The sequence below is a fragment of the Macaca mulatta genome, chromosome 16 (genome assembly GCF_049350105.2).
Source record: "Macaca mulatta isolate MMU2019108-1 chromosome 16, T2T-MMU8v2.0, whole genome shotgun sequence".
Taxonomy (NCBI): Eukaryota; Metazoa; Chordata; class Mammalia; order Primates; family Cercopithecidae; genus Macaca; species Macaca mulatta.
In genome coordinates, this window is record NC_133421.1 from 70,625,142 (window position 1) to 70,754,124 (window position 128,983).

General features: G+C 51.9%; 1 protein-coding gene and 2 long non-coding RNA genes across 10 annotated transcripts; 2 read left to right on the forward strand and 1 right to left on the reverse strand.

Annotated features, from left to right (window-relative positions):
• The first annotated feature begins 22,463 nt into the window (after positions 1 to 22,463).
• Positions 22,464 to 62,030, forward strand: LOC114673220 (uncharacterized). The gene is made up of 5 exons (XR_013407005.1): positions 22,464 to 22,629; positions 23,525 to 23,603; positions 50,178 to 50,243; positions 51,298 to 51,364; positions 58,697 to 62,030. It is a non-coding gene; the product is annotated as an uncharacterized LOC114673220 (long non-coding RNA).
• Positions 36,292 to 62,079, reverse strand: LOC144335835 (uncharacterized). Its single transcript, XR_013407029.1, has 2 exons — positions 61,968 to 62,079; positions 36,292 to 39,042 (listed from the first exon to the last, which is right to left on the reverse strand). It is a non-coding gene; the product is annotated as an uncharacterized LOC144335835 (long non-coding RNA).
• A 6,652-nt stretch (positions 62,080 to 68,731) lies between these two features.
• Positions 68,732 to 120,456, forward strand: CRHR1 (corticotropin releasing hormone receptor 1). 8 transcript variants are annotated; one of them, XM_028835446.2, is made up of 14 exons: positions 68,732 to 68,981; positions 91,132 to 91,219; positions 100,788 to 100,907; positions 105,697 to 105,782; positions 113,824 to 113,930; positions 114,170 to 114,256; positions 114,687 to 114,807; positions 115,016 to 115,169; positions 115,482 to 115,542; positions 117,741 to 117,813; positions 118,064 to 118,149; positions 118,324 to 118,459; positions 118,617 to 118,658; positions 119,237 to 120,456. In XM_028835446.2, the coding sequence occupies exons 1-14, from the start codon at positions 68,949 to 68,951 to the stop codon at positions 119,375 to 119,377; spliced, it is 1,335 nt and encodes a 444-aa protein (XP_028691279.1). In that variant the 5' UTR covers positions 68,732 to 68,948; the 3' UTR covers positions 119,378 to 120,456.
• The last annotated feature ends 8,527 nt before the right edge of the window (positions 120,457 to 128,983 follow it).

Sequence of the window (128,983 nt, forward strand, 5' to 3'; positions counted from 1 at the left end):
TGACTTTTATATAGTCAAATTTGTCAACTTTTTCTTTATGCCTTCTAGGTTTTGTACCCTATTTTTTAAAGGTCTTTCCATCTCCATTTAAGTTTTAAAATCTCTCGGTAGTATTTTTATGACTCATTTATATATTTAAGGCTTTCAAGCATCTGAGATTTAGATAAGGTATAATGTTTGGGCAAGTGCTTTGTATGTTTTCAAGTATTTTTTCTTTAATGCCAATTAGTTACGAAATTCCGCCCCATAAAAATTCTTTGGGGCATGCAAATGAGATTGCATTTGCTCTAGTTTTTGGGTAAAGATAGACTTTTTTTAGAGCAACTTTGTTTTCCAGATAACTACTGAGTTGCTCAATTTTTTAAAGACATAATCCATCGTATCCCCAGCGATTTGAAACACAATCTTTACCACATGCCAGATTGGTGTTTCTTTCTGGTTTCACTCTATACATTTTTTTCCTGTTCCATTGATCTGTCTACTCATGTTGTTTTAATTGCCATTGCTTTATACTGTTTTAAATATCTGGTAGGTCTGGGTCCCCTCACTATTTTTTTTTAGAGTATGCCTATTCTTGCTTGGTTATTTTTCTCTATAAACTTTAGAATGGGCTTTACTAATTCCAAAAAGGAAGAACTGGTAGAGCTGGTGTGGTTGAGCAGGGGATGCCACCTGCCTCCTCTGGTCCTGGTATGCAGAGTCCAGCAGAAAGGATGATGTGGCACTGGACTGTCACAGGTGGCTCAGGAATGTTCTCCTTTCTCTCCTGCTTAATCAAGGAGGGCTTCCTGGAGGAAGAGGAGGTGGAAAAGGCAGAGAGGGGAAGAATAAGCAAGAGAAAGAGGCAGAAGATAATTTTGAAGCAAGGAAGAAAAGAGGCTTCCTGGCAGAAAGGACCGAAGACACTCTCTGGGGAAGAAGAGACAGAGTGAGATGAAGCATCAGAAATCAAGGCTGCGGGGAGGGTTCCTTGCAGAGACTGGAAAATGGTGGGTGGGAGAGGAGGTGGAGGCCAGCTGGAAGGCTTGAGCCTAGGTAGGTCGGGGGTGGCCTGGAACTGATGAAAGATGTGGTTAGAGGGAGGCAGTCCGCCTCTGAGTCATGCGCATAGGACTTCAGTCAGCAAGCTGCCCGGGCTGAGTGGAAGACAGACAGAAATGGAATGAAAGCCAGAAACTCCAACTGTCCTCTCAGGCTGGCCACCAGAGGTGCCGTCTCATTTTCCTTCTGCTTACAAATGGTCCCTACCTCCCAGGAAACCACAGTGTGGGGTTCTGAATAGACTGCTGTGCATTTACTCATAGAGAGGAGTCAGAAGCTAATTTTGAGAGTGTATGAAGTAGTTTTACATCCTGGGCTACAACAGAAGCATATCCTGGTGCGGGGGTGTTGTAGCTGTGTTTCATTAGGAGTCATCATTTTCCAGACCAAAGAAAGTGGCAGGGAGCTCAGCCCTGGGAACAGCGAGCACAGAGTCATGGGATGCCCAGGATGGGGGAGATCCTGGCACTGCGGAAGGAAGCTAGGCCTGCAGGAGCCCGAGTGTGGGCCACGTTCAGCCTTGTCAGGGTTGCAAGAAAGGGTGGATGATGAGTGCACAGGCAAAAATGGGCCTGCGGGTTCTCTGTCAAGAGCTTCACTCACTTCCAACTAGAGCCCCTGGCAAATGACTTCTCACACCAGGAAGACACCCCCGCGGGAAGGCACTCCCGGCCCCAGCAGGCCCACGTGCACTGCAAACGGACCCGGTGCCACAGTTTTTCCCTGCTGCAGTGCCCAGCTTCAGAGCCCCCATACAGGGTGGCTGGGATGACCTCTTCCCTGTTCCCCCCCATGAAGCTGGCTCTTCTCTCTGCTCCCTTCTGGGCTGGGCTGGCCTGCCTATTGGCCTTAAAAGGTTTCCTTCCTCTGCAATTAGAAGCATGGAATATCGCCAAGTCCAAATCCCTCTGAAATTTTTCCCTGAAATATCAAAGCTCAGAAAGGGCACACGAGGGTCCCACAGCCACACGAAGTTATAGATGTGACCTGCGTCGAAGAACAAAATTTTAACAAGTTGAGTTTAATAAGTGTAATAATAAGGCCCATGACACTGTCATCTAATTGGCTTTTATTAGGAATTTGTGAATCAGGCAGTATTCCAGCTAGGAAATGTATAGAAAGGTGTTCCACCCCATTGGCAGAACAGTCGGTTGAGATTTTGTTGTTGTTGGTTGTTTTGCTTTGTTTTGAGACAGGGCCTCATTCTGTTACCCAGGATGAAGTGCAGTGGCACAATTATGGCTCACTACAGCAGCCTGGAACTCCCGGGCTCAGGTGACCCTCCCACCTCAGCCTCCTGAGTAGCTGAGACTGTAGGCACACATACCACGCCCAGCCAATTTTAAAATTTTTTCTCTCGTAGAGACAGGGTCTCACTACATTACCCAGGCTAGTCTCAGACTCCTGGCCTCAAGCAATCTTCCTGCCTTGGCTTCTCAAAGTGCTGGGATTACAGGCATGAGCCACCGCACCTGGCCAAGGACAGTTGGTTTTTGTATGGTAACTTCAGCAGGAACAAGAAAACAGCATAGTACAAAAAGGAAGATTGGTTAACATTAGGTTACTTCAGGTTACTTTCCTTGTAAGGGTTAATGCAGAGGAGACTTTCTTCTCCAGCCAACTAAAACTGGCCCGTTTGGGGATTTTGCTACCATCTCTCTCCTGATTTCTTGGAAGGTCAGATCTCATAAGTTAACAAATTAGGTTTCAGTTTGGTCATGTAACCTTAGCATGAGTGACTCCATTTTGGGTTGATCTACTAGGGCCTAGTGCAGGAGCTTAGTCCAAATCAATGCCCTCCCATATATTTTATTTAACACCAGAATCCAGGTCACTGGCTTCTAGCCACAGGTCTGTCACCTAGTCTGGGTCTCCTCCTGTGTACCACAGGGCACGTTCAGCCTCCCACCAGGGAGTGGAGGTCATCGTCCTTCCAGAGAGTCAGGAAACCTTGCTCTTAATGAGTTCAGGGGCCAGAATCTTGAGGGCCTGTGTTTATTTTCAGTTAGAGTGGATGGAATGTTGTTTGTGGTTGGCTTTTTAAATAAAAAGTGGGCTGTGGAAATGAAGCTGCCTATACAACTCTGGAGGGAGCTGGCCGGCTTTAGCAGAAAATGTTCTTCCCAGGGACCTGAGACTTAAGCTCTGTCTGGAAGTTCCTTCCCCGCTCTTGGCCTCAATTTCTATTCTGTAGATGGAGAAGGCTGGATTGGGGGAGTACCTGAAGGCCCTTTTGGCTCTGACTTGCTTTGCTTTTGTGAAAGGGCTATAAGGCCCTTGACACTGTCCCCAGCACCACAGTGGGGACATGGTGAGACCCTCCAAAGTCTTTTCCCATGGATGGAGTTGGCATGATTTGTATGAAGCACTCTCAGGCCTCCCCAGGAGGGCCACTCCTGTGCCTTCCGCTCAGCAGGTCATCCTGGGGTGAGGTTGACAGTCTACTTTCCTGGCACTTCATGCACAGCTCATCTTGAGAAGGAAATAGCTTTAGAGAGTCTCCCTGGGACCCAGCTTGAGGCCACCGTCCAGCAGGGGGAGACAGCCCAGAGATGGAAGCCGCCGTGAGAGCAAAACACTCCTCACCGCCAGGCTGGCCCAGCTGGACTCTTCCTGCCCCAGCACTGCCCTCCGTCATCCGTCATCCGTGTAGCGGGGGAGTGCCCAGTAAAAACACATGCCTTCGAAGTGCCTCAGAGGGGAAAATACAACACCTTATGACTGTTAGAAACGTGAGAATGGTCAGAAGTACATGAAAGCCGTGATGTAAGTCATGAAATAAAAGTCCAAGTTCTATATGTGTTGAAATAGTATTTAAAAAGAAAAGAAAAGAAAAGAAAAAACCAGCCAGGCGTGGTGGCTCACACCTGTAATCCCAGCCTTTTGGGAGGCAAAGGCAGGAGGATCGCTTGAACCCAGGAGTTCGAGACCAGCCTGGGCAACATAGTGAAACACCGTCTCTAAAACAAAATTTAAAAATTAGCCAGGCATGGTGGCGTGCACCTGTGGTCCCAGCTGCTCAGGAGGTTGAAGTGGGAGAATTGCTTGAGCCTGGATTGTGCCACTGCACTCCAGCCTGGGTGACAGAGTGAAACCTGTCTTATGAAAAAATAAAAAGGAAAAAACCATATTAGGAAAAACTGTGACCCCTGCAGCAGCATGACACAGGTGACAATGACACTTCTATTACATCAACTGTGACAGACCCCTTATCCTGCATGGATTTTGGTTCATGCCAGTGTGTTGCAGAGCTTTGCATCTGACTCCCACTCAGTAATCAGCTGGGGATTTTCCTTGGCGTATTAGTTAGTATAAGCCAGGCTGCCATCACAAACCCACCCAACAAAAACTCAGAAGATAGAAGTTGAATTCCGTCTCCTCTAACTAGGTGGATATTCCAAGTCAGTGGGTGACTTTGCTCACACAGAAATACAGGGAGCCAGATTCCTTCTGTGGTGTGGCTCTGTTGAACCCTAGTCTAGGTGTCCATGGAGGCATACCCACTGTCTTAGGGCTTGTCTTAGTCCATTCATGCTGCTGTACAAAAATACCTTAGACTGGGTAGCTTATAAACAACAGAAATGTATTGCTCACAGTTCTGGAAGCTGGGAAGTTCAAGATCAAGGTAGCAGCAGGTTCGGCGTCTGGTAAGGTCTCACTCTCCGCCTCATAGATGGTACCTTCTCGCTGGCTTTGCATGGTGGAATGGTGGAGGAAGGGAGCAAGCTCCCTTGGGCCTCTTTTATAAGGGCACTAATTCCTTACAAAAGGTGGAGCCGTCATCACCTAATCATCTTCCAAAGTCCCCAACTCTTAGTACTATTGTATTGGGGATCAGGTATCAACACAATTCTGGGCAGACATGAACATTCAGGCCAGGGTTCCAGCCTGGAAGTGAGTACCCTCTTTGCTCACATTCTATTGATGAGAACTTAGGGCTGTGGTCACATCTAACTGCCACGGAGGCTGGCTAATGTGGTTCTTAGCCAGGTTCCCACATGCTCAAATCCAACTTTATTATTGAGGAAGAAAGAGAATGTATAATTTGATGGATTACCAGCAGTCTCTGTAGCTTTGAAAACTATATCAACCCAAAAGTTTGTATTTTTCCTCTGCCAGTCCCTTCTTGTGATAATGCGTTTTTAGTAGCATTTGTCCACTATTTACCATCTCTTGCTCGCTCTTCTTTCCCCTGCTTCTTTCTTTCCCTCAGCACACCCCTCACTCTTACTGTTTCACCTCTTCCCTCACTGAGTACAGAATCCCTAGGATAAACAGGATAGAGTTTCCAAGTTCCATGGGTCAGGACACACCAGACTGGGTTATGGATAAGGACAATGGTGTACATTCCTGCCTTCTTTGCCTACACTAGCCCATGACCACTTCATCCGTGCTAAGCCATCGTCAGCCCAAATGGCCCTTGAGCATGCATTTGAAAAACAGGTGGAAGATAAAACAAGCAAGAAGCATGCATTTGTTTTGCAGGTGGGAGACCTAGATTTCATGTCCTGCCAGTTACTAATTGTGTGGTCATGAGTAGGTCTCCTCACTTCTGGTCTGAGTATCTCTTCATTGAAAAAATGGAGCAAATGCAATTTCACCTGCAAACCCCAAAGAGTTTTTATGAGGCTGAAGCAGGATAATGTTTGGCAAGAGCTTTTTATATTTTCAAGTGTGTTTCTTTAAGCATATTTGCTTTATAGTCTGAATTTTATAATTTCAATAGCTGAGGTCTTCTGAAGGTCTAATTCTGCTGTTTGTTTTATCTACTAATTTTTCACTCAAGGTGGTTTATTTTATTGTGTACCTTGTAATTGTAGGTTGTGAGCTCATATTCACCTAGGCTTTCCTCTCTGTGAGAATCCTGTGAAGTGCGAATCAAAAGTGTCAGCTTCAGGGCTGGGCGTAGTGGCTCATGCCTGTAATCCCAGCACTTTGGGAGGCCAAGGTGGGCAGATCACTTGAGGTCAGGAGTTTGAGACCGGCCTGGGTAAGTGAAACCCCATCTCTACCAAAAATACAAAAAAAAAAAATTAGCCAGGAGTGGTGGCACATGCCTGTAGTCCCAGCTATTTGGGAGACTGAGGTAGAAGGACTGCTTGAGCCTGGGAGAAGGAGGTTGCAGTGAGCTGAGATCATGCCAGTGCACTCCAGCCTGGGTGACAGAGTGACTCTCTTAAAAAAAAAAAAAAAAAAAAAAAAAAGGTGTCAGCTTCAAAGAGGATTAACATTAACACTCCTGAGTGCTACCAACCTGATCCCACTCTAAGTAAATTTCTCGGTTTGGAGTTTTCCAAATCACATATGCAGTGTACTTTTAAACTCCAACCCTCAGAGGAGAGCCTATGATTCCAAATTCTCAGGGAAGGCTGGTTTTTTTCAACTCAGAGCCCAGATCAAGACAGACATATTTCCTTCAGTCCCTCTTTGCTGATGAGTCTACTTTTCCCTCCAAATATAACCCTCCAAGGATCTAGATTTGATGCTGTGGTCTCACTTCCAACTTCTCACATTGCTTGAATCCCCATGTGGACTTTAAAACTCAAGACTCTGTGAAGTAATTGAGCTGATGCCTTGAGGGAAACTTTCACCTTCAGTGTCATCTTAGCATTTTTACTTCCTGTTCTCTTCTCATTTGGGACCCCTGAAGATTGCTGTCATTTTCCTGTGAGTTTAGCACTCACAAGAATAGTGTTTGCTGTATTTTGTCCAGTATTTCTAGGCGTTGTGCAGTGGGAGGGCTTCTCAGGATGGCCAGTGGACTCTGAAATCTCACTGTCTTTCACATCTTCTTTAATTCCTTTTTAAAACTTTTCCCCTTTCCTCTCTTGTCCTTCCCTGTCTCTTGCTCCTTCTCTCCACCTTTATCTGCCGGATCTCAGCTGCTGGCGCTGTGTGTTCTCAGGGGATGCTCTGTCAGGCGTTTTTCAGGGCTCCTGGCTGACCCTCTCCAGCTTTTCTCTTTGGTTCTCTAGCTCCAGCCCCCTAACATGGCCACTAAACACCCCCAGCAGGCACCCCACTGCCCCAGATCTGTGCCTTTGGGCTTTATCTTCTGTGCAAACTTGTCAGCATGCCTTTTTGTTCATCCAGAGCTCTTCATTCCATCACTATTCAACTTGTCAAAATGTGCTTAGCTGGGAACAGGTTTAGGTCAGAGCTTTTAATAATCTCTTCGGAGCTTTCCTCCTTTGAATCATTGTGAATATTATGTATCAGAAAAACTCCAGATTTTGAGCCTCAGACTGTGAGGCACAATTAGGTGCTTAGAGAGGCCAGAATTTGGCCAACTTCTCATTCTCCAAATGGACTCAAGCAATATGAGAGAATTCTGGATGAGAGAGCAGGCAGAATTACCCAAGAGGGAATGAAGCTCTTTGGCTCTAATTTGAGGGTGATTTTTCTTCTTGCTGGCATTTCTCTTCCCACCTGGATTGGGCCCCAAGACCATTTAAGCAGGCTTCTACGAAGGGTTCACTGAAGTTATTTCCCTAGAGGATTGACAGGGACTTTGAAATGTGCTGCCTCTTTTAGAGACTTTGCCTGGTAACAGGAGGCAAAACCTTAAACCAAAAGGACAAGGAAAAGGAAAGTCAAACATTGGGGATCGGGGGCCTCCTTCCCAAGGCTACTGGATGGTTGCCTCTGGATCCTCCAGTGCAGAGGCACTGTGACCCCAGCCCACTTCATCTGCAGTGTCCCATCTGACACTCACAACCACCCTGTTGACATCATGTAGCTCACATTTTGTGGGAAACAGGCTGAGCAAGACAACAGAGGTCCTGTATTTGCTAAGTGCTGAGCCTCAATTAGACTCTAAGCCTGACTTTGAGAAAACCTATTGATATGGTCAGGCTTTGTGCCCCACTCAAATCTCATCTTGAATTGTTATCCCCACGTGTCAAGGGAGGGAGGTGATTGGATCATGGAGGAGTTTCCCTCATGGTGTTCTCACGATAATGAGTTCTCATGAGATCATATGGTTTTATAAGTGTTTGACAGTCCCTCCTATATGCTCTTTCTTCTCTCTCCTGCCACCATGTGAAGGTCTTTGCTTCCCCTTCCTCTTTCGCTATGATTGTAAGTTTCCTGAGGCCTCCCCAGCCATGTGGAACTGTGAGTCAATTAAACCTCTTTCCTTTTTAAATTACCCAGTCTTGGATATTTCTTTATAGCAGTATGAAAATGGACTAATACACTTGTCTTCTACCTACCATGCCCAGTCCTCTCCAGGATGCCAAAAGATGGGTCGGAAGGCCAATTACTGCAATTGTCCAGGTAAGAGCTGACATCTGTATATCACACTCCAGGAGGCAGCAGACACAAAGACACAAAGACCCAAGGGCTCTAGAGCCAGATGGGCCAAGTTCAAATTCCAACTGTACCACTGAACTAGCTGAGCAACATTGGGCGATGCTTTACTCCAACCACCACTCCTAGCCTCTCCTCCCCAGCAGCCCGTGGAGACTGTAAAACACCAACCAAATCATTTCACTCCTCTTTTTCCAAGAGGAGTGAAATGTCTCAACTTTCCAAGAGCTTCTCATCACTTCTAGAATAAAATCAAAGTGCCTTCTCAAAGCCTCCCAGGCCTGCAGCAGAGGCAGCCAATGCTCACCAAACTCTACATTCTCCTCTTTGTCCCAGGCTCCCTGCTGTGCCGCATTTCTCAGCCTCTTTGCATGGATGGGGTGATGGTGGGTGTGGAGGCCTGTGCCTTGTTCTTGCCAATAGAGTGTGAGTGGAGGTAACACATGTTACCCCAGGTCAAAGTGGTTGAGAGCAGTGTGCCTTCTCCATACTTTCCCCACATGCCAGCTGGATGGACATCCAGTGAGGACCCTGAGGAGATGGCAGAGCCACACAGTTGAAGATGCCTGGATCCCCAAGCATGTAAAACAGAACCCCTGTACCCATCTTGTGACAACACTAACTGAACTACTACACAAGCAAAAAATGATTCTTTATTGTGTCACGTCACTGAAACTTGGGGTTTTGTTGTTGTTGTTGTTGTTGTTATAGCAGTTGGCTTATCCTGACTAACACAAGGCCCTACATCAGTTAACCTCACTCCAAACCCATGCCTGCTCTCGCTGTCCCTCACTGTGCCCCACCACACCACCTTCTCATAGCTCCTCAAACTCCATCCTCATTCCTATCTTGTGCCTTGGCCAGGCCATGTTCCCTCCTCCTGGAATGCTCTTCCCCAAAGCTTTACATGATGTTCTTTCTCAGTTTTGCCAGATTTCTGGTCAAATTTTATCTCCTCAGAGGGAGAAACCCTGATTCCCCTTTTAGGCAGGCCCACCCTCACCAGGCATCACCTTCCCTGTGCTATTTTTCTCCAGAGCAGTTATCCAGGACTTACCAGTATATCAGAAATGTTTCTTTGTTAATATATTTATTATATAGCTCCTTCCTGTGTCTGTCTATCCTGGTGTCTAGAACAGTGACTAGCACATAGTAAGTACTCAATAAATATTCTTTGAGTGGATCAATGATCACTCTTTTCTCTGTGTCTTTATCCATCTCTCCCTCCTTTTTCGCCTCTGTAAGATGAGTGTTGTGTGCTGAAGACAAAAGGGGATAATGCAGGTTAATGTGGAACATCCTGGCACAACAGATGCCTGGGAACTGCAGATTCTGTCTTATGTAGGGATATCTCCACAAGCAAGTCCAGGCTAGTGTCCTTGGGCTGCCTGCAGCAGAGTCCAGGAGGGTGGTTTAAGCAGGAAAGTTCTTGTTGCTGCCCTCCCAAGAGAGGGAGTGGGGCTGAGCCAGCTGTGGAGCTTGGGGCTGGCTGCCAGCTGCTGAGGCTGACAGCCACATGGAACTTCACCGGGGCAGGTAATTGAATTAATGGGGTGAGCTGACCAGGAGGAGGAGAGCGTTCCCAGCATTGAGGTGATGAGCCATGGAACTGGTATTGGAGTGGCTCTAGTCAAAAGTGGAAGGAATTCATCTGCTGGCACATCCAGCCTGCAGGGAGGGGACCCAGGGGCACCTGCACTTGTGGCCCAGAGGGAGATGGACAACTTCTGGGGTGCCCTCTGGTTGTTGGAGATGGAGGGGATTGAAGGAGGAGGGGACGGCATATGCAAAGGCATGGAGTTGTGAAATGAGTGCTTGGCAGTTAGAATGGTGAAGGGAGGTAGTACTGGTGGCCTTAGGATGTAGGTGGAATCAGGACTTGACCCCAGAAAAGCCACATGTGGAGAAAGGGTGAGCACTGGGCTAGGAGCCAGGAGACCTGACTCTCCACTCCCAGGTCTACCATGATCCATGTATCCTTGAACTCAAGTGTATCCATGATCCTGCTCAGGTGTTTCACTGCATGACACACAGATGAGGAAACTGAGGCACAGAGAAAGTGACACACAGTTGCATGATCACTTTTTCTGTGCCTCAGTTGTCTTATCTGTCAAACTGATGATTGTTCCCCTCACATGAGGATGAGGAGAAGAAGAACAAAGAGTGGATGCCTATGCAATTTTCTCATCGCAATGTGTTCAGTTATTATGACTGAGGGGTGGCCAGGAGGAGCTGAGAAATTCCCCTAGGACGTGTGTGCTGGGAGGGCCAAGGGTCAACTGGAAGTGACTGTTGCTGAGAAGAGAGTTGGGGAAAACAGCAGGAGGAAAGCCAACGTGGAGAGGTGGGGGAGGGGAGGAGCTGGAAGCAGTTCCAGCAGGAGACCAAAATGTGGGCAGTGGCAGGAGTGTTGATGTTTCCTGGCAGGTGCAATCCAGTTGCTTTCTATGCCTGCAGTGTGCAAGTGGATTGGGTCCTTGTGCTTGTCCGTGGGCCAAGTACAAACATTCTGGTTGCATCTCCATCTAGGTACATGGTAGAATTGCATCCTCCATGCCTTTGAAGTTCTGCCTGCCCATGTGACTTGCTTTAACAAATGATGTGAGTGGAAGTGGTACATGTCACTTCTGGGTGGAAGCTTGAAAAGCCAGTGCCTGATTCATCTTTGAGGCTGATTTTGTCAGTGTCCCTTGGGCCCTTCCTGCTGAATTCTACCTGCCAGTGTCTGCATCTCTGTGCCTGAGGGATTTCTCCAGGCCCAAAAAAGACAGCTCAGCCTACATGCACTACCAGCCAGAAGTGCAGGGGAATTACACATCATCACCTTCATCAACTCTCAGTCAGTGACCCTGGGGAATTGAGACATAAATACCCAGATTCCCTCGCCCCATGCTGCAGGTGGGCTCACCCTGCAGTATGTGCTCCTCACTCCCTGGGGTCTCCCATGGGATTCATTCACCCACAGAGGTAGCTGGCTTCATATGCATCTTTTATTAGCTGCGTTCCCTTCCCAGTTGCACTTTTCTACTTGATACCAGTGTTTCCTGTAACTCCTAAATAAACGATTGCACTCACACCCTTGTTTCTGGATCAGCCATCTTCCTCTTTCCTGCTGCCATGACAGTCCATTGGCCAACCAACTGGCAATTTCCCTGGGGGTGGCTACTCTGTCATTCCAGACCTTGGGGTAAGGATAAGTAAAAGCTGGTGGACTCATCATGGGCAGGTGGCATGAGTCAGAAACCCATTGAAATTTGGGTGCTGCTTGTTACTACAGCCTAACCTCACCTACCCTGACTGACACAGCCCCTGGCTTCTCACCAAACACAAGAATGATGTGTCTAATTTAAGGCATCTTATGGGAAGGAAGGAAGGAAGGAAGGAAGGAAGGAAGGAAGGAAGGAAGGAAGGAAGGAAGGAAGGAGACAGAAGAGACAGAGCACATTTGTGAGTGTGCACATGTGCATGTGTGTGTGCATGTGTGTGTGCACACTGGGGCAGAATGGAAGAGAAGAAAGGGACAAATTTGAAGGGAAGACTGGGCCAGGAAAAGAGGTGCCCAAGAACCCACTGGAGAGGAGAGTTAGAAAGGATAAAAGAGCAAGAGGCCTAGATATGCAGTGAGAAGAATCCCAGGTCACACAGCAAGTTAGGGGCTGAATTAAGGCTAGGACTTGGGCTTCCCAACTTGGAATCCAGTGCTCTTTCCTCTGAACTCCCTTCCTCCAGAAGGCCCATGGCTGAATGTCCTTTCTGTCAAGCTCCCTGGGATTGTAGAAAGAAGCAAGCACATGGCCTGTGGTTCTTGGGACCCTAATTACCTCTAGCTACCACTCTGTTTTCACATCTGGATGACAGGGACACATCTGCATCACAATGGGCTACAGGCTGGCCCCTGAAGGGTACATGGGAATGAAAGTTAGGGGCTTTTTTTGCTTGAAAACAGCACAGATAAACTTTAGCCAGTTCAAACCACAAGAGGGGATGAACTGGAGAGTGTATTATAGACCATTCTTTGTGTTGCTATAAAGAAATACCTGAGGCTGAGTAATTTATAAAGAAAAGAGGTTTGGTTGACTCGTGGTTCTTCTGCCTGTACAAGCATAGCCCCAGCATCTGCTCAGCTTCTGGGGAGGCCTCAGGGAGCTTTCATTCATGGCAGAAGGCAAAGCAGAAGTAGGCATGTCATAGGGCAAAAGCAGGAGCAAGAGAGAGAGTGGATTGTAGGGTGTGCCACACATTTAAACAACCAGATCTAATGAGAACTCACTCACTATCACAAGGACAACACCAAGCCATGAGCAATCTGCCCCCATGACCCAAACACCTCTCACAAGACCCCTCCTTCAACACTGGGAATTACAATTCAACATGAGACCTGGCAGGGACATATATTCAAACTATATCAGGGAGATACTATAGTGTTTAGCTAACAACATAGGCCTTGGGAGGAAGAGCAACAGAAGCAGCTCCAGAAACCGTGATGCTCTTGTAATCACCTGATGGATCCTTCTTTGCCCACTGCACAGATAAAACCAATTCACTGAGACAGCAGTACTGCAGTAGAGAAAGAGTTTAATAGTCACAGGGCTAGTTAAGTGGAAGGATGGGAGTTTATTACTCAAATCAGCCTCCCCAAAAGCTCAAAGGTTAGGGTTTTTCAAAGACAGTTTGGCTGTCAAGGGACTAGGGAATGGGGGATGCTGATTGGTTGGGTCAGGGATGAAATTACAGAGGTTTGAAGCTGCCTTCTTGTGTTGAGTCAGTTCCTGGGCAGAGGTGACAGGACCAGTTGAATTGGTTCCTTGATATGAGTTATGGGTGAAGTCAGTCTGTTACCAGAATGCAAAAGTCTGAAAAATATCTCAAAGACCAATCTTTCATTTTTGCAATAGTGATGTCATCTATCAGAGCAATTGGGGAAGTTACAAATATTGTGATCTCTGGAGCAGTAAATGATTATAGAAATTCAAACTAGGGAACAATGACTGGTTATCATTTAACTACACCTGTGTCTGAGCAGAATTCAGGCCTCTCCTATGATCCTAATCTTGTGGCCTTTCATTAGTCTTAAAAAGGCAGTTTTGTTTTGTTTTATTTTGTTTTTTGAGATGACATCTTGCTCTGTTGCCCAGGCTAGAGTGCAGTGGCACGATCTCGGTTCACTGCAACCTCTGCCTCCTGGGTTGAAGTGATTCTTCTGCCTCAGCCTCCAGAGTAGCTAGAATTACAGGCATGCACCACCATGTCCAGCTAATTTTTGTATTTTTAGTAGAGACAGGGTTTCACCATTTTGGCCAGACTAGTCTTGAACTCCTGACCTCAAGCAATCCACCTGCCTCAGCCTCCCAAAGTGCTGGGATTACAGGCGTGAGCCACCATGCCCAGCCTTACAAAGGCAGTTTTGGTCATCAAGCAATGAGGGGGTTAGCTTTGGGAAGGGATTGGTATCATCTCTGTTTTCAAGTTAACAATGGCAGTTAGCTTGTGAGGTTGGAAGCAAGGTGGAGTCAGTTAGGTTAGATTTCTCTCACTGATGCACTTTTTGTAAAGGTGGTTTCGCCCTGTGCCCATGGACCTTCCTTCCAAGGGTCACCATTTATGCCTCTCACCTGCTATGTCTCTCAAGTTAAAAGTTCACATTCCTAGGAGAAAAGAATCTGACTGGCAAACTTCAGTCAGATGCTCTTTGGTCCAGTGAGCTAAGCCCCGGGGTTTTAGCTGGGACCCATGGTTGAGGATGGCCAGTTCCTGGAGAATGGGAGAGGGCACTGTGTGCAGGGCAGACAATGAGGTGTCACGTTTGTGAATGGAGTCTTCCACCAGTGACTCACATCTCCTCTCAGAAAGTCCTCCTCTCCCTTTTTTCAGACAGCAGGGTTTTCTGTCACTTGATTCAACCCTCACTGAGGCTCTAATTGATGTCTCACAGGTACCGGCCTCTGTGAAGGATTCTGAGATGAAGACAGTCCTCACACCCCTGTGAAGATGAGTGAGTTCACCAAGCACAGCCACGCAAGGTGTAGGGGCCTGGAGCCCTGGGAAAGCCTGACTGGGGGGGGTCTGTCGCTGCCGGCTCTGCCTCTTGGTCTCTCCACCCAGATGCGAGATGATCAGGACTGACCAAACTGAGCCACCCAACACAGTCTCATGTGGACAGGGAAGGCTTCAGCTTTGCCAAGAATTCCAGAGCTGGATTTTATTGACACATCATACTTATGATTATGTCAGTGGAGTTCTTTCTGGAGAGGGAGGCCTGCCCTTTGACCTAGCTGTAGAATTGCCCCAGTATTCCCTTAAGCTCAATCCCTCCTCTGATCCCCACCCCCTTGGGACTCTCTGTGGCTGTCTCTAGATCAAAATATCCTCCCACCGTTCAGGAGGGGCCTGGCCAGAGACTCTTGTTATTTTCACTCCTGTACTGATAACAATCCCTGTGGAAGGAAAGAAAAATGTCACCTAGATAAAGACACAAAGCATAAAAAAGAAAAAAAATCAGAGTGACATTTGGAAAAGTTTAGACAAGAATGGCCTGGCCAGGGCTGAACTTGGGAGGAGGGAGAAGGTCAGAGGCTGGGGGTTAGGGACATCTGAGGGTTGACTTGGAGAAAGGGGGCTCTGGGTTTCTCTTTCATAAGGGCCGGAGGCTGCTCATACATGCTAAGCACCTTTCATTCACTGTCTCACCAACAACCATAGGGGGCAGTTACTATTATTAACTCAGATGGAAATAGGGAAACTGAGGTTCAGGGAGGTTAAGTAATTTCCCAGGGTCTCATATTCAGCCTGGACACTGTCTCATATCTGGCTCTAAATAGTAGCCTCTCAGGCTCATTGGATTGACACTTGCCTCCCAGGACCCCTGTGGTTTTGAGATTCAGAGTCCTGAGATGTCTGAGCTGGTCAAAAGCTTTGGGTAATCTTTAAATAAGCAGCTGAGCCTTGCTAAGAGAATGGGAGGCTCCTGGAGAACAGAGTGGCCAACTAGAAAGAAACTAGCTTGGGCTGGGCACGGTGGCTCACGCCTGTAATCCCAGCACTTTGGGAGGCTGAGGCCGGTGGATCACGAGGTCAGGAGATCGAGACCATCCTGGCTAACATGGCGAAACCCCATCTCTACTAAAAAGACAAAAAATTAGCTGGGTGTGGTGGCGGGTGCCTGTAGTCCCAGCTACTCGGAAGGCTGAGGCAGGAGAATGGCATGAACCTGGGAGGTGGAGCTTGCAGTGAGCCGAAATCGCGCCACTGCACTCCAGCCTGGGCGACAGAGAGAGACTCCATCTCAAAAAAAAAAAAAAAAAAGAAAGAAACTAGCTTGGAAGTAAGAAATGGCTGGGTCCCGTACCAAGCCTGCCTCTTACTACCGTGTTACCTCGAGCAAATGACTTTACTTGTGTGAGCCTCAATTTTCTCCTCTGAAAAATGGACGAATAGCATCTACACTGGAGTGTGCTATCCAGTGCAGCTAGGTTCTCCATAAGTGAAAAGATGGTTCCTGCCTTATTGCTTCCTTAGGATCTTCTTCTCCGTAAGTGAAAAGATGGTTCCTGCCTTATTGCTTCCTTAGGATCTTCTTCCCCAGCACATAGGCTTTCAGAGCCTCAGTACCATCCCTGATGACTTTTTTGCCAGGGCTCATCAGATGGGGTAGAACTTTCTGATCAGGAACCCACAGCACACACATACACACACACAAGCCTCCCCTCATTCTGTACAGAGCCAGCTTTGCTCGGGCTTCTGGGAAAGGGGAGTATGGGAATTACTTATTGACTCCAGTATCCAAACCACCGGCTGGACAAGAATGCAGCCAGCCTCAGGCATGACTCAAACCAGGGACCGTGGGGCCACCAGGCCTCCCTCCTACTATCTGGTTCTTTGGGTGTCAGCTCCCTGCTTAGATAGCTTCTCCCATGCTGCTGGTCCAAGGCCTAATATTCTCAGTTTCATCACTGTAGACAAAACTCCAATTCCAGTTACCAACCAACCAACCAACCAATAGGAGAAGACTCCAACTGGCTAGGCTTGAATTACCCATCCCCTTCTCAACCAATTATTGAAACTCGGGGGTAGAAAAATACTATGACTGGTCAGGGCTGAATTAGGTGATCACACTTAGGCCAATAATGTTCAAAAATGGCCACTTTGCATTCAGATCATCTAGCTAGAATGGGAATGTACAGTGCTTTGCAGAAAACAGTGGTGAAAGTTCATGACCAGCCTGGGCAACTGATATGGTTAGGCTTTGTGTCCCCACCCAAATCTCATCTTGAATTATAATCTCCATAATCCCCACATGTCGAGGGAGAGACTAGGTGGAGATAATTAAATCATGGGGGCAGTTCCCCCATGCTGTTCTCATGATAGTGAGTGAGCTCGCACAAGATCTGATGGTTATATAAGGGCCTCTTCCCGCTTTGCTTGGCACTTCTCCTTCCTGCTGGCTTGTGAAGAAGGTGCCTTGCTTCCCCTTTGCCTTCCACCATGATTGTAAGTTTGCTGAGGCTTCCCCAGTTGTGCAGAACCGTGAGTCAATTAAACCTCTTTCTTTTATAAATTACCCAGTCTTGGGTAGTTCTTTATAGCATATGAAAACAGACGAATACAGCAGCATAGTGAGATGCCATCTCTAACAAATTTAATTAATTTTTAAAGTGGCAAAACGTTCTGGGCAAACGAATAAATATCTTTTACCTTTCAAATCTCAATTCTCTTTCTTTCTAATCATTCCCATCCAATCCTGTCCCCTACCCTGGTGCTTAAATCTCTCCTCGCTACCTATTGGGCACAGCTGGCCTGATCAATCTTAAATCTCTCCTCTCTACCTATTGGGCACAGCTGGCCTGATCAATCAACCCAGCTTGCGGGTCTGATGGGTTTTCAGAGTTCAAGGAAGTTCTTACTTTTCCAACTATCTTAAATGTCTTCCTACCTCTGCCTGCTGTATCAGCAATTTCACTATTGGTGGTTCATTTTTTAGCTTAACAGGACTTGTTCCCATTAAAATGCACATCTCTTTGTGAGCATGCACTCACTGTCTGAACAATTATTTATGATTTAGTATTAGTGCTTTATCAGCTTTTTTACATTTTGGTAGGGGAAAGGAGGAGAGGTTACAGAAGGCTTACTCGTGTTGGAGGGAGGAAGGGAGGCTGTAGAACATGGAAGCCAATTCTCCTGATCCAATGAGTCTGTTTCAAGTAAGTCCAGGTGATTGTCTGGAAGCCATGGCCATTCTTATTTTACCTTGGAGAAGCAGCAGCTGTTTTCTCTTTTTTCTCTCTTCAAAGTTTAAATTTTCTTACCTAAAATTTTAAATTTTGAGATAATTGAGGAATCCCATGTGTCCTCTACTCAGTTTCCCATGGAAGCATCTTGCAAAACTATAATATTACAACCAAGATATTGATGTTAACACAGTCAGGCTACAGAACGTTTCTATCACCATGAGGAGCTTCATGTTGCCCTTTTATAGCCATATCTACTTCCCTCCCATCCCTATCTTCTCCTTAACTGATGGCAACCACTAATCTGTTACCCATTTCCATAATGTTGTCATTTCCAGAATGTTATATAAATGGAATCATATTTATGTAACTTTGGGGGACTGGCTTTTCTCACTCAGCATAATTCTCCGGAGATTCATCCAGATTGTTGTGTGTATCAATAGTTCTTTCTGAGTATATTAGTCCATTCTCACACTGCTATAAAGCTACTACCCGAAACTGGGTAATTTATAAACAAATGAGGTTTAATTGACTCACAGTTCCACATGGCTGGGGAGGCCTCAGGAAACTTACACTCTTGGCAGAAGAAAAAGCAGGCAAATCTTACATGGCAGCAGGCGAGAGACAGTGAGCAACAGCAGGAAAAACTATCGTATAAAACCATCAGATCTCATGAGAACTCACTATCATGAGAGAAGCATAGGGGAAACTATCCCTGTGATCCAATCACCTCCTACCAGTTCTCTTCCTCAATACCTCGGGATTACAATTTAAGATGAGATTTGGATGGGGACACAAAGTCTAACCGTATCACTGAGCAATAGATCATGGTAAGATATACCCCAGTTTATTTAATCATTTCCCTGTTGAAGGACAAGTGGATCATTTTCAGTCTGGGGCTAATACAAATAAATAAAGCATCTATAAACATTTATATACACGTCTTCATTTATCTGGGATAAATGCCCAGAAGTACAATTGCTGGGTTGTACAGTAGTTGTATGTTTAGTTTTTGAAAGAAACTGCCAAACTGTTTTCCACTGTGCTTGTGCCATTTTACATTCCCACCAGCAATGTATGAGTGACTCAGTTTCTCTGAATCCTTGTCAGCATTTAGTATTATCACTGTTTTATTTTAGCCATGATAGGTATGCAGTGATTCTCAATGTGATTGTAACTTGCATTCCCTTAATGATGAACAATGAGCATCTTTTCATGTGCTATTTGCCATATGATGTCTTCTTTGGTGAAATATCTCTTTATGTCTCTTACCTATTTTCTAACTGGATTGTTTGTTTTCTGACTGCTGAGTTTTGAGCATTCTTTATATATTCTACATACTAGTTCTTTGTTGGATACATGGTTTGCAAATATTTTTTCCCAGTATGTAGCTTTATTTCATCTTTTTAATGCTTTTTAATGGGCCTTTCACAAAACAGAAGTTTTACATTGTGATGAAGTCCAATTTATTAGTTTTTCCTTTTATGGGTGATGCTTTGGGTGCTGAACCTAAGAAATCTTGGCATAGACTACATCCTGAAGACTTCCTCCTGTTTTTTTCTAGACGTTTTATAGTTTTATGTTCTGCATTTAAGTTAATGATCCATTTTGAGTTAATTTTAGTATAAGACGTAAGACTTAGAGGCTTTTTTTTTTTAGCACCATTTGTTGAAAAGGCTATTTTCCTCCATTGAATTGGTTTTGTACCTTTGTCAAAAATTAGTTGAGCATATTTGTGTGAGTCTATTTCTGGTTTCTCCATTCTGTTCCATTGATGTATGTCTCTGCCAATAACATACAGTCTTGTATGTTATCTTGTATTTTGTATGCCAGTAACATACAGTCTTACTGTAGCCATACAGTGATTACTGTAGCTTGATATGAGATGGACTGATTCCTCCCAATTTATTCTTTTTCTTTCCCCAAAATTGCTATTCTTATGGTTTGGATGTTTGTCTCATCTAAACCTCATGTTGAAATTTAATTCTCAATGTTGGAGGTGGGGCCTAATGGGTGTTTGGGTCATAGGGGTGGATCTCTCATGAATAGATTAATGGCCTTCTCTGGAGTGAGTGAGTTCTCACTCTATTAATTAATTCCTGTGAGAGCTGGTTGTTAAAAGAGCCTAGCACACCCTCCTTTTCCTCCTCTCTCTCTCACAGTGCCATCTCTGCACACTCTGGCTCCCTTTTGCCTTCTGCTATGAGCAGAAGAAGCCTGAGGCCCTCATCAGATGCAGATGCCCAATCTTGAACTTCCAGCCATGAGGATCATTAGCCAAATTAACCATTTTTCTTTATAAATTACCCAACTTCTAGTATTTCTTTATATCAACACAAAACAGACTAAGATAGCTATTGTAGTTCCCTTGTCTTTCCACATAAATTTTAGAATAATATTGTCTATAGCTACAAACATTTTTGCAAGATTTTCAAAGGAATTGCATTAAACTCATATATCCTTTTGCAGAGAATTGACATCTTTACTATGTTGAATCTTTCAATCCATGGACATAGTACATCTCTCCATTTACTTAGCTATTCTTTGACTTGTTTCATCTTCTTTTTGTAGTTTTCAGCATACAAATCCTGTAGATTTACACTTAAGTGTCACTTATTTTTCTTTTTGTAGTTGCACATGGTATTGTATTTTTAATTTTGGTATCCAGGTGTTCATTTCTAGTACATAGGAATACAATAGATTTTTGTATGTTTATCTCGTATTCTGCGACCTTGCCGAATTCACTTATTAGTGCTAATACTTTGTATATCCCTTAGGAACTTCTACAAAAACAATCATGTTATTTTCAAATAGGAAAAGTTCTTATTTCTTTTTAATCTACATGCCTTTTAATTTCTTGGCTTATTGCACTGGCTAAAACTTTCACAGCACTATGTCGTATAAAAGTGGTGACAGCAGACATTCTTGCCTTGTTTTCATCTAAGGGGAAAGCATTCAGTCTTTTACCATTAAGTATAATGTTAGCTGTAGGGCTCTCGTTGATGCTTTTTATCAGGTTGAGGGAGTTCTCTTCTATTCCTGTTTTTCTTTGAATTTTATAATGGATGAGTATTGAATTGCTGTTTAATGGGTGTTGACTTTTCAGCATCAATTGACATAATCATGTTAATGTGGTGGACAATTGGTAAATGGATAAACAAACTGAACAGTCATTTATACATTGTATGGATGTACCAGTTTGTTTATCTGTTTACCAGCTGAAGAACATTTGAGGAGTTCCCAGTTTTCGGTGAATATAAATAAAGTCTGTATAAACATTCACAAACAGGTCTTTGTATGTACATGGTTTTCGTTTCCCTTGGGAAACGAAATGCTACTCAAGTACCTATGAGTAGCATTGGTAGGTTGTATGGTGAGTACATGTTTAACTTTATAAGAAACTGCCAAATTGTTTTCAAAACTCTGTGTCATTTTGCATTACCAAGCAATGTGTGTGAGTTCCAGCTTTTCAGCCAGTACTTGATATTGTCAGGTTATTATTGTTAGTGTTGTTATTTTAGCTGTTCTATTTAGTGTAAGCCTCAGACTTTCAGAGCCCTTCTTTCTATCTCTGCTGTCTCCCCTCCCTGAGTGCCAGAGAAGAGTGGGAATCGTCACAATAGCAATTTTCCAGAAGCAGAAGGGTTGGCTCTCATAATTCCCCTGCATATTACGAACTTCAGAACTGCAGCTTTTAGGAAGGTATGACAAGTGTGTTGAGCAGAATTAGGACAAGGGCTAAGGCAGAAGGAGTAGTGGGGGCATAGGGTTGGCAGTGAAGGGTCTGGGTGGCAGCAGTCCACAGTGGCAGGACCTGGAAGACTTCATCTGCTCAGGGCTTGTTGGTAGTCACTTGGGGCCCAGGAGGGGGCCCTGCTGCCTCAGCACTGTCCCTATGCCCTCCTAAGGTTTCCAGCCATTTCTAACAGAGCAAACTGCAATCTCTTGAGATTCCTGCAGGCCCCAGGGAGGGAGAGGCCTCAGAACCAGAGGCCTGGCTTGGGGCCCAGTTATGTGACACCTGAATCTTGGGGAGAGTGGCTGTGGGACCAGGCCCCTGGGGCCTCCTGGGACAGCTGGGGACAGAGAGGGGCAGCTCAGGTTTCATCACTGCTTGGTGTGTGACCTGGGCTCCACCCAGGCTGCAGAATAATGCCAGGCCTTAGCCCCTGCGGTGTAACACCTTTCACCAAGAAATTGCTGTCCCGCTCCTGTTCCACAGGGACTGCTCTGGCCTGGACTTTGGGTCCTGTGGCCTAGAAGTAAAGGGACCAGATTTTAGTCAGGCCTCAGGACAGAAGCCGAGCCAGTCAAATCAGGAGGAGGTGCGTGAGGTATGTGTGTATGTCTGCGGGTGGGGAGAGGTGTCATGTGGGGACCAGGAGCTGCCCAATATTGAGTTTCAGTTGATTAGCTGTATGTCCTTGGACAAGTAATTTAGCCTTTTTAGGCCTGGGTTTGCCTGTTTTTGACTTAAAGGTTTGGACTAGTTGGGTGATTTCTCAGTTGCATTGAATGTCAACATTACTTGGGGCTTGTTTTTATAAACTACAGATCCCTGGGCTCCACCACAAACCTATTGAATCAGCATCTGTGGGCCTGGGGTCCTGGCTTCTGACTGTGTAACGGGCTCCAGCCGGTTTTTGTATGGCCAGCGTGTCACTGCTATCTCCAGACCCACTTACCTAAAAGTTCACTAAGTCCAGCAGCCCAGGGCAACCTCTGGTGGAAGACAGAAGGCAGGTCCAGGAAGGTGGGAGGAGCCAGAGAAGGGGAGCCAATCAGTGGCCAGAAAGGGGGGGGCGGAACCAGAGAAAGGGAGCCAATCAGTGGCCAGGAAGGTGGGAGGAGGCGCCACTCAGTGGCCTGAAAGGAGGAAGAGGAGCCAGAGAGGGAGAACCAATCAGGAAAAGAGGATGCAGCAGGCTGGGATTCTTCTTGCAAGGGAAACTGAAGCTTTAGTCTGGGCAGGCAGCGAGCTGGACTGGTATCGGAGGAAAAGAAGTCTCTACTTTGGCCGCTGCTGTTTGAGTGTGTCTCCCAGCACCATAAGGCAGGTAGAGAGGGCATCACCTTTGTGGTCAGGAGAAGGGTTAGCACATCCCTTGTCTGTTTGGAGGCTCAAAGTGGGTCTAGGAGAAACTATGTCTGCCTAGAGGGAAAACATATCCTGCAAACCCTAAATAGCCATGGGGAATAAATAGCACTTGGGCCCCGGCCAGTCCACCCCCTCTGTGTCTGACTCAGCTTGGAGGACAAAAGAGTCCCCGTCTGCTGCTTACTGGCTTTGCGTGTGTGAGCGAGTCACTCAACCTTTCTGACTCTGTTGCCTCCTCTGTAAAATGGGAATAATAATCACACCTGCCCCACCCCCGCAAGGCATTGCTCTGGGCATCACCTAAGACAAGGGAGGCGATGGTGCTCCATCACCTGCAGCGTGATGCGCAATCCTTTGGGGCTAAGCACTACCAGAACCCCAGGGAAGAAGGGATGGATGGACAACCCTCCCTTGTCCCACAGTTGGAGCATCTGTGCTTAAAAGAAAACCACTCGAGTGATTATCTTTTATAAATTGTTAGACCGTCACAGATAATCTTACCTCTGACAACCCACCTCAGTTTCAGAGGCAACAGGTACTATAAGAATTTGGTGTGATCTTTTCACACTTAAAAAATTTTTTTCACATATATGCGTGGGCTCATGGGAAATATATATTGTGTGTCAGCATGTGTGTGTGTATGTGTGGCTTGTTTTACACAGAGGGTGGCGCAGTTACATATCACACAGCAAAACGCTTTTTTTAAACTCAGGTTGTATGTTTAAAATCTAATTAGGTCATTTCTTTTATGTGCCATGTACTGTTCTACCTTGAGTCTCTCTCACATGTCATCTGTTTTGCCTGATGTTAAAATTGTTATGGCGCTAAATCATGTCTTTTCTTACCCCAGGCACAGCCAGATGGGCTGCCGTTGGTTGCAAGCCTGGAAGAGTCAGAAAGAAACCTGAGGCTGTCAAGGAAGCTTGAAGGTGGGTCTTCAACTCTGGGCCCAGAAGGAGCATCACCTCCACCTGGCCTTGTCTGGTTCATCTACAGCCTGCAGGAAGAGAGGGGGAGGGGGGGAGAGGGGGAAAGGGAGAGAGGAAGAGAGGGGAGAGGAAGACAGGGGAGAGGAAGAGAGAGAGAGGGAGAGGGACAGAGGGAGAGAGGGAGAGGAAGAGAGGAGGGAGGGAGGGAGAGAGAGAGAGAGAGAGAGAGAGAGAGAGAGAGAGAGAGAATGAATAAATGTGAATATGAGAACACTGCCCTGCTCCAAGCTCACCTCACACCTCTGTCTGGAGAAAGTAGAATGGGAAGAAGCGGGTGGCATCCCCATCATCCCAGGGTGCCCTGCTGCCAAGAAGACCTTGGGTGTCCATCCTTCTAGTGCAGTAGCACCACCACCCCCACCCTCCCTTCAGGTGAAGGTTGCAAACTTTGAAATCAGGATGGGCTACATAATTTGCAGAGCCCAGTGCAAATAAAAATGCAGGGCACTTGTTCAAGAAATATTAAGAATGCATTAGGCCAAAGGCAGACTCCTTGTAAGCATGTGGCTCTGCCTGACTGCACATGTGGCATTCCCATGAAGCTGGTCTGGCCTGAAACTGTCCTCCAGGGGAGTCCTGTTAAGGTGTGGGAGAAAGTGTGCAAAGCTCTGCCAAGGGAAATAGCTGTCATTTTGGAAGCCATCAGGATCTTTTAGTGCAGTCAAGCTGAACCATGGAGGTCATCACAGTTCCAGACAGGTTGAAAAGCTCTGATTTGTCCCCTCTAGGGTGGGAGCTAAGGACTGGAGAGGCTGCAGAGCCAGCAGGTAACTCCGAAGGCCAGGGTGCAAATCCTCCCTCTGTCCCTGATGAGCAGAATGACCATGAGTTTGTTGCTTAGCTTCTCTGTGCCTCAGTTTCCTTATTGAGATAACGTGCTCTCTTCACAGGATTGCTTAGAGGATTAACCCTAAAACTATGGAGAAACTGAGGAACCCAGTCCCTTTTCCTGGCACACAGTGCTCGATAGTCTTGGCTGATGTTAGATATCCTTTCTGTGCACTTTGGTTTCTTTCCTAGGAGAATATAATGGGGAAAGGTAGAGGGCGAAGATGAATCTAGAGTCAGGAGTGCTGGGTTCTCAGCTACTAACCACCTGCTTACCAAGGCAGGTTGGTCTCCCCCTCAGAGTCTTACTTCTAAAATTTAAAGGCGGGGGTGAGGTATGACTTTCCTTCCAGCTTTATAATTCTGTTTCCAAGGAATTCCACCTGTTCTTCTCATTGGCTTATCCCAGTGTATTAGTCTGTTTTCATGCTGCTGATAAAGAAATACTTGAGACTGGGCAATTTACAAAAGAAAGATGTTTAATTGGACTTACAGTTCTACGTGGCTGGGGAAGCCTCACAATCATGGTGGAAGGCAAGGAGGAGCAAGTCACATCGTACGTGGATGGTGTCGGGCAAACAGAGTGAGCTTGTGCAGGCAAACTCCAGTTTTTTAAAACCATCAGATCTCATGAGCATCATTCACTATCATGAGAACAGCACAGGAAAGACCCACCCCCCATAATTCAATCGCCTCCCACCGGGTTCCTCCCATGACATGTGGGAATTGTGAGAGTTACAATTCAAGATGAGATTTGGGTGCGGACACAGCCAAACCGTATCACCGGCATTTATTTTCTCTGAGGTTTAAGAAATTTCTCCTCTTATCTGACTGTAAATCTTTCTCATTAGTTAAAGTCCACTTCTTTTTCTGCTTTTGTGTGAAAACAATAGGTTGGTGGCCCATTTTATAGACTCAGAAACTGAGGCACATTGAGAACCATCTGCTCTCCAGACGGAACAACCCCAGTCCCTTTAATATGCCCTTGCATTGGCCTTTCACTTCCCTGTGACCCCTGCCCACTGCCTGTCCCAGGAATCTCCACCTCTCCTGCATTTAGACACCCACGTGGGTCACTCCTGCCAGCCAGGCACAGAGCTCGGCCCCTCAGATCTGTCTAATACTCTCAGTGCCTGTAGGGAAGCAGATCTTGTTACATATCTTGTTTTCCAGCTAGAGAAGCAGGTTCCTGGAGCCCGGACTGAGGGTGGAGTGAGGTTCCAGTGGGTAACTTGTGAGACCCCCTAATGCGGTGAGGCAGAGCCCCAGACCCTGCAACCCTTTGGGGGTCAGCCTTTCCTGGAGAAAAACTTTCCCCCAGCACTTACCAAGCCTCTCACCCGGCAGCTGGCGTGAGGGATGTTGCTCCTCTGCCAAACCCACACTCTGGGGTGAACACAGCTCTGGGCATGCCAGCTGCTGCCCTGGCCCCTTTACTGCCACTCAGGAAGACACACGTGAGTGCCATTCGGTGCCAGTGTCCTTGTCAGGGAGCAAGCTTCAAACCTGTCCCCTTCCTACAGGCCCCTGCTCAGCTCCAGCACTAGCACAATGCAGAATCAATATCTATTTGCGGGGATTATTGAATGTCCATCTCCTCTACTAAAATAAACTCTTTGGGTGGTGTGGGGGCATGACTTGTTCACGGAAATATGCCCAGAGCCTAACACACTGCCTGGTAGATGCAGGTGCTCAGTACACATTGAGTGTGCGAGCACATGGATCTGCTGTGATTTATTTATTCTTTAAAATTTATTTATTTATTTATGTTTTGAGACAGGGTCTCACTCTGCCACCCAGGCTGAAGTGCAGTGGCACAATCACGGCTCTCTGCAGCCCTAACCTCCTGGGCTCAAACAATCTCCCACCTCAGCCTCCCAGGTAGCTAAGACCACAGGGGTGTGCCACCACACCCAGCTAATTTTTGACTTTTTGTAGAGATGGAGCCTAGGAGTCTTGCACTCCTGGGCTCAAGTGCTCCTCCTGCCTTGGCCTCCCAAAGTGTTGAGATTACAGGGGTGAGCCACCACGCCTGGCTCCACTGGGATTTATTGAAAGTCAACCTCTGGCCCAGGCATGGTGGCTCATGACTGTAATCCTAGCACTTTGGGAGGCTGAGGTGGGTGGATAACCTGAGGTCAAGAGTTTGAAATCAGCCTGGCCAACATGCTAAAACCCTGTCACCACAAAAAATACAAAAATTAGCCAGGTGTGGTGGTGCACACCTGGAATCCAAGTTACTAGAGAGGCTGAGGCAGGAGAATCACTTGAGCCCGGGAGGCAGAGGTTGCAGTTAGAAGAAGAAGGAGGAGAAGGAGAAGGGGAAGGGGAAGGGGAAGAAGAGGAAGAAGAAAGAAGAAAGAAGAAGAAAAAGAAGAAGATCATCCTCATCTGGCAGATACTGGCCCTTTATTAGCAAATTCCTAGAGGCCCATGTTTCACAGGATTACTACAAGGGGTGCCGATTTAGAAAATTGCTATTTTATGTGTCGTGCCTTGAGGGTTCATTCATGCAAACAGTGTATACTGAGCACTCACTATGCGCCAGGCCCTGGGGACAGAGCAGTAAAGGAGACGATATCCCTGCCTGCATGGAGGTCCCATCCAAGTGAGGAGACAGTTAAAATGCAAACACAGCTGCACGATATTGTCAGGTGATGCTTTGTGCTGAGAAAGATGAAGTGGCGGGTTGGGGGGGGGCGCGGGGATGGAGAGAGTGGGGTGCGTGGAGTGCTATTTCAAATTGAAGGGTCAGCGAGGTCCTGCGGAAGAGCTTCGATTTAAATGGAAGCCGCCGCTGAGAACAAATAGGGAGGATTTGGGGGCATCCCAGGTGAGGAGTGGGATTCAGAAAGAATTCCTTGACATCCCAGGCTCCTTGGTGAGCCAGTGGGGACACACTCTGCTTGCCATCAAAGTGAATTACAAACTCATCCAGCTCAGAGCCTGTGCCAGAGCCATCTGGGCTGCAGTGGCCTCTTTCAAAGAAAAGAGTTCGCCAACAAGAAAGCGGTACGGCATCCTGATGAGGACCAGGGCTTTAGAGTTCTAGGCAGAAACGTGTTGAAATCCCAGCTCAGGCACGATCGAGGTTCATGTCTTAATCGCTGTGAGCTTTGGTTTCTTTATATGTAGTTGGGAATGATAACAGCGCCTCTCCCAGAGGGTTGTTATAAAGCTTCAAAGAAACAGCCTGTGTAAAGTGCTGAGCGCAGATAAACAGTGGCCTTTACTGCCGTTGTCATTCTCTTGGCTCCCAGTGGGGTTCTTTGCTTCTCTCTCATTCATTCCACAATAACTGAGCACCTACTCACTGTCACGCTCTAGATGCTAGGATGCCCAGAGGAGGCACACCTGAGCTATCCAAAGGTGAGCCAGAGAGTGCACCCATCCAAGAGGCAGGGCCCTGGGCATTCCTGCCATTCCAGCTGTGTGAACTCGGCCATGTTGTTTCATCTCCCTGGGCCTCAGCTTTCCCCACTGCAGATGGAGGACTCGGCTTGCCAACCACTAGGTGATTCTCCTGCTGAGCTCCTGGGCTGAGGCTGGGGCACAACTGTGGAGGGATCATCTGTAGCTCCAGGTGACCTGAGCCTCAGAGACAGCTGACCTGCCTGGCCCAAAGGCTCTGCTGGGAGTGAGGTGGGAAGAAGCCCACGTCTCGGAAATGGGCCAGGGTCAGTACTGGGGCCTGCCACCTCCAAGGACCCTCCCACCTCCGCCAAACCTCCTCATGGGGAGGCAGAGGGCACAGCCGCTGAACATGCCTTCTGAGGAGAAGCGTGCAGTGTACTCAGGATCTCGGCAGATGTCGGGGGTTCTGAGGGGTTGTAAGAGGGGCCACTAGGGACAGGGCTCCAAGGGGCCTGATGAAGCTGGAGACAGAGGAAGAAGATCTCTAGGAGAAGGGGTTTGTCCTATTTCCTCCCAAGTGCCATTTGCACTTCTAATGCTGGGAGTCATTCATTATACAGCTGATTTGGGGCCACCACACTTTCCTTGCCCTTCTCCTCCTTTCCTACCCCTCACCCCAGGAGTGCTGTGGACCCTGGAATGACCCCTTCTAATTTTTTCTCCTTCCTCTCGTATTAAAACTTACCTTTGCTGGCCGGGTGCGGTGGCTCACACCTGTAATCCCAGCACTTTGAGAGGCCGAGGTGGGCAGATCACCTGAGGTCAGGAGTTCGAGACCAGCCTGGCCAATATGGCAAAACCCCGTCTCTACTAAAAATACAAAAGTTAGCTCAGCATAGTGGCGGGCACCTGTAATCCCAGCTACTCAGGGGGCTGAGGCAGGAGAATTGCTTGAATCTGGGAGGTGGAGGTTGCACTGAGCCGAGATTGTGCCACTACACTCTAGCCTGGGTGACAGAGTGAGACTCTGTCTCCAAAAAAAACCAAAACCAAAACCAAACCAAACAAAAAAACAAAAAAAACCTTATCTATGCCGTGTACCTGCCTGTCTGTGTTATGGGAAACTAAACCCTAAATAATCTATATAATTCATTTTATTCAAAAAGCGCTTTTTTTTTTTTCTTAGAGACAGGATCTCAGTCACCCAGGTTGGAGTGAAGTGGCACGATCATAGGTCACTGCAGCCTCCAACTCCTAAGCTCAAGCAATCCTCCTTCCTCGGACCCCCAAGTAGCTGGAACTACAGGCAAGTGCTGCCACGCCCAGCTAATTAAAAAAAAAAAAAATTTATAGGAACTGTTGACCAGGCTGGTCTCAAACTTTTGGCCTCAACCACTCCTCCCACCTTGGTTTTCCAAAGTGCTGGGATTACAGGTGTGAGCCATCACACCTGGACTCAAAAAACATTTAATGAGTTCTGTTTAAGGGACTCTTTGGGTGTGATGTAGTAAACAAAACAAAGAAGGCTCCATATCCTTGTGGAGCTTGCATTTCAGAAAGTGAGTGGACAATAGTGCTTAGCGCAGCACTTCTCCAACCTAGAGCTGTATATGGGATCACTTGGGCATCTCGTTAAAATGCACATTCTCATTCAGGAGATCAGGGATGGGACTGAGATTCCAACAAGTGATGCCTAATGTCGCTGGGCCACAGTTTGAGTGGCAAGGGCTCTTATGTGATACCCCTCCCAGGGGGATTAAAGTCTTAAAGAGAACTCCCTGAGACAGCAATGACATGTTCGAAGGAATGGCTCTCTAATATGGAGCCCTAGGGAGGTGTTGGTGGAGGTGGGTGAGTGTTGAGGACACTGGGGACTCTGGACTGGCCTCCGGGGTGGCTGCCTGCCTGTCTATGGAGAAGGCTGGCTCTGCTTTCCAGTGCTGGCTTCTTAGCTCCCCACTGTTCCTCCTCAGCCAGGCTGTGGGTGGGAACATCTGGAAGGGATCCCCCGGAACTGGGGGAATTTCCAGGCAAATGAGACTCTGTCAACCCAGCCAGGAGCACCCGCCCCTGCCATCTGCTCCAGACATCATTGCAGAGTCTGTGTGAGAGGAACCCGGCAGTTTCCAGCTCCTCCAAGGAGCGTCTGTCCATGTCTCTGGGTCCTGCCCTGGGCATGTGAGGGGCCTGCCCCTGCTACTGCTGGGGGAGTCTGTGGGGGGCCTAAGTTCCCAAGTGCAATTCCTGTCTTTTATCTGCTGGGAGATGAGGCACCTCTGAATTCCAAAGATGCCCTGGGGGTCTTCCCAAGGACGATGATGGAGGGAGAAGCTGCCCTGGTTGTGGAGAAGCCTGAGCCCAGATTTTTCTCACCCTCATGAGGCAAATTTGTCCGACACATCCTGTGCTCTGCCCTGTGCAACATCTTAGTAATAAATGCCCAGTTTTGTGCACTGATGGCCTGTGCACCGGGGACTTTACAGCTGGACCTCACGTGATCTGCATGGAAACTGTGAAACTGCTCTTATTCTCACCTCCATACTGATAAGGATGAAGCAGCTCAGAAAAGTCAGGTTACCTACAGGAAGTAGCAGAGCCAGGATTTGAACCCAAAGTCACTTGATACCAAAGCCCAGTGTTAACCCCTCAGTCATATTGGCTCCCTACATATCCTCTAACAGCAGGTGCTAGCTAAGAGCAGGACTGGATGGAACTCATCCAGCTGAAAGTCTTGCCTCTTCAAACTCCAAGACTTCTCCTGGAGCTTCTCCTGCAGCCTTGTGGGAAGCTCCCGGTCCAGGGTTTGGGGTGGGTGTGCCCAGCTCTGTTCATCACATACAGCTGCATGACTGGGCAGCCTCGCCCTGTTAATGAGAGTGGCGAATGACTGTCATCAAGTCTGAGAGCTACTCAGCATCAGAGATGGGTCTCTGGATGTGACTTCCTTCTTAAGAGCAACTGCAACGAGTGGAATGCCTAATCCCAAAGCAGGAGGCCCGGGTCCTCGCTTGGGAACTCCCAGGGGACTGGGAGCAGCTGGCCCAGTCATGGGACAGTGGGGTGGGACAGCCAGGGCTTGGGGTCTGCTCTCTAAGGGAGCCCCAGGCTGCAGCGGCTGTCCTCTCCATCCCCTAGCTCCCCCAGGATCTGACAGGGAGAGTATTACCTGATGTTAAAGCCCAGTGTTTATCCCTCTGTTACGTTTCATTCTCTCTGCCACCATCTCTCAATCCAGCCTCTTAGCATGGGTGCCCCTAGCCCAGGAGCCCTATGCTGAGCTGGCAGGCAGGTGAACAAGTCTTCATGTATAGAATTTGTGCCAGCCACAGTGCCATAGACCCCGCAGGCCTCCAAATGCCTGCCTGCCTCCCTACCCCATCACAGGTCAGGCTGGAACTGCAGGACTCAGCAGGCACCATGGTGGCTTGGTCTGTACCCGTTCTGCCCTCTTTGTCTGCTGTGCCCTCAGCTTTAAACCTGAGCCGGGCCGGTGTGACAAGGGAAGAGGGCTCCTTGACTATGATTTGCCAAGAGATGAAGGGCCCCTGAGGAAAGACTTTTATTTCTGTATTTCAGTTTCACGGCTCGGGGAGATAGGAGATAGCTCATGTTCCCCTGAGGCTGCAAAGGTTCTGTGAGAGCCAGTCAGTGAGGCCGTTTCCAGTAATGGGAAGACAGACATTGTCATTGAAGGGGCTGTGCCATCTCGCCTCTGGGGGAGGATGAGGCAGCAGCCCAGCTAGGACACAGGGCAGGGGATGGAATCTCATCATGTCCAAAGGCAGGTCAAGGCAATAGACTCGCTGTGTGCCCGGGCCAGTGAGGCACCTCTCTGAGCCTCAGATCCCAGTGGGAAGAAGGAGGGAATGATGTCAGAAGTACAGAGAGTTGGTGAGAGAAGAGACGCTGGGGAGGTATCTGCAAGATGGAAGGGAGAAGGACAGGGAACTGGGAAGCAGCCAGCAGGCGAGGACTGAACAGGCCAGGGTGTGCTGTCCCAGAGGGTGAAGGGCCTCTCTCCATTGGCCCCACTGCCTCCTGCTCCTGCCTTCTGCTCCTGCCTCCTGGTACAGATGCCCTGCTCTGAGAGACCGTGCAGAGATAGCAGGTGGCTGAACAAGTCTTTATGTGTAGAACTTGTGCCAGCCACAGTGCCATAGACCCCACAGGCCTCCAGAGGCCTGCCTGCCTCCCTGCCCCACCCAATAGTGGGGGCCGATCTGCTTCCATCTGTAGGATCAGCCCACTTCAATCCTATTTCCAGATCGAGGGCATTTCTGGGGGTTGGTAGATTCTGTATCCAGTCACCTGTAATCTTCTTAGTTCCTTTGAAACCCAACCTTCACCTTGGTCCCAATTCCAGTCTTGGGTTTGGATCCCAGCTCTGCAGCCATCTACGTCTACACCTACCTTCTGCCGTGAACCCCAAGTCCCCCTTCTTTTTAAATGATCATGGTAGTAGTGCTTCTCTCTTAGGGATCTTTGAGGATTAAATGAGATAACCGGAGCTCCCAGCAAAATACCCAGACATAGGGGTTCCATGATTGTTAGATCACTTCTCCCTCACCCCTCTCAATTAGCCTCTTTGGGTTGTGCTTGTCTCCAGAGGACCGGGTCAGGCAGTTCATAGTTAGGGTATGTGGAGTGACTGCCCACTGCCGCCTTCGGCAGTAAAGGTGAGGGGAGGAACAAGAGCTGTCATTTATTGGACACTTTCAGAGGGCCAGACCATTGGCATGCAGTCATCATCATCCTTGCACCAACCCTGTAAGGAGGGTTTTATGAGCCCCTTTTTAAAGATGAGCAAACAGAAGCCCAGGCTTCTTGAATACCCTGCCTGGGTCCCCTAGCTAGTGAGTGCTGGAGACTGAATTCAGATCCAGCCCCAATTCCCAAGCCCGCTGGGCCCTTGCCACTGTCCCACTCAGTAAGATACAGTGACACTCAGGGGCTGGGTGGCCAAAGGCCACCCGGACCAGGTGAAGAGCACCTATTCTGGAGGCAAAGCCCTCAAATCGTCAAGGCTAGGGCAGCAAAGCATGCTCAGATGAACACAGAAACCCAGAGGGGCACTAGGCAAATGACCCCAGGGAACCCAGACCTGCAGGGATGGAAGACTGGTGGGTGGAGACCCAGGTACAGCAGCACCCGCAGGACACGGTGCTCACTGTAGTGCAGGGAAATGCTGGAGAAGCCAGGCCAGCATGCCCGGGAATGCAGAGGGAGGGAGGCCTGTGCTCTTCCTTCTGAAAAACACACGGTTTCCCCAGTCTAACAGTGGCCAAAAGGAAAAACTATGTACTCTACAAAATCCACAGTATGCACATGAGCTGCCAACATTTCAACGTCATCTCTCCAAGAGATTTCTCCCAGAATCCCGCGAAAGGGCCAGGCCAAGGGGAGACTTGCCCAAGGTCAAAGACACTATTCCAGGTATGAGCTTTACAGGTAACCAGGTGACATTTGAAGTGGCTCAGAAGTTGGTGTGAGAAAAGTCCCCAGTTGTTATTATCTAGTGCGGCCTGGGAGGAAGAAAGAATTCTTTGTAGAGCAGTGAAAAGGATCCAGAGAGAGGCAAGCCCCTGCCCTCCCGAGCAGAAATCGTCTTTTCCATCAGCAGTTTCTGCTCTGCACCGCCCAGCCTCATTGTTCTGCAGCATTCCGCCGGGGGCAAGAATACACCGGGATGCCTTGCCTTCTCAGCACACGACTGCCTGGATTTCTGTGCAAGGACTTGAATGTAGATCTATCCTAGTCATCATTATTTAGAAATATTTTCGGCCAGGCGCGGTGGCTCACACCTGTAATCCCAGCACTTTGGGAGGCCGAGACGGGTGGATCATGAGGTCAGGAGATCGAGACCATCCTGGCTAACACGGTGAAACCCTGTCTCTACTAAAAATACAAAAAACTAGCCGGGCGCGGTGGCAGGCGCCTGTAGTCCCAGCTACTTGGGAGGCTGAGGCAGGAGAATGGCGTAAACCCGGGAGGCGGAGCTTGCAGTGAGCCGAGATCTGGCCACTGCACTCCAGCCTGGGCGACAGAGCGAGACTCCGTCTCAAAAAAAAAAAAAAAAAAAAAAAAATTTCACAAAGTAGTTTATTTAAGGTACTATGAGTCTCCTCCCTGCTTTTTGCTGTTTATCATTTCTTTTAAATTTTCTCCCAGAAACTGTAATCCTCGTAAGGCCAGCACAACGTTGAAATGCAGCAGTGGGGGCCCGGTAGACAGAGAGGGCACATATTCCCAAGAGAGGCATAAATCCAGGTGGCCACCAGCACCGAGGGCTCCAAGGCCTGCCATGGCCTCAACCCCTGGGGTGTGCTTGTCTCCATCCTCCATCTCCATCCTCCATCTCCATCTGGGCCAGCACCTGGGCTCTGGTGGTGAGGTGCTAAGACCTCTTTCCACTCTAGAGGGTCGGGGACAAAGATACTCAATAAGGATGTTCTGGGGGAGCTGAGGGTATCTGGTGCAGAAGACCGATGAGACCAGTCGAGGAGAGCTAATTCAGGAAACAAAACACCCAGAATGTCAAAGCCAGGACAGCAAGGCGTAAGAGACCGTCTCAACCTTGAGGGGTTTATGTTTCCAGCTAAGTAGGTGAGACAAGCATTTTGACATATTACTGAGGCTATGGCCTCCATGCAGAAGGCAGTGACAGTGACAGGAAGGTTGTCAGCTTGACTAACATGGGAGAGGGGATAAAACACATAGCTGCTGCCCTCAGGTGAGTGGCAGGTGGCAGGGGGTGGCGCGACCCCAGCATGGCTGCCTTCCATTCTCTCCTTTTCAGTGTCACTTGTCACTCCTCCCGTTAAGGGGTGGAATCTGTGCCTCCCCTCTGCTTGAATCAGGGCTTCTCCCTAATGATTTGCTCGACCTATAAAATGTGGCAGAAGTGATGTTCAGGATTTCTAAGGCAATGTCCTAAGAACCTTGCAGCTTCTGCCTGGAACACTAGAGACTGTTGGCACCCAGAGATCTCCATGCAGTGAGGAAGCCTAGGACAGTCACGAGGAGAGACCGTAGGGGGAAGAGGGTGGACACCTGTCTGGCCCTCCGTTCCAGTTCCCAGCCATTTGAGCCATCTGAGCTTCAGCCATAAACATCAGGGGCAGAGAGGAGCCATTCCCTCTGTGCCCTGTCCAGGTTCCTGACTCACAGAATCGTGAGACATGATAAAAACAAAGTATTGTTTTAAGGCACTAAGATTGGGGTTGTGTGCACCATACATCCACAGATAACCAGAACTGGGTCGGGGGACATATGCCAGGGTCAGGGACTCTGTTGACCCAATGCTTTCTCCTTGAGACCACACCTACCCTCTCTAGCCCCAGACTCCTCCACCATGGCTTCCCTAAGTGCTGACACTCCCATCCCTGGGACCAATCCCAATGCCTGTGCATTTCCCCTTTGAACCCCAATTTGAAAGAAGATTTGCTGCTGAGGTAGGGGGGAACTAGGGGAACCCCGGGACAGGGCAAAGATTCTGGGTGACCACCTCTGGGGCAGGTGTGGGGAGACTGGCCAGGGCAAGGAAGTGGCTGCATGGGGGAAGGAGTGAGCCATGTGTGCATGGACATGGGAAGGAGTGAGCTGTGTGCTCGTGGCTGTGTGCCTTCCTCCATGGAAGAGCTCCCTCATGCCTCCCTTCCAGAACTCAGGTCCAGCGTTTCCAGCCGCCTGCTGGACTCTCCTCAGAACCTCCCACAGGTCCCCCAAATCCAGCACATCCCAAACCAGAACCTTCTCTAAACCCACCCCCAAGGCAATTCCCTGTCATTCCTATTTCTGCCCAGGGTGCCGAAGTCACCAGGGCCCATTCAGGTGTGGGCAGCCAACCCTCCAGTGGAGCTGGAGCAGCAAGAGCTTGCCCACGTGGCAGGTGGAGGTAGGGGGACCTGTGGGTAGGGACTGGAGTGGGAAGAGTCTGGCCAAGGTCTTAGGCAGTCTTAGGATTCCTCCTGGAGAGGTAAGGGGCTTTGGGCTGTGTCCTGGAGGCTGGAGATGCCCACAGGAGGCTACCAATAGCTCATCCAGCCTCAGCATCCTCTCTGCCTCTTTGCCACCCCCTTCTGCTCCTGGAGCAGCCATCAGGAAACACTGCGGTTTCCAGCTCTGTGGGGCCCTCATTCCCCTCCTTCCCCTTCCACTCCAGCCATCACCCGCCCCCACCTCCCCTAAACCCAGTGTCCCACGACCTCCACACCCATATGACCCTTTCTCTTCCCGCCTTCCCCTCAAGGTTACCGACCCGCTGCCCACTGTGGGAGCCAGCTGCCGCCGTGGCTGGGGGCACTGGGAATGGGGCTGGTGCCACTGGGGGACTACACTTTTAATTTGATTTGCATTAATCTAGATTTTAAAACTGATAATTAATTCAGTTACTGAAAAACTTTTAGGCTGGGTGTGGAAGCTTGAGGCCAGGAGTTTCAGACCAGCCTGGGCAACATAGCGTGATCTCGTTCCTACAAAAAATAAAAAAAATGAGCCAGGCATGGTGGTGCATGCATGTAGTCCTAGCTACTTGGGAGACTGAGGTGGGAGGATCTCTTGAGATCAAGAGTTTGAGGCTGCAGTGAGCCCTGATTTTGCCACTGCACTCTAGCCTGGGTGATAGAGCAAGAACCTGTCTCAAACAACCACAACAAAAACCCTTTTAAATATGTTTGGAACAACGTTGGTATGTGAACCTACCTTCACGACTGTAAATTTAACAAAATCTAACTGCAGATCTAGCTTATCCAATGAAATCCTTGTGTCTGAATTAGTGTCCCCATTGAGATGTGCTGTGTGTATAAAAGATAGTAAAAAAATAATAACATTCTCATTAATTTTATTGATTACATGTTGAAATGATTAGGATCTATTGAGCTAATATAATGAGCAAAAATATGTCTTAAAATTAATTTCATCTGTTTTCTGATTACTTTTTAATGTGGCTACTAAAAAATTTAAAATTATATACATGGCTGGAGTTCTGTTTCTATCGGACAGCACTTCTCTAGACCATGGATCTGTACTCCATCAACAATTCAGCCCTGCGCTGTCCCTGGCTAACCCTTTCGCACCTCCACCACTTCCTCAGGCTCAATCGCCAGCCCCCTTGGGCTCACGTATGGCTGATACTTGGGTGCTGACCTTGGTATAACACACACGTTTGCAAATACATGTGTGTATCTGTGTGTCATGTGCACACCTGCCTCTATCCACATGCTCATGTGCACACATCTGCATCCAGATGTTATCCTGTTCTCTGTGTGTGAGTACGCTCGGGCCAGCCCCTGCTGGAAGGTATGTACAGGCGGCGTCTGAATGGGAGCCCGGTGCCCATGAGGAGTTGACATGGGGACAGGGCCTCAGGCATAAAGCCTTGGGGCCAGTCATTCATCCCCAGGGGAGACTGGAACAGACAGTGTTTCCTTGGCAAGTTGATGAGAATGTCATGTAGGACAGAACCCACAGCTGCCCCAAAATCAAGATCGATGACAGCTCCCTTCTCGTCCCTCACTGATGAGGCCTGTCACTCTATCACGGGAGAGAAAATTAAATTGGTCTGGCAGAGTTTGCTGTTCCTAAAGCCAATTTGGTCGCCACTGTGTAGTGTGTTATATACTTCTGGGTGGCATCTAATTGATCATTTGGTTTATTCCTAAATTTCCAAGGTATGGTCTGCAGAGCTAACCACACCACAGGAAATCAGGAGGAGGTACTTGTTCCTCTTCTAAAGATAGGAGGCAACCTACCCATCCACCCATCCGCCAGGCCACCCAGCCATGTATCCATTCATCTGTTGGGTCATTCAGTTATTTAACCCATATATACAGAGTGCCTCCTCTGTGCTGGGCAGCTTGTCGAATAGAAAGAACTGTGGGATAAGATAACAGATTCCAGCACCCAACCCTGGCCAGGTCTCTGGCCTCTCCAGGCCTCAGTTTCTCTCTGTTAATGAGGGAGTTGAACCACAGAGCTCAAGGCCCCTCCTAGCTCTAGCACTTCAGGGCCTGGGGCTTATTTTCCAGGCAGAGAGAGGCCCTCTCCTGGACTCCAGGGGCTGCTTGGGGTGAAGAAGGAAACCGAGGAGGACCCCAGGACCATGGACATCACTAACTCCCACGGCTGAGGTCCCGACTGACAGGAATGGGGTGGCCCTAGAATATAGAGGAAAAGTTCCATCGTGCCTCCCTTCCAGAAGGGAGCAGTTTGAGAGCAGATTTGAGTTGGCTCAAGTGGGTGTTTGTGGGATTGGTTATGTCGCAGAGATGTGGGGGAGCAGGCCAATCAGCACACTCTGAAATTCGTATTTTGGAGGCTGTGTCTTGGAGTCCCCTACCCTCCAGGGCTGGAGGGTCTCTAGAAGCTCTTTCTGGTTCCTCGCCATCTCCACGGCCAGTATCGGTGTTTGGGCAGTTCCCAGGTCTCCTGCCTTCTTATACCAATAAGCATTTACCACTTGTGGACTTGTCCGGCACTGCCCCCTCAGCCTCCCTGCCACCCTGGACCTGGCCTCATTTCTGGGTCTGCTTCTCCGTGTCCCCATGTTGGCTGGGGAGCCCACTCCTGGACTCTGGCCATCTCATTCAGCTGGTAGTCCCAGGTCTCCAGGACCAGTGAATTCCAGGCCCTCCCAGAAACCTTTTGCTGCAGCCTGGTGATTGGTGGGGAGTAACGGGGCTGTGTTGATCTGGTTACCAAGAGCTCTAAATTCCTACTGTCAAAATCAGACACAGCAAAAGCTTGCACAGGTGCCTGGCTGGTAACATCAGTCTTCATAATGAAGGTGCCTGGTTGCAGGCTGTCTGGGCTGTCGGTGGGCAGAAGCAGAGGGACAGGGATGGGGAGAGAGGAGAGGCTTTGTTTCTGAGTTTCACGGCTTTGATCTGCCAGCGAAGAGCAATTTCCTCTGACTTCTCGTCCAACATTCAACCCCCTGCCAGCAAACCCACAAACACAACCCGGGAGGATGATGGCATAGGGAGCATCTCTGAATTCAGGGAAAGGATGGGAGAAAAAAGGTGTTGAGAGTGTCTACACTCACCTCCCTGAGAATCCCTCTCTCCACCTGACCCCCTCGCCTCTGTAATGTGGACCATGAATGGACTCTGCTTCAGTCCTGATATCTGCTGCATCCTCTGAGCCTAGCTCAGGGCCTGGCATAGAGAATTTCTATACATATTGTTGAACAAATGGATTTCTAGCTCTAGGATCACTCTAAGAAGATTCCTGGGCCAGGTGCGGTGGCTCACGCCTGTAATTCCAGCACTTTGGGAGGCCAAGGTGGGCGGATCACGAGGTCAGGAGATCGATACCATCCTGGCTAACATGGTGAAACCCCGTCTCTACTAGAAATACAAAAAATTAGCCGGGCGCGGTTGTGGGCGCCTGTAGTCCCAGCTACTTGGGAGGCTGAGGCAGGAGAATGGTGTGAACCCGGGAGGTGGAGCTTGCAGTGAGCCGAGATCGCGCCACTGCACTCCAGCCTGGGCGACAGAGCGAGACTCCGTCTCAAAAAAAAAAAGAAATACAAAAAATTAGCCGGGCATGGTGGTGGGTGCCTGTAGTCCCAGCTACTTGGGAGGTTGAGGCAGGAGAATGGCGTGAACCCAGGAGGCGGAGCTTGTAGTGAACCTAGATCGCGCCACTGCGCTCCAGCCCGGGCAACAGAGTGAGACTCTGTCTCAAAAAAAAAAAAAAAAAGAAAGAAAAAGAAAAAGATTATTCCTGGTAATGATCCAATGCAGGAGTGGCTGATGGCATCATTTCTTCATTTAATAAACATTTCTTAGGCAGCTCTTAGGTTCCTGACACCATGCCAGGTGCCAAGGACTGAGATGACTAGAAAATCAAACTGTTCAACAGGAAGCATTGAGTTCCTGCTCCACATCAGGCACTGTGCTGGGTTCTGGAGACAGAGATGAACAGGACAGATATTCCTACCTCTACAGAGCTCACACGTTCCTCTCCATGGGAGACAGACAATAAACAGGTAAATAGATCAACAAGCAAGATGGTTCTGGATTGTGCAGGTGCCATAAAGGAAATACACAGGATGCCGTGATGAAGAGCAGGTGGGTGGCTTCCTTTGAACAGGGGCAATGCAGGGAGGGCTCTCTAGGACCTGAAAGGTAAAGAGAAAGAGCCAGGAGCCAGGAGAGAGCACAGCAAGTGCAAAGGCCCCAGGGCTGGGAACAGCTCCATAGGTTTGAGGAACTGAAAGGAGGCCAGTGAAGCAGATGTATAAGACCGAGCGCGAAGCGGTGCAAGCGGAGGTTGGTTAAACCACTGTCCTCCAGTGGGGATGGCAGACCAGGACTATCAGAGCAGAAAGGCCAGTGCTGCCATGGAGGTAGAATGTGCAGGGAAGCCTGGAACTCAGCCCAAAGGAGGCAACATTGGCGCTGAGACCTAAGATTGCATGGAATATCCCTAAGCCTGCATGGAATATCTCTTAGGCCCAGCATGGCCTTCCTTCTTGCCATCACTTCGGACATTGCTCCAGGGACTGACTTCCTCTCCCTCCCAGCCAGGAGCAGGGCTCTGGGGCGGTGCCAGCTGGACCCTGCTCCAGCCCAGAAGGACTCCTCCATAGACTTCCCTGCCCTGAAGTTTCTGTCAGCCTCTGCTGCTGCAGACAGCTAATGGGTGGCGGTGGCTGGAGTACTCAGGATAAGTGCTTCTGGCAGATGTTGCTGCGGTGGGGTAATGGCACTTACATGGCGAGTCCCTTTCTTTCATCTCCCTGGTCTCCCTGGAGCTTTTATTATCACTGAGCCCAGCATCTAGCAAATAGCCTCATTGCTGTCTTTTATCTAGCTGGCTTTCAACTTGAGACACTCTCTCTAAGGGCCTTGCCTGATAGCAGCACCAGAACCATCAGAACTACAGTCCTCAGAGTGGGCTGTGCCAGGCATTTGAGTAATAATAATAATTATTATTGCTATAATAATATATACAATTATAATATCTATATATTTATGTAAATTATTGATGTAATTTTTGATGTAATAATTCTTATTGATATTATTATTGATGTAATAATTATTGATGTAATAGTTATTGATATTAATATTTATATAATAATAATTATTATTGATGTAATAATTATTATTGATGTAATAATAACTGCAACATCAGCTCCCTATTTATTAGGATCTGGGCATGCCAGACCCTGTGCTAAAAAGTTTCTATGCATCATTTTATGTAATTCTCACTACTACATTGTGAGGCAGATATTGGTATGAGGCTCGGAGAGGTTAAGTAACTTGGCCAAGGTTTCACAGCAAATACGTGCTGGAATTGACGTTAGAGCTAGGGTTGTTCAGGTCCACAGACTCCTTCCTCTGTATTCTAGTGGTTCCTGGTGTCGGGCTGACTGCAGTGGAATCAGCAGGGGAACTGTTTGAAAAGTAAGATTTCTGGTCCCTCATCCTCAGAAATTTTGACTCCGTAGGTTTGGAGTAGGGCCCAGGAATCTTGTTTTTCCTGTTTTTGTTTGTTTGTTTCTATTTTAACAGGTTCCCTCATGGGAATCAGATATAGGGCCAGACGTATTTGGGTGCAAGGCCAGGTACATTTACCTCCTGGAAGTATACACTCCTCTTTTGAGAGTAGAATCTACCTCCCGGAAGTATACACTCATCTGTTGGGAGTGGAAGGCAGAGAAAGGAGATGGGCTGGGGGAGGGAGGTCTCCCCAAAGGGCACATCTGCCTCTCTGACATTTCCTCTGCCCCAGTGGAGAGCAGATATGAAGTCTGGCCTCTCCCCTTGCAGTGGAGCACAGATGAGTGAAAAGGCTTTCAGGGAACATGGGAGGGGACTAGAGACAGGAAGTCTAAAGTTGAAAGCCAACCAGAGAGAATGCATGAGAGAAAGTGAGTCAAATGATCTGTGGGGTCCCTGGTTGAGTGTCCCCAACGTAAAACACTGAAGAACCACCGAGATCATAGACTAGCATGACTTTCCAATCATGGAATAAATATTTATGAAGCAGCAATATGAACCAATACCACCCCGGAAAGGTGTTGCAGGGCAGAGAGGAGCATGACACATTGCCTTTACCCCAAGCCTCCATCCCAGCACCTGGCATTCCGGTTGGTACATATTAATCCTTCAACGCAATTTTGTCCAAGGAGTGAAGATCTTCAATTCTAGTAGGAAGGCAAGTCCAATGTCAAGGAACAGCAGAAATCACTACCGTGACTATATGAAATTAATTGTTAACACCCGCAACAACCTGGGAGAACATTATGGGAGGACGTTATGCTAAAGACAAATACAAAAGACAAATACCGTATGATTCCACTTAGATGAGGTACCTAGAGTAGTCATATTCATAGAGAAAGAAGTGGAATGGTGGGTGCCAGAGGTTGGGGGAGTGGGGAATGGGGAGTTACTTGTATAGAGTATAGAGTTTCAGTCTTGCAAGATAAAATGCTTTCTGGAGGCTGGGTGAGGTGGCTCATGCCTGTAATCCTAGCACTTTGGGAAGCCAAGGTGAGAGGATTGCTCGAGCTCAGGAGTTTGAGACCAGCCTGGGCAACATGGTGAAACCCTGCCTCTACAAAAAATACAAAAAAGGCCTGTAATCCTAGCACTTTGGGAGGCCAAGGTGGGTGGATGACCTGAGGTCAGGAGTTTGAGACCAGCCTGGACAACATGGTGAAACCCCATCTCTACTAAAAACACAAAAAAGATAGCTGGGTGTGGTGGCACATGCCTATAATTCCAGCTACTAGGGAGGCTGAGGCAGGAGAATCACTTGAAGCCAGGAGGCAGAGGTTGCAGTGAGCCAAGACCATGCCACTGCACTCCAGACTGGGTGACAGAGCAAGGCTCTGTCTCAAAACACAAACAAACAAACAACAACAACAACAAAAATTGGCTGGGCTTGGTGGCTTGTGCCTATAGTCCCAGCTACTTGGGAGGCTGAGGTGGAAGGATTGCTTGAGGCTAGGAGGTCAAGGCTGCAGCCTGGGCGATAGAGTAAAACCCTATTTCAAAAAAATACAAAGCGTTCTGGAGGTGGTTGCAAACAATGTGAATGTACTTGATGCCACTGAACTGTACGCTTGAAAATGGTTAAGATGGTAAATTGTATGTTATCCTAATAAATTTTTAAAAATTGTTTAAAAAGGAAGAGGTAAACTAAGTGTTAAATTGTGTGGGGATGGTAGACATTGTTCCCCAGTATTCATTCTCCCCCCTTTTTATTTACTTATTTTTAGAGATTGCTGTGTTACCCAGGCTGATCTCAAACTCCTGGCCTCAAGCGATCCTCCTGCCTCAGCCCCGAAGTAGCTGGGATTGCAGGCATGAGCCACTGTACCCAGCTCTCTCTTTTTAGCTGAATATATGGCTGCCCAGATTAGACACTACATTTCCCAACATCCTTTGCAGGTAGGTATGGCCATATGGCTAAGTTCTGACCAATGGCTATAAGTGGTAAGGTCCTGTGAGAGCCTCCAGAACCTTCCTTAAGTGATAGTGTCTGTCTATTCCTCCATTGGCTGCCAAGAGCATGGGTGCTGCCATTTTGGATCCTGAAGTTGGAGTCACACTTGGCAGAGCAATAAGATGTGAGATCCTAAAGCTGACACACCCTATTATCTCTTAATTACCTGCTGGGACGCATGAAAGAGAAACAAACTGTGATCTCCTCCACGCCACACTATTTTGATTTTCTATTATGTGTACCTAAACATAATCCTAATGAATACAGATGGGTAGAATGAATGCTAGTGGGGTTTCAAGAAACAGAAAGGACCAGGAGGATTGGAACATTCAAAGAAGGCTACATGGCTAAGGTCAGCCCTGAGCTGTCCTGATGGATGATGTGCTGCAAGATGAATGAGGCATGACCCATGTCTTTGAAGGGCCCAGGGTCTAGTGGGAGAAACACAGGAAGACAAATATCTATAGCCAGGGCCACTGCAATTAGCTGACATATGGGCAGCCCTTGGCATCCACCAGGCTGATTACATGGTTCATATTTATTTTATTTTTATTTTATTTTATTTTTTGAGACAGAGTCTCGCTCTGTTGTCCAGGCTGGAGTGCAGTGGTGTGATCTCGGCTCACTGCAAGCTCTGCCTCCCGGGTTCAAGCAATTCTCCTGCCTCAGCCTCCCAAGTAGCTGGGACTACAGGAGCCCGCTACCATGCCCAGCTAAATTTTTTTGTATTTTTAGTAGAAACAGGGCTTCACCGTATTAGCCAGAATGGTCTCGATCTCCTGACCTTGTGACCTGCCTGCCTCGGCCACCCAAAGTGCTGGGATTGCAGGCGTGAGCCACCACGCTCAGCCTTTATCTTTATCTTTTTTATGAGACAGAGTTTCACTCTTGTTGCCCAGGCTGGAATGCAATGGTGTGATCTCGGATCACTGCAACCTCTGTCTCCTGGGTTCAAGCAATTCTCCTGCCTCAGCCTCCCAAGTAGCTGGGATTTCAGGCATGCGCCACCACACCCGGCTAATTTTGTATTTTTAGTAGAGATGGAATTTCTCCATGGTGATCAGGCTGGTCTCGAACTCCCAACTTCAGGTGATCTGCCCGCCTGGGCCTCCCAAAGTGCTGGAATTACAGGTGTGAGCCACCACACCTGGCCCATGGCTCATATTTAATCTCCACAACTATTGTTTTCATCCTATTTTTCAGGGGGAAACTGAGGCCTATTGAGGTTAAGCAACTCCCCAAGGTCCTAGAGGGCAGTGGTAGGGCGGAAGTGGTGACCTAAGCAGTTTGATCCACAGCTCATGCCTCAGCCACATCACTGGCAGAGTGTCAAGGGACTTAACAGGAACGTTCATACTTGGCGGGTTCTGGAAAGCTCTATGCAGGAGGTGACATTTGTTCTGAGCCTTGAAGAAGGCATAATGGGAAGGGGCATTCCAGGGCAGACGCATATAAGAGGCAACAGCGTGAGGGGGGTCTGGTGAGGCTGGGGAGTCTGGTGAGGCTGGGCCGGCGGCGGCTCACCCCTATAATCCCAGCACTTTGGGAGGCTGAGGTGGGTGGATCACCTGAGGCTGGGAGTTCAAGACCAGCCGGGACAACATGGTGAAACCCCATCTCTGCTAAAAATACAAAAATTAGCCAAGCAAGGGGGTGCGCGCTTGTAGTCCCAGCTACTCTGGAGGCTGAGGCAGGAGAATCGCTTGAACGGGAGGCAGACGTTGCAGTGAGCCGAGATCGCGCCACAGCATCACTGCACTTCAGCCTGGGCGACAGAGTGAGAGTCTGTCTCAAAAAGAAAAAGTGTGGTGCGAGAGACCTGGCAAAGCACAACACTCCACCCCTGCACAAGCTGTCTGGGGCTTGTTTACAGGAAGCCGTCACACGGGCCTCAGAGTGTTCCTGATTAAAAGGAGACTGTACACCTGGGATGATGGATCTTTCAGACAGATGATTATTTAAATGTTTTCTTAAAAAGGCCAAATTCTTCCTGGGAAGAAAGAATCGGCAAGGTGTAGGGGAGGCAGGTGAGGTCCTGCTTAGATCGTTAGAAGTCACTGACTCTGTCGGCATGGCAGGGGAGAAGCCTGCAAAAAGGCCTTTAAAAAAGAAAAATTGCAAACGGTTTGCAAATGTTTATGGATAGGTCCAGAACCATGAATTTTGACAACTAAAGGATTTCCAGAGAGGCTGAGGGAGAAGCCAGAATTGAGTTAAGCAGAGATTTATAACAGTTTCTATTGGACGGAAAGCCCCCATCTGTACTCAGAGATCTGGGTTACATTAAATCTCACTTCCAATGAGATCTTGTCTTAAATTTAATGGGCAAAAGAGAGGAGTTAGATAAGTATTTGTATCATTATTTTAACAAGTCTCTGCTTTATGAGAAAAAAAAATCTGTTTAAGAATAGCAGTGGGTAAGTTGTCACGGTTCAGTTACCTGTTCCTGAAGAATCGACTCTCCCCTGGCTCAGGCTCTGTGGTGGTAGCTACTTGATTTACAAACAGGTGGCCAGAGAGAAAGTGGCCAGCCCCTCTAGGGCACTGTCCCGCCTTGCGAATTCCACCTCCGCTTCCAGAACGGGACATGGGTGGGATGAGGACCAGCGCGAAGGAGAGGGAGGAGGTGCGTGTGAGTGAGGGGGCATCTGACTGGGGAGAAGGCCTGCTCTGCAGAGGGGTGGGTATCAACGCCCTTTCATCCTCCTCCCTTGCCTCTTGGGGAGACTTTTAGATTCTGCATAATGCTTTTTTAAAAACAAGCAAAATTAAAATGTTATCACAACTTCCTGTGGAGTAGGCAGAGGCATCCGCAAAGTGGTGTTATTCCTGGTTTGCAAGAAAGGTAAGCATCAGACAGGTGATGTGGCTTCCCCAGGTCTAACAGCTGCCAGGCAGTGCAGGAAAGGCCCAGCACCAGGCGGGGGAAGGGGGGGTCACACGAGGGAAACCTGGAGCCTGTGCAGACGTCCCAGCAGAGGCATGGCCAAGGGCAGCGGCCTCTGCTCCCACCCAGGGGGGCTCGTGGGAGCGAAGGAGTGGCAGAGACTGAAGTCTGAGGACCTCCGCTCTGTCTTTCTGGCCCCTGTGTCTTTCTCATGCCTGTTCACCCACCCGCGGTGTCCTCCTTCCCCAGTGGGGAGGGGCCGCCCCTTCCTCCCGGGGCCTGTGCCCAATATTAAACAATTTCTGCCAAGCTTCTTGTCTCCACAGGCATCCACTGTCATTATTCTTTTTAAAAAAAATATTGGAATGGATTTTATTAAGAGAAAATCAATACACACAACATAACCTGCAGCAGATAAAGCAGAGAAACTTTCGCTGCAGTCTCGGTACCTTTCCCCAGGTGTCCCATCCACTCCCTTAGCCTTTGTCCGTGGGTCTCTGATGAACCACTTCTGGGAAGCCAGCCTCTCCGCTCCTCTTGCCAGCAGTCTTGTTCAGCAGCCCCTTCCCATCTCCCGTCTCAGCTCTGTGCTCCATCCTGGCGGCTATCCCGAACCCCAGCCAGACCAGCCGCCTGCAGACTCGCTCTTGTCTTTGGCCTCTGGTCAAGGGCCTCCCCAACAGGCCAGCCCATCGCCGCCTCCCTCCATCACTGCATCAGTGTCACTCCTCCAAGAAGCAGGCACTTTGGGGTCAATAGCCTCTGGTCTCCATTCACTCCTGTGTGACCTTGGATCCATTGCATAACCTCTCTGAGCCTCAGGTTCCTCACAGGTAATAATCTAGAAAATAACACTCCTTGACCTGCATTTTGGAACCAAGGAAATTACCTGGTATACGTAGCAGCCCTAACCTGTGCTCAGCACATAGTAAGCACTTGATAGTGTTTAACTGCCTTCTCGGGGTCCACCTGTGTCCCTGCTCCTTCATTCCACCTCTCTGAGCACTGAATTGCCAGAGGGTTTATCCTCAGAACAGAGCAGCCTACCCCTGTCTGCTCTCCTTGGTGTACCAAGTGCAGTGGGCGTCAAGCTCCCCATGAAAGTCCTTGTGCCCAGAGTCCCCTTAGGAGGGACAGGGCTGGAATTTGGATGTAACGAGCACTCAGAGCATGCCAACGAGAGACAGGGACCAGAAAGTTAGAGAAGGTGAAGGGGAGAAGGAATGAATAAAGGGAGGAGAAAGAAAGAAATCACGGCGGCAGGAAGGAAAGGAAAAAAAAAATTTTTTTTTTTTTCTTTAAGAGACAGGGTCTCACTATGTTGCCCAGGCTGGTCTCCAACTCCTGGGCTCAAGTGATCCTCCTGCCTTGGCCTCCCAAAGCGTTAGGATTACAGGCATGAGCCACCACGCCTGGCCGGAAGGAATCTTTCATTAGCAGCAGACATCTTGTTAATTATACAGTGACTGGTACAGAGGAGGGACTCAAGGCCCTTTGTAGTAATAGATGATGGATGGTTGGATGGATGGCTGGATGGATGGATGGGTGGATGGATGGGTATATGGTTAAATGGAGGGAAAGAAGACAAGGAGGAAAGGAAGGAAGAGGGAAGGGGGAGGGAGGGAGAAAAGGTGGAGCTAGTCTGTGTTCTCCCAGTCTGGGCTGCCCTTCCTGTCCAGCTCTGCTCTCCCTTGAGGGGAGATGGGGCTCCCAGGTAAGAGCTGCTCTGAGGAGTCCTGTAGCAAGGACTCCAGTTTGATTTTGACTCACTGCTTCCCAAACCTCTATCATCATGTAACTTTTTTTTTAATTAAGAGCACTTTACATCTTGAAGATACTAAAGTTTTGTAGAGTGCAGTTTAAAAATGTTGCTGTGGACTAGAGAATAGAATTTTCACTCTGGAAGATTGAAGGGGTCATTGAGGTCTCTCTTAAAAACTCCTACTCACCCTTTGAAGCCCACTTCAAACGCCCTTGACACTAAGTGGTGTTCCCCTACTTTTCCCCCAGGGAGAATTAACCAGTGTCTTTATTTGTGCCTCTGGGACCCTTATACACCATTTATTCTGTTTCTTTCACATGGAGTTGGCTGGTTGTGCCCGTCCCTGCCAGACAGAAAACTCTTCGAGGGCAGGAATTGTGTGCTGCTCAGCTGTTTCCCTAGCATCTGGCATGTAATAGGTGCTTTTGAGCTTTGTATATTTATCAACTGAATTAGTCCAAGATCTTTTTTTTTTTTTTTTTGAGACAGAGTCTCGCTCTGTCGCCCAGGCTGGAGTTCAGTGGCCGGATCTCAGCTCACAGCAAGCTCTGCCTCCCGGGTTCACGTCATTCTCCTGCCTCAGCCTCCCAAGTAGCTGAGACTACAGGCGCCGCCACCTCGCCTGGCTAGTTTTTTGTATTTTTTAGTAGAGACGGGGTTTCACCATGTTAGCCAGGATGGTCTCGATCTCCTGACCTCGTGATCCACCCGTCTCAGCCTCCCAAAGTGCTGGGATTACAGGCTTGAGCCACCACGCCCGGCCCAGATCTTTATTTTATAAAGGAGTAAACTAAGACCTAGGCAGCCACCAGGCCTGGCCCCAGTGTTAGCCAGCTAAGCTTGGCAGGGGTGTGTGCCAGCCTAGGTTCCAGCTCCCTGACTCTGAGCTGGCTGCCACAATTGCTGGGTTTTCTCTCAGCATTTCTGTTAACAGTCAAGTAAAGAAAGGACTCAGGTGGGGATAGACTGTAGCTAATACCTCACCTTGCTTAAGCAGATGTCAGGGTGGCCATTTCTGTTCCTACATTAACACCACGTTTATGTTACTGGAAGCTGCAGGTTTGCTTTAAGGGCTAATAGGCCTTGACTAGGGTCCTGCCCTGAGCCTGGTTGCATAGAGGATTGTGCTTTCTCTTATTACTCTGTGTCTCTGATTGCTAGTGCCCTAGTGAGGACGGTAGCCCTCAGTTAAATAAGCTGACTGCTAGGGCCTTAATGAAGACAGTAGCCCTCAGTTAAATAAGCTGACTGCTAGTGCCCTAGTGAGGACAGTAGCCCTCCATTAAATAAGTTAGGTTGGGGGATAGCATCTTGAAGATGAGAGGAGGCCACAGAGAACCTAGTCAGCAACAACCTGGGCTAGGAGGCCAGGGCTGACCCCTATAGGACCCACTTCTCCCAAGTCTTCCTCATGGACCTTGGGGAGGGGGAGCCTGGAGCTCTGAACCAGCCTGGTGGGGACAGGGTTAGGAAAACAGATGTAGGGAGCTGGAAGAGGGTCCTGGAGCCCCGAGGGCCACCACCACCCCCAGACCTGGTCCTGCCCACCTGCAGAGCCTTCACCCCAGCCTGGGCTGTTTCCTAGCATCTATGTCTGTGCCCCAGTGAGTGTGGCCTTGTCCCTACATGGAGTTCACATGCAGGGTGTGGCTTCCGGGGCACAAGGGCAGAATCTTACGCTCGATCGGTTAAACAATTCTGGAGTGGGCATGTTTTGTGCGATGGCTGGAGGGTGGGTGGGGACGGGCACAAAGGTTGTACCACAGGTAGTTTCCTTTTAGGGTGTTTAGGGTTTTGTGACCCCAGATGTGCCTCTGTACCTTCCCCAGGGCTTGGCAGCTAGGAGGGACCCTGCAGGGGCAGAGTGATCAGTGCCAACCTGGGGCAGGGCCTTCACAGGCTGTCCATGCACTGGGGTGAGATGGGGCCCAGGGAGGGGTGTGAGGGGAAGGATGATCAGATTTTCCCAGAGTGAAAGTGTGGGGCAACAGAGACCCCTGCGTTTCCAGAGGAGGGGATGGCGGATGCTGCCAGTGCCCTACCCTGGTGCCCTCCACTGGGATGACTCCGAGCTGGGGGTCCCACATGCCTCCCTGAGTTCCTCAATGGGATTAAGCTCCAGTCACCAGGCTTTCTTCCCTCCCCTGTCCCCCTTCCCCACCTCCCTCCTGGGACTTCCTGGGATTACCTCCCAAATAAACAACCTGCCCTTGAATCTTTTTCTCAGGTCCTGCTTCTGGGGAAACTCAAGACAGTGTAAATTGGTGCAATCTATTTGGAGAAAGATTTAGCAGTGAGTACCAAAATTATAAATGTACATGTTCATGGACCAGCAGCTCCACTTCTGGGAATTTATGCCATAAATATAACCTTTCATATGCCATACGATCTATGAATGAGGTTATTTATTGCAGCACTACTTATAAGAGCCAAAGATTGGAAACACCTAAACGTCCATCGCTGGGGATGAGTTTGGCAGATCAGGGTTCATTCAACTGGCAGAATATTATGCAGTCATTAAAAAGGAATGGAGGGGGCTACACTTTATGGACTGATTTGTAACAATCTCCAAGATAAATTGCTAAGTGGGAAAAAAAGCAAGGTATAGAAGAGCACATTTGTATAAAACAAAAAGAATATATAGCTGTAATTGCTTATTTATTGGAGCGACAGTCTCTGCAAATCTACCAAGAAACTGATAACCTTGGAGCCTGTGGAGAGAGGAATTAGGTGACTGGAAGTAGGGAAGGGAGGGAGATGTTCAGGATATTTCCTGTGCACCTTTTGATTTTTGCATCATGTGCAAGTTTCCATTACCTATTAAAAACATAGTCTATACAACTAAAAATAATTATGAAGAATAAACATATACCTGGTGCCTGCTGTAATGTTAAGTCCAATTTTAGCTTGTCTCGGGAAAGTTGAACCCATGGCCAGCGGCATTCAACCTTCTCTTTCTCATTTAGCATTCCCATAAGGTGGTTCTGCATCATTACTCCAGGGTTTCTAAATAAAGAAAGTAGGCCTGAGTCCAGCCTTCCCCCAAGATGCTGAGAGTCCAAGCCGTCCTTCCCCTATCCCCTGCCTGAGACATCAGAAGCTTCTTAAATAGTCCTGACTATTTAAGGGAAGAAGGACGGTTGCAGCCCTTCCTTTCTCGAGTGTTTTGAAATGCAGACCACTGTTTTTGGAGAGGAAGAGGTGAGGCAGGAGGCTGGATGAAATGATCTTTTCACATCAGCTCTTCCTGGGTGGGTACCTGTATTCCAGGGGCCTGGCGCAGTACCTGGTGCATTTGTTGGCTGGTTGGCTGGCTGGCTGAATGTCTTTTTGTCCCGGAATTCCAGGTATGCAGGAACAAGGGAAAAGAGGACCCCTCCTTCCAGTTCCTGAGGTCCTAGTCAATGATGGTTGGTGAGTAGAGCTCTGAAGTTGGACCCATTTGGGTAAAAATCCCAGCTGTAGCCTCCTTACTGCTATGAGACCTTAGGTGAATATCTACCCGAGCCTCAGTTTCCTCATCTATGCAATGGGGAGGGCCGTGGGGTGGGCAGCCCCCTTCACAGGCTGTCCATGCACTGGGGTGTGCCCCCTCTGCAGGGGATTAAATAAGGTCCCATCGGGGTGCTGCAAAGTGTGCCCAGCACATAGTAGGCTTTGCTAGGTGTCTGTATATCTCTCCCCCTCCCTTGGCAGAAGGATGACCACTGCCACTGCTGAGACCAGACACTGTCCCCTCTTTGTCTCCATCACCCTCACATCAAGGAGGTCCTTGTTCCATCTAACTGAAAACTCTCTGCTGTTACCCAGGCCCGTGCCCTCCTATGCTACTGTCATGCACAAGAGAAAAAGCTGTCAGCTTGTTCCCACTGAGCCTCTTCCAGATCTGAAGCTCCAAGGAAAGTCAAGGTTGAGTCTTGTGGGCCCAACTGTGGGCAGCCCCAGGCCCTCTCTCTTTGCTTCCAATCCACTCCATCACTTTTCTCCCGTCTGCCCGCTACTGGGCAGAAGGACTCTTGGTGCAGGGTCGGCTGTGAGCTGTCCAGGGTCCCAGGGCACACTCCTGCTCCTTCTCTGCCCATTCCCTTCCCCTGCACCCAAGGAGTTGGGAAATAGCTCAGATTCCGATGACAAGGAGACTGGGCCCCAGGCAGAGCAGTGGCTGACAAGTTTCGTGTTACAATAAATCCTCACAATTAGACCCTGCGAAAAACACTGCTGTCGCATCCCTAATATACAGCAGAGAGTTGGCTCAGTGTTCCTGGCAACCAATTCTTGAACTAAAAATAGTTGGCTGTGGCTTCACCTTTCCCTCCTCAGCATCCAGTCTCCATAGGTACCAGGGAGGGAATGACCCTGGTGTCCAGGTCCTGCCCTGGTGCTGAAGGGCAGAGCATCAAGGGAAGATGCTCACATTCACTAATGTGACTGTCAAGGAATTGCCCTGCAGAGTAGGGAGTGGGGACCTTCTGTGGGGGACGGGAGACGGCCTGAGCTGTTTTACAGTAAGTAAGAAGAGGCTTTTTGAGTAGGCAGCCACCTCCTGAGGCCTCCCAATCCCACCTCTTCAGCACCCTCTCCACCCTCTCGCATCCCCCTCTGCCCAGCAGCAACACAAAGGGGCCCGAAGGTGCAGCTTTAGGGAGTCTAATGGCCTAAGGAATAAGTTCTCACCCACTGTGACACCTTGGGCCAGTCACATCTCTGGGTTTCAGCTTCCTCGTCTGCAAACGAAGGATTAAATAAGTTGATCTGTTTCTGTCTAGATCCTTAGGCATGGTGAGCCCTCACAATGGCAAATACTCTGTCCCAAGTATGCTCACGTGCATCAAAGTCTCTGAAATGCCAACACGTGGGTGTGCAACCCCCTCGCAGAGCAGTGGTCAGCACGTACAGAGAAGCAGCCCTACGTCAGACCCTCTGCCTTAGAACCACTTGCCAATAATAAGTCACCCACCACCCCTATGAAACAGGTGGTTCATGAAGTCTTGTCAGTCAGTCATCCCTTAGTCTAAATGAGTCTAAAAGTCCTTTCCTGGAAGAGAGGGGGAAGCATGGAGTCTTGGGGTCCCTCCTGGGGCTGTTGGGATATCAAAAGCCTTACCTGGCTTCCCATTATCCCTGTGGAAAGCCCCTAAGTGGAAACCATGGGCCGCCACAAGACGTGGCCCCAACCCAGGTTTCCAACCTCAGAATGTCATCCCCTGTCCTGGGGTCCTAGGACTCCTCACTGTTCCCCAAACAGACGGAGCACAGTCCCACCTGCCGGCCTTTGCTCACAATGGTGCCTCCACCTGGAATGCTGTTGTCCCTTCTCCCCTGTCTCTCTCCCCTCTGTCCCCTACATTTCTCTGTTGGTAGAAATCCTACTCATCTTTGAAAGCACAAATGTCACCAAGTCTTTGATGAAGTTTTCCCTATCCTGTGGCTAGAAGGAGCCCCTCAGGGCCCCTCTTCTAACAGCATTGGAAACGATGTAGTGTTGGAACCAGAAGAATCTTAGGGACCATGTTCACCAGCATTTCCCAAGATATTTTGACTGTGACTCATCGTAAGAAATCCACTCTGTGTTGTGACCCAGCACAGACACACAGACACACAAGTGCATAAAACACACGTGCATATACATATAGTCCACACTCAACCATAGACACAAATAGACACACTTACACATACATGCAGGTACCTGTGGAAACATGTACACACATGTGCAGCCAAGAGACATTTTTTTTATTTTTATTTTTTAGACAGGGCTTCACTCTGTCACCCAGGCTGGAGTGCAGCGGCACAATCTCAACTCACTGCAGCCTCAACCTCCTGAGCTCAAGCGATCTTCCTGCCTCAGCCTCTCGAGTAGCTCAGACTACAGTCACGCACCACCATGACCGGCTAATTTTTATATTTTTTGTAGAGACAGGATTTCACAACATTACCCAGGCTGGCCTTGAACTCCTGAGCTCAAGCAATCTGCCCACCTCGGCCTTCCAAACAGGCATGAGCCACCGTGCTGGCCCAGTACGTTTCTTTGTGTGATACTTACCTCTATTGTGTGCCGTGCTCTGATGCAGTTGCTTTAAGTTTTTTTCTTTCTTCGAATGTTGGTTCTGACACTAAATTTATTTCCCCATCCTGTAATGGGTTGCAAACTGCAGTTTGGAAAATACCGAACAAGTTCAACCCCTTATTTGCAGATAGAAGCACCAAGGTCCAGAGGGAGGAAGGGACTGGATCAAGGTCATGCAACCAGTTGGTGGCCAGACTCAGACCAGAGTCCAGTGTCCTTGATTCACAGCAGTGACCTCTCCTCTGTCGTGGAGCCGCTGATGCTACAGCTACTCCTGCGAGGTTGCAGCTCCACAAGTGAAAGGACCTTGTCCCCAGCACCCCCAACCCTGCCCCCAGGTGCCCAATAAATGGCTCCATTGGACTGACTGCACAATGATGCAAAAGTGGTTTGGAAGTCAATGAGGGCTGTGCTGGAGTGAGGGGTTAATACATTCAGCTGCTGCGGCCTGGAGACAAGGTCAGCTTTAGCTCATTAGTGGGGCTGGGCTTTCCCAGGGCTTAGGAATTCTGAAATTGGGGCGGGGCAGAGACAGGGAGGAAGGGAGGCTGGAAGAGAGGTGGCGATCCATCAGCAGGGAGGGGACATTTTGGGGAAGGAAGGTGGTCAGGGTGGCTGTGATGGTGACAGCGGGTGGCAGGATATGATGGGATATGAGGGGGGCTACAGCTCATTAAAAATCTGAACAAGCTCCAAAGAGGATGGAACTCAGTCTCCCCCCCAGCTCCTCCTGTCTTCCTCTGAGAAGTGGCAGGGGAGGTCGGCGAGGCCATGTGCTGATGAGCACAGAGAAATAAGGGGCGGCAGAGATGCAGAAGTGAGTAATTTCGACACAGCTCTGCCGAGTTAATATCAGAGGCTGCGCTGCTCAGAGATGGCCAAAGAGCCACTTGAGGCCTTTACAGCCCCCTCCTTCCTGTGACACTCCCCCCTTCCACCCATCAGAGCTCAGGACACTCATCTGTTAATGAGACGGGCAGCTGGTTCCCCACACCCATCCTTGGGTGGAGAAAGACTTGTTGCTGGCAGGCACAGACTCCTCAGGGGCTGGGAGTGCTAGGCCATCCCCTGTGACTGCCCCTCTGCTTCCCAATGAGGGGTGTGATTGGCACAAATCACAGAGAAAGGAGACAACTAGGGTGGCCTGGCAGGAGTAGAGGACTGGCCATTGGTTTACTCATTCATTTGGTGAGTATCCATTAAGCTCCTGCTGTGTGCCAGGCCCAGTGTGAGATGTGCAGAAGTGTAGCTGTGAACAAGACAGTTTAGAATGTAGCAGAGAAGGCCGGGCGCAGTGGCTCACGCCTGTAATCCCAGCACTTTGGGAGGCCGAGGCGGGTGGATCATGAGGTCAGGAGATCAAGACCATCCTGGCTAACATGGTGAAACCCCATCTCTACTAAAAATACAAACAATTAGCCGGGCATCGTGGTGGGTGCCTGTAGTCCCAGCTACTCGGGAGGCTGAGGCAGGAGAATGGCATAAGCCCGGGAGGCAGAGCTTGCAGTGAGCCAAGATCGTGCCACTGCACTCCAGCCTGGGCGACAGACCGAGACTCCGTCTCAAAGGGAAAAAAAAAGAGAATGTAGCAGAGAAAACGGGCTTTAGACCTTGCTTGGAGCAAGGGAGAGTCCCACAGGAGGCGCTGGTGAAGCCTTCCTAGAGGGAGTGAGGTTTAAGGCAAAATTTCCAAAGAAGTTGAGGAGCCTAGAACCCAGGTGAGGAGTTGAGATGGGATGGGTGGCTGAGGAGACCCCTCATATATGTAGTTTGATGGGGCCTCCTCCACCCTGTGTCTGGGCCTCAGCTTTGCAGCATGGGGAACTCTGTTTTTTAGTTGCCTTTAATGGGAATTCGACTCATAATAAACAAACCTTCCAAAGACTGAGTCATACATCAAAATGTCAATTCATTTTTTTTTAATGGAAATATATTTGACTAGCTAAACCTTATCAGCAACCTGCTTCAAGATCACAAACCCAGAGTGTGAGCCTCAATGCAATATCACACCAACTTAGAAACTCTGGGCAAACCTTTCATCTTCTGTGAGCTTCAGTTTCCTTATCTGAAAATAGGGTTAATCATCGCACTTACCTAGGGGCATGAGGAGGATTAAGTGAGCTATTACGTGTCAAAGTACCTCATCTCTACAGAAGGACTATACACAGGCTGGTGATTTCATAAATTTGCATTTATTTATTTATTTTTATTTATTTACCATTTTGAGACAGGGTCTGTGTCACCCAGGCTGGAGTGCAGTGGCATGATCTTGGCTCACTGCAGCCTTGATCTCTCAGGCTCAAGTAATCCTCTGACCTCAGCCTCCCAGGTAGCTGGGACCACAGGTGTGCACCCCCATGACTGGATAATTTTTTTTTTGAGGCAGGGTCTTACTATATTGCCCAGGCTGGTCTCAAACTCCTGTGCTCAAGCGATCTGCCCACCTCAGCTTCCCAAAGTGCTGGGACCACAGGCATGAGCCACCGTGCCCAGCCTGCATTTATTTTTTGGTAGATGATGAATGCACATGGTACAAATTCCAAAGGTACCAAACGACATAAGTTGACCAGGGAGTCTCCTCCCTGGTTCTCACCCTGCCTCAATCATTAGCTACCCAGTTCCCCTCTTTGGAAGCAACCCAAATTATCAGTCTTTGTGTATAACTTTTTTTCTAAAAAGTCTCTTTTATATTACAGTAATAACTTGTTGTATACAGAAATCCAAAAAGAATACAGTGAACACCTTTTATTCCTTCCAGGCTCCCACCCCAGAGGTAACTGTGGGGCGGTCTTTTGTTTAAAGGATAACTATTATTGCTAGTCCTGGATATATCTCTCAGGGGACAGTCTACTCAGGAGACCAGATTATAAATGAGAACATGCTGGATTTGCCAGGAAATGGGCGGAAATGATGTCAAGTTCCCAAGGGATATTTTTATCAACTTAGTGAGAGGTGAAGCCAGCTGGACTTCCCAGATCCAGTGGGGACTTGGAGAACTTTTCTGTCTTATAAGAGGTTTGTAAAATGCCCCAATCAGAGCTCTGTAAAAACGCACCAATCAGCACTCTGTAGCTAGCTAGAGGTTTGTAAAATGCACCAATCTGTGCTCTATAAAAATGCACCAATCAGCATTCTGTAGCTAGCTAGAGGTTTGTAAAATGGACCAATCAGCAGGACATGGGCGGGGACAAATAAGGGAATAAAAGCTGGCCACCTCCCCCTGCCCCCAACTCCCCCACCCCCCACTCCACCAGCCAGTAGTGGCAAGCCGCTCAGGTCTCCTTCCACGCTGTGGAAGCTTCCTTCTTTAGCTCTTTCGCTCTTCACGATAAATCTTGCTGCTGCTCACTATTTTTGGATCTGTGCCACCGTTAAGAGCTGTAACCCTCACCGTGAAGGTCTGCGGCTTCATTCTTGAAGTCAGCGAGACCATGAACCCACTGGAAGGAACAAACTCTGGACAATTAGGGTCAAGGAATGAATGGCCCCTGGTCACTCTAGAGAGATTTATCATCCATCCAGTCCTTCTGGTGGGGCCCTCTACTAGGTGCTGTGGAGAACACAAAGATGAATGAGAGAAGCATGCATCTTTCATCTTTTATTAGTAGGACAAAGGACTTAGGTCCGTGGATTCATCCAAGTCCGAAAGGAATAGGAGAGTTCCCCTAATGTACCTCTCAGCACCACTACTATTTCACAGACCAAGAAACCGAGATCCAGAGAGAAGACATGATGTGCCTAAGGCCACACAGCAAGGGGATGGCTGGGTCAGGTCTGGCAGGCAGATTTGGGGACACAACCCTAAAAAAGGTGGGAACTGATGCATGAGAGTGGGGGGCCTAGAGTGTGTTACAATCCAGGAGAGAGGGAAGGAAGGCTACTCCAGGCAGAGCTTGAGGAAAAGCCCCAGGGCAGGGGGCTTGGGAGTGCGCAGGATTCACTCTGACTCCCAGCAGGATGTTCACAGCAGAGGACCTGGAGCAAGGCTGGAAAGGAGGGGTGGGCAGAGATTCTGGTCCAGCCAGGGGGAGTCACCGTGGGAATACAGCAGTCAGAGATTCAGGGACCCCGGTGCTGCCAGACTCCAGAGAACATGTTCCTTCTGCAGCCTGCATGGGCGCACCTCTGGAGTCTGCACCACACCGCACCCCCGCTGCACAGTTGGCACAGCTGGAGAGGCATGGCCAGAGCTTCACCTTCACTGCTTTTCTTCCTTGACCCTCTCCACCTCCTGCCTCTTTTGCCCCATAACAACATCCTTCCTGTGAGGGGAGACTCCCAGGTCACCTCTGTGACACCCCTATCAATAAGTCCTCCACCTGGATTTCCTCCACGGGGGTCTCTGCTCGTTTATTTGGGGCGACTCCCATACTGCCTTCACCCCCTAGCCTTGGGACTGTCCCATCAGGCCCCCTGGGGTGGCCTCCCCATCCCTCCAATTTGCTGGAATCCCAGGCAAGGGAAGCCTCATCATGCACTAGCATTTGCAAACTCAGCTCCCAAGCAGCCTGCAGTCGCCAAGGTCTTAACAGGAAGGGATGGCCCAAGCCCACTAGTATCTGGATAATTTGAGAAGGTCTTGTTACAGGGACTATTTACAAATATGTGCACAGGGTGGGGAGACCTCAAGGGGACATGCAACATCTTGAGGCCAGTGAGAACTCAGCTGTGACCTTTGTTAGGTCCAAAAGGAAAAGGAGAGGGAGAAGTTCCCAGACACTGTAGAAGAGCCATGGAGAGAGGCTGCCACTGGACCTGCAAGGACCTCAGTCAAGGGACACAGCCAGCCCATGGCCAACCTACAGGGAGAGAGTTGGAGGGGTAAGTACCCGACCTCACCGTCCTTGCTCCAGCATGGACTTCCTTATTGACTGAGCCCAGCCAGAGTGGGAAGGTGACGGAGGACTTAGACAGCCCTGAACACAGAGCAGATGGGGAGGGTGGAGGGTGGATGTGGAGGGGCAATGGGAGATCCCTGGCATAGCCACCTGTTTCCTTCACCATGGACTGATGTCCATCCTCCTTCCATGTCCTCACAAGTCCTACCAGGCTCTTTGCAGCTAATGGATACTCATCTCACAGGTAACACCTCTTTTCCCTCTTCTCCTTGCCACATGACTTAGGAGCCCTTTGTGCTCCTCCTGCAGCTGGCCTGCAGGTGGGAACCATAATCTGAGCCATTATCACTCCCTTGCCCCAACCCCATGGGGACAGAACCATCTGGCCAGCCTCAGACAAGTCCTCTCATGCAGGAGGGACTCGGGAAGGGGTGGGCATGAGGCCTTCCTCTTCTGGAATGAGCTCCTGCTGTGTAGCCAGTGGACTGAACCCTGGTCAGCACTTCCCTGGCTCAGGCATGCCTGGGAGGTGCTGGCCCCCATCCAGTTGAGCCACTGGGGCCTGGCCAGATGGCAGGCAGCAATGCTAAAGCTGGCTCTGAGCCACAGGCTTGGCTGTGAAAATTGAGCAATGGGTGGCCCAAGGGAGGCAGATGCCCTTAGCCACCTAGGGCAGAGCCCCAGGTGGCCAAGCCCCATCCTGCTGTGGCTCACCAGACTTAGACTGCAGGTCCACTGAGTCTGGCAGGGGCCCTGGGGTGGCAGCCATGCCCTGGGAAGGTGGTGTGGTACAGAGCCAGGGAGGCTGAGAGCTGGGAGCCCGGGCTCGGCTCTGCGCTGCCCCCACACACATGGTCTTTGGAAAACTGCTTCCTCCTCTGAGCAGAACCTTTCTCCCAAAATGAGATCTCCTATAGAACTCCACTATATAAAACTGGTTGAAACAGAAGTGTACCCCCACAGCCCCGTCCCTGGGCTCCCCTTCACCACCCGCTCCCTGCACCCAACCTTCAGCACCAGTCCTGAGGCATCTTTTTGGAATCTTGGGTTCCACAGAAAACGGTTTGGACACCATGGTCTGCGTGCTCCCTGAGTGGTCCCAGGCAGCTCTCATAGGCTGTAAGATTTTTAAATGCATATCAAAATAGGCAAAATGTTATAAACTCCCCATGTACCCATCACTTGGATTCCACAATTAACAACTCACAGCCAACCTTATTTCATCAATGTCCTCACCTGCTTCCTCCTTTCCTGTATTATTCCGCAAATTCTGGACATCATGTCATTTCATCTATAAATATTTCAGTCTGTATCTCTAAAAGATAATGACTCGTTTTAAATACATAACCACAATGCCATTATTACACTTTAAAAATTAACAACCATTCCTGAAATTGTCAAATATCTAATCAGGGTTCATATTTCCAATTGTCTATTTATAGGTTTTTGCTTGTTTTTAAAAATCTGTTAAAGAGCCAGAGTCCCAGTGAGGTCCACATAACATATTGCTGCTGGTTGATAGGTCTCTGGTCTCTCTTGGTCTTGCTCTGTGAGTTAGAAGTGGCCGCTGAAGGTCAGGGTGGCCATTTGCGTGGGCTTCCTCGGGCGCAGTGAAGACATTTCCAAGAGCCTGGAGGGGGGATTTGTCCTGCCCTGAGCCCTTTGTAAGGCCAGAGGGGAAAGGAGGGGAGGGAAGGAGTGAAGGGCTGGTGAAGCTGCCACTGCATCTTCCCACCAGGAGGCTGAAGCTGCCTGCCTGGGGTCAGGTGGGGGGCTGTTCCCATCCAGGACTGGGTGGCCTTGAACCCCAGAAAAGGGGGGTGCCTCGCTGTAGTGAGCAGGATGCAGAAGAGGATGGGTGCTCAGAGAGTGCGCTCTCTTGGAGGCAGGAGCGTGGGGCCTAAGTCACTGATAAAAGTGACCATTAACTGAAGACATTTCATTTGGCATCTGCTGAGACACGACTTTGCCAGAGGCTGGGACTGCAGCGATGATTGGAAAGCAGTCTCTGCCCTCTGGGAGCTCCAAGCTCTTGGGGGAATCAGCTAAGCACATACCCTGTGTATTTAACCTCTAGATTTCAGTATACCTATCTGTAAAATGGAAAAATAGCACCTCACCTATTAGAGCGGCTGGTTTCGACCAAAGTCCTTTCTGGCTCTAAAGTGGGATTTTATGAAGAGGAAAACAAGGGACAACCTATACCTGTAGTAGAGATGAGGGGAGGGCAGGGTGAGGAACATTCCCACCAAAAGCCCAGAGTCTCAGGCCCTGGCTTGCCTGACTGCCCGCTGATGCTCCACCACGGCTTTCACCCCAGTGCCTTCCCATGGCCCCAGTGCTCTGGAAATGATGGAGTTCAGGAAATGCAGAGTGGCAGACCCTAGCCTCTTCAGACAGAATGGGTCTGGATCACAGCCTCACGGAGGAGCTGCATTTCTGCTGTCCATGGTGCCACACTGCTGTCAAGGCCAGATTTCCTCAGCCTCAGCACATGGATATTTTGGGCCAGATAATTCTGTGTCGTGAGGGCTGTCTTGTGCACTGTAGGATGTTTAGCTGGACCACAGCTTCTACCCACCAAATGCCGGTAGAACTCCGTCAACTATGACAACCCAAAATGTCTTTGGATATTGTGAAACGTCCCCCCTGGAGAGAGCCACTGGTCTGGGCTGGTGGGATGCAACTTCTCTGTAAAGATAAGTGGATGTGTGTAGGTCCTTTCCATGCTGATCTTCCGGCTGACATCTCTGATGTGTTTTCACTTCCAAGACGCCTTCTCATTCGCCCAACTCTTCTTATTTCAAATTCACCTTTAAAAAGTGTGTTTTTTTTGTTTTCTTGTTTGTTTGGTTTTTGAGACGGAGTCTTGCTCCGTCGTCCAGGTTGGAGTGCAGTGGCGAAATCTCAGCTCACTGCAGCCTCCACCTCCCAGGTTCAGGCAATTCTCCTGCCTCAGCCTCCCGAGTAGCTGGGACTACAGGCACCCACCACCACGCCCTGCTATTTTTTTGTGTTTTTAGTAGAGACGGGGTTTCATCATGTTAGCCAGGATGGTCTCAATCTCCTGACCTTATGATCTGCCCGCTTCGGCCTCCCGAAGTGCTGGGATTACAGGCGTGAGGCACCACACCCGGCCAAAAAGTGTTCTTAACAAAAAAAAAAAAAAAAAAAAAAAGCAACAAACTTCAATGGCCCTCTTGGCCACACTTAATAAATGCAAAATATGGTAATTGTGCCCAGGGTAAGTTCACTCGCCCTTGAGTGGTACAAGTCAGACTTGGAGGGAGGAGGAGGAGCCCTCTGTGGCCCTCACCTATTGTCACTGCCAACCTCTGTCCCATGGCTTGTCTCCACTCCCCACTTTAGCCCATCCACTGGGAAAAGCAAAAAGGGAAGACTAGCCCCAGAGCATCATTTTCCTGGAGCCGGGGCCTCCTGAAGGTGATAAAGGTGATACCCCAGCTCCCCAGAGGACTAGGTTCAGGTCACCTCTCCATGGTACACTGAAAAATATCTGGAGTGGGAGTTGGGGACATGGGCTCCGATCCTGTCTAGGCCAAAGCCAGCTGTGTCACCTCGGACTCAGAGGTATTGACCTCTGAGCTCAGCCTTCTCATCTGTAAAGTGAGGCTGTTAATACCTCCTTCGTGGGGTTATTAAAAGAATTAAATGGGAAATGTTTGTGAAGGAGCTACATAGTGCAAATTGCAAGACAAATCTTATTATTATTATCTCTTGTTCTAAGTGAGAGAATGAAGAACATCACACCCCTTATCCAAAGGCCTGGAAAACCCACAGGCCCTCCACTGCAGCCCCCCAGCCTCATCCCATCTCCTCTTCCCATCAGACCAGCACCCTACCCTGCAGGCCCCAGCCTCATCCCATCTCCTCTTCCCATCAGACCAGCCCCCTCCCCTGCAGCCCCCAGCCTCATCCCACCTCCTCTTCCCTTCAGACCAGCCCCTCCCCTGCAGCCCCCAGCCTCATCCCATCTCCTGTTCCCATCAGACCAGCACCCTACCCCGCAGGCCCCAGCCTCATCCCATCTCCTCTTCCCATCAGACCAGCCTCCTCCCCTGCAGCCCCCAGCCTCATCCCACCTCCTCTTCCCTTCAGACCAGCCCCCTCCCCTACAGCCCCCAGCCTCATCCCATCTCCTCTTCCCATCAGACCAGCCCCTCCCCTGCAACCCCCAGCCTCATCCCATCTCCTGTTCCCATCAGACCAGCCCCCTCCCCTATCCTATACTTGTTCCTTGGGCTCTGTCTCTAAGCGACCCTCCTGCCTTGAAAGTCTCCCTCTCTCACATATCCATACCCATTTCCTTCAATACCCAGCTCCCAACCCACCTCTTCCAGGAAAATCTTTCCTCTGAAAAAGGGGGTGGGCTCAAAGCCAGATCACCTCTTTCCCCAACTGAATTACCTATTGTGACCTCCACAACCCCATGCCAAACTAAGCACAGTGCCAGGCAGATCTAGGTGAATAGTAACAATGACAATGACGATCATTCATAATATTGAATAATAAAAATAGCAAACATTTGAAGCATTTACTATGTGCTAGGTACTGTGCTAAGCACTTTACATATTTTAATTCCTCTGTCGAATGCCGGCTAGCCATGTGGGATTAAACACCTGCCTCTCTGCCTCCAAACCCCAGCACAAGCATCACCTCCCTGGTAGAGTCTTCCCCATTGGTCTCAGGCAGAATTAATATTCCTGCCTCCACACCCACAGTGCCTGGTCTATTGTTGACCTAATTTCACCAGCTCTTCATTATTTATCAAAGTGGCTGCTTCCCATTCCAGCCTGTGAACATCTTGAGGGCCAGGACCCTGTTATATTTATCTTTATTAGCTTCAGTCTCCAACAGTGACTGGTACCTAGTTGCTCCTCATTAAATGTTTGTTGAATGAATGCACAGATGAATGGAGTAATTAACACAATATCCCCCGATGTTCATGGGATTTTAAAGAGGCCACTTTCCTAGCCTCATACTTCACAAACATTCCAGACCAGTGCTACTCCAAGCATGATCTACAGATCGGCACCTGTCTGCAAACTGTGTGTTGCCAGTTTATGACCAGGTAAGTGCAGAAATTGAGAATAAGCATTTAGCAATTTTTTTTTTTTTGGAGAGGGAGTTTTGCTCTTGTCGCCCAGGCTGGTGTGCAATGGCGTGATCTCAGCTCACTGCAACCTGCGCCTCCTACAGGTTCAGGCAATTCTCCTGCCTCAGCCTCCTGAGTAGCTGGGATTACAGGCATGCGCCACCACGCCCGGCTAATTTTGTATTTTTCATAGAGACGAGGTTTCTCCATGTTGGTCAGGCTGGTCTTGAACTCCCAACCTCAGGTGATCAGCCCTCCCGGACCTCCCAAAGTGCTGGGATTATAGGTGTGAGCCATGGCACCGGCCCATGGCTCATATTTAATCTCCACAACTATTGTTTTCATCCTTTTTTTCAGGGGGAACTGAGGCTTATTGAAGTTCAGCAACTCCCCAAGGTCCTAGAGGGCAGTGGTAGGGTGGAGGTGGTGACCCAAGCAGTTGGATCCACAGCTCATGCCTCAGCCACATCACTGGCAGAGTGTCAAGGGACTCAACAGGAACATTCATGCTAACTTGGCAGGTTCTGGAAAGCTCTATGCAGGAAGTGATGTTTGTTCTGAGCCTTGAAGAAGGCATAATGGGAAGGGGCATCCCAGGGCAGAGGCGCACAGGAGACAACGGCGTGAGGGCAGTCTGGTGAGGCTGGGCTGGGTGTGGTGGCTGGTCTTGAACTCCTGACTTCAGGTGATCCACCCGCCTCGGCCTCCCAAAGGCTGGGATTACAGATGTGAACTACTGCTCCTGGCTACATTTTGACATTTTTAAGCCATTAGACAGAATAGCTTTATGTCCATTTGATGTGCTAGTGTTTAAACTGGGCTTTCATTTTGTCTTTTTTTTAAATTGCTTTCTCTCCTTCCTTCGTTCCTTCGTTCCTTCGTTCCTTCCTTCCTTCCTTCCTCTCTTTCTCTCTTTCTTCTCTCTTTTTTTTTTTGAGTCGGAGTCTCGCTCTGCCGCCCAGGCTAGAATGCAGTGGCCGGATCTCAGCTCACTGCAAGCTCCGCCTCCTGGGTTTACGCCATTCTCCTGCCTCAGCCTCCCGAGTAGCTGGGACTACAGGCGCCCACCACGTCGCCCGGCTAGTTTTTTGTATTTTTTAGTAGAGACGGGGTTTCACCGTGTTAGCCAGGATGGTCTCGATCTCCTGACCTGGTGATCCGCCCGTCTCGGCCTCCCAAAGTGCTAGGATTACAGGTTTGAGCCACCGCGCCCGGCCTCTTTCTTCTCTCTTTGACTGAGTCTCACTCTCTTGCCCAGGCTGGAATGCCATGGCAAGATGTGGGTTCACTGCAACCTCCGCCTCCCAGGTTCCAGCGATTCTCCTGCCTCAGCTTCCCAAGTAGCTGGGATTACAGGCTTATGCCACCACGCCCAGCTAGTTTTTGTATTTTTAGTAGGGATAGGGTTTTACCATGTTGGCCAGGCTAGTCTCGAACTCCTGACCTCAAGTGATCCGCCTGCCTTGGCTTCCCAAAGTACTGGGATTACAGGCGTGAGCCACCACATCTGGCCTTTTATTGCATTTTTCTAATAATTCATTCCCGCAGTGTTTTGCAATCATATTGGCCTGTGACAGATTAGACATTTTAAAATACGGAACCAGTTATTTGCCACAGTTGTCTGAGAAGTATGGTTCCAGACCAGCAACCTTCCCAGGATGGTTAAGCCAGTGGAACCCCACAGGCAGGAGGTGCCTACTCAGCCGTGCCTCCCTGGGTCTCACCCATCATTACATCAAATCTGTCTCTCCTACTGTTTGGAAGGACATGTGATTGTCTTTTATTCCTGTTTGGAATCCTCACATTTCTCGTTTCTTCCAAATCTGGCAGATTAAATGAATGAAAGCCGATTCCGCTGCCAGCCTGGACAGGAAGGGGAGAGGGCAAGGGAGGGATGGGATGAGAAGAGAGTTTGGAAAAGGCCATGCTGGGAAAAGAATGCTGGGATGGAGTAGGAGCCTATCCTGAGGAGGGTGTGCAGAGGCTGCTTTGGCTGGGGCTGAGAGGGGAGGAAGGGTGTAGGAGGGAGGGACAGGGCAGACACTAGCATCTTCACCAAGCCCAGCAGATGACAGCCAGGCCCTTGAAGGTGAAAGGAGGTAGTTTCAGGACAAATGAAAAGGGGATATTGAACCTTTTTACAGAGGGAATGTTGAACGCCAAACTCTCATAACCCCCCTGAGGCTGCCAAGGCCCAAACTATAAATAAGTAGGTCGAGGAATGAGGCAGAAGCCTCCCTCCCCTCACCTGTCAGTCGGCGGAAAGTGGTGGGGTGGAGGTTAAGTCAGTGAAATCAACACAGACAGGATGAAATGAGCTATCTGTAGATGCCACTTCAGAAAGCGAGAAGGTCTGACTCCTGGGCAAAAAAGTCAGGAAGAGCAAGACTTGATTGCAGTCCAATCGATGGCATTAGCATATTTAAAGATCATGTCAAGGGGAGGATAATGGGGCTCAGAGAGGCAAAATTTGATGGTGTTTATTAAGCAGAGAGAAACACAGAAGCTGGAGCCATCTAGTCCCTAGAGAGCGTGCTCCAAGGTGGGGCCAGGGAGGGAGCGAGGCCTTGGCTGGGCCTGGGCAAAGCTGCCAGAGGACCAACCGGCCTCCTCTCCTCTGATTCCACAGCCTACTGCTGCTGGTGAATTTCTGATCAAGAATTCTGCTCCCCACAAAGAATTGCCTAGAGGGTGGGACCAAGCTGCCCCTCACACTTGAGCATCCAGTCCACTCCATCGTGATGATGAGGATGATGATAGTATTGGTGACTACAGCTAACCCTCATTAAGCTCTTGCTATGTGCCAGGCTCCGTTCCGAGCGCTTTACAAATATCAACTCCTTCAAACTCCCCAACCACCCTCAGAAGTAGCGTTTCTACCCCGACTTTATAGATGAGAAAATTGAGGTATTGTTAAATAATTCTCCAAGTTTATACAGCTTGTAAGTGGAAAAGCCAAGATTCCAACTCAGGCCGTCTGACTCCAGAACCTGCAGGACATCAGACTGCACCGCACTTAACTGTTGTTGGGAACAGTTAGTTGTCCATCTGCTTAGCATGTCCATCCCTTCTGGGGTTGACTGGGGCAAGTCAGTGCCCACCTCGGCACAAACAGCTCCGGAGCACTAACCTAATGCGGGTTTTGCGACTCAGGACTGCGTGCTTCACCTAGAAAGTGCCAGGTGTGTGGATAAGCCATGTGAGCAGCTGGCTTCCTGGGCAATGCCCCTCCCCACGTCAATGTCCCAGGCCCCCTTAGGGCCCAGCCCTCCAGGCACTGTGAGCTGGGAATCAGGAGAGGAAGGGACTAGGCTTACCCTCTGTGTGCCTCCATTTTCTCACCAGTAAACTGTGTGTGTTGCATCTTATGATCTCTTAAAATAACTCCAGCTCCAAATGAAGGCCAGTGGACCCATGAACACGCTGGCTCTTGCCCAGTGTGCTGAGAAGTCAGCAGGAGAGAGGAGTAGGGTGGGCACGGCAGGGCACAGGGTGCAGGGCAGGTGGGTTCTGTTTGATTTCAAAGCCAGCTGCCCGCCGCTCCAGGTGCTCTGGTGTAGCCCACAGGGGCTGCATTGGCCAGGCGGCCGAGGCTTTGCTGGCGGAGTGAATTTTTCTCTACCTCCCAGTGACTCCTCTTCTCCTATTCTCCCTTTTCAGCTCTGGTAGGAGAGAGGAAGAGCGAAGAGGAAGTCAAAAGTTCTGTTCATCAGGAAGGGCTGGGAGTTCCTTCCTGGGATGGGGAGCTCCGGAGCCAATCCAAAAGACGGCCCCGGGGTCTGGCGGGGAGGCCCACCGCTGCCCTGAGGGCTCGGCCGGGAGGGGGCGCTGTGTCCTCCCCACGCCCTGCCCGCGGGCTCCTAGCGGCGTTCGCCGTGCTGCAGCGCAATGCGCGCCCGGCTTTCCCCTGGGCAGCGTTCAGTGCCCGCTTGTCCTGCAGGGCACCGCCGTCTCCCTTTCATCTTGGGGCTCCCAGGTCCAAAGGGTTCCCAGATCCAGCCTCTTGCCTGAACCAAAGTGGCCAGGCACTCAGTTTGTAAGATGAACGAATGAAGGAAGAAACCAAGGAATGAATAAGGGCTCATCCTGCAGAGCGTTCGCGTCTCAGCGCGCACCAGGCACATCAGTGCCAAAGGTGCTGGGGGTCGGGCCCAGCTCCCGGCGCGGCTGGAATGGGGGCGGCGAGGAGCTCCTCCTAGCCAGCCGCAGGGCGGGAACTGCCCAAACGCAGGTCGCAGCTTCACCCGGTTCCGCGGCGGCTCCGCTCAGTAGGGACCGCCCTGTTCTCTAGCCCCCAGTAGCCTCGCCCTCATAAATTCACCTGAGCACCCCTGCCCAAGTCCCCCTAGAATCCTTGGACTTCCCAGGCCCCGACCTCGGCCGGGCGGAAGGCTGACCCTCTACCGCGGCCCCCTTCCCCCATCCCCGGCTTCTCCCCGGGCTGCGGCGGCCGCCACCGCTGCCAGCGCGCCCCGAGGACTGCCGCAAACGCGGGCGCAAGGAAAGGGGATCCTGGCGGCGGGGCGCAGGGAGCTGGCCGGGGGAAGGGGAGGGAACCGAGGAGGCGAGGAGCGGGGAGGGAGCCGAGGGGCGAGGCGCGGAGGAGGGACCGAAGGGGAGCGGAGGGGAGAGGGAGGGGGAGGAAGGGGAGGGGACGAGCTGGGCGAGGGGGCGGGGAGCCGAGGCAAGGAGCGGCGCGGACCGTGGGGGAGGCGGCGGGGGCGAGGCCGGCAAGAGGCGGCCGCGGGCCAGGCTGAGTCGGGAAACGGCGGCCAGACTTCCCCGGGAAGGGGCGAGCGAGAGCCGGGCCAGGCCGGGCCGCGGGGCCGGGGAGCGCCGAGCCGGGCACCTCCGCACCAGGCACCGACCGAGGAGCCCGGCCGCCCACCCCGTGCCGCCCGAGCCCACAGCCGCCCGCCGGCCCCTCTGGGATGTCCGCGGGACCCGGGCATTCAGGACGGTAGCCAAGCGAGCCCGAGGATGGCACGGCATCCACAGCTCCGGCTCGTTAAGGTAAGAGCCCGCCGGCCAGTCCTCGAGCGCTGGCGTCCCGGGCCCCTGGCGGACGCGGGACGGGGCTGGGCTGTGAGTGCGATGGGGGCGGGGGCGCTGGGAGAGCCGTGCTCAGGTCCCGGAAGGCTGGGCTCCGGGGCAGCCTAACTCTCGGGACCTTTGGAGCCAGGGTTGGGTAGGCAGGGGGAGACTCAGGTGAGACAAGAAATCGTGGCGAAGCCGCCGGAATGTTGGCGGAGGAGGGGGTCCGCCCACCCGGGTAGCCGGCTCCGCGCCAAGAATCGCTCCAGGCTTTGGGGCAGACGCCTAGGGGAGGGGAGGTTCCACCTCCCACACCCCCCTGCAGACCCCGGCCCTGGGACGGGAGACTCTGAAGCGGGGCTCCCCGCCTCACCCCAGAGCCCCCGCACAGCTCCCCGACTCCGCACGCCCCCGCCCTAGTCCTGGGAGCGCGTCCTGCCCTTTCCCCTCCGCGGCAAGCTGCGAGCCCGGGGAGATGAATGCCGCCCGCGCCTGCGAGCCCTTGATCAATATCGCAGTCTCAGGGGAGGAGACGGTGCCTCCGGCGGCGGTTCCTGTTCCCCCACCGCGGCCGGGAGCGCGACGCTCGCTCTGCAAGCCTGGGCACCCGCGATCTCCGCGCTGCGCGGCCGACCCTGCGACGCGGATCGGGCGCTGGAGTTTAGGAAAGTCGCCAGACCGCACGTCCAGCGTCTGCCCGCTGAAGTTCGTGGGCGGCGGGGGCGGCCCGCGGGTTGTGTGAGCCCGGGAAGGGCTGTGAGGCCGGCAGTCCGGCCCGCCGCCCGTGCCAGGCGTCACTTGCAGCCCCGAGCGCTTTCCAAAGCGTTTTGGTCTTGTAGAGTACAGGCGCGCCCGCTGCAGTCGGCCGGAGAGGCGGGTGGGCCTCTGCGCGGCTGCCGGGAAACCCCGCGCCGCGCCAGTCTGGGCATCGCCTCACCCGGGGCTCGGGACTCCGCAGGGTCCGCTCCAGCCAAACATAGACACCAGCTTGACCCGGCTCAGGGCATTCAGAGCGATTACATTCGAGAGACTTCGGTGGATTTGGGGGAGGGGTGCGGATTGGCGGAATTTCATTTTTCCATCAGTTATTAAACCAACTGGTTTGAGTTAAGCCACCAAGATTTTTAAATGCAGCAGCTGCTGCTTCCTTAGTTGAGACGTTACAAGTTACTTTTCTCTAATCCTGCCCCTCCCCAAATATTTATAAATTGATTCTTAAAATGACCGAGGTTGGTCTCATTGAACCCACATCCCCTCCCTCATCCGGTATCTGAGGGCTAGGGATGAACTCACAGATTATTTTCTGGGCGTTTGAGGTGACAGACAGGTGAGGAAGGTAGAAGAAAAACATCCAGAGAGGTCTAATAGATGGCACTGAATGGTAATATTTTCCAAAAGTCTCGTGTGTACCGAAGCCAGGTCTAAATGCACAAACCAGTTACACCAAATAGTCAGTCTTTTAAATGGATTCAAAGGATTGAACTGTGGGTGTTTTCTTTCTTTCTTTCTTTCTTTTTTTTTTTTCCAGGTTTACACGGAAATAGATCAATGTTCTTTTTCTGGCCTTTCTTAGAATTGTGTGCAAATCTCTGTTTAGAATGATGATGTTTTCCTTTTTAAAAAGTATTTTTATTTCCGTTGCTCCTACTAGATGGTAGGTATTTGCCCTTTATGCCTGGCCTAATAAACTCAGTAGGCATTCAATAAACACCAGATGAATGTGGGGCAGTGAGTGAATGGCCAGCAAATACTGGTTTCAAATGTTGGTTACAATTAAATAGTTGCTTTTCTTCTTTTCTTTATGTAGCATGTACAATTCCCTGAGCATTATTCTAATGTTGCTTATTTGCTTTGCAAATATTAAGTCATTTAGTCCTCCTAACAGCCCTAGGAAGTAGGAATTATTCGTGAGACACGGAGAGGCTAAGTAACTGGTTCAAGGTCACACAACCAGTGAGTAGTCAGAATTCAAACCCAGACACTCTGATAAAAGGCTTTGTTTTGTTTGCTTTTACCAGAAAATATCCTTTTTTTTTTCCTTTTTTTTCTTTTTTCTTTTTTTTGAGACAGGGTCGAACTCTGTTGGTCAGGTTGGAGCGCAATGGTGTGATCATGGCTCACTGAAGCCTCAACTTCCCTAGGCTCTGGTGATCCTCCCACCCCAGCCTCCAGAATAGCTGGGACCACAGGCATGCACCACCACACCCAGCTAATCTTTGTATTTTTTGTAGAGATGGGGTTTCCCCATATTGCCCTGGCTGGTCTCGAACTCCTGGGCTCAAACGATCAGCCAGCCTCAGCCTCCCAAAGTGCTAGGATTACAGGCATGAGCCACTGTGCCTGGCCATTACCAGAAAATATTCTAAGCCACTTAAGTTTCACTGTAGAGCTCAGCCAGATGAGCGCTCAGGTAGTTTTGTCAGCATGAGAGTATGAATCTAGGGGATTTAGGGTTAATCCCAAATCCAGCTCTGTCCCCAACAAGTCAGCCGGGGTTGGGAAAGGGTTCCCTCTGGGGCCTGTATTGTGGGCCTCACACTATACCGCTTATAGAGTCCTGGGGGAAATGCGTGTGAATGGGGAGAGACAGGGTGTGTGAAAGTGTGCGTGTGAGTGGGGAGAGACAGTGTGTGTGCAAGTGGCCGTGAGTCAGGAGAAGACAAAGAAGACATTGTCTCTATCCCCAGGGAGGGGCAGGGGCCTGAGCACCTCGGAGTCAACCACACACCCACTGCAGCTCTTTGTAGGGAGATGGAGTGTGGCTCTAAACATGGACCCCCGTGTCTGTAAGGGGTACAGAAGGCAAGGCCTCTCGGTGGGTTCTAACAGGAGAGTGAGCTCCCAGGAGGGAGCTGGTTTTATTGCTATTGTTATTCTTACATAAGCAATTTAGCAGCAATAGGCAAAGTTTGAAAACCAGAATGGAAAATGATTGCAACCTCACTCTCTTAATCCGGCTGCTGTATAATTCATTTAAAAAATAACCCCCTTCTCAAGCACCTGTCTGGGCACAGCTGCGGCCGTTGGGCAGCCCTGTCCCCAGTGTCACAGCCCAAGTCTGTTTCACATTATTCCCGAGCCTCCGCAGGAGACTGTCAATGTCTGCGTGTTGCCTGTGAGTGAATGGACTTTGCCATCCCTATATCGGTGCATATCTGGGCCATTTCCAAGTTGTTTCTTTGATTAAATGATATGGAGCCAGGTTTTCGAGGGGAGTGTTGGCAGGAGGCATGAGGAACGCGAAACAGTGAGCCCAGGGTGGGCCAGTGAGCTGCTGCGGCATGCGGGACTGCTGGCCTGGCCACAGACTGGGGGCCAAAATGGGGAGTGGCGAAAGCCAGGCCAAGCCCCTTAGATTTGAAATGACCAGCCATAGAGAGGAATGTGTAGGTTATGGAAAAGTAGAACACTCACCCAGAGCCAGTGAGGACGAGCTCAAGTGGAAAATCCATTTCTCACCCTCTCTAACATTGGCTCCTCAGACAGCATCGGCCTGCAGCTGAGTTCAGCCACATATAAGGAGTTTGGGGGTCAAAGGTGCCACCAACCCAAGTGCCCATGTGGCCTAGAAGCAAGCGGTTAGGTGCCGGGCTGATAATTTCAGCAGCCATTGAAGGGGAAAGGCCATCAGGCTGGGAGTCAGTGAACCTGACTCTGGTCCCAGCTCTGCCTCCAATCAGCTGTGTGATGACAGGTTGGTCACTTTCCCTCTCTGAGTCACAGCTTATCTGTCTGTAAACAGGGATATTGGACTGGATTCTCTGTTACTTCTCATGTCTCTGTGAAAGGTCTGTGTTTTCAAATACTCCTTAGGGACATGACCTCACATAGAAAGAGGCAGGTGCCACCGATTGGATTCCCAGCTCTCCCCCTTCCCAGCTCTGCTCAAGCTGAGGGACCGTGGAACATGGTACTTGGACCTAAGTACTCTCTCTGGGCTTCCTTGTCCCCAGCTATAAAATGGGGGAAATGCCTAACTCAGGAGGTTGAGGTAAGGACAAAAGGAATTAATACATGGAAAGTGCCTGGAACCGTTCCTGGCACAGTCTGCTTTCAGAAAAATCTGCAAGGTGGCTACTCTCAGTGGAAATAAGTTAATGCAGGAACAGCAACTAGCAGCTCTTGGACATGCAATATATTATACATTTTCTGCATCTTTTACCCTTCACGGCACTGGGCCTCATAATCCGTTGCACATAGTAGGTGTTTAACAAATGTTTGTCGACTTCATGGATGGTTTTGTTGTTGCTTCTTCTGTTTGGTATTGTACAATTGGAAAGAACTCGTTTCTGTTCCCACAGGATGCAGATGTCATGTCAAAACAGAAGGCTGAGAGATGCTCAAACCACCCTAGCAGAAAAGCCATCTCTGATGCAGAAAAGACTGGAACTCCCCCTTAAGCCCACTGTGGTTATTAAAAAAGAGAAAACGACAGCCAGCCAGTGCGGCACCCCGGTGATCTGGAGCATCCCTTGAGGGTAGAGCCTCAGCCAGTGAAACTCCAGCGCTTTTGCTGTCTGGAGGAGGGCAGGTCGCTAACAGTGATCTGGGCCGTTTCTTCCTCAGTGAAAAGAGGGAGTAGGGTGATCTCTCCCAGCTCCGATTCTATCCTAACCACTCACAGTATCAACCAAAGAAGGGTGAGCCCATTTTGAAGGTAAAGCCAGGTCGAGATTTCAGCTGCAGTTTTAATAGTCAAAGAATGAATTCGTTAACTACAAATGATTCTTGTCTACTAAATTCAGGGAGGTCCCTGTCAGCAGAGTCCCTAGGAATTTTTTTTTTTTTGAGACAGGGTCTCACTCTGTTGTCCAGGCTGGAGTGCAGTGGTGCGAACACAGCTCACTGCAGCCTCAACCTCGTGGGCTCAAGTGATCCTCCCTCCCCCCTCAGCCTCCCCAGTAGCTAGGACTATAGGCATGCATCCCCACACCTAGCTAATTTTAAAATTTTTTGTAGAGACAGGGTCTTGTCATATTACCCAGGCTGGTCTCGAACTCCTGGGCTCAAGCAATCCTCCCACCTCAGCCTCCCAAAGCGTTGGGTTACAGGTGTGAGCCACCGTGCCCAGCCTGCATTGTTTTAAAATGCTTGTCTTTGGACTTGCTGCTCTCGGCCAGCCATCCCTCACCCCACCCAGTGTGGCAGTCAACATCTTCTTGTATGGGTGGGAACAGCAGATGAAGCCAATGTGTGCCTGAATCTTTACTCTGCCCTGAAGCTGTGGGCAAGTTGTCACTCTGCACCTCAATTTCTTCGTCTGTCTAAAGCGGGGGAAATAATACCTACTTTATGGGATAATCATAATGACCACGAGATGCCAAGTGTGAAATTATGCACAGTTGCACAGTGTCTGGCACACAGTAAGTGCATAATAAATATTAGCTATAGTAATCACTTAATAAATCTTACCAACTTCCTCAGTCTAAGAAAGGCCATGAAAAGGAAGAGTGGTGAGGGATGGGGGTAGAGGAAGGGTACTTGGTGTACAGAATCTCCTGCTGCCTCAGAGCACTTTTCACAGTCCCTGGGGAAAAGGGATCAGCTACCAGCCATCAGCTGAGCTTGAAGGTCATGGACAGACCTGAACATCTCTGATACGGAAAAACTTGACAATAAAAGTAGATATGTAGGGAGGATAATACAAAATGATTCACTCACTGATGCAAACAATCATTTTGAAAATAACTAGCTGGATTCTATTAGACAACAGATTCTTAATCACTTGTTTTCTGAGTACGTGGCATCCGCTTCAACAAAATTGAAAGGATAGCAGGAAGGGAGGGAGGCGGACCTCATGAAACGGGCATGTCAGAATCTGGCTATGGAAGACGGGTCCCCTTCACGTCGAACTGCGGATTCAAATGCTTTAGCCAAACATGTTCTTTGGCGACTGTCCACCCAGCAGCCATAAAACTGTTTCTGGGACAAATGAAGATGTTTGTGGCTGTTCTTTCTGCCCTATGAGCACAGGCAGTTTGTCTGTCTCACCTGCCTGGCGTTGCTGGGCCCAGAGAGCAGCCTCAGCGAGGTGCTTTGAGATGGGGTTTGTGGGGTGTACACCTGCCACCTCCACATGTCAGCTGGTTTCCAAGCCCCAGCCAGTCTGGTTGGGAGCCAGTGCGCCTAGGTCAGAGCCCAGAAAAAACCAGCTAGACGGGTCCAGTCACTTCATGGCTGCAGAACCAGGGAGGCAGGGCTTGTTCTAGACTGACCGCTAGACTTCAGAGTCTACCCACTGGAGTGTTAAGAGGTAGTGGGGGCTATCAGGAAGCACAGCGGGAACCTTAGTTGAAGCTTTGAGTGCTGGGATGTCAGGGGCTTTAGGAGAATTGGGACAATATATTGGTCATCATCCCCGGTCAGTACCAAAGCCCACAGAGCTGAAAGGCACCTGCCCGGGGTGAAAGGCTGGGACAAGTGATGGCTGCAGCATTGCCATTTCCAGTGGAGAGTGTTCTCCTTCTGTGATCCATCCATCTCTCCCTGCCTGTTTTCCCAGCCTCTTTGGCAAGGTGTGTGAAGGGCTCATTTCTAGAAAGCCCTTCCTGGCTCAGCAGAGGCCAGAGGTACCAGGCTGGGCGGGGAGTCTGTGCACAGAGACAGGGAAAAGGAGTGTGGCTGGGGGACAAGGGGCTGGGCTGTGTGGGCTGGAAAAGCAAACCGGGTCCAGGAGGGGTTTTACCCTGGGGGAAGGGCTGCAGGAGAGGCTAAGGCCATCTGAGGCACGGTCCTTACAGGTCCAGGCCCCCTGCACTGGGGACCCTGACTGCACTGTCAGAGCAGTGCAGGTCTAGGGGGTTGTCCAAGAGTCCGCTCAGGGTGGATGATTTCGTTCTTACAGAAGATGTGGAGAGACAGACAGACAGACAGTGAGAGAAGCAGAAGGGGAGGGAGAAGAAAAAGACGTACCTGCCTGCCTCGGTCATTCTTGCTTTTTTCCTTCTCCCTAGCAGCCAAGAGAGCCTGGGCCCGGGTTCTGAGGCCAGCGGTGGCATCTCCTGGAAACTTCCTCTCTGTTTCTCAAAAGAATTCCTCCACCTATCCCTATCCTGGTGCCTGGGTGCCCGAAGCCGTCCTCAGCTGTCAGGAGAACCTTGGGCATAGGGATGCCCTGAAGGAGCTCTCCCCATGATCCCAGTCCCTCCCACCGTCCCCAGGGCTGCTCCTCCTCCCCAGAAGTAGGGTGCAGAAGGTATAGAATCTGTTGCCTCTGTGGGCCTATGTGTTTCTCAGTGGGCATTCTCAATCTCTCTCTCTCTCTCTCTCTCTCACACACACACACACACACACATACACACACACACACACTCACACACATGCTGGGACCCTGGCGAGTGAGCTACTTTGCAGTGTTCATAACACCCGCACCTGCCACCCCCCTCAGAGGCCACTGTGTGGTCACCACCTCACCTCTCCTCTAAGCACAGCCAGACCTGCATGGCAGGTGTGCAATGCCACCTCAAGGCCAGGGTTGGAGGCTGACTTCCAGAGGAGCAGCTGAGCACCCGGGGACCACGGGCTTAGCCAGGTGAGTGGCTAGCAGGTTAGACAGCCTCCATGGCATCCCTTGGCTGCCCGTGCCTGGCTGGGAGCCCGAGAGGCTCAGCCACTCCTTCATCTTCCCAGACAGGCAGGGCAAGGCTAGTCCTTGGAGTGAGGCTGGTCCTTGTGTCCTGGGTTTGGTCTTGGCCTGAGCCACGCCCTTCCCCTTCCTCTTTCTGCCCCCGACTCTGCTCCTGTCCCTTGCCCACGCCACCCAGGTTCTTTTAACCAGGTACACTGTTTACTGGCCAGGTGCACCATTTACTGAGCTGCTCTTGCACTAAGGCCCATACAAGTGACCCCACTGAGTCCTCCCATCCCCTTCTAGAGGGGAAAGAACCTGACTCTCCCCAAATCTCTTGGCCCTCTGCCTGAGTTGCACTGTTCTCCTTCCTTCCCTGCCAACCGCCACTCAACAGAATATTCATATCTGACACTTCTCTTACAGGAGCTTCTGCCCCCAGGTCTCTCTGTGCCAATCTTCATCTGTCATGTCCACCAAAGCCTTCCTGAACTGTCCCCACCTCCTCCTCCAGGAAGCCCTCCAGTCTAAATCTGTCTCTCACTGGTTGTTCTTCTGTTCTCACCTCGTCCTGTCCCCTGGTGTGAGCCTCTAGCTCATGGTGGATCCTGGGCTGTCCCACAAAATGAGGTCTTACAGCTCTTTGATGTGTCCCCCCTCAGGGGGTTCAAAAACACCTACTAACCAGATTCCACATGGATCCCTGGTGACCCACATCTAACCTGAGCCCTTGTTCCCACCGTAGATTACGAGGTCTGCCTAGACTAGAAAGATTCTCTTATGAAACAAAACAACAAAACCTCTGTGTGCCCAGAACTTAGTCCAGAACTGTGCACACAGTAGGTACACAATAAATGCTAAACTAAATGGAGGGCCTCTCTCTGCTCCCGCTCCCCAATGAACGTCTGTCTGAGTGTGGAAGTGCTATGGCGATAGAAGACACAAGTGACAAGCCAGACAGATAGGTCCCTCTCTGCCTCCGCGTGTGGATTTGTGACTCAATAGCTTATCAAGGGCTACACCGCGGCGCGGCTTAGTAACATTAAAAGATTCCAGCACTGCCTTGTGTTCCGCCTCCGGTCCCCACAGCACCGAGGGCGTTGTCCACGTGCATGCAAGGGCAGCATTTTGCTTCATGAGCAGTTCTGGACAGGGATGGTGGGAGATGTTGCTAGAGGGAATTGTGGCGCTGGGCTTAGAAACGAAGGGACAAGAAGGTCTCAGAAGCTGGGGCCTCCAGAGAGCAGGGCCAGGGCGCTGTAGCCCCCGAGTGGGGACTGGGGAGGCGGCCTTGGTGGCATCCTGGGGTTCCCTCCCTGGTGCTGTCCTGGTTCTGCTGGTCATGAGACAGGAATAGCCAGGCAAGGCAGGGGTGCCAAGAGCACCGGCGTTCCTGGTACCTTCGTGAGATCCTGTCCGTTGGCATCCCAGCCCTCCAGCTCCCTGTGAGTCGGTGTTAAGGGGCAGCCTGGGGCGTCTTTCTCTTCTGATGGCAGGGGCCTCATGGCCCGACTGGAAGCTGCTGCAAGGCTGTGAAATGGCAGGGGCTAGGAGTGGTGGGGGCTCACATGCACCCTGGAGGAAGGACCACTGTCCCTAAAGCTAACAGGACAGGAGGCCTGGGGTTGGAGCTGGCTCTGCCCCTTCCTTGGTGGGTGACCTTCGGCAAATCACACGATCCCTCTGGACCTTTGTGTCCTCTTTACTGTACCGACCACAATGCAGAATGAAAGAGAAAATGCCTGTGCTGCGGCAAGGGGCCTGCTCCCACCGAAGGTCAGTGAGACCTGCTGTTTTCGTGGGTGGGAGTCCCACCCCAGGACTCCCCCCAAAACTTAACCCAACTGTCACTCAAGACGCGCCTCCTCCGTGAGGCCTTCCCCGGTGAGCCAGGCATCACACTGTGTCCTCCAGCTAAAGCAGGGCTCTCAAACCAGCTGTGCAGAAGGACCACATAGATTTTTCCAATCCGTGGCAGACTGGCATGTTGTCCTGCTGTGCAGCCTGCACCACGTGATTCACCTGGCAAGTCTGACAGCATCTGAATTGGTCTAGACCCTGTTTGATGAGATGAGTCCTGACTACATCCTCGGATGTCACCGCAGGGACGGATTCACATCAAATGCTTACTTTCCAGTTTTGTACTTCTCAAGTTGTAGACCAGGAACCAATCATTGGTTGGTTGGCAAACTTAACCAATTGGACCAGTCCTCACCACCCTTTGAATAGTGTGGGCCTAAAGCCCTCCTTTGGGGCCAGAATTCACTGCCTGGCCCAGATCTCTGGTTCACCCTTCACACAGCCTGGCCCTCCTGCCATGCTTCTTGCGCTTGTGCGTCTCCATTGCATGGATGTGAGTGATGTAGTGGCTCTTTCTGGCAGCCAAGGCTGGGTGACGGAAGAAGGAAGAACCCTTGTCCGGGAGGAGGAAACTCTTTGGTTTACTCAGACTCCTTACCCAGTGGCGGGTTCTGAGCAGGCCCCTTCCCCTTCCTTGTCACACTCATCAATCTGCACTTGTCACCAAGGTGAGCTGAGGAGCCATGATGAGTGGTCGCAGCCCCTAGTGGGGCAAGGGCAGCCTTGCTGTGTGTGGGTTCCCCGAAGCTCACAGGACTTAGCCCCACACTGGTTCTACCCTTTGTCCCCGCATTCATCCAAGGGAAAGGAACCCAACTTCCCCAGGGCCCAGGACCTGGCTCTGCCTCCTGCCTCTGAGGTGCCGGCCCTGGGGAGGCTCTGGTGGAGCTTTGGCTGGGTGAGCTCAGCTTGCTGACTCTGGGAAGAGGCTGCTGTTTGAGCTCTTTCTGGGCTGCCTCATTCCTCAACTTTGGCTGCATCAGCAGGCAGACCTTCCTGCATCTCCCGTGAACCCCATACAGGAGGAGATCTGGAGGAGCTGGCAGCAGGGCCAGGACAGAGTGAGTGAGGGGGAAGGAGTTCCCATCTGCCCAGCTGGCCAGGAAAGGTCATTTCCACCAGCCCCCTGCCTTCAGACTGAGGCCAGGAGGTGGGAGACCGACTGATCCAAGGTCTCACAGGGCATTCACTGAGTACAGTCCAGGTCCTCTTCCTGCCTTGAAGGTGCCTCCCTCTTGTAACCCCACACACTCTTCCCAAGGTCCCCCCTACAGCCACCTTCCTCCCCCACCCCACCCCCATAATGGGCAGGCAGGCAAGTGTCTTCAAAGCTGAGATGGAGCATTGCAACCCTCCAACCCAGGGCTTCCCAACCTCAGCACTATTGACATTTGGGGCTGGATAATCCTTCACTGTGGGGGCTGGCCTGTGCATTTTAGGATGTTTATCAGCATTCCTGGCCTTTACCCATTAAATGCCAGTAGCACCTCCCCCTTCCTGATTATAGCAACCAAGAATATCTTCAGACATTGCCAAGCGTCCCCCGGGAGGCAAAATGGCCTCCAGGTGAGAATCTCTGAGCTGGCTGAGTTATCTTCACTTCTGTTGATGCTTCAGAATCACTGGAGAGCATTTTAGAAATATGAGGGTCCCTGAGCTCCCCACAGGCCTACTGAACCCCCGTTTTGGGGGTGAAGTGTGAGAAATGGGATTTTCTGTCTCGCAGGTCAGGTGTTAAGCACTGTCTGGAGATTCTGATTTTGTCTAAGTCACTGCCTGTACAAGCAGAGAATCAGAGGACGGGGCCGTTGCCTGTTTTATGGACGACTGTCTGGTTAGTCCTAATTTCTGCCCTAAATATCCCTGTTCGGTGGGGCTTGGTGGTCCAGCAGCCCCCTTTAAACTGACCTCTGGCCTTGGAAGGCAGTCATTTCTCCAGGAAAAACAGCCCCAAAGCCTTTAGCATTTTTAAATAAAATAGAACCTAATTTCCAGCCACCAGCTTCACTCTTCCTTCCTGGCCCTCTGTAAATCCCTTTTAAAACGCAGCTCCATAGAGGACATCTTTTCTCTGCCGACACTGAAATCCCCCTCACTTTACACTTGTCAGAGAGCGGCTGAGCTGAGAGCACAGCTGATAGTGTCACCTGCGTAGCTGGTGTCTCTACGGCTGTCCCCACACCTCAGCTCTGCCTCCCACCCCCTCAGGGACGGTTTCCCAGTGCCTGGGAGCCACTTACAGCTAACAGCTCCCAGGGGCAGGCACTGGATCAGAACCCCGGGCTGGGCTCCCCTCTTTTGTGAGAGCCAAACGGAGCCCTTCCTGAGTCCCATCCATTGGCAGGGTCCTACTGGTGTCTACTCCCCCCCGTTCCTACTTCCAGCTCTGGGGGAGCTGGGCTGCAGCCAGGAGCCAGAGTTTGAAAGGCAAAGGAAACCTGTACTCATGTGTCTTTTGGCGGATCCAGGCTTGTGACGAGGAGGAGGAGGGAAGGGAAGGCAGGCAGGGCAGGCAGGGAAACAGGCTGTACTGCCCAGGGACAGGAGCATGGCTGCAATCCCAGTCCCTCCATCCCTCTAGTTACTGCAGTCAAAACCCTGGGTAAGTTACCATCTCTGGGTGCACCAGTCTCTCGTCTGAACAGTGGGGAGATAGTAAAGGCTCTGGCTTGCAGGGGTCGAGAAGGATTAAATGAAGAAATTCACAGGGCCTGGCACTGTGCAAGCCTTCAGTAAAAGCTGAAGAAAGAAAGAAGGAAGAAAGGAAGGAAAGAAGGGAGGGAGGAAAATGGAAGCCAGGGAAGACCGAGAAAGATAGGGTAGTTAAGACAGGGAGAGAGGAAGATGGGGAGGAGAGAGAGGCAGGAGGCTGAGAAGGCACGGGCTACAAGAACATATCCATGAGTGAATCTGAGAGCAAATCATACTAAGATGGGGAGCAAGCGAATGCATGAGAGGCAGAAACGGAGGGAAGACAAGGAGGATGGTAGGTCAGCCATGCTCCGGGCACCCCCTGCTCCCATGCCCAGCAAATCTGTATCATTGACCCGGATGTACACTCCACTTCTGTAGGTGACTGCTGCTGGCTTCTGGGAAAGAGTGGTGCTGGAAAGTGGGGTGCATGCCCTGAGCGGGCAGGGGGCTGGGCAAGGGGCACTTCTGGGGAGAAAGGCCCAGTCAGGAAGGAAGAACGTGCAAGGTTGAGTAACAGAGTGGCGTCCATTGGTGCCGCCTGCGCACCAGCCCCATGCTGTTTTATATGCACCACATTGTTGAATCTCTCCAGGAGCTTTGGGATGTGAATATTTTATCCCTGTCTGCCCCGTTTACAGATGAGGAAAATGAGGCTCAGAAAAGTTTAGTGATTCTCCCAAGGTCACACAGGTAGGAAGGGGTGGATAAAAGATTCCAACAAGCATCTCTCTAGCCCCAAGTTTAGAGATTTGAATTTCTACTCTCCTGTACATCCTGGAGCCAGGGCATATTCCGACCTGGAAAGGAACGTAGCTCCCCATGTGACCTCCCCATTCTACAGATGAGGAAACTGAGGCGGGGAAGTGACTTCTCTACCATCATGGAGCAAGTTCAGCAGAGTCAGAACGCGGTCCCAGCCCTGTGCTTCCCACCCAGAGTGCTTTTCCCTCTAGCACACCCTTCTGGACTCCAAGGCGCGGGGCTATGCCGGGAGCAAGGAGAGGAGAGGGAGCTCCTGCTGAGCGGGAGGAACAGAGAGGAAAATGAGAAAAAGGAAACAGGCCCCTCACAATCTCCTACTGGGAATCATCATGAGACTCCATGGTCAGAGGGGGCAGAAAGTGAAAACCCATCTGTTCACTTATTCAGTCATTTATTCATTCAACAAACATGTTAGGGCCTGCTCTCTATCGGGCCCCACTGAGGATACAAAAATAGCCAAACAGGGGCTGAGCATGGTGCCTCACGCCTGTAATCCCAGCAGTTTGGGAGGCCAAGGTAGGTGGATCATCTGAGGTCAGGGGTTCGAGACCAGACTGGCCAACATGGCAAAACCCCATCTCTAATAAAAATGTAAAAACCAGGTGTCGTGGTGGGTGCCTGTAATCCCAGCTACTTGGGAGGCTGAGGCATGAGAATCTCTTGAACCCAGGAGGTAGAGGTTGCAGTGAGCTGACATCACGCCATTGCACTCCAGCCTGGGCAACAAGGCGAGACTCTATCTCAAAAAAAAAAAAAAAAAAGCCAAACACAGATCTTGCCCGCAGGGAGCTTATAACCCAAGCTTATAATAGTGCATCTGGAACCTTGGAAGGGCGTGTGTGACTCTGAAGCTGGGGTCTCATGGCCCTCGCTGCCCTAGGGTGTGGGAGGCAGGTGACCCACTATTTCTAGCCCTGCTGCAAGGCTTTCTTAGGGGAGCAGAGGCGTGAAGTAGCAGGGAGGGCGGGCAGGGGACACCCTGAGCCGGGGCCCCAGGGAGAAGGCCGGGGGCGGGGACACCCAGGCATCCCCCCTCCCTTAACTGTAGGCAGGAGATTTTCCTTTCCATTTTTTCTTCTCTGTACAACAGCAATTTAAGTTAATTAAATGTAACAATAAATTATTTCTCAGCTGCCTGGAATAAATCTTTCAGTGCTCACGCACTTTGAGGGGAAGCACTGGCTCTTTGCCTTGAGATGGGGACCGGTTGTGGCTGTCACAGAAAGAGGCTGTGGGAGGAGGCCCAGGCCCAAGGCAGGATGGGGAGAAGCCTGGGCAGTCAAGAGGGCTGAGAAAGGACGCCTGGCATCGCTGTCCTCTGTCCATAGTCTAGTTTTACTCTGGCTGGTCTCCATCTCTGGGTGGATGGGAAGAAGGTACCCCATGAGGGTGCCCCTCTGCTGGTACACATCTTGCAAGTCTATCCCCCACTGACCCGTCCGCTTGGCACTTCTATAGCAAGAAATTCTGCAGAAACCACACAATTGCATGTGGGGCCTGCCCTGCTCTTATATTCAATTAGTCCATAACTACAGATATATCCCCCGTAGGTACAGAGACATTTCTGAAGAGTTGATTGCACAGATGCTTTATTTCTGCAAACAAGATCCCGGTATTTAAATGCAACGGGGGACCCAGCTTTTTAGAGAACTCTTCATTTATGACCTCATTTCTTTTTCGGCATTTAGATTTTCTTCTCTTGCCTTTGCTTAAAATAGGCTCCACCTGAAGACAATGCAAAGCAAAGCAGAGTCAGAAGGGTCGGATATTGGGATTGTGGAGCCTGCAGGACCCCAGGACCCAGGACCTTGGCCAGCAGATGGAAAGTGTGGGCTGGGGCCCTTGCCTCTGGGGTCGCCAGGGAGAGCTTCAATCTTGGCCATACACTGGAGAGTCAGGGGCTTCTCTGGGCCCCGAGTCAGGGTCTGCCAGAGTCTCCCAGGCCAGGGAAGGCAACAAGGCCTGGTTTCGCCCTGACCTGCTGAACTGCCTCTGTGGAACAGGTGGCTGTCGGCTGTCTCGCTGGGATGATGAAGGTGACAAGCTGGCATAATTCACTGCTCAGGAACCTGCCACGGCACTCCAGGCCGACTGGATCCATCTCAGCCCAGTATCTGAGGCTCTCCACAGGCAGCCTGCTACACCCCCACAAGCTCAGGACCCTCTCCTTGCCAGGAAGGCCCTCTCCCTCCCTGTGACAGCCACATCCACTCTGCCCCATCCTCCAGCTCACCTCCCCCAGGAAGCCTGCCCTCACGGCCATGGTGCTGACCCATCTGAAACTCCATGGTCCCCTGCCCTCAGTCTGCACCTCATCTTGCCATCATCATGTACGTGTGTGTCTGTCTGTCCTTCCCCATCTCTTCGGAGTTCCTTTCCTTTTTTCCAAATCATGTATACATAGTCCTGTACTCTTTGAATGAAGGATCCTAGACCACCAAGGGGGTTGGAGACACCACTCGATCCAGTGGATTTCAAACCTAAAAAGCAGGAAAAACTCCTTCCCAAAGGAAGGCTTCCTGAGAAGGCAGAAGGACCTGGCAGAAAATGAGGAGAGGCCACGTCCTGCCTTCGAGGCCTCCCCCAGGGCCCGGAAGGGACATCAGGAAAGCTGCTCCAGGCCAGCCCTCTGCAATGGAGGCGCATTCTGGGGCCCAGAACAGCCACGCCGTGCTGATGAGCCTGCTGATGCTTGTAGGGACTTTACATGGCAGAAGCAGCTCTCCTGGTTCCCGTCAAGTGGCCCATCTCCCAGTGAAGGGGGTAAGAAAGACCACATTGCCCCCACTGCGCAGATGAGGAAGTTCAGCCTCAGAAGAGTCAGGTGACTCACCGAAAGCCACACAGGCAGTGGCAGGACTGCCTTGGGGCTCAGCAGAAGGGTGAGGAACTGTGTTGAAGGATGGCTCTCCAGCTGTGGCTCTGCCAAAGGCCAGCCGGTCCCTGACCCCTGGGGGCTCTGGGGGCTCCCCCAAGCTGAGCATCAGTGCTAGCTGTGAAAGGAGAGGGAAAACAGGCTCCCTTTTCCCTGTTCCCCAGGAACTTGTAGGAACTAGGCCTGAGATGCCTCAGCTGCCTCCAGGCCACCCTTCCCTCCCTCCAGTGGCCCTTCAGGACCCTCCCCAAAAGGTTAATTACCGAATCATCGCATCAAAGGAAATTGCACTTTTGTGCCTTAAAGACCAAACTGAGCTTCAGCAACACGGTTATTTATGGTCTCTAATAAGCATTTTCTGGGTGTGATTAACCTTTATGCCAAAATCACACTGGGAATTGGGATGGCAGCTTCATTCCAGTCCCATTCTGTGCTGGCCCTGGGGGTGGGGGTGTGAGTAGCAGCTGCAGCAGACTGGAGCAGGCCATGTCAGAGCCCGGCCCTCCACCCGCTCCACAGGCTCCTGCACCACCTCCTTCTCCCCTGCCCATCCCTTCTGCCAGAGCCCTGTCTTGACCTGCTCCTGGCCAGCCAGAAGGCGCGACTCTCCTCATGGTTCATCTCCTTGAAAGACAGGCAGGAGCACCTGCTTGCTGAATCCCAGCTCCTAAAAACAGTTCTGTGACACTGGGCACATCAACTACCCCAGACTTAAAATGGGAGCGTGATACCCGCCTGGTCTGCTTTCCCTTCCATGGCAGGGACCCTCTAGATCTTTGGCAAATCCTTTTACGAGATGCTATAATTGAGCTGCACACACCCTTGGCCTCAGATTTTAACCTTGAAGGTTTGGCTCTTTGGTGAGTGGAGAGATTTGTAGCTGAGATGCAAGTTTTATTTGGGGCCTTGGAGCTGCCAGGCTGGTGCACGGAAGCAAGGCATTAGCCGGTGGGTGAACCTCGTGCTCTGCCAGCTTCAGCTTCAGTGCCGTTTTGATTTTCTCTACTAGTTGGAAGATAGTAAATCACATGAAGTCTTGAAAACTTGTTTCTGAAAGGAGCGCCAGTGGCTGGGGCTGGTGATGGAGTGGAAGAGCAAGAGGCATCCAAGAAAGGCCAAAAGCGCTTTGGTTTGATTTCAGAGAAGATGACATGTTCAGTTCACCCCATTTACCATATGCTTCAACTGTAGTTACCACTGTTTGGGGGGTGCTAGTTGTTGGTGAGAAGTGGAGGAAGCCAAGAACCCTCCCCAGGAAAATGGTTTTCATCACACACACCGACCGCATTTATCTGCAGATCTTCATACTGCCTGTTCCCCAGGTTCAGAATCTCCATTTTTTTGTTATTGTTGTTTTTGTCCGGGCGCGATGGCTCACGCCTGTAATCCCAGCACTTTGGGAGGCCGAGGCGGGCGGATCACCTAAGGTCAGGAGTTTGAGACCAGCCTGGCCAACATGGTGAAACCTCATCTCTACTAAACACACAAAATTTAGCTGGGCGTGGTGGTGCAGGCCTGTAATCCCAGCTACTAGGGAGGCTGAGGCAGGAGAATTGCTTGAACCCATGAGACAGAGGTTGCGGTAAGCCGAGATTGCACCACTGCACTCTAGCCTGGGCGACAGAGCGAGACTCCATCTCAAAAAGCAAACAAACAACAGAATTCTCCGTTTTAAGGGGAAACAAACAATATCCTTGAAACTTTGGGAGCCTGTTCCTGCCAGTGCAGTAATTGCCTGTTGATGGAGATAGAAAACCACAGTGAAGCTTGAAGAGGAGATCAGCAGATGGTGGAAGGAAATATGCAGGAAATCTTGGGACTTTTCAGAGAAGTGTGATTCAGGAATAAGGCATAAGCCCTCACAAACCTTCCCCAGAGCAAGAGGTGGCACAGGCACAGATTCTGCTACAGAGCAGACCTTTCTGGAGAGGAAAAGGTTGGTTTGGGAATTTTAAGAAGCATTTTTCTTTGCATAATGCAACACCAGTCCTCTGTTTGTCAAAAATGGCTGTGTGAACCATCACATTCAAGAAAGAGACCCAAGTGTCAGGGTTCTAGGCAGCCAAGGGCAGACTAGCCCTTTGCCTGGTATTTGGCTTCGTTTTCTGACACATAAAGATTTGCTCTGCTCCTCTGTGCATGCCAGGACATTAAGATGCAAAAATAAGAACTTACAGCCTGTATACTTGCCATCTAATTAGTGTCTTGGGTCCTAAGTGCTTTGTGCCGAGGTGGTTTTAGTGCACTTGGGCTGGTCCAAGGGCTCTACTTGTGAGCCTCACGAGCACAGGGTCCAGTGGGTGTACAGAGTGCACTAGGAAAAGGGGTACATTGGAGGGAGAACTGAGCTGCTTTGCTTTGGAGGGTTGGGCAGGTACTGCTAAGCGGAGGGGCCCTGGAACTGGCGTCTGAAGAATGGAGAGTAGACAGGTGACCAGGAGGGTGGCACGGACTGCATGGGCAGAGGGTTGCAGACCTGAGAAGGATCCCAGATACTGGGAGATGATAAGTAATTGGATGGAAATAGAACATGATGTGCCTTCGCGGTGGGGGATCTGAAAGACCAGAGCACGAAGCACAGCTTAAGGATTAGATGGATAAATGGAATGTCAGGCAATGGGGCTGATATTGTCAAATAGGATGTCTTCAGTTTCTTTTCTTTCTTTTTTATATATTTTATTTATTTATTTATTGAGACAGAATCTTGCTCTGTTGCCCAGGCTGGAGTGCAGTGGTACGATCTCGGCTCACTGCAACCTCCACCTCCTGGATTCAAGTGATTCTCCTGCCTCAGCCTCCTGGGTAGCTGGGACTACAGTTACGTGCCACCACACCCAGCTAATTTTTGTATTTTTAGTAGAGACGGGAGTTTCACCATGTTGGCCAGGCTGGTCTCGAACTCCCGACCTCAGGTGATCCACCTGCCTCAGCCTCCCAAAGTGCTGGGATTACAGGCATGAGCTACCATGCCTGGCCAGTGTCTCCAGTTTCTTTAATTTGCCTGCGGCTTAGCTGGCTCTGGGAGCCCTAGTTTGATAGAGAGAGAGAAAGAGAGAGAGAGAAAGAGAGAGAAAGAGAGAGAGAGAGAGTGTGTGTGTGTGTGTGTGTGTGTGTGTGTGTTGGGAGGTGGCGTGGGCAGATGTGGGGTGGGAAATGAGGAGCAAAGATTTCTAGTCCCCTTCTAGAATAGAAGGGGTCTCTGGCCCTAGCATCTGAGCTGCCCCTCTCTGGGGACAGGGCCGAGTCTGGGTCCCTGCTGATTGCTGAGCGGGCAGTGCAGCTTTGTCATGAGAACACTTTGCTTTCTGCTTAGCTGGCAAGAGCCACCGGCTGGCCTGGTGGCCTCCTCCTCTCTCTACTTCTGCATTTTCACTTGGAAAATGAGGGTAAAGATAGTTCTCCATCCCTTTGGAGACTGTGAAGTTTAATTACTGATTAATAAAGTGTTGGAAGTTCCTTGAGGCCAGAGAGATGAATGGGTTTGTTATCATCACTCCTGAGTCCCAGGAGCGAGTTGGCTAACCCCAGTGCCATCTTGCTGAGTGTCCCGTGTGCAGAGCACAGGGTGGGGGTGTGGAGCTGGGGTTGTGCTTCAGAACCTGGAGCTTGGTGCAGGGCAGAGAGTCCCCTGTGAGAGTGCCAGCGAGGGAATGGAGTGAACAAAGCCACTACAAACTCAGGCACTACAGACTCAGGGGACCATGTGGGTGAGTGATGGGTAGTGGGAACCAGGCTGTGACGATGAATGGCCACTGTTCCCCTGAACCTTGTAATGTGAGTGGGAGAGAAGGGAGCAGAGTCTGCCTTCATCATCAGGACAGGAGTGGGAGGGAGTGGGTGTCGTGAAAGGGGTTGGCCCTCGTGGAGTGGGGTGGTGTGAGGTAAGGGAGAACATTCCCAGCAGGTGAACATGGAAAAGGCAGATCAGTTTGCTTGTAAGGATAGGGGGAAGGTCCTGAGATCTGAAAAGGGTGAATGGAGAGGAGTCCAGGGAAGAGAGGATTGACAGCCCTGGAGGGTATGGGGTGGGCAGGGAAGGAGGAATGGAGTCTGGCTTGGGAAGACGACGCATGAGCAGGACCCGACTGGAGTAAAGCAAGTGAGGCATTTCCTCAAGCTCACCCCAGAAGGAGGTGCCAGCAACCTCAGTAATCACAACAGATTTTTTTTTTTTTTTTTTTTTTGAGATGGAGTATTATTCCATCGCCCAGACTGGAATGCAGTGTTGCAATCTCAGCTCACTCCAACCTCAACCTCCCGGGTTCAAGCAATTCTCCTGCCTTAGCCTCCAGAGTAGCTGGGATTACAGGTGCCTGCCACCACGCCTGGCTAATTTTTGTATTTTTTGTATTTTTAGTAGAGACAGGGCTTCACCATGTTGACCAGGCTGGTCTCAACTCCCGACCTCAGGTGATCCACCTGCCTCAGCCTCCCAAAGTGCTGGGATTACAGGCGTGAGCCACTGTACCCGGCCGTGATAGATAATATTTTAATATCATTCCTGACTTTTTCCCTTTTTGCCCCAAGCTCCAACATGGCCCGGCACTGTTACTGAGCCTATTTTCCTTTAAAGAGTTTTTGATATTTTGCTCATCATGGATTTTTTGGTGTTAATTTTTATTTTAAAAAAATATGTTAAAATATTCTGTATCTTGACGACTAAGTTTTTCGATGCTCCCTTCACTTTTACACTCACCACGTGGAGTCCCGGCCCCTTGCGAGAAGGCTGCGTGCTGCCTGGGCTGACCACCGACTTGCTTCTAGCCTACACCCTAACCTAGCAGCTTTGCTCACTAAGGGACTTGACAAGCCCCTATCTCTCTCCCAATCTCATTTTCCTGCTGTGAAATCCTAAGTTGGCTTCCAGAGCTAAGGGTCTGTGTCTGAGGTTCCTTAGTGAAATTTGCAGTTGGTTACGGAAATGGTCTGGGGCTGAGACACCTGGCCATGAGGTCGGGGACCTCAGAAGGAGGGGACCCCAAGAAGAAACAGCAGAGCAGTGATGAGGAGAGCAGCCTCCCATGAGGCCTCTCGGGCTTCGGGCTCACCACCCTGTCTGGGAACTCTGCTGGTGGCCGGGCACCCAGCGCCCCACAGCCAGAGGCAAGGGCCGGTTACAATGCTCCCCTCTCCCTGCCCCTCACTCATGCTTCTTAATCCCTTTGGAATCGAATCCCAGGGGAAACAGCCACTTCTCTTCCAACAACTAAAAAAAACCCACCAAGTTCAGATCTGTCAACATATCCTTCTTGAGTGCCTATTGTATACCAGAAACACAATGTCATTCATTCATTTCTTCAGCAAAATTGAGTGCAATGAACAAAACCTCTGCCCCCACAGAGTATGCAGGGCTATTTGAAGGACTTCTACATACATACATCATGTAAGCTTAAAGGGGGTGGGACCATTATGCCCAGTTTTACAGGTGAGGACACTGAGGCACACACAGGTCAAGTCACCTGCCCATGACAACACAGCAAAATGGGGGGCTGGACACTCGGCCTCTCTCTTGACTCTAACCCTGTCGGGAGGGGGTAATGTGATGGTTGTGTGGGTGGGTTTAGTTGAAGAAGGGTCAGTCCTCCAGGTATAGGGCCTATGCCACTCCCTTCCCAACTGGGCTAAAATTCTGGAATCAGAGTGACACGGAGCCTTCAGGGAGGTTAAAGGGCAAAGGTCTGCCCTAGAATAGGGTGCCCGTCTTTCCAGACACATTTATCCCTTACCTCTCTGTGCCTCAGTTTCCTCATCTGCAAATAGGCACAGCCACACCAGCCCCAGGGAAAACTGTGTGCCACGGCAGATGTACAAGAGCTTGATAAATGGTGAGGCACAATTTGTGATGACGGATAATTAGGCAGGCAGGGATGAGGGCCCGGGAAACAGTTCACAGAACAAGAGGCCAGCTCTGGAGGGAGGGAGGGAAGGGGGTGCACGTATGGGGATCTGTGAAGCCGCGGTGGTCAGCGGGCCGGTGGGAGTGGCGGGTGGGTGTGTGTGTGCACGTGGTGGGACACCGCTGGACCATGCTCAGGATCCCATGGGGATGGAGGTGGCTTCCTCTGGTAGCACCCCAGCCCCTAGGGGTAAAATTCACGTCTTCCCTAGGAGCCTGGGCTCCTGCTCCTGTCAGCCTCCCTGCCAGGCCCCTCCATGAGCAGGGCAACTCCAGGCCCTCCAGGCAGAGAGGACCCAGAGGGAGGAGAAAGGAGACAGGGGGTGGGTGTCTGGGAAGCAACTTGATGTGTGACAGGGTGGGAGGGAAAGCAGGCAGGTGCAGTGTAACCCCTGCAGTTTTCCTGGGCAATGGAACGATAGGCTCATGGCTCATGGCACCTGCCTAATGTGTCCTTCGCCTCCTGTGCCTGCAGGCCCTTCTCCTTCTGGGGCTGAACCCCGTCTCCGCCTCCCTCCAGGACCAGCATTGCGAGAGCCTGTCCCTGGCCAGCAACATCTCAGGTGAGTTCCCTCAACCCCCTCCTGCAAGATTCCTGGTCACCACAATGCCCCCCATCCCAGGTCTGCCAGAGCCTGCACACAGAACCATGCCCTAAGGCAGGATTCGCAGAGTCATTTCCTCTCCAGGGCTGCAAGCAATTCTTCTCGTCTCCACGGAGTGCCGTGTTGAGAAGGATCCTGAAGTTGGGTGTAAGGTTGGTAGGGAAGAGCTGCAGTTGGTTGGTGGCACCTGGAGTTTGCAGCAAGGATTCTGAGTAGTTATCTTCCCTGCTTTAGGGTGGGCACAGGGGAGGTCATCCCAGCCCTTGCTGCTGAGTTGTGACTCGGGGAGGCTTTAAGGGAGGAAGAAAGGCTGTCACAGTCTGCAGCTAAAAATGCCCAGAGTGTAATACTCCATAGTGCTAACACGTGCCAGGCACTGATCGAGGACTGGAGCTGTACTGACCCAATTTGCTCAACGTCCCTCTGAGGTAGGTGCTGTTGTCCCCATTTTACACATAAGAAAACTGAGGTACAGAGAACTAGTGAGCGCCAGAGCCCTGAGTGGAGCACGGGCAGCCCAACTTCTTGTTGTGGTCTCCAGCGCCGTGCTCTGTACCTCTCCAACAGAAAAGACAGCATGGCTGCAAATATTAATACCTGCATCACTTTACCATTTACAGAGTGCTTTTGCATAATCACCTTATTTTATCCTCACAAGAGTTTAAAGCCCAACATTTGTACAGTTGAGGAAATGGAGGCACAGAAGAGTTACATAACCCCCATGGCACAGCGTGGTCAGTACATGGCAGTGACTGGGATCCAAATCTAGGTCTTTGGGCTGTCAAGGGCATGTTTTAAAACTCTGGGTGTGGTCCTGGCCATGGCTGCTGCTGGGGCAAAAATGGAGAGGGTTCCCTGCCCCTGAGTGTCTTTGGGAGGCTTGTGGACCTTCTGTTTAAGTCTTCAAGCCTCTCCTTGATTCACACCAACTCTTTCATGAAGCACCTACTACACAGCAGGCCCCACGCAGGGCACTGGGGAAACAAGAGGGGCTCACAGTCTAGTCTGGGAGTCTAATCCACAAATGCATGTGCAATGAGGCAGAGTGCAAGACGCATGCTAGTGAAAGTCGAATCCACAAATGCATGTGCAAGGAGGCAGAGTGCAAGACGCATGCTAGTGAAGAAACAGACGCAAGTGTCTGCAGGCAGGCAGGAGGCCTTCATTTCTGAAGCTGGCTCTGTGGGGACAGGAGGCCTCCATAACTCAGGGCATCTGCTTCCTGGCTAGCTGTTCCTTCACTAGGGAGAGCCTGGGGGCAGAGGAACAAGACCTGGACTTGGAGAAGGCACACTGGGTTCCTGTGCTGGCTCCCAGAAGGTGCCAGGTCATGTCCTGGCTAGGGGTGGGTACTGGTAGCCACAGGGATGACCTTACCCTCAACTCCCTTGAACCTCACCTTGTCTAAGCGTAGAGGGATAGGGGGGCTGTTACCTGCCCCAAGGATCTCTTATGAGATTCAGTGTGCTAAGTTTTATGGCAATATTTCACAAACTGTAAACTGTAGAGTGTCATGCCAGTATTAGGTTTGGTTTGGTTTGATTTTAGAGATGGGCTCTCACTCTATCACCTAGGCTGAAGTGCAGTGTCACAATCATAGCTTAGTGCAACCTCGATCTTCTGGGCTCAAGGAATCCTCCTATCTCAGCCTCCTAAGAAGCTAGGACTATGTGCACACCACCACACCTGGCCTAATTTTTTAAAAATTGTTTTGTAGAGACAGGATCTCTGTTTCCCAGGCTGGAGTGCAGTGGCACAATCATAGCTCACTGCAGGCCAGATCTGGGCTCAGGTGATCCTCCTGTCTCAGCCTCAGCAGGCTTTTAAAGGGCTTACTGTATAGGTGGAATGAAGGGAAGGTACTTGCCAGTAATTGCTCATAATAAGGGAAGGAGCAGGGAGGCTAGGCAGTGGTGGTGCAAATCCAGGGAGGCTTCCTGAAGGAGGAAGTTTCAAGGTGAATATTAAGAGACACTGTCAGTGTGAACTGGCAGAAAAGAGCCAGTGCTGTGAGCTACAGCAGGAGGTGAGCAAGGACCAGTAGGTGAGTTTGGCGGAAGGACCGGGGAGAAGTGAGGAGAGAGGAGTGGGAAACTGGGAAGGTACTGGGAGCCCAGAGCATCTGGCTGCAAAGTTGGTTACGCTGTGCTTGGGGAATGGGGAAGTAAGTTCTTGAGCGTGAGTCTGGAGTTCTAGGAAAGAGAGATGGGGAGGGAGGAGAGCTGCTCAGAGGCTAGGCCTGAGAGGAAAGGCCCTATCCCCAGCCCCCCATGCTCTGGGGTCAGGTCAGGCTCTATCAACTTGTTCGTTATGCTCAGGAGGACAGACATCCCTGAGCCCACGAAGGTGTCACCTGTCCTTGGAACCAGCAGGCCATGATGAATAGCGTTCATTCCCTGGCGATTTGTACTCCGTGCCGGTGCCCCCAGCCCAGCCCAGCCTGCCTGGCTGCATGGCACGCGATCCATCACCCTCCACAATGGCCTCTGATAATGGGCCATTTGTCTTCTGACTCGGAGACCTACCCAGACTGACGGGCACTGGTAGAGACAGATGGTGAGGGTGGGGCAGAGGGGCCGAGACAGATGGATGGGTGTCTGGCTGGGGCAGCTGGCACTGAGCCAGGGCCTTTGGGGGGGCCTTTCACATGCCTCATGCCAGGAACCGGGAGAGAGTGGGTCCCCAGAGCTGAGGCCTATCATGTGGCAGACCACAGACTTGGCGACTCATAAAATCATGGCATGAGTATGACAATGCCAGGAAGTAATAGAATTATTTACTAATGACATCACAGACAAATAGAATCTGAGTTGACAATTACCTGGGGTCATCAGTTATCATCTCTGGTCTTAAGGTAGTGAATGATAATTAATAATAGCTAGGCCAGGCATGGTGGCTCACGCCTGTAATCCCAGCACTTTGGGAGGCTGAGGCCGGAGTATCACTTGAGGTCAGGTGTTCGAGACCAGCCTGGCCAACATGGTGAAACCCCGTCTCTACTAAAAATAGAAATAAAAAATTAGCCAGGCGTGGTGGTGGGCGCCTATAATCCCAGCTACTCAGGAGGCTGAGGCATGAGAATCGCTTGAGCCTGAGAGGCCAGGGTTGCAGTGAGCCGAGATCACGCCACTGCACTCCAATCTGGGCAACAGAGCGAGACTCTGTCTCAAATAAGAATAACAATAATAATAGCTAATATTTATTTAGTGGCCACTATGTGTTGGAAACCATTCCAAGTGCTTAAATCTCATTCAATCATTATAATACTGTAGTCAGGAAATATTTTTATCCACATTTTACAGTAGAGGAACCTAAGGCTCAGATAAGTTAAACAAGTTGCCCAAACACACTAAGCTTCTACTAAGCAGTGGCTGCAGGATATAAACCATGTGGGTCTGATTTCAGATTTTGCCACCAGCACCGCGTTATGTGGCCACTCAGAGCTAGAGTGCCCAGGGCCCGGTGTAGTCAGCCATCTGGGGTGCAGTGCCACCCCTGCAGTGCCACCCACACCCACACTAGGTGTGCACATGGCCCCATATTCTCCTCCATGCCTCCTGTATGCCTGGCATTGTACTAGCTGCTGGGAAGGCAAAAGTGAAGAGCCCACAAACCCGCAGGACAGGAGGGCCATCCTCTTGTCCTGATGGATCACACACCCTACACAGGCATCTTTCTTCTCTGCCCAGCCAAAGAGAAGGCAGCTCAGCCATGAGATGGCTGAGCAAAGACAAGGTTTCTGCCACCCTCTCCATGCCAGGGGACCCAGGCAGAGGCCCTGCCCATTCATCCCATAGCACATTCCTCTAACTGGGCAAGAATGTGTGTTTCACAGGCTGCCCTTGGGCCACCTGGCTGCTCCCCCTCTGGACAGCCTGGGCTGAGTCCCCCTCCTGATTTTAAGCCAAATAGGGGGAAGGGCTTCCCAGCCACAGGGCTGCTGCCAAGTGCCCACATCCAGAAGCCGCTGATGGGAGACCCGACATAACTGAGACAGAGCCAGGTTCCAGCTTCCTCTGAAGTTATCCACCATGGGCGGATCTGCCAAGCACATGTGGACCCTGAGCCTGATGGGAGGCAAACTGTGTAACCTACTTGGGGGAAGAAGCCAGTGCCCGATTGTGCACAGCATTAAATAGGCCACCTTCAAAGGATTCTTACCTGTTCATTAAAGCAGCCCTCCCAGGACCCTGACCTGGCAGGGTTTCTTCCCTGGCAGGTGGAGCCCTCCACACTGCCCCCTCTCCTCTGCTCTCGCTTTGCAGGGATTTGAGGCAGTCTGAGCAGAATGCGGTTCCCATGCATTTGTTCTGTGCATGTGTGGGGAAGGAGAAAGATATAGAACCGGTTTTTGCATTACTTTAGCCCACTTGACTCCCTCCAGCTCACCCCCAACCTGAAGGCCTGTGGTGACCAGGGCTGGTGAGTGGGTTGGTTCTACTCCCACATCCCCAGCCAGGAAAGACCCTGAATGCATCTACCTGCCCTGTAAATGAGGGAGTGAGCCACAGAGCAGGAGGGACATTGACACCTCAGACACACCAAGCTCACACCTCTTCCAGGGCCCTCCTACTCGCAGTTGCCTCTGCCGAGAACACTTTCCCCCCAGGTTTTCTCCCTCACTTCCTTTAGTTATCTGCTTAATTGGTAGTAATTTAGAAGACACCACACTAAAAGAGCACCTTTGTCAGCTTTTATCTCTTTGCACTGCTTAGTTTTTCTCCATAGTATTTCTCATAGGTTAACAGAAATGTGTGTGTGACTGTGTGTGTGTGTGTGTGTGTGTGTGTGTGTGTGTTTGCTGCCTCCCCACTAGAATGTAAGCACCATGAGGACAGGGCATTTATTTTATTCATTATTATATCCCAAGCCCCTTGAACATTTCTTAGGTAGTCAGTAAATAACAGCTGTCTCTTGGTATCCATGGGAGACTGGTTCCAGAACTCCCCATGGATATCAAAGTGCAGGGATGTCCAAGTCACTGATATAAAATGGAGTAGTATTTGCATGTAACCTATGCACATCCTCCTGTATACTTCAGATCATCTCTAGATTATTTCTAATACCTAATGCAATATAAACGTTATATAAATATAAACAGTTATTATACTGTACTGTTTAGGGAATAATGACAAGAAAAAATGTCTGTACATGTTCAGTACTTTTCCCCAAAACCTATGGATATGGAGAAACAACTGTACTTGTTAAATAAAGAGCAAAGCCACTATTCCTTAATTGACCAGGAGAGGCACTGCAGGACAGGGAGCTGTCAGGGGGCATTGGCATCTAACAGCACCTCAGCTTTGTGCAGCTGGCTGGTAAACTGGCTTGGCTATTTGCAAGGTTGGATTACTGTGGTCCAAATTCCTCCTCATCCCAGGACTATGACAGCTGAGTGGGAAAATACCTCCACCTGCCAGGAAAGCAGAAGAGGTCAGGCTTTTGTGGCACTGGGACTGGAGGGAGGGGACATTGGCCCAAGAATCAGAAGGTCCTTGAGGTCCTTATAGCCATCAAGCTGAGTGACCTAGAAACTGACTTCCTGCCTTCTCCCCTTCCCATCTAGGGGATGGACACCCTCTCTGTCCCCAGCACCTGTGAAATGATCTTTCTCTGTGCCTCCTTCTCCTGACTTTCCGCCTGCCTCTCCCTATTTCTTCCTTAGTGTCTTCTCCCTCGTCTTTCCTCTCTCTCTCCACCTCTCTCCTGGCCCACTTGGCCTCCCACCTCCCTCCCTCTCTGTCTGTTTTCTCCTCCTCGGTGTAGTCAGGTGGCTTAAATGAGTGACATGAATTGCGTCATGCAAAGCACCCTTCACAGTGCCTGGTATATATTATAGCAGTGTCCAACTAATGTTCTCCCTCAAGTCCTATACACCATTTCCCTTCTGAGGCCTTGTCCCTACCGGATCCCAGGGACCACCCCCCACCACTCTCCTCCCCGGACCCGGTGTCCGCAGGACGGCGATCTGAAATCCCTTGTGGGGATTTCAGACACAGAGACACTAAGGCCCAGAGAGGGCAGGACCCCGAGGCATTGTGGGAAGGCACCGAGCCCACGTGGCCGTCCCAGGCCGGGAAGTCCAGTGGACGGTGCCAACTGGCCAGGAGCGTGGCGCCTGAAGCCCTGTCCTGCTGCCTGCTCCCTGCCCTTGATGTCTAGGTCCCCTCCTCTCTAACTCCACTCTGCGGCTGAGGCCCTTTCCTGCTGCCTGCTCCCTGCCCTTGACCTCTAGGTCCCCTTCCCCTCTAACTCCACTCGCAGCTGAGGCCCTCTCGCCTCTGGCCACGCCCCCTCCCCGACCCCGCCCCCCAGCACCTGACCCCCGTGGGAGCGCTGACCTTTCACTGGGGAAGGGGGAACTCTGTCTCCTCGTCCCTTTTCATTTGACTTCTCCTCCCCGTTCTTGCAGCTTCTCTCTCCCTTTCTTACCGTCTCACACAGACTTTCAATTCCTTCCAGGATTTTTTGGGCTCTTAATGTAAAGATCGCGACCGATGCTGTGTCCCGGGCGCCCTCTCTACGCATCCTTCTGAGCTGCGGGGGTCAGGAGGGAGGGGGAGGCGCGGCGCTGCTGGGGAACTGGAGTGGCCGAGACCGGGGTGCAGCTCTACACTCGAGGGGCAGCTGCCCAGATCAGGGTCAGCTGTGCAGCTGTGGGCAGCACCCTGAGCTGGCATCAAAAGATGAGCATTGAAAATCCACTCCTGTCTCAGTATCTTTGCTTACTGATTGTCCTGGAATAAGCCATTTGACCACCTTGGCCTCAGTTTTCTTATCTGTAAAACAAGAGAGAATTAGCACCCACGGTGGCATAGTAGGTGGCTGGGAACCGTACCACAGAGGAGGGGCAAATGGCTTCTGACCTGACTGCCCCTTGAAGGTCTGCACGTCCCTGGCCAGCTGTGGACGGGGTCAGGCCTTTGGTTAGAGCCCTTAGAGCTCCCAGCAGTGGCCGGTGCAGGTTCTCTAGGCCAGAAGGCCCATCCTGAGTGGCTGGCTTCTGCCTCGGCTCTGGCCTGGTCCTGGTTGTGGCGGGTGCCCAGTCCTTTCCTGCCCTTCGTGCCTTGTGAAAGCAAGTTGCGAGAAGACTGGCCGTGGAAGGGAAGAAGGGAGGGCAGGTGCCACACTGACAGAGAGGGTGTGTTCCGTGTGTTCATTCCAGACGCTGCCACATGGAACATTACATTTAAGCCTAGCTCACTAGATAGTGTGTATGAATGAGTGAGGAGGGAATGAGCAAGCTACGGAGGAAGGTACAATGGTGCCATTAAATGAGATGGCATATGTCATGCAGCTGACATGTGCCTGGCACACAGTCAGCCCTTGACAAACGCTGCTGCCTTCCTGCTGCCCCCTTAACTGTCCATCACCTCCGTGACTGACTCACAATGTGGCATAATGGAAAGAGCACTAGATTTAGAGTCCAGAATACCTGCCTATGAGACTTTGTTCTTTCACCCATTGACCCATGACCTTGGAAAAGTCACCTAACTTCCCTGGGCCTCAATTTCTTCCTCTGTGAAAAGGAAATAATGACATTGCTGAATGTATGAAGATCAAACGAAATAGATGAAGAAGAGCTTTGAAACAGCAGGGCGTGGCCCCTATACAATCCTCCCCTCCCCACGACCACATGCTCCCAGCTCTCTACCCAAGTCCCTGTCCCCGGGCTCAACACTGTCAGCAGGATCTAGGACAGGTTAAAATCCCAGCCTGGCACGCCCTTGCCTCGGATGGCCCTGCTTCATCACTCCCCTGTTTCCACCGCCACTCCGTGATGACATTCACAGAGACTCCGCTGTGGCACAGCACCTGGGCTTGGCCCACTCCAGCCGCCTGGCCCGCAGTCACCTCGTGTCCATTAAGCCCCAATCCAGATTTCTTTCTCTTTCAATTAAGCCACTTGGCCTGAAGACCTCTGCCCCTTGAGTCCTGATTTGCACAAATGCCCTATGAATAGCTTTGATTAGAAAGAAAAACCAGCATTTGGTACAAGTGCTGCTCGGCACTGCCCTGAGTCCAACAGGGAAAGGAAGCCAATTTAACCCAGCGCTGTTTCCTGAGAGATTGGGGACAAGCTAATTTGGGGAGGAGATGGCAGGCGGGCCCCAGCCAGGGCTTGGCAGCTGCTAGGGCCTCGGCCCAAGCCCGAAGAGGCTGCCCCCACCCGCACTGGTTCATGGTTCCTGGCCCTCCCTGGCTTGTCCGTCCACGCTTGTGCCAATTCTAGGTTATTAACCTGGAGACACTAGGGCTGAAGAGGACTGCTGTGCCAGCCTCACTCAGAGGGAGGCACTAAAAGGCAGAGAAAGAAGGGGCAGCCTCAAGGGGGTGCCAGGACTGTGCCAGCCCCCACCCTTTGGAGGCCATACCCGCCCTCCCCTCCTGAAGTGTCACTGGGGCCTCAACTCTGCCCCAACATCCTCTCTCTCTCTCTCTCTCTCTCTCTCTCTCTCTCTCTCTCTCTCTGTCTCTCCCCTCCAAAAAGCAAACATTTGGAAGGGGCCTTTGACATCCTCTTTCTAGTTCGGGTGTTTATCTCTCTTTGAGTCACAGACCCCTTTGAGAATCTAATGAAAGCCATGAGCTGCTTTCCCCATTAAAATGCATGTATACACCAATATTTTCATTACATTCAGGGTCTCTGCGAACTGTTGAAGTTTCCAGTGGGCTGAGATTAAGAATTTCTGATCTGGTTCAACCACTTTATTTTATTATAGATGAAGACAAGACACTAGGACCCAGAGAGGGCAAGTGACTTGCCTATGGTCACACAGCAAATTAGTGGCACAGCCCATTCTGAAGCCATGGGCCCAGACTCCCAGTTCAGTGCCCTTTCCACTCCCCCAGATGGTGTCTCCCTCCCTTTCCTCTCCATAGCTCACTTCTCCGTCAGTCCTGTCCTAGGGCTCTGCACAGAACAAAGTACACACAATGTATGGTCAGTAAGTGTGGTGAACAGGCCAGCCGGAAGAAGGAACAGGCCAGCTGGAAGGAGAAACAGGCCAGCCGGAAGAAGGGCCAACTTTATTCAGCTGGTTCTTCCCTGCAGGGCCAGGGTAGATGTGGTTTGATTGCAGAGACACGTGAGGGGCTGGATCAGTGGTTGGATGGGTCTGTTCCAGGGTGTTCCTGTGATATCTCAGAGCTCCAGGCTATCACCATGTGAGGGGCCAAGGAAGTGTCCTCAGGCTACAGAGCAGGGGGCCAGAAGCATGCCCAAGCTTCTTCTAAATGCCAGGACCTTAGCTTTTAACACCACCTCCAGCCATTTCTGTTCCTCCTCTGCTCTGGAACCCATGCTGGCTCCCTAGTACCATAGCATCAGATTCAGATTTCTTCCCCTTGTGTCTTCTTTGCATAGGATGAGCTCATTTCTGCACTGGTCATTGTTGTCATCCTGTCCCTAGTTGGTGTGAGTGGGAACCAGTGGGGAGGTGGGCAGAACTCTGGAATGTCCTCTGCCTGCTTGGGGCCTTGGCCGGATATCTTGCTGTGCCTTACCAGTCATCTCTGCCCCCAGGACTGCAGTGCAACGCATCCGTGGACCTCATTGGCACCTGCTGGCCCCGCAGCCCTGCGGGGCAGCTAGTTGTTCGGCCCTGCCCTGCCTTTTTCTATGGTGTCCGCTACAACACCACAAGTAAGGAAGAAGTGGAGGGTGGACCATCTGCTGGGAGGTGGGACAGGATGGGGAGAGCTTGGAGGTGGGGGAAGTAAGAATGGTGATGCCAATAACAGTAATACCTCTTGTGGGGATCGCCCCTGTTTTCCAAAGGTCAGCGCTGTATTCTCCCAAGTGTCCTGTGCTCATTACTGGTGATTCTCACAATACCCTTGCAAGACACTATCACGCCTCCTATAACTAAGGCCCCTGAGGCTCAGGGAGGTTAGGGAACTTGCCCCATTGGCAGCTGGTAAGGGGTGAAGCTGGAATTTGCATCCACATCTGCCTAGCACTTCCTTCTGCCATTAAACTTCAGGTTAGTCTGTTTGAGCCTGCTGTAACACCGTGAAGCAGGGCAGGAATCGTCCGAGCCCCAGCTGTGTGGATAAGAACCCTGAGTCGAGAGGTTCTGAGGCCTACCCCGGCCCTCCAGCCAGGAGGCGGGGGACCCAGAGTTTTAGATGCACAGGCAGGGGCTCAACTTGCATCCTGGATTCATAGGTGGAGTGGGGACAGGACGGGATTGACCCAGGCTCCATCGGATACTTGATCCTCATGTAAACACCTGGCTCCCCGGAGGCCCAGAACCCCCATGGCTGGGCTTTGCAGCTCCCTGCTATTCCGCCTGCCACTCTCAGAATTAATTTGCTCTCTCCTGTCAATGACCCAGTTCCCTGCTTATCAAGAGAGCAACAGCTGTGGGCCAGGGGCCCTAACCTACCTGAGGGGAGGCTGGGGGCCTGATCCCTGCAACTGGGGCCTCCTGTGTGTACCCTTGGGTCCTGGTGGTCTTGAACTCAGAGCCCCAAGAGGGCACAGGGGTGAGCCCAGACACCATGTAGTTTACTCCAAGACTCACTGTGTGACCTCGCAGCACATTGTCTGGCCCTCGGCCCCTCACCTGAGGATAGAGAGGGCCAGAGGGCTTGGCTTCTAAGATGCCTCCCAGCTCAAAAACTCCAGAATTCCTTCTTCTGCCCCTCTTTCCTCCACCAGATGGATTTGGGGGTTTAGAGTTAGGGGCTACAGGAGAGGAGTGGGAAGACCCAGCCAGAGAGTGGCTCCCCAGGGAATGACCTGGGAGGCCAGGGCCGGGCAGGAGGCTGGGGCAGCCAGATCCAGCAGCCTCGTGTGTCTGTACCATGTCCTGGCCGTGGGAGGGACCTGGGAGAGGGAGAAGACACACTGGGAGGGGCTTGGGGACCAAGGGGAGGAAGTGCAGAAAGGAAGAAGGGCCTCTTGGCCAGGTCAGTCCAAGGGGTGCGCAGTTGGCCAGCCCCCAATATAGTCAGGCCCATCTTATAATAAGGAAATTGAGGCACAGAGAGGCTAATAATCTATCAGAGGTCTCAGAGCCTGGAGGCAGGGTCACAGCCCAGGGACGAGAACTCTTACGATGCTGGGGGCTGAGTCCTTCTGGAGCCCCTAGGAAGGAGGCAGCATCTGCACATCAGAGGGGCTTCTGGGAGGAGGCACCAGATCCTGTCATGTCCACTTCCAGAGTGATTCTCGTGTCTGGCCCTACCTGCCCCCACTCCCCAGCGCCACTGCCCAGCCTCAGGTTTCAGATCTGCGTCGGTCACTCCTTCACTTGGAATCCACTCTCCTGTGGCCTCCGCGGTCAGGCCCGTGCTCCTGGGTGGGACCTGCCCGGCTTTCTGTAGTCATGGCCCTGTCGCCTTTTGCAGCCAGCCCTGACCACCCGCCATGAGTTCCCTCTACTCCCGTTGCAAAGGGTTATTTGACATGCTCCAAATAAACATTTCCAGCCCTCAGTGCCTGGGCACACGCTTCACTTGCTGGCCCTGCCTGAAGTGGCAGCCAGGAGTCCTAGGTTCTCATTCCAGCTGCATGTGAAGCTGGTTAAGGAGCCCTTGGCACAGACCTTCTCTGGGCCTCAGTTTCTCCACCTGCAGAATGGGTAGGAGGATTGGGTGTGGTGCTCTCTAGGCTCCCGTGTGCTTCCCTCTGTGATCCCAGGAAAGGAGCTGGGGTGATGGCCCCTCGACATGGGGTCAATCTGTCAGGGCAGGGCTGGAAGACCCCTTTCCAGGTGCCTCCAGCGCCAGATGAGGTGGAGCACGCCCATGCAATCAGTCGCAAGTGGGTACCCAGAGCTGCACCTCATCATTAAGCACTAATTAATCCATTTACTGATGAGTTGCTGCCAGGACGTCTAGGCCTTCTCCCTAATGCCCTCCCTCCTGCTGCATCCGATCTTCAAAGGGATGGGAAGCATTTCCAAAAATATCCATTTTCCCATGATTCTTTGGGAGGACTGCTCAGCTCAGCAATTAAAGACAAGGAGGTCGCATCCTCCCTGGCAGCGGCTCCCTGCTTGTTGGGCCTGCTTTCTTTCGGATCACCTCCTTTCTCCCATCAAAGCCTGCTTTCTCTGGGTGACGCAGCCTCTGGCGGGACTCCTGGCTCTCCCTCACATGCCGAGGGGGGCAAGGGTGTTGAGCAAAGGGGGTTTCTCCCACAATATCCACCAGTACCCTTTGATGGGGACAAGTGACACGCTCTGAGTCTCGTGTAAGGTTATATAAATATAGCTCCAAGACAATAAAAATAAAAATAACAGCCAACATCACATGCCAGGTACAGTTCCAAGCACCTTGTGCATGTTAACTAAAAATACTCAATTCTTGAAGTAGGAGCCGCTGTTCAGAGGCTCTGACTTACAGAGGAGGAAACTGACAAGTTGCGGGATTTGCCCAAGGTCACACAGCTAGTGGAAGGTAGTGCCAGGATTTGACGCTAGACTGTCTGGTCCAGGGGCCACACTCTTAGCACTACTCCATGCTGCCTCTTAACTCAAGAACCACCCCCACCCTATCCCACCACCCCCGGGCCCCTGCCAACCAGATCTCTGTCCCCAAGCCCCTTTCCTTGGAGGTATTTCAGAGCGGTCTGTGGTCCCGGGACTTCCCAGCCATGGCAGAGACACTGGGTTGCCGTGGTTCCTCGCCTCCCCCTCCCCTCAGACCTCCCTGAAAACCTGCTGGGTGAGCCTCAGCCCTCCGGTAACTCATCCCTCATTTAGCAATTAGGAGAGAATCAGCAGCCTCTTCACCAACTCTGCCCAAGGGCCTGAGGCTCCCCGAGACTGCAGTCCACTGACATGGAAGAGCCTTAAAAATCCATTTAGCCAGATCTCCCACTGGCCAGCTGTAGCTGAGCAGCTCCTCAGCAGAGGGACCTAGGAGGGGAATGGAAGGGAGGAGAGCGAGAGAGAAGAGGCCACGGCTACCTTTCAGCCCTGGAGGCCAGGACAGGCTCCCTATCATCACCCTCTTGTCCTGATGCTGCCAGCAGAGGCAGCTCCCAGGCTGGATGGTCCCTTGGGGATCAGCTGGTCCAGCCCCTCCTTTTATAAATGAGAAAAGGTCCCCAGAGGTCACTCACGCAGCACAGCAGCAGCTGGGCTGGCCCCAGGGCCCCAGCCTCCAGACCCTCACAGGGTTCTACCCCATGGGGCTCCAGACTCAAGGACTGGGACTCCAGCAGCTTTCCCAGCCCTGTTCCAGCCCCAAGGGCCAGTGGGAGCCACAGGAAGGCCTACAGTGAGGGAGACTCCAGGGGAGATGCTCAGGGCTTCATTTCTCTGCCAGGCAGTTCTGCCTGGAGTCAGAGCCAGAATTAACTCAAGGAAGCATGTTTAGAGCTACTGAGGCCAGAGCCGGGTACGGGGTGGGGTGGGGCGACTTCTGCCAGCAGAGAAGATGAGATGGAATTTAGAACTCGTGCTGTCCCTTCCCAGCTGGGTTTCAGGACTCTGGAGCTCGAGCCTGGTAGGCAGGAAGGAGGGCGAGGGGAACACGTTGGGCAGCTCTGCCCATCCCAGGGCCCTAAAGTCAGACATCAATTCGACTCACAGGGCCCCTCCCCATCTCCTTAGAAGGTGACAGGTTCTGGGCCACAATCCAGGCCGGTGACTGCATGAACCTCCATATGTCCCTGGACCACTCTGCTGCCTTCTTCCTTGAGTGACATGGGCCAGTCTAGGAGCAGCTGTGGCAGACCTGAGTGATGACATCTCTCCACACATGCCTGTCACCTGTCATTTTCTGTCCAAGAGACCTCCATCATGGATATTCCCCCCACCCACCCACCACAACCTTCCAACACAGGACTGCTATGGAGAAGTGCCCCCCTGGGGACCTTCCCCAAGATCTGCCCCGTGAACTCTGAGCCCCCATGTGCAGCACGGCCAGGGAGGACCTCCCACGGCAGCCTCTGTGAGATGGCTCTACCACAAGAAGCCCTGTCATGCCACCTGCCACGTGAGCTGTCACCGCATACCCTTCCACCGTGTCATGCCCAGCCTCGTGAAAATTGACTCATGAGGTCTCACCATTTTTTGCTGTCTTACAAGACCCCTGAACAGGAGATTTCTCAGAAGAGCACCTTCCCGTCATCTGCCACCACATAAGGACTTGAAAGGAAACAGCCCAGGGAGCTGGCCAAGCCTGTCCACGGGCCAGTCCTGTGGGCATGATTGTGCCAGCTTGAGTGGGCAGAGCCAGGTCCACAGGTGGGCATCGGGAGAGCCACCAACCCCTGCTGGAGGCCAGTGGGCAGAAAGAGGCAGGAAGATGGGGGTGGTAAGGAAGCCCTTCTCCCCAGCTTCACTCCACAGCCCCCAGCCAGCAGGTGCCTGTGCTGGCCATCTACAGATCCATCGATGCATCCATCTGGGCCAGGATGGCCAGAGAGGGGCCCGGGCTGCCCTGCCATCACTGCCTCTCTCTTCCTTTTCCAGACAATGGCTACCGGGAGTGCCTGGCCAATGGCAGCTGGGCCGCCCGCGTGAATTACTCCGAGTGCCAGGAGATCCTCAATGAGGAGGTGAGGCTGAGCCGAATGAGGCTGCCCATGTGAAGGGGGGTCCAGGGTCCCCAGCAGAGTTTTGTGCCTGCTTCTTGGAGTCAGGGAGCCAGAGGCTAATGTCAAGGTCCTGTCCTAGCGAAGCTGACTGGGGAGCTGGAGCTGTTGACTTGGAAATGGCCCATGAGCAGGCACCCTCGAGGGCGGGCTGGACCAATGGGGCACTGGGCAAGCTCTGATGGTGATGAGACGGGTCCTTGTTCCTTCCTTCCTTCCCCCTGTGCTCATCGGGCAGCCGCTTGCACTGGGCATGGGACTGTCCTGGAGGTGCAAAGGGAGACCAGACTCGGTCACAGGAGTCCCACCCTTTTCCACCACACACGCCTGACAGATACATCCAGTTCCAGCCACGGGGATGTATGGGAACCAGGGATGGGGTGGAGGTAGCAGTGCAGTTTGAAAAAGCCCTTGGAAAGCCTTTTAAAATGTTAAATGTTTCTGAGCAGATGTTGCTTACACAGAACTCAGAAGGTACAAATGGGAATACAATGTCCCCTCCCACCCCATCCCTGGCCACTGGATTCCCTCCCAGAGGCAACCATTTTGCCAATTTCATAAGTGTCCTTCCAGAGACATTCTCTGCATACATGAGTAATTATATATACGTATTCTTTTTTGTTTTTACCTGAATGTTGCATATTACGCACACTGTCTACACCTTGCTTTTTTCATATAATCATCTATCTTAGAGATGGTTCCATATCAGTACATAAAGAGCATCTTCATTCTCTTTGCATTTGCATAATATCACAAAATGAACCATAATTTATTTAAACCAGTCTTTATTCTCAGTCCTCAGTTATTACAAATGGTGCTGCAATGAATAATCTTTGAAGGGTGATTTTTGGCAGAGGCACAAATATATCTATCCTGGAACTGCTGTTGCCCTCGGTCTCCTTTGCCACCGACGCTGTCTCCCTCAGTGCTGAGGAGGGCGGGGGTCAAAGAGCAGAAGGGGGGACACTCCAGGCTGTCTGAGGGCCAGGGCTTCTGATGGTGGAAGAGAGGGACTGACCTAGGCAGTCCCAAGAATCCCATCGCCTGAAGATCAGAGCTGGAAGAGACCTTGGAGACTCTCCCTCCCATCTTGAGGTTCCCAGACCCGCCTGGTTATAAGAATCGTCCAGAGGCAGATCACCTGGGGTCAGGAGTTTGAGACCAGCCTGTCCAACATAGTGAAACCCCATCTCTACTAAAAATACAAAATTAGCCGGGTGTGGTGGTGCACACCTGTAATCCCAGGTACTAAGGAGGCTGAGGCAGGAGAATTGCTTGAACCCAGGAGGCAGAGGTTGCAGTGAGCCGAGATCATGCCATTGCACTCCAGCCTGGGCAAAAAGAGGGAAACTCCATTAAAAAACAAAACAAAACCAAAAAACGTGGCCAGCTGCGGTGGCTCATGCCTGTAATCCCAGCCCTCTGGGAGGCCGAGGCAGGCAGATCACAAGGTCAGGAGATCGAGACCATCCTGGCCAACATGGTGAAACCTCATCTCTGCTAAAAATACAAAAATTAGCTGAGCATGGTGGCGCATCCCTGTAATCACAGCTACTTAGGAGGCTGAGGCAGGAGAATCACTTGAACCAGGGAGGCGGAGGTTACAGTGAGCTGAGATTGTACCACAGCACTCCAGCCTGGCGACAGAGCAAGACTCTGTCTCAAAAAAAAAAAAAAGTATATGGAATTGCCCAGAGCACCTGTCCAAATACAGGTCCCAGGGCCACACCCAACACCTAAGAAATCACACCATCCAAGGAGGACCTGGGAATCTGTCTTTCATGAGTGCCCCAGGGGAGCCTTCTGATGGGGCAAAAATGAGAAACTAATCTAGTGCAACCCATTCACATTACAGATGGGCAGACTGGGACCCAGAATTGGGGACTGATTCACACAAGATCACATGGCCAGAGTAAGTCAGAGCCTGGAACCCAGGGCTTCGGAGCTCAGGCTCTGCTTTGCCCACTGCCAGGTATCTGCGTGAAACAAAGTTAAGGATAAAGAATCACTTTCCTTCACCCCCAGCTTACTAAGCCCCCACACGGAGAGCCCACCTGGGAAGTCCTGGGATTGGGAGGAGGGCTCTTCCTGGACTGAGGGAAGGAGGTGGGGTTCCAGGTTAGGAGACTTAGTTGGGCCAGAGGAGATGGCCTTGGCTGGGGGAGTGGCAGCGGGCAAGACCGTTCAGGGATGTGGGGAATCCGTAGCCTGGCACACAGTAGAGGAGGTGGGAGGAAAGGAAACGGGGCTGGTGCTCAAAAGAGCGGGTCAGTGCTGTCGGCGACTCAGGACCACACACCATGCCGGAGAGGGATGGTGTTGAGGAGGTACAGCTAAGCCACGAGGTCAGGCTGCAGGCCGCACTGTCTGTCCCAGCCTCACACCCTGCACTCAACCCTCCTGAGGGTCAGGGCGGAGTCTTCACCTGTCTCTCCTGCTCTAATGTAAGCCCCTTCCTTTCAGTTGGCTGATGGGGACACTCGGCAGCCCCCGTTTTCCCCAGCACCCTTCGAAGGCTCAAGGGCAGTAGGTTAGCCACCCTCGGCCCGCCCTGCAACGCCCACCCCTGCCAGGACAGGGGTCTCTCCCTCTCTCCACCAGCAGGGTTAGGACAAGGAAGAGGATCGGGAGCCCGGTCTCATCAGCCCGCTCTTTGCATTGCAGTGGGAATAGCACAGACCTTAGGGTTTGGGTTTCAACGGGAACCTGCTGCATGACCTAGAGGAGGCAACTTAACCCCACCGAGTTCCCGAAACTGGTGGCCAGGAATTCAGATCTCTGCCTTCAGGGGAGGGAAGGGTGGTGTTGGCCTGTCTTGGCCTATGGGAGATGTTCCATTCACCTGCCGCCCCCTGTCTCTCATCTCCCCGGTGAGGTCAGGGGAGGTTGTAATGTACACCTGGGGGAGTGACCTGCCCCACCCCCCAGCCCATCCAAGCCTGGCTCTGCCACGTCTTTCCTCCGCAGCCCCTGCTGGCCTGGTGCCTGGCACTCTGGGTAATCGATTCATTTAATTAGTGAAAATGCCATTCCCTTCTGCCAGCCCCCAGCCTCGCCAGACCCCTCCCAGAACTGCAGAGGAAAGCATCCAATTAATTGAGTGGTAGGTTTCTCAGCTCTGGGCCTGGGCTAAGCCCTAATTAAGCTCCAGCGCCCTGGGGTATTGCAGATAATGGATTCGCAGAAGTCCGCCTGTGAAATGGGACTTGCGAGGGCACCCCAAGGCCAGGCACCCCAGGAGATCTGCCCGCAGCCAGCACCACCAGGGAACAGGCCCGCAACTGGGGAGCCTGTTGCATGCATGGCTGGCCCGGGGATGGCACTGAGCCCCCATTACAACCCCTACACCTGCTCCCCGTGTCAGCACCCTCTCCTCCCCCCACCACCTCCCTCCACTACTGTTCACTCCCTTCCCCACTGTCCGACCTTCCCCCACCCACCCGACACTTGCACACACTCTATTCCCTTTCCCCACACTCTGCTGAGCACACACTCTATTCCCTTTCCCCACACTCTGCTGAGCACACACTCTATTCCCTTTCCCCACACTCTGCTGAGCACACACTCTATTCCCTTTCCCTTTCCCCACACTCTGCTGAGCACACACTCTATTCCCTTTCCCCACACTCTGCTGAGCACACACTCTATTCCCTTTCCCCACACTCTGCTGAGCACACACTCTATTCCCTTTCCCCACACTCTGCTGAGCACACACTCTATTCCCTTTCCCCACACTCTGCTGAGCACACACTCTATTCCCTTTCCCCACACTCTGCTGAGCACACACTCTATTCCCTTTCCCCACACTCTGCTGAGCACACACTCTATTCCCTTTCCCCACACTCTGCTGAGCACACACTCTATTCCCTTTCCCCACACTCTGCTGAGCACACACTCTATCCCCTTTCCCCACACTCTGCTGAGCACACACTCTATCCCCTTTCCCCACACTCTGCTGAGCACACACTCTATCCCCTTTCCCCACACTCTGCTGAGCACACACTCTATCCCCTTTCCCCACACTCTGCTGAGCACACACTCTATCCCCTTTCCCCACACTCTGCTGAGCACACACTCTATCCCCTTTCCCCACACTCTGCTGAGCACACACTCTATCCCCTTTCCCCACACTCTGCTGAGCACACACTCTATCCCCTTTCCCCACACTCTGCTGAGCACACACTCTATTCCCTTTCCCCACACTCTGCTGAGCACACACTCTATTCCCTTTCCCCACACTCTGCTGAGCACACACTCTATTCCCTTTCCCCACACTCTGCTGAGCACAGGAGCTGGGGCCTCAGGCGCAGTCTGGGAGGGCACACTGGTGGCACATGAAACGGAATCTGGGGTCTGGGTTTGTGGGCCAAGGTTCATTGCTCACCGTCTGGGGAGAGGTGGGCAGTGGTTGGACCAGGGCTTCTGAACTGTATAGGTGCTTTTTCCTAAAACGAAGCTCCGATTCCGTGGGCCTAGCGTAAGGCACACATTCCACTTTCCTCAAGATCTCTGCGAGCTCCTCTGGGTGCTGCTGCTGGGCCAGGGGCTGCCCTTTGAGGACTGAGGGACTGGAGTGAGTGCCCGCGGTGGGGTAAGAGGAGTAGCTCTGGCAACTTCAGTGGAGAGGAGGTGCCAGAATGGAGTGGGCACCGGCGGGAGCTTGGAAGGGAGGTCTCATTGCCACCATCCCAGAGAGGCATCGGGACGGGTCTGGCACTGCAGCACCTGGGACGAGGTGGTGTCAGAGTCAGCCGCGCACTAATTGCTTATTCAATTCAGGTCACTGAGGGTACAGCGGAGTGGCCTCTGCCAAGTAGCATGCTGTGCCACCCTCCTTAGGGCGGGGTGCCTGCTGGTCTCAGGTCTCCAGACTGGACGGAGAGGGAGTGCTGGTCAGGGCCCCAGGGGTAGCTGTGCCCATTTGTCCTTTGGACATCCCAGCTGCTTTGCTGTTATCGTGGCCGTCGGTCGGTGTGTGACTGGCTGTCCCTGGGGGTGCTGCTGACTCTCCTCTCCAGGTGTCACTGGCCACCTCTCAGGGTGTTTCTAGGTGCCTTTTAAGGCCTTGCTGTCTCTCTAAATAATGCTGTCCAGAACTCTGGTTGTTATTGGAAATGTCACAGTGTCACTGGCTTCTGTCTGGGTGACGCAGGACGTATTTGTCTCAGGGTATCGGCAGCCATCCCTCAGGCTGTCTCTCCAGCTGTCTTCTCAAGCTGTTTCTCAGGTTGCATCATGCTGATGTGACCAATAAGAGAGAGGGCTTGAACCTGGCCCGGGCCCGACTGCTCAGGGAGCCACGCTGAGACTCTGTCCTCCGGGAATGGTTTCGCCCGATTCTCCCTCTCAGGCTCTTGGGGAAAAGCCCTCATGGGTGCTATCCTCCTGGCAGGAGGTCCCCCGAGGCTCCTGGGCCCAAAATGGAGCGAGACCACCCCAGAGAGTGCCTCTGCTTTCAATTCCTGCTTGTCCCCCCAGAAATCTCCCAGGGGGCTGGGGACGGTGGCTCTCGCCTGTAATCCCAGCACTTTGGGAGGCCAAGGCAGGTGGATTGCCTGAGCTCAGGAGTTCGAGACCAGCCTGGACAACATGGCGAAAACCCATCTCTACCAAAAAATACAAAATATTAGCTGGGCGTGGTGGCGCATGCCTGTGATCCCAGCTACTCAGGAGGCTGAGGCAGGAGAATCACTTGAACCCAGGAAGCAGAGGCTGCAGTGAGCCAAGATCCTGCCACTGCACAACTCCAGACTGGGCGACAGAGTGAGACTCCATCCCTCCCCCACCCAAAAAAAGAAATGTCCCTGGGAAACCAGGAAAAGAGGGATTTCAAAGCCAGGCAGACTCAGGTTCCAGATGCCGGCTGCATGGCGTGGCCAATTATTCAGTCTCTTCAACGGGAAGAACTGGGATGAGAGGAGCAGTCTCCAAGGGCAGCTGTGGGAAAGAAAAGCAGTGGCATCTGCAGAGCTCTTGGCACAATGCTCAGCATACAGCAGGTGCTTAATAGATGACTCCTCCCCACTCCAACCCCAAGGGCCTGGTGCGGCCTGACTCAGGAGCGAGGTGGGGCCTGGCAGGTGGCAGTGAATGGTCTGCCTGCACACTGTGCCCTCCCGCCCAGCCTGGGCCTGTGAACAAGGCCGGGGTGTCATGCCATGCTCGGCTCCACACATGCTGTCATTACCCAGGGGCTTCTCAGCATGGATTTGTGGAAAATTTAATAAAAGGATATTAAATACCAGCTCCAGACAGCCTGTGATCCGTGCATATCTTCCGGAGCCTCTGGATTGGGGCATCTGCCGCCAGGCGCTTAGAGACCCCCCCACTTGCATGGGTGATGGGTCCCCTCTCCTCACTCCCCTGTGTCTCTCTCCTGCCTTTGTTTACACCTCCCTGGATCCCAGTCCTTTGGAGGCTGGAGTTGTTAATGTAATTTCCTGCCATGTTCCAGAAAGCCTCTGCCTGGAAACCAGCTCTGAGAACAGAGCTTCTGTAGGAGCCTCCGGACCTAAGAGGTTCCCGATGAGGATGCCCCTTCAGAAGGGCCTTGGTGGCCGGGCGGAACTGGGCATAGGGTCTTGGCTCCTCCTGGAATGCCTGGTGGGTAGGGCTGGACTTGACCTCTGGTTTCGTGTGGGTTCTGTAATTCCAACAGGAAGGCCTGTGGAGTAGCTCCTTGGTGGCTCTGAGAGGATGATGAGGGCCGTTGTGAGCTCCCCACTTCTCGGCGCTTGCATGTCACCCGCTTCTGTGCCTCATGATCATTCAGCCCCACCCCAGAGCCTGGAAACGGGGAGGGAGGGAGGTGCTGCCAGGGACCCCTCCTTTCCCAAAGCCACCTGCTTTTCAACACCTGTCTTTCTTTCCTTCACTCACACAACTGCTTCGGAGTTCGACTGCGTGTCAAGCTCTTGGTTTCTAGGCCCTGCTTCTTGGGACCTATAAAAGTGTGGATGGGGGCTTTGCTCTGGGGCAGGAGTCTGCAGAGAGCTAGGCATGGGGACTGGCCAGTCCCCTATTATGGGCTGGGGACCTGTTTGCAGCCTTTGTACCTTGCCAGTCTGCACGTGCAGGCAAGAGGTGGTTTTGAAGTTGCGCGACCTCCAGTGCGTCAACATAACCTCTGTGCTGTTTTCCTACAAACTAAAGCCCAGAAGCCCTTCCGGCTCCCCCTATGGGGTTGCCCTGATGGTTTCAGACGATAACAGATATGAAAATCCTCTGTAAATGGGAAGGCTTCATCACTCTTGGAACTTAAGATTGCTGTAAAGAGGAGGGCAGTGACCTCCATCAGTATATTAAATTCATTAGGAAATAAACCCGGGGAATGTGTTCCAGTCCTGGGAGAGGATCCTGTTCACTTTGCACAGATCCCCTTGGGCCAGGGATGGGGAAGGCCCTGGAAAGTGAGTTATGGAGCCTAAGGAGACTGTTCTGTGCTTTCGGCTGATTCTGTGGATGCCAGAGCCCAGCAGCTGTCCGGCCCCTCCTCGCTCACAGGAGCAGGCGGCGTTGCAGCAGGAGGGATTCAAGGGCGGCCGAGACGGTAGTGACTCAGTTCAGAAATGGGTGGAGAAGATAAATCCCGGGAGGTTGGTGTCTCTGCAGCTGAGAGGTCCACCTGGTGTTCCGACCGGGTGGCAGCATGGGCAGATGCGACTGTGAGGGCGCACCTGTGAGCCGGCCACACACGCTTATGCGTGCAGAGGGGGCGTCCGTGTGGAGTGGGGAATCCCACGTGATGTGGAGACTCAGACACAACACAGAGCAGTGAACAGAGCATGGGATTCAGGGACAGACAGAGCCTCAAACTGGACAGCATTGCTCTGCAGCGAGGCCTGACCCACAGCAGGTACTCAGGAAGGGGGAGTGGCCCTTGAGATCATGACCTGCTCCGTCCCAGCCACCCCCAGGCAATGTCCTCATAGAGCGGCTCCCATCCAGCAGGCGCAAGGGCTTGGCTGTGCAGAAAGCTCACCTCTGCCCCTCTCTCCTGCTCCAGAAAAAAAGCAAGGTGCACTACCATGTCGCAGTCATCATCAACTACCTGGGCCACTGTATCTCCCTGGTGGCCCTCCTGGTGGCCTTTGTCCTCTTCCTGCGGCTCAGGTGAGCAGACCCCAGCACTGCGTCCTCTTGTCCCCCGGCCCTAGAGCAGGAGCAGGGTGGAGAAGTGAGAGGAGCAGCTCGAGGTCGGGGTGGGGGTTGCTGGGAGAGGGTGGTAGGGCCTGGCTTATCCGAGAGTCTCAGGTCTCCGGGAACCTCTGGCAGAGCCGCTCTGCCCCCTCCGCAGTAGCTGCTGGAATGGTGGGGAGGGACAAAGCTTGTTTTATGTCACCCACACCCAGGACGGGCTGCACCCATTGGGGTGACCAGGCAGATGGTGCCCTGGAGGTGGGGGCTCCATGGAGTGGTGACCCATTTCAGGTTCGAAAGTACATGGGCCCCAGCACTACCGCCAAGGATGCAGGTGGCAGAGCCAGGGATGGGGATGGTTGGGATCAGGAGCCGAGCATCAGGGCTGGAGGCTGGGAGCAAGGCTGACCCCTGTGACTGTCCATCCTGGAATGGCAGGGAGTGGAAGGCACCCCCAGGGGAAGCAGGCATCCCCAGGAAGCCAGCTGCCCTGGTCCATGGAGTGCCAGGCAGAGCCTGGGGCTTTTGTCTGGGTGGGTTGCAGGCAGGAAGGGCTCCATGGGGCATTAGGAGAGCCTTGCTGTCACTTCCCTGTGTGACTTGGCCAGTTAGCCCTACCCTGTGCCTCAGTTTCCTCATCTACACATCTGGGTTGGGGTGATGTGGGTGGCCTGCCCCTTATCCTCTCTCTCCTGTCGCTCCCATCATCCACCTGCCCTGCTGCACCAGGAGCATCCGGTGCCTGCGAAACATCATCCACTGGAACCTCATCTCCGCCTTCATCCTGCGCAACGCCACCTGGTTCGTGGTGCAGCTAACCATGAGCCCTGAGGTCCACCAGAGCAACGTGGTGCGTCCTGGCGGGGGAGCGGGGAGCAGGTCAGGCCAAACCCACGTCAGAGAAGGGGCCCAGGTGGGCCTGCCCTGCAGAGGAGGAGCCCACAGAACAGGAGTGGGATCCCAGGGTGTGCCCCGTCCTGCCTGGGGGAGGCCCAGGGCCAGGGTTTGGTGCCACCCCTGCCCCTCATCATCATCTTTGGTTGGGGGTGGGGTGGCAGGTCTGGTGCAGGTTGGTGACCGCCGCCTACAACTACTTCCATGTGACCAACTTCTTCTGGATGTTCGGTGAGGGCTGCTACCTGCACACAGCCATCGTGCTCACCTACTCCACCGACCGGCTGCGCAAGTGGATGTTCATCTGCATCGGCTGGGGTGAGCTGGGCAGCCACCTCCCCAGCCTGGGCAGTGGCAGCCACCGTGCTGCCGTCTCCTCACCCAGACTCAGGCCAGAGGGCTGGGGGGCCTGAGGGATGGAGGTCGGGTTGGGGCAGTGGGGTGTGTGCCATAGCCCTCTGCTCCTCTTGGGGGTGGGGGGCAGCAGGAGCACCTTGAAGGAGGTGTGTGAGTTTGAGATCCACCCTGGGTAACCCTAGACCGCCTGGAGCCTGGGCTGCACTGGGGTCCTCCAGGCCCACATTCCCCAGCCCCCGCTGAGGGCTCTGTGACAGCCCATCTCTCCCCCAGGTGTGCCCTTCCCCATCATTGTGGCCTGGGCCATTGGGAAGCTGTACTACGACAATGAGAAGTAAGTCACCTCCTTTCCCTTCCTGCCCCCAAGGTTTAGGCTCCCAGCCTAGCTTGGTGACACTCCCAAGGGCCTTGGGCCATGCTGGCTTTCCCCTCAGGACCATGGCTTCTGCATCTGTAAAGGGAGGGATCTGGGGGGTTGGACTCATTCAGAGGGTCCCTGCCTGTGCTCTGCCTGGGTGGGACTGGACAAACAGGATCCAGCCTCCTTTATCTGCCTTGAGCTTACACAGGAAGCAGCCTGGAGCCAGACTGCCCAGGTTCAGAATCGTGGCTCCGTCATTAAATAGCTGTGTGACCTTGGACGGATTACTGCAGCGTGCCTCAGTTTCCTCATCTATAAAATGGACATACTGCCTCAAAGGGCTGTTGTGGGGTGATATCAGTCCATCTATATTAAGCATTTAGAATCGGACCTGGCACATAGAGCAAATGCTGTATAAATGTGTTCTCGTAATATTAAGACATCTTAATAGAAGAGTCCGTGAATTTAACAGAAGTGGACCTAGATGATCCCAGAGGCTTCTTCCAGCTCTGAAGTTCTTTGGTTCCTTATGAAACGGACTCAGGTGTTTCCAGTCGTGCCTGGAAACTTGATTTCTGCTGCAGTGGTGCTCAGCCTTGGCTCACATTAGAATCACCTGGGATGCTTCGAAAAGTACCAGTGCCCAGGCTTCACCGCCAGAGAGTCAGGTGTAATTAGTCTGGGGTGTGGCCTGGCACCCAGAATTCTTGAAAACTGCCCAGGTGATTCTAATGTGCAGCTAAGATTGAGAACCACTGAGAGAGAGGGGGGCAGAAAAGGTGGACGTGGATGGCAGGGGAGCCCCAGGACCTTGTTTGCCAAACAGGTGTTCCCAGGAACCTATCTGACTGACTGACCTGGCGTCCAAGTGGCCTCCACCACAGTGACAAGCCCTCTCCTCACCCCACGGAGGGGAGGGGGCCTGCATGGCTTCATTGGGCTGACGAAGGAGCCTGGAAGATTATCTTGCGTGTTTAGGAGGTTGACTCCCTCCTGACTCAGGCTAGCTGAGGCCTTGGGAGGCCGAGGCGGGTGGATCACTTGAGGTCAGGAGTTTGAGACCAGGCTGGCCAACATGGTGAAACCCCATATCTACTAAAAAAAAATACAAAAATTAGCTGGGTGTGGTGGTGCACACCTGTAGTGCCAGCTACTTGGGAAGGCTGAGGCAAGAGACTCTCTTGAACCCAGGAGGCAGAGGTTGCAGTGAGCCAAGATCGTGCCACTGCTCTCCAGCCTGGGCAACAGAGCAAGACTCCACAAGCCTCAAAAAACAAAGCAAAACAAAAACTGTTTGGGCTAAAGGAGAAAGTGAGTCTGAGCGGCTCTGAAGCCCCACCTGGTGGTGAAAATTCAACACTGCAACAGAGGGGATCTGGGTGTGAGAAAGCAGAAACGAACTTGCAGACCAGAGGCTCAAGGACTGGACCCAGCCCACAGAAGCTGTGTGTGGCCGGCAGGGTGTTTTCTGGAAACTCGATTTTGTAGCCAAGCTTTAAAAAATCCAAAGGTTTCGTATACAAATCTCAATTTCTGGCTTATGAGATCTAGCCACTGGGGGTCTTCTTACCCACGGGGACATAAGGGCTTCCAGTTTGTCTGGTCCCCACCCACTCCCCAGGCCTCCCTGGAGCTTGCTGGAGGGACACTCAGGAAAATGCAAAGCAATTACCCCCTGCAGCAGGTAGAACCTGTGCAGATGTTCCTCTCAAGGTCGTTCGGGCTGCGATTGGACAGGTTCAGGCTGAGATTGAGAACTGCTGGGTGCCCACTGGGTGACACGTGTGGTACCACTCCCACCAGCAGCCCCCCAGAGGACATGCTGGGCCTCAGCCACAGCCAGGGGACCGTGAGGAGGAGCCAAGGATGCAGCTTGCGTATTGAGCTCACGCCCGTTCCCGGCCACGCAGTCTTTCCCACTGTCTGCCTCCTGCCCCGATGCTTGCTTCCAACTTTGCATCTCATCACAGAGGATGCTGTCCATTCTGCAGATGGGACAACTGAGGCTTGGCAGTGGGATCAAGTGACTTGACCTTCTGCCAGGGTTGGAATTGGGACATCTACCTCCTGGCTTCCAGCCCCAGTCCTATCCTGGCCAAGCACTGTCCCTCCCCATGCCACCGAGGCAGATGCAGATGATGACTCCTCCCCTTTCCTCTGTGGCCTTCTAGGTGCTGGTTTGGCAAAAGGCCTGGGGTGTACACCGACTATATCTACCAGGGCCCCATGATCCTGGTCCTGCTGGTAAGACCCTGGGTAGGGGCAGGAGACAGGGCCCAGTGGGGAGGGGCGATCAATGCCAACCGTGGACAGAAAGGACCCCTCTGCCTAGAGGTGGGGGCCACCCAAGGAGGGGGCATGGGCCAGGGATGTGCAGCTGCTCCTGAGGAGGAGGGAGAACAGCAGGAGCACTGAGGCCAGAGAGGCCAGAACTGAGAAGCCTGGGTCCCCAGCCTCTTGCACACTCCAGCCTGCTGGTGTGCTCAAATTGCAGATCAATTTCATCTTCCTTTTCAATATCGTCCGCATCCTCATGACCAAGCTCCGGGCATCCACCACGTCTGAGACCATTCAGTACAGGTAACCGGGTACCACCTCCCCCAGGCCTCCCCCTGATGAAACCCCTGCTCCCCATGCCTCTCACGTGCCAGAGACCTGCCACTCCCTCCCCTGACCTGGCCCTCTGCTGAGCCAGCGGGCAGCCAGTCCTGGGGTGGGCTGTGACTCCAAGCCTCCCCACCTGCCCCACCCCAGGAAGGCTGTGAAAGCCACTCTGGTGCTGCTGCCCCTCCTGGGCATCACCTACATGCTGTTCTTCGTCAATCCCGGGGAGGATGAGGTCTCCCGGGTCGTCTTCATCTACTTCAACTCCTTCCTGGAATCCTTCCAGGTACAGCCCTGGAGGGGCACACTGGCACCTCCTTGGGTGGGGATTCTCCCAAGCAGATGCCTGGAGGGTAGGAGGCCAGGGAGAAGCAAGGGGCAGCCCAGAGGCTGGGTGGGCAACACCTGTGACCGACCTTTGACGCCTTCTCTCTCCTCCCCAGGGCTTCTTTGTGTCTGTGTTCTACTGTTTCCTCAACAGTGAGGTGAGGACCTGGGGGCCCTGCGGCGGGGCTCAGGGCTGCAAGGCCTGTTGGGGCTGGCGATAGTCTAGAGCCTTCTCCTCCCCTCCCAGGGCTGGCTCTCTCCCTCCCTGTTCCTCCTAGGTCCCTAGGGGGATGCTGCTGGGAGCCCCAGGCCGGCCCCTCCCACCTGTCCACTCCCACAGTGACAGCTCTCTCCTTTGCTCTCAGAGGCCGCTGGCACCAGGCTGGAAGCCAGAGCTCCAGTATCTTTGATGAGCCTGTGACAACCAGGAAGGGCTGAGCCCTGGGCAGGGGATATGTGTGGGTTGAGAGCAGGAAGCCTTGATGGCAAAGGCCATATGGTGTCTTCGTGTGGGTTAGAAAAGGGTGCCCCTTCCCCAGGACATTTGAGAAACCTGTTCCGGCAAATATGCAAAGCAGCCATGTTAAGGCTGTGAGTGCCATCGCCTCCTGAGGACTTCTGTGTACTCAGCTGACCTGCACAGCCTCTTACCTGCGCAGCTGCTCATGCCGACCCAGGGGAGGGAGGGGGTCCTGAGCGCCAGGCTCAGATGTCATGCTCCTTCCTGTGCCCACAGGTCCGCTCTGCCATCCGGAAGAGATGGCACCGGTGGCAGGACAAGCACTCGATCCGTGCCCGAGTGGCCCGCGCCATGTCCATCCCCACCTCCCCCACCCGTGTCAGCTTTCACAGCATCAAGCAGTCCACAGCAGTCTGAGCTGGCAGGTCATGGAGCAGCCCCCAAAGAGCTGTGTCTGGGGGGATGATGGCCAGGCTCCCTGACCACCCTGCCTGTGGACGCGACCTGTTAGGTCTCATGCCCACTGCCCCAGGAGCAGCTGGCACTGACAGCCTGGGGGGCCACTCTCCCCCTGCAGCTGTGCAGGACTGTAGCTCATGAGTGGAAAGTCATCTACAGGACTGGGCCAGTCCCGGGGCCTCTGGCTTCCCTGCCCAGTCCTCCGTGGAGAAGGGACGTGGAAATGAATGGAAATGGGCTGCTAGACACCCACAGCAGCACGCGCGTCCCTCCAAGGCTGTCTTCTCCCAGAGCACAAGAAGTCCAGCCCACTGGGACCTGGGGCTGCCCTCGGCAACTGTGGGGAGGCCGTTTGCTGCCCCGGGGCATCACGGGCAACTCGTGACAGCCTCTGACTCACCACGATGACGCCTCTGGACCTCGGTGATGCCTTCCGACACCACTGGGAACCAAGGGCCCTCGCTCAGGAACCCTGGAGACAGAAGTCAGGTGTCATCGTCAGACGTGTGGCCACAGCACTAGAGTCACCCCCCAGGCCTCCAGAACCTCATTGACACTGTGGCACTGCCACCAGCAATGCCCTGCCTCGCTGCCTTCATCCTGAACACTTACTACCCTGCAGGCCAGGCCAGCTTCCCCTCACTTAACCACAGGCAGTACCCTCACCCCACACCAGTCACCTCCTGCCCCTTTTCCTCTTTTGTGAGAAGAGGGGGCTGGAGAGGGCAGAGTGGCCTGTGAGCAAGAGCCAGGGGTGTCCCAGCCCCGGCCTCTGGGGCAGAGCTTATAGCCCCGGATGGCCTCTGGGGCAGGACCACTAGCTAAACAAGCCAGGAGAAGGCTCCTGCCCAAGTGGCTCTTGGGACAACATGCTGCTTACACTCTAGGTGTGGACTGGCTACAGCCCCCACTGACCTGCCCATGTCCAGAGGGACTGGACAGCCAGAGCAGGGCTTTGGGGGGCACTAGAAGATGAGGGTATCGGCTGTGAGGCGGGTGGCTGGTATAAATAATAATATTTATCTTTTCAACCAGCATTTGTGAAGGCCTGGACTCCACAGGGGGCTGGATGGAGAGGGTGTCTCACAGAAGTGGGAGCCATTTCCCAGCTTTCAGGGGCTGCTGTGTTGCTGGGAAACCTGACCCCACTCTCACCCCGGCAAGGATGGTGCCAGGAGAGCCCCCGAGGGCCAGGAGAGGGGTGAGGGCAGAAGGGAGGGCTTCGAGGAACAGGTGGATCTGGCCAGGGCCCCCTTAGTTAGGGACAGCTTGTTGTGAGGAGGTCAAGTAGAGGGAGAGGAGGACCAGGGTTAAGGATGCAGAGGAGGGACACCATGGGTCAGGGGAAGGAACAAAGGAGACAGGAGTGTGTCCCAGCCCTGGGCAGGAGCTGAGCTGAGGAATGGGAAGCAGAATTAGGGTGCTGGGCCACTGGACAGGCCAGAAATGCAGCTATCTCCACTTGGACACCACAAGAGACCATCCCTGAGACCCTGAGGTTTCTTGTGCAAACTCGAGGGAAGGGGAGTACAGAGAGGGCAACAGGGAGTGAAGCCAGGCAAGGAAGGCAGGGGAAAGCGGGGAGGCTAGAGAGGGACACAGTAGCCTGTGAGCAAGAGAGGTATGTCCCAGCCCTGGCCAGTGCTGCTCTGATGTGGGCAGCACGCTCTTGGGCTCCCCTGCCTGCTGGCTTCAGTGCCCCCAACTCTGAGCTGGAGCTTGTAGCCCTGGGTGGCCTCTGGGGCAGGACCAACATTCCAACACTGTTGCGGGTGCCTGGAGCTCCCTTCCGCTGGGGAAGCCCTCCCTCATCCCACCCAACAGGTGAGGGAGCTGGGGTATTTATCCACCATCTCCCATCAGCTGTGGGTTGAGGGCTGCTCCCAGGGGGACATGAACTCTTCTGCATTCCCACATCAGGCTACAGAGGGCCAGAGCGAGTTCTCAGGCACAGAAACGCGCAGGTGGGTGGAAGCCAGTGTGTGCTGCATTGGAGGGGCAGGGGGTGTGGGTGGAACACCAGAACTCGACACAGGGCCCCACTGAAGCCCGGGCCTTGTCTCTGGGTCTCTCTAACCAGGGAGGAGAGCCCATGGGTGGGGCGTATGTATGCACATGTGCACTTGTGCACCCAGGCGCACACAAGAGCTTGCAGCGTCAGGACACCAGGAACAGACAAAGTCAACGCAGTGCCAGGAGCCCCGCGGCACCTGCTGAGGGAGGGCAGGTTTCACTGGGAAGGGCCTGGGCTCGGGGGTAGCTAAGGATATCCTTGAAGGCCCTGTGGGGTACTCTGCTCTGCCAATTCTCCAAGCTCTGTGCCCTGAAGTAGAGAGATGGGGTGGAGGACCCAGGGAGCACCATGACAGAGGCAGGCTGGAGGCTTCCAGAGCAACTTGAGGGTATTGTGGGAAGTGGAGAGAAGCCAAGTAAAGGGTCCTGGCTGCCTGGAGAGACCAGAAGTGACCTGAGTCTCTAATGGCCACAACGGAGACAGCTTTCCCAAATCTGCCTCTCACCCAGTGAAGGCAGAGACATGAGAAGGCAAGGCTTTCCCGAGACAGTGCCGGCGGGGATGGGATGGGGGGCACACCCCAGGGGTGGAGGAGCTGAGAGGGTGGGGGTGGGGGGAGACAGGGAAGGGATGGTACAGACCAGGAAGTGTGCGTAAGCGCAGCCTGGCCGCACCCCGCTTTCCTGCGTGGGCTTCCTGGCAGCTCTCACTGCCAGGCACCTTCTGGGCACCTACTGTGTGCTTAGCACTGTGCTAGGCCTTGGGTGAGAGGGAGATGAGCAGCCACCCCAGGGGGGCCCCCGGTACCCCAAAAAATACAAAGCTCAGAGCCTCTGGCTCTGGAAGGCCACCAAGAGGACAGCTCCAAGACAAGTCTGGGGGTCATCCGAGAAGCTGGAGGCGGAATCCCTGGGCAGGCAGATGGAGCCTGGGGCTCCCCTCCCATTCTGAGGGTGGAAGGGCTGCTTCAGGGCACAGCCAGAGACATCTGAGCCTCAGCACCTGCAGCCCAGAGGCCCAGAGTGTTCTGTGTCCCGTGGCAGACGTGCGCTCTGGGCTTCGGCGCAGACAAGGCGTCCCTGAGGCCGGGCATCTGGGCCATTCTGCTCCGGTTCGGCTTGGGGTGGCGAGGCCCCTGTGGGAGTGAGTGGGGTATGATGAGCCGAAAAACACACATGCGACTACACAGAGTTGGGGGAGCTACTGGGGGCCCTCCAAGCTGCAGTGGTGGGGGAGGGTCACTGGAGACCCTCCAAGACCCGAAAGACCTCATGCCTAGAAGAATTTCTCTCCACACCATGCCCAAAGGCTGCGGTCCCCTAATGCTACCCCCACCTAAGCCCATTTCTCCTTGACATCCTCCTTCATGGGCACAGAACAGCAGTGGAGGCAAAACCCCACTGTTTTTCCAGTTCAGGCCACCCCCTCCCCGTCCCTTAGTGTGACAGCACAGCCCCTGCCCAGAGGTCCTCAGCTTCACCTCCAGGCCTCCTTCTCTAGCCCCCTGCTACTGATGGCTCAGCTGTCCTGGGACCAGGACTGGGAGGGGAGTCAGACTGGGAAAACCATGTGTTAGCGGGTGAGGTGGGTTTTGAATCCATAGACTAATACTTTCATTGTGGGTATTGTAGATTACTTTGCCATCCACAAATGTCCTTATAACATTTGTCTTCTAATCCTCCACTAGCCCACAGAGGTAGTAACCCGCCTGTTTTGCAGCCAGGGAAACTGAGGCCTGGTAGCTCCCCTGAGGTTGAAGGTCTGGTTCCAAGTCTAAGGCTTTTTTCACCCCTCAGTGACCTGAAGTCTTTGGGGCTTGGGTTCTGGGAGGCCAGAGCCAATGAAGAGCTCTGTGGCAAGAGGGCAGCAAGGAGGCCTCAGGGTCTCGGACTGATCTGGGACGTGCCCCACGTGAAGATGGGACATTCCCAAAGATGGCCCCACCAGTGTCCAGCCACCGAGCCCAGCTGGGTGGAAGCAAAAAGAGTTCTGTGGATTCAGCATCTCCTTCCCCAGCTTCCTGACATCCTCCACACCCCCACTCCTTAAAATGATACTTCATTTCAAACAGTGCGGCCGGGGCCACCATCAACCACAGTGGGCCTCCCTACACACCAGTCAGGGAGTGTGCCACTGGCCTCCAGCCCAGGGGTATCTCAGAGCCACCTCATCCAAACTGCCAACTGACTTCAAACTCAGCTGCCCACACTTGCTTCAAACCGAGGGGAATGCTTTCTACAATTTGCTAACAGCCACACTGATCATTATTGATTGTTTACTGGGCATCAGGTGCTGCTTAGCCCCTCACATGTTTATCCCATTGACTCTTTACACTGCCCTATGAGCCAGGGACTGTTACCTCTGTTTAACAGATAAGGTAAATAAAGCCCAGAGAGGTTAAGATACTTGCCTGATGGCACCCACGGATGGATGAAAAGCCAGGGGAGGCCACACTAGGCCTCCATGAAGCTTAACCCCTATGCAGTGGGAGTTCTTAGTAAGGCTGTCCTCCCAGCCCCACTGCCCCTTCCAATCCCCTCCCCAGGGAAATCCTTCCATCCCCTGTCTGTGGTCAAACAGCATTCAGAGATGAGCTAGCTGAAGGAACTGGAGCCTGCAGAGCGTGGGCCTCGGGCAGCCCACTCCCCAAATCGGGCCTCCAAGCCAGTTCCAGCTGCCAGTCTCCCGTCCCCAGCCCCATCCCAGCTCTACCTCGGAGCATCACCTCCCACCCTTGCCCTCAGCTCACCAGCCCCTGCAGGTCCTGCTGGCAGACCAGGCTCAAGAGAGACCTGGGCTGTATATATTTATCGAAACTCTCAATGGGTTGGGAACACCGAGACCATTATTTGGAGATAAGGCCAGAGACCACCCTTGGCCACCAGATAGCAGCCCTACCAGCTTCTGTCCCTCCAAGGGGTCCTGCACTGATCCCTGCTGCCCAGCCTCATTGACCATTGGGCCAAGGCAAGTGGGGCAGAAGAAGGGGTGGGGGCCTCTTAGGTGCCTAAGGAGCCCAGGTTGGGGGCATAGCAGGCATCAGCTAGGGTGAGGGGCATGGGGGCAGCAGCCAGTGGGCCTGCCTGGCTCACGCTCAATACAGGGGAAGGGGGAGGGAGTGGACGGCAATCCACTCTAGAACATGCAGTGGAGAAGCTGCTGGGCAGGGCAGCAGGGGCAGGTGAGGGGCCAGGTGAACTAGGCCCTTTTCCACCCTTCCTGAGACCTGCTGCCCGGGGTTTGTTGCCCTTGCTGCCCTGTGTAGTGAAGTTAAATGTTCCAGGTGTACGTAGGTCCTCAAGTAGAAAGCAGAGACATTATCCCAGCCTGCTCTCGGCAGCCACCCTGAGAGCCCAGTCCACAGCTGAGGGGGCAGTAGGGTGCGGGGAGGGAGGGGGAGTTGTGGGGAACAAAGTCGCAGACGCAGGGGGTGCCCTCCAGGAAAGGAGTTGAATCTGGAGGTCAGTGGGGGTGGGGAGGGTGGCAGGGCTGAAGTCTTGGAGCAGGATTTCAGCCTGGCAGTGGGCCATAGCCTCAAGGAGCATCAGCCACTCATGTGAAGGCACTGACCAAGGCTCCGAGTGGCCACCAGAGGAGCGATTCCAGGGCTGATGAATGGGGGTGGGCACAGGGATGGGGGACCTGGGGAAGCAGTGATCAAACATACCGCGAAAGCCTTCTGTGAGCAGGGTCCCAGGCAGAGTCTCGGAGGGAATAAGCCTTCTGAGAATTATCTGAGCCCTGGGTAGATCCACGGGTAGATTTGGGAGAAGGGGCAGGAGCAAGCTCTGCTTGAGGTGTCTGTGCAGACCCCCAAATTGGGGCATGTGCTGGTCTGATGGAGTCCAGAAGAACTAAAATGAGACCCGTCCTGAGGAGAGAGCAGCTGGAGGGGACTGGAGTTGCTCCATTTCATCTGGGCACAGTGGTTCACACCTGTAATCCCAGCACTTTGGGAGGCCAAGGTGGGTGGATCACTTGAGGTCAGGAGTTTGAGACCAGCCTGGCCAACATGGTGAAACCCTGTCTCTCCTAAAAATACAAAAATCAGCCGGGCGTGGTGGCACGTGCCTGTAATCCCAGCTACTCAGGAGGCTGAGGCAGGAGAATCCCTTGAACCTGGGAGGTGGAGGTTGCAGTGAGCTGAGATTGTGCCACTGCACTCCAGCCTGAGGGACAAGAGCGAAATTCCATCCCCAAAAAAAGTCCCATTTCAACCATGTTAGTGCACAATTCAGTGACTTTAAATACACAATGGCATGCAACTGTCACCGCTGAGAGAGAAAAAGTTCTGGAACTTCTTCATCACCCCAAATGGGAACCCCACACCCCTCAGGCACTCCTCATTCTCCCCTCCCCCAGCCCCTGCCCGCCACGCATCTGCTCTCTGCCTCTGCAGATCTGCCTGTTTGGGCTGTTTCATGTAAGCAGAATTAATTGTACAATATGTGTCCCTTTGTGTCTGGCGTCTTCATTTAGCATAATGTGTTTCCACTTAGCATAATGTTTTCAAGGTCCATGCACATGGTAGCAGGTATCAAAACGTCATTCCTTCTTATGGCTGAACGCGATTCCCTTGTGTGGAGAGACGGCAGTTTCTCCATTCGTCAGCGGATGGACGTTTGGGTTCTCGCCACCTATTCCAAGTTATTATGAATGGTCCTGCTGTGAGCATGCATGTGCACGCTTTTGTTTGAAGGCCTGATTTCAATTCTTTGGGATATATATCCAGGAGTAGAAGTGTGAGGTCATATGGTAACTCTTTGTTTAACTTATCTGGGAGCCGCCAAGCCGTTTCCTGCAGCGGCGGCACAATTTTCCATACACCAGCAGTGTATGAGGGTCCCAGCTTCCCTATATCCTCCACAAAGCTTGTGATTGTCTGGGTTTTGTGACAAAGTGGATGTGCTGGTTCTTGTTTTTTAAAAGATCCACGACTCCCTGGGTGGAGAACAGGGCCCCCAGTGAAAGCCTAGGTTGCTCATTCATTGCTGGGGGGCCAGAAAGGCTTTTACTATCGCAGCCCTCTGTCAGGGGCTGCCTGCCCTCCTGCCCTGCTGTGCCCAGCATCTATGTGCTTGGATTCAGAGAGGTGCACCCAGTTTAGACACTGCTATACTCTGTGATAAGAACCCTATGGGCGAGCCTCCCTCTCCTAACCACCCTCCTGGCCAACCTCCCCTTTGAAATGGGAGCACTCGGAAGGGACAGCTGGCAGCCTCCTCCCCTGGGCTCTGCCTGCTTCTCCTCACACCGGCTGGTGGAGTGTCTGCCAGTCACTTGCATTTGTTCCCGAACGTGTTTCTGACAGTTCACTTGTCATTGTAATTACTGTTGTAATCTAACTAAATGTTATATTACTGATGAATCAGAAGTGCACTAACAAGGAGAGATGTTTCTTACGAAAATTCAGGCTAATGCTTCGAAAGATACTTTACAGTTGAGTCACCAAAAATATTGGCAAATTAGGTGTGGGAGAGACGAGTGTAAATAACTGGGTGGGAGAGAATTGTCAGAATCACAGGTGGGTTCCACTTGCTGACCACTTCACAGGGCCCTTTAAACTCGCCCTCCACTTCAAAGAATCAACAGCTGATGTTGGAGATGATGTTTCATCCCTGTGGGTTTCCCAAGGAAAGCAGTGTGGAACTGTAAGAGACGGACCTGTAATAGAAGGAGAGGCCTTCACAGGCACGGTGGCTCACGCCTGTAATCCCAGCACCTTGGGAGACCAAGGTGGCCGGATCACCTGGGGTCAGGAATTTGAGACCAGCCTGGCCAACATGGTGAAACCCCATATCTACTAAAAATACAAAATTAGCCGGGTGGGGTGGCGGGCACCTATAATCTCAGCTACTTTGGAGGCTGAGGCAGGAGAATCGCTTGAACTTGGGAGGTGGAGGTTGCAGCAAGCCACTGTACTCCAGGCTGCCTAGGGGACAGTGAGACTCCGTCTCAGAAAAAAAAAAAGAAGAAGGAGAGGAAGGAGAGGAAGGAGGAGAGGAAGGAGGAGAGGAAGGAGGAGAAGGAGGAGGAGAAGGAGGAAGAGAAGGAGGAGGAGGAGGAGGAGAAGGAGGAGGAGAAGGAGGAGGAGAAGGAGGAGGAGAAGGAGGAGGAGAAGGAGGAGGAGAAGAAGGAGGAGAAGAAGGAGGAGAAGAAGGAGGAGGAGAAGAAGAAGAAGAAGAAGAAGAAGAAGAAGAAGAAGAAGAAGAAGAAGAAGAAGAAGAAGAAGAAGAAGAAGAAGAAGAAGAAGAAGAAGAAGAAGAAGAAGAAGAAGAAGAAGAAGAAGAAGAAGAAGAAGAAGAAGAAGAAGAAGAAGAAGAAGAAGAAGAAGAAAAGAAGAAGAAGAAGGAAGCAGAAGAAGGAAGCAGAAGAAGAAGCAGAAGAAGAAGCAGAAGAAGAAGCAGCAGAAGCAGCAGAAGCAGCAGAAGAAGGAGAAGAAGAAGAAGAAGAAGAAGAAGAAGAAGAAGAAGAAGAAGAAGAAGAAGAAGAAGAAGAAGAAGAAGAAGAAGCAGCAGCAGCAGCAGCAGCAGAAGCAGAAGCAGAAGCAGAAGCAGAAGAAGAGTCCTCCTTGAGAAAGACCAGTGATTGGCCAGGCACAGTGGCTCATGCCTATAATCCCAGCACCTTGGGAGGCCGAGGTGGGCGATTCACTTAAGGCCAGGAATTCAAGACCAGCCTGGGCAAAATGGTGAGACACCATCTGTACTAAAAATACAAAAATTAGCCAGGCATGGTGGCGCACGCCTGTAATCCCAACTACTCGGGAGGCTGAGGGGAGAGAAATGCTTGAAACCAGGAGGTGGAGGTTGAAGTGAGCTGAGATCATGCCACTGCACTCCAGCCTAAGCAACACAGCAAGACCCTGTCTCAATCAATCAATAAATAAATAAATAAATAAAGCATGCTGACTCCTTAGAGGTTAAAATTACGTGTGTGTTGTGGGGCTGTCCATAATTGTGCCCCCAAAAAGGCATGTTGAAGTCCTAAACCCCAGTACCTGTCGATGTGACCTTATTTGGAAGTAGGGTGTTTGCAGACATAATCAAGTTAAGATGGTGTCATTAGGGTGGGCCCTAATCCATTATGACTATGTCCTTATAAAGAAGAGAAGAGACACAGAGACATACAGGGAGAATGCCATGTGACAACCTATGCAGAGGCTGGAGTAACAGGCCAGGCCAGTGGGGAGAACATGAGGACAATGGAACCTGGACTGCCAAGCTCCAGCCCCTAAATCCCTCCCTTCTGGTTCTGGAGGCCCCAGGGTTACTCTCCCACATGCTAACTGCTTTGAAAACCTCATTCCTCAACTCCACTCCATCATGGGTGGCCTGAAGAAGCCTGGACAGGAGGTCCTGGGTGACCTGTGAGAGCACACACCACGGAGCTGGGTGCAAACCTGCAGAGCCAAAACGTGGGGCTCCTGACTTCAAATTCACCTCTCACCAGTGTTCAAGTTCTCTTTCCAGCAGGAAGTCTGCCCGGCCTCAGAGTTGCAGCCAGCAGAGTGGCTCAGCATCCAGCATGAAAACATTTGGGAGACATCA

Coding starts and splice junctions, on each gene's coding strand:
- CRHR1 (XM_028835446.2), top strand. CDS start 68,949: ATGGCACGGCATCCACAGCTCCGGCTCGTTAAG. Junction 68,982..91,131: donor CACAGCTCCGGCTCGTTAAG/GTAAGAGCCCGC, acceptor CTGTGCCTGCAG/GCCCTTCTCCTTCTGGGGCT. Junction 114,257..114,686: donor GACCCATTTCAGGTTCGAAA/GTACATGGGCCC, acceptor CTGCTGCACCAG/GAGCATCCGGTGCCTGCGAA.